The sequence below is a fragment of the Styela clava genome, chromosome 14 (genome assembly GCF_964204865.1).
Source record: "Styela clava chromosome 14, kaStyClav1.hap1.2, whole genome shotgun sequence".
NCBI classification, from domain to species: Eukaryota; Metazoa; Chordata; class Ascidiacea; order Stolidobranchia; family Styelidae; genus Styela; species Styela clava.
Window position 1 is genome coordinate 17,803,631 of NC_135263.1, and position 144,179 is coordinate 17,947,809.

Genomic DNA, 144,179 nt, shown 5'->3' on the forward strand with positions numbered 1-144,179 from the left:
TTGGAACTTCGGAGAGTAGCGTATGATTTTGCGAGGGCAATAGAAGAAAGTCACGAGGATAGGAAGATACAATATCCTCAGTCCTGGGAAAGGGAGAAGCAGGCTGGCAGTGATTGGTTCTCAGATTTTATGAGGAGAAATAAGAACATATCGATAAGAACACCTGAATCAACATCAATAGCACGGATGTCTGCCTTCAACGAACACAATGTAGGAATATTTTTTGACAACTTGTATGAAATCACGAACGAGTACCATTTTAAGCCCACTGAGATATGGAATGTCGATGAAACCGGGTGTTCCACAGTACAACGTCCGAACTTAGTGTTGGCAGAAAAGGGCACTCGCCATGTAGGAACTGCCGCTTCCGCCGAAAGGGGAACCATGGTAACAGTTTGTTGTGCTGTAAATGCTATTGGAAATACTGTGCCACCAATGTTCCTATTTCCAAGAGTTAATTTTCACTCATATTTCCTTAATGGCTGCCCAGCAGGCTCTGTCGGGGAGGCAAACGGTTCGGGATGGATGAAGATGGAAAATTTTGTCCAATATTTGGCACATTTCCAGGCGCATGTGCGCTGCACCGCTGAGCACCCGATACTACTACTTCTAGACAATCATGAATCCCATGTTGGCTATCCAGTTATCGAATTTGCCAGATCTCATGGGATTGTTCTTCTGTCGTTTCCGCCGCATTGCTCACACAAGCTTCAACCCTTGGATGTATCAGTCTTTTTTGCTTTCAAAAAGTATTACACTGGTGCGATAGAAAGTCGACTAATTTCGAACAAGGGGGAACGCATCACAATATACGACATTCCTCAACTGGCGTCCCAGAGCTTCCATAGATCGTTTTCCAAATCAAATATAATCAGCGGATTTTCCAAAACAGGTATCTACCCTTTGGATAGGAATATTTTTGTCGAAGATGACTTCTCCCCATCTTTGGCCACTGAACTTCCGCTCCCAGAAGAAGTTCCCGTAGATAACCGAGGGCCATCGCAGGCCGAGCCCGTAACCGGAGTGACTCCAGAAATGGTCCGACCAATCACGAAACCCAAGCTACAGGCGCGAAAGAACGGTGTGATAAGAAAACAGAAAAAATCCTGTATTTTGACTCGAACTCCTGAAAAAGACTTGGCTTTAGCTAGATATCTGAAAAGAGTGCATCCAGTACCAAAACTATGCTACGCAAGATCCCCAGGAAAAGTGCGACGGTCAATGATGAATCGACTTCAGATCAGGAAGATGTTATGTCTATTCACGATACCACTGATGACAGCGAGGAAGACATAGAGGAAAAGGGCGAATCATTCGAGCAGGGTGATTTTGTTGTGGTGAGATTCCGAGGATTTCGATCCATCGCGCACTGTATCGGAAAAATTCTGGAAGTTTCTGGTACGAGCGACGCAGAAATCGTAGAGATGAAAACAAGATTTTTGAGACGAGTGGATATGAGAAGAACCGATGCCATGGCATTTTCGTATTCGCGTGAAGAAGATGTCGCTTTGCACCGAAAGAATGACATAGCAATGAAGCTTCCTGCGCCGATGCGCATAGGTGGCACTGCAAGATGTGCAGAGAAGCTAACTTTTGCTGTGGATCTATCCCCATATGATGCTCTGTGAAGTCCCGTGGTTGAATTTAAAAAATTTCTCAGAGTTTGTTAACTTGTTCGTCATTTTTCTTTTACTTCTCAACTTGCCCCATGCCTGGTCCAAGCTACCCCGTCCTCGGGGCATGTTGGAACGAATTACACGCGCACATTCGAGGTCCAATTTCTTGCAGACGAAATGCGTTGTGGGGAACTAAAGGTTACTGTTAGGTGGGGCAAGAACATAGGTACGTGGGACGCCAAAGACTTTGTAATATGGTACATGACTGCAGAAATAATTACGAATAAGTAGCCAGATGTTCCAACTATCCCCGGTCACCCCTACTTGCAGTACTTTGGATGGGCGATTTCTTAATGTGTTTTTTCTCGGAAATATATCGTTTTATAGTTTTAGAATATTTCCACTGTCTCACGTAGCGAGTGATCACATGCCAGGAAACTACGACACGCTTCGTTTTAACATAATTCGCCCTCCTATTAACTTGTTAGCCGCAAATTCAGATGCACAATTACTCCGTTTATCGTTTTTGTCTAGTACGCGAACCCTATACGTAACTTGAATTTGTATAATATATATAGCTGACTTTAGTACATACCGATAAGTGAACGTTTAAAAACGCATCAGTATCTTCGCTACATAGCAGTAGGCCTAGTAGCAGTGCTGCAACGCAGATCTAATTTAAATGAGTCATGTTTGGGATACTCGCAGACCATATCGAAGATACACTTGAACTAGCAGTGAGAGATTTCATCGCCACAGACAAAGTGAAAACACTGTGATACATTTGAGCTGAAACAAAATTTAATTTAACAGTTGTTGTTTAATTCTTGTTTAGCGTATACAAGACTGATAAAGGCCATGGCGGTTCCATATGTGCGTGCTATACATAAGTAGCCTATTCATTGATATAGCATCAACGATAAAAAAAGATAAAACGAAAAAGAGCAATGCTCAAATATAAGAATACGAAAGTCGAGTATCGGTAGTGCTACGATGATGCATTGAAAGCACTTAATTTACTGAAAAGCTCGACGATCAAGACTACTAATAAAAAAGTTGTTCCCCAGCAAATTGCTATGGTGGAATATCAGGTCCCATGGGACTAAAGGAAAATAAATATACAGTGAATGATAATAAGGCAACCGATTTAATGTAAATAAAGATAAGATGTAAAGTACCATATCGTATAAATAACAAATCATAGTCAAGTTTATTCTCTCCGGGCAGTAAAATAATAATTGTTATAAATACAAAAATGTCGAGAACATAATTTTACTGGGGATGGGAAGCAGTGGGGAACCGAAGCCGGTTATCTAGCAGCGGCGCCCAATATTATCTTATTAGGATTTATAAGATCCGAAATTAATATGTGTACGCTGTGCGCGCATTCTTAATGAAATCGCCACAAAAATTTGTATTTTTCATGCTCCATTTAATTTGTTAATTAGATTATGTAATTGTATTCGGAGTAGCCTAAATGTTTCATCATTTATTTAAGATTTATTCAAATCATACAATTCAGATCTAGGGCTTGCCAAACTTGAAATCGGTAAAACCCCTTATAAAACCTTGCCAAGTATCCAACTAAACAGCGGAAAATAAATATTTTCAAGCCATAAATGTTACATGACCGATTAAACATCAGTAGCCTATCTAATTTACAATATTCTCCAAGTCCGATTCTTCACTCGCGTGGAATTATAAAAAAAAAGCGGGCATTCTGATGCCACTGCTATACCGTTGCGAATAAAATTTATCACACTACTCTTGGAGTGAGACAATAACTTTCGCATACTGCAGATGTTATTGTAGGATCGTTTGTCAGTCAAGATCGGCACGTTCATTCCTAAATCTTGGTCGAACCTTGCATTTGTTACATAAAAATATGCTCTATCCTATCGGACTTGCCAAGACCCAAATATTGTATGTGTATATCGTATTTTGCGCATGTATCTTTATTTCTTCTGTTTTGAAACACACAGCAGGCACTGGATGGAACTGGTTGAAGGCAATTTTTTGAGGTATGTTATTAAATTCATTCAACATCAGACGTGATTGACTACTCGAGACGTGGCGATCGACGTGTTGGCCACCCCTGATCTAGACCTACTTGAAATTATGATCTTTTGTAGTGGACTGAACATTGCGAGACCGGGAAAAAAGAAAAAAAATCAGGTATAGCGAATAGAATTAATACATTAAATGTTTGACATTCCGCTCTCAAATATGCAATTGCAGAACTAAGTCCATAAAGAATCTTTACAATTTAAAAAAATTATTACAAAGTTAAATAATGAGATATCGCAATGAGGGTTGTTTTATGTTAATCAGTATTTTATGAATATTTTTGGTTAGAAGTCAATCAGTTGTGATGCCACATATACGGTCAGGAGGTTGAGATAAACAGTCGCAGTAATTGATGCCTCGTTGAAGAAAAATGACCCAATTATTCGATTGCACATGATTCCACACCAAACATTCACTTTTGGACTATCTCGCTGAAGTTCTCTACTCACATGGGGGTTTTCCGATGCCCAAATTCTTACATTGTGTTTGTTTAACTTTCCTGACGTGAAAAAATGCCTCATCACTAAAACCGACTCGCTTGAAGATTGCCTCATCCTCATGTAGTTTGGCTAAAGTGCATGTAACATTTGCACTTTGAAAGCATACAAATCTTAAATGCTTGTGTAGGACTTTGTGCACTTTTGTACGTGATAGTTCCAATAGTCTGGCAGCGGTACGGATAGAATTTATAGGAGAACGTTCAAAAGCTTGCCATACACGCTCGATGTTTTCTCAGATGTTCTCCGTCGCCCACTCCTCCTTGTATCGAACACTGTCCCTGTTTTCATAAATTGCTTGTTATTAGCATGACGATATGTAAATTCAAATTTATATATTTTATTACTTATTCAAAAATATATGTATATGTGTATTCAAATTTTAATGGAACATTTTGTTTGAAGAAGAAGCAAAGCTATACAAAATATAGCATATGTCCATAATGTCCCACTCAGTTACTGTCAAAGATGATTTACATAGTCTACAATAAATTTATTTTTTTCAATTTCATTGTCGCTGGTTAACACGTCATCAAAATCTGTTTTTTTTCCAATGTTTCTCTTTCAACACTTAGAAGCCCAAGATCACTGAGACGATCCTGTCCCATTGATGCACGCGGATACGACAAAATAAGTTTCAATTTGCTAAAAGACCGTTCACAGCTTGCAATTGAAATTGGTATTGTTGACAAAATTTGTAGAGAAATTCGCAGATTGGGTAAAACGTCGTCTCCAAAAAACACAATAAAACCAAGAAGAGCCAAAGGAGTTTCAGGATGACCTTCAGTTCTGTTACTGAGCAGCATTTTGCAATCTCCAATTTCGGTGAAAAGTTCCTGGTCATTGATGTGTCGTAGAAATTTGCAAAATCTGTGCAATCTCGACGAATTGTTGAAAACGGCATTGGGGTCTTTTAGCACACTATAATATATTTTATGTAACTCTGCCGCAAAGTACGGTACTTTGACAACCACGAACTACAAAACCACGTATTACTCAAAACATGTATTACTAGCACTTCGCCGTTGCCTTTTGTCTCCAGCACAGAACTAATATCAAGTTACATCGGAGTGCGCAGGCAAGAACTCAACGATACAGAACCACGTAATTAACCCGATGCATTTTGTTTCCTAACGTTACCAAATCAATTTTTGCTTTGTTTCCCGGCCAGATTTTTTGGCCATGTAATTACGAAATTGGCCATGAAAATCTGACCGTGCGCGAGCTATGTGCCTGATGACGTCGGCGGTGACGTAAGTGGTCTGATCAAGTGTGCAGTTTGCCATGTACTAAGACTAGATGTCTACCGCCGGTGCGATCTTGCTTGTGACCGTTTTTATAACTTTGTTGTGAAATTTTTGCAAGCCCCATTTTGGCGCCCCTGTACCTTGGCGCCCGGGGGCATATGTACCCCATTCCCCCCCCAAATACAATACTTGCTATTTTTTCAAATTCAGTCCATCAGGTTAAACACAGATGTCAGACTCATCTTTACTGGAGAACCAGCTTAAATATGACAGCAATACTCCAAGGAAGGGCGTACGATTTATACAATTCGAGAGCGACTCGTGGAGCAAGTATAAACGACTTAAAAGAACTTTATTGACACATTTGGGATGGCAGACGTGATAATGTTCATTCCAAGTTGAATCCGTGCAAAATTTGAATGATTCGTTCGGAGCTGAGGAAAGAATATGGTTTCGGTCCGGAGAGATGCACTATCGATCCTCTTCCTCACATCGGAAACTCAAATCAATTTCCCTTGTTACAAAGAGTGCTGTTAATTGGACCTAATATCATGACAGCAATGATGAAATGAGTTGTGTCGTCAGCGTATACGAGTAAATTGCAGATAATATCCACCGGAAGGTCATAGAGCATGTCCAGGGCGATGACCACCAAACGCGATTTAATGATAGCAATAATTTCAAAATATCCTGGGCAATTAGGGTTGCCAACCGTCCTTTATTTCAGAGGACAATCCTTTAATTAAGTGTTTCGGTCCTTGTCGTTTTTAGCAGTTAGAGAAGATGCTAATTGTCCTTTATTCTTTCCAACGTCGTTTTGCCCGATAGTTAAGAGTACTGTGTTCGATATTGTTCCGTTCTTAACAAATCGCCTCCATTTATGTATTTGCAAGCTTTTAATTATTCTTTTTAATTTTCACTTTGGTCCGGCACAAAAAGCCAAAGAATTAACAATTTGATTAACATTGTTTGGGTCAATGTTAAATAAAAAACACATGAAGATTGTTCTAATATATCTTTTTACCTCGTATATAATTTTTATTTCATTGTTTCATATTGCTCCTTTCTGCAAGTCACAAAATAAATGATGACGGTAATCTATGTCCTTTATTGAAACTTTTCAGTTGGCAACCCTATGGGCAATCGACTCAGCCTCCACATATCTATCTGATGCGCAGAACATCTCTTCAGCTAACAGGTCGGCGGTAAGAAGTATAGTTTCGCAGTTGAGAGACTGTGACACCAGTGCCCAGAAATCATTGTGAAATATTTTGCCTACGGCTGTTAGACAAAAGTGGTCTTCTACAGCTGGAGCAATGGTAGCCATTTCCAGCAGTCTGAACGAAGATACACAGTTGACAACGTAAATAACACATTTTCAAAACTAATGCAAGTATACGGTTGAAACCAGAAATCGCTATAGAAATAAGTTCACATAAAAAGCACTCTAAATCACAAGTCGCTTTTCATACACCAGCTGTTTAAGTCCCACATCTTCGATATCAACAAACCTCTCTACTCCATAGATTTCTGTACACCTAAATGATATACCTTGACAAAATGTGCCGCCCTAAACATACTGCAAACAGCTTATTAAAAATGTATATTCAATAACTGATTAAAATCATGGTGAGACATGCGACACAGGAATTCAGCTCCAAAAAAGCATTACAAGATAAATTGAAATGCCTATTAACATTCAGAACTCACACAGAATTCCGCAACACATAACCATGACAAATGTTACAACACAAATACAAGTAGTGCTGCCTAACAGTTTGTCCAATGTGTTAGATTCCAAAACTAAACCATTAGCATGGAAAATAAAGAAAGATGAACTGACAGGCACAATATACGAAAGACCAATCAACAGAGAAATAAGCAACAATAAAATGAAAAGTAAACAGCGAAATAAAAAGCATTTCTGTTAAGATTACACCCCAAAACTCGTCTAGTATAAATTGACAAAACGGCACTACATCAAAGCGCTGGAATGCTTATTACCAAACAGAAGTACCATATTCAAGAATACTCTCACTAAATCAGTATTTCCACAGATTTCAACCCTATATAAAAACTCATAGATTCAGAAACACATTCGGCTTTTACAAAAAAATATTTTAATCCAGTACTGGCTATTATAATGAGAAAGAATTAGTTTGGAAAATTTCATGTTTACAATATGCAAGACAAATTTTGTTCAGAGAAAGAAAGCAATAGATAAACACGGGCAAGACACATGTAAAAAAATGTGTCAGAATCTACAATAATAAATATGCAGGGACCGATATCAGCAAGAGAATAAATGTCTTATGGTTTATTATTATTATTGGCTACTGCACTAAGGAAATAAACGACTGAGAATTTTCCAATCTGCTCAAAGCAGAAAAGACTAATAAAGCGACCCTGAAAAGCAGTTAAATCACAAAGCTGGCTCTATATCTGCCAGTGGCATAAAACACAGAAGTGTTGTGCCATCAGTCTGCTTCGATGTTGCGGCTTTCAATTATATAAAAGGGTTATGCTCTCTCTCCACGTATTCTACGGGCCAATTGAATGTCTTTGGGCATAATTGTCACACGCTTGGCATGAATTGCGCAGAGGTTTGTGTCTTCAAAAAGGCCGACTAAGTACGCTTCGCTTGCTTCCTGTAAAGAAATATAACATGGTTAATTTGGGTTTTATTAAGTTTGTAAATGTAGAACAGTGTACAGTCTTCCCAGTCAAATTAACTAGTCACAAGTTACTGGTTAAAAACAGAATAAAACAGTTCAGTACAAAAGTAACAAACCTGGAGCGCTCCAATGGCTGCACTTTGAAACCTCAAGTCTGTTTTGAAGTCTTGTGCAATTTCACGTACCAAACGTTGGAATGGCAGTTTGCGGATGAGCAACTCCGTTGACTTCTGATACCTTCGAATCTCCCTGAGAGCGACTGTTCCAGGCCTGTATCTATGAGGCTTTTTTACTCCTCCAGTTGATGGGGCACTCTTCCTCGCAGCTTTGGTAGCCAATTGCTTTCTTGGAGCCTTTCCACCAGTTGACTTTCTTGCAGTTTGCTTTGTACGAGCCATTTTTTAGTAGAAGTTTACAATCGGGATAGCTAAGTTTATAGATACACAATAGGATTTCTGTTAAAATTAAATCAATTGGAATATTACAACACTTCACTATCAGACTATGGTTAACGTTAAATCTGTAAATTCATACTGTCATACAAGTAAAGTTCAATTCTTCAAAGCCAGGGTCTGAGGGTTGCTGGTTAGAAGACGTCAAGATAATTCTGTAATAACAGAATCAGGAGGCTAACAGTACAACACATCAGCATAAAGCTGAAGAGGTTTTTTTATTATGAAAATTCCACAATCCAGCAATCTGACAATCAAGGTTCGGAATAAAACAACTGACAGACCTATCTGCCTATGGGACTCAATAATAAGGGAATTAATAGCGCATATAACTTTTAATTTAACATATCCACTCTTGCAACATACGGACAGGCTTTTTACTGCCAGCGATTATTACATCACATAGGCATAATACAGTATCAACTACACACAATCTGACCCAAAAGCGCCAACTTCACCCACGCGAACCATCCGCGTCAGTAATTCTAATTGTTCCGCTGAAACGGTCTTTAAAACAAACCAACTTATCAAGGAATTTTGTAGACGATCGGTTGGTCAATATTCAACCAATCAAACGTCTTCGCTATACGACGCTTTCATTGGATAATTTTTCCATGACGTCACGATATATATACGTTCGTGAGAAACGAGAGCATGTCACTCGGTTGTTTCGTCTGTCGTAGCCCATTAACCATGTAGCGCCGCTGGTGTAATGTTTTTGAAATAAAACGCTAGCGCGGTATTTCTATTTCATTATAAAAACGCGAAACAAAAACAATTTTTATCTGATTCAAGTATGGCCCAAGGCAGAGTTGCCTTCCCTGCACGACCATGTTGCCGGAAAGTTTTCTGTAGATATAAGAATACTTAACTGATACGAATGATTTTAGAAAATTGACTTCGAGTCGGTTTGTTATAGTCACTTTGGTCACTCTATAACGTTTCATGAGGTGATTTGAGTAATGCCCAAAAGCCAAGTCTTCATAACCAACTGGAGAGTTTTACTGTATATGCTGGTTGTGGCCATTGATTGCATTGCATTTATAGTGAATTCTTGTAACATTTTCGTACATGGCATGTTTGAATTGCGCGCACCATCTAATACTTACTTATTTTTTGCGCAAACGAAATATAGATCGTCGACCTCGAACTATTCTGAAGCTAAAACAATGTAATACGTTTACGGAAATGATGGTCTGTCACGGCATGATACGAAGGCCAGTTTTTTTGTACCTCAAACCCTTTTGTGTCCAGCAAGACACGTCAGGGTGAACGGACCACTGAGCAACAATACCAATCAGGGTCCACTAAAAACATGAAGCCCATTTCAGTTACTCTCAAAATTTATATAAGGTCTCTGCCCACTGGTAGCCCGAGATGAGGCTATTTCTAGTATTGTCGGTACCCAGTAGGTCGAAAGCGTTTAGAACAGACTGAACTTTGCTGGGAATTTAAATGATTCCAATACGGCCTCGTCGGCTAACCAACAAACTAGTGAAACTCGTTCTAATACGCATAATTCGTAGTCCTTTTCTGTGGCCTGGACGAGTCACAGTATCCTGTGTAAAAATCGAAATCCTAGGACGTCCAACTCGGCATTGCCTCGCATATAAACCGTAATCACAGAGTCGTGTAATGGGCAGTCAAGTTATAAAGATTGGCCACCTAAATCTGAAGTAAACCCCCTGGATAAGATAGCAGGTACGCATATATAGATATATATACAGTACAATCAAGACAACCATTTTCTTTATTCTAATTCAATTGAAAACATACAAAACGATTCAGGAAGTACACCATCATTCATACTAAGTTTACAAGATTTAGTGGTGAAACCCGTTCACATGTTTTTAAAACAAATCAGCGTCATCAGGTGCATCAAGATCTCTGTATTCTACGATTGGTCGACCAGCATATGGCTCCCTGTTTCAAAAATAAATCATTTTATAACATAAGAATCAATCGGGTTTAATTAATGTAATTCGACATATGGCAAATTTGTTCCGTGCTAAGGATTTGAATTTGCTCGCTCAAATAATGCTTTGAAACTGAAAAAACAACGAAGATCAACATCTCTAAAACTTTCTCACCTTGGTCGCATGTCTCTTTGTTTTGGTGGATAAGTTCTCCCATTTCCATAAGCCACAGGTGGTGGTCTATGATGAAATTGTGGCGTGGAAAACTGCCGACCTAAAACCAAATAATGTCGGTTAGGGAGATCAAGGTAAGATGTTAAAACTTGAAGCAAAAGACTTTTGATTCGATACAAACACCCATAGCAAATCCCGCCAATTGAACGGGAATCAAACACTTATTGCCAAAATCTGGCTGTTTTTGGTCAATTGGAAGGGCAGCCAAACATTAAAAATTGAAGGCAGAAGAGAAAATCAGTCGTGTAATTAAAACGCTATGGAATAAAGAACCAATAGAAATAAGAAAAATTCCTTCCACTGAAGACTGAATCACAGCCTATACACAAAAAGTTATTGAAAATTTCCAGGAACTTTCCAATTTGGACATTAATTAAATTTTCGCACAATACCACCACAATAACTAGTAAAGTTTGATGGTGGCTATTAAAATCTCAATGTTCAAACGAATACCTGGGTCAGCATGCATGGGTGGACGAGCACCATATCCTCCATACCCACCAGCCGGTGGTGCCCCTGGGCCATGGCCAAAAGTAGCGGGCAATTTTTGCCCCTCTGGGGGCCCAGGTCTGAATGGGTCCATCAAATAATTGTTGTAATAAGCAACTTCATTTTTCACACTATCCACCTTTTCAGCATGTTTGTTGAAAATATGCTTTCGTACATAATCTGGGCCCTGCAAGAGAAAGCACATATTACAACATCAAATTAGAATCACATTTAGAACTCGTTAAATCTTTTTTCCATAAAAAAATCTCAATATGAGAGTGAGAGTATTCAAATAAATTGACTTGAATAAAATTAAAAAATTAAAAATTTGTAAAACACTCCTTGCCTTGAATTTCTTCCCACTCAATGGACATAACCATTTATCTTTTCCTAGCTCTTGAGTATTTGCGTTGACAAATTTTTCAACTTCAGAAGCCTCATCTTTGAAACCTAAATGCAAAATAAAGGAATAAACCAATGTAAAGTCGATTTATTTATGGATATCTGAATTCGAACATGCAGTTAGCATAAATCAACAAGTTCACATTACAGGATATACATTATTTGGTACTCCCGCAGTGTGTGTACCAGGTTAGGATTAGGCTATAGGTTTCAGCCCCTTTACACAATTTATGTAAAATAGGCGAACAAAATTAGTTACCTCCATATTGGTACACACACTTCTGGAGCGCCCATGATTTAACATAAAATTCAAACACATTTAATTATGATATACAGATATCAATAACCTGTTTACCATTGATTTAAACACATACCAAGCTTGGCTGCTTCCTCTTGCGTTAATTTATCTTTGAAATCTAGAATGGGAATCAATTTTTCATTGAATCTCTTCTGAAACTCGGCAATATCATCTATTGTTAGCTTGTTGGGTGGAGTTGGACCTCGAGCATGTATAATCCCACACCGATTAGGCATCTCATCTTCATTGGGATATTGACTCGCGTTATAGTAATCCACTGAGTGAACTATTCTCAAGTAGTACAAGAGTTTGTCCAATTGCTGCAGATGGCAAAAAATAAAAATAATTTGTGGTACGCTGGTACCATAATCAGGGATTGGGTCGTTGGGTATGCGATAATGAATTGGATGCAAATATGTTCTCATACATGATTCGCCAACTGATATTATATATTCTGCTGAGAAAATAGAATTCAATGACTGCTCTAACGAGAATATATAATAATTCATTGATAGGGAACTTTAATTGGGTAAATTGTCCACACGTACGAATGCTTTGATGAAACCAGTCCAATTTTGTTCGACTACTTTACATCAAGTTGTATACAGGGACTGATTACTATGGGCATGGGGTGTATTCACTTGGCTAACACAGACAGTCTCCGAACTCGTAATAGAACTAAAATAAGGAAAATAGGAATAAAATTATGGCCTAATCCTAACCTGGTACACATACTATGAGAGTACCTATTTCTCAACATTTTTTATAATTCTGATAGGGAAATCAGCAGAACATATAAAAATTATACCTTGATTAATTTTTCATCTCTTTGCAAAGTAACAAATCCTGGACCCGAATCATTGGCTTCACCTTCTTCACGTTGCTGTTGCTTCATATTTCCATCTCCCAATAACTCATCCTCCTCCGCACTACTTTCATCAACGAGAAATTCAGATATATTTATCAACCATGGATTGCCAAGTCCTGAAAAACATACCGGTATGTAGAAATTATCACCTGAGTTCAAGTATCTATTTTGACAAATTTAGGTGTGAATTTTTCAATGTTTTTTCCTCCAAACAATCTTGTGTCCTCAATAGAAAGTGAAATGAATACTGATAGTAAAATAGTAAGTGGTCGCATGAGAACAACATGGAAGTTTAACCTGTGTATCAGAGATGTCAAATGTAACCACTAATCTGAAATTTCAGGTTAAAATTATAAACAAACCTGATGAATCAGTCGCCATAGATCCCTTTTCTTCACCTCCAATTTGTTCATCCTGATGAAAACAAGTTAACAGTGATATAGTACGACAAAAACAACAGTCGTTCGAACTATTGGGTGTAACGTTAGACTATTGATATGATAAATTATAAAAGCATTATAAAAGAAGTCCCTAGCACTGACAAGGGCAAACTACTGCCCACGGATCAAATCCGTCCCGTTGGATGAATCAATCTGGCCCGCCTGATGCTGCCATCAAATTTATGCCAATTCTTCATGCACTACATAGTTGTTGTCATTGAAATATGCATGGTGCAATCGACTTGTTAGATTAAGATTGTAGTCTGTGTAAGTTGTATTTCAGGTTGTCACAGACTCATGTTATGGGGACGTTAACGAAACCATACATTATCTCGCTCACTCGATTCGACGGCGTGCTTCTCACGTCATCCCATAATGCTATCTTAATGTCCCTTTTTGTTCATAGTTTACGCATTCTTGTCATTCTGTTCATAAAATGTAACTTTTTACGTCACACTTACATGGCCCGTCAATCTAGGTGGGTAAAACGTTTAGTCCCTGATCCAAAAACCTTGCCCACCTATGCTCTGGCATGTCTATACAAATTCTAGGCTAATTATGATTGTAAATCAAAAATATACAAAACATTCAAAACCTTATTTTCCCATAATTTCATCTTCTTATCGAGATGCATAATGAGTCTAGCAACAGTTTTCAAGTCAGCTTTAGCACATGATTTATGTTGTGATATTCCTGAAATTGGTCGTACACGTCGAGCCAGATCCCTGTTTACTACAGGGTTTAGTTCAAGTTCACGAAGCTGAAATATATGAAAAGGTAATATATTTCATGTTTAAAATATAATATACAGGAAACTATGGCAAGCTATCATCTAAAATGAGTTAACGAAGTCAAAAATTTAAAGCTTAGGCAAAAATTTTGCATTTTTTCCGAGATGGCTTAGGAAATCTTTCTTGCATTTTAACCCCATGTAGTCTACTCTTAAACAAATCCTACGAATTGAAGTTTCATAAAATTTAACAAAATGACAGAATTGCATTGGATGTTTTAAAATTCTGAGAAGAAAATAAACATAAGACAGATAGTGACATTAGGTAATCCAAACATAAAACGAAAGACGGCATGGTAAATAGAACATACATACTTTCAAAAAGAAAAATTTTCTCACCCTTATGTTATTCAAGTTCCAACAAATATCCTTAATGTTGACATTACGATCGAACGTCACCCAACATCGACGGATGAAACGACTAAAAAATAAACATACAAATTAAACCAGTTCGAAATAGGTTGCCAATTACTTATATTAATCTCGTGGGTATGGAAATACATGAAGGACAGACTTGAATGGTGGAAAAGTCATAATTAATCAAATTGAGAGATATTATGTAACAATTCTCATTAGTAAAACCTCTTTTCAAAACTTACTTATGATCTTCCAATGGTTGTGAAAATGCGACACGAATAAATCCTGTGAACTTTTTGCAAAGATTTATGATATCGTTACGAGTAACACTAGGAGGAAGATTTCTCATGAAGATGGAATATGTTTGATGCAGTGCTCTCGGCTTGATTTCCGCCTTAAAATAAAACAAAATATCCTTAAAAATGGAAGCTCAATTTACATGTTAGTCATGACTATGTCTTTCATTAACAGCTGTTTTAATACAATATAGATAGGCCATACCTCTTCAACCGTTTTTTTTTCCTCCACTGGCGCTGAAGCTTGATCTGCTTCTTCTAAAAAAAAATTGTCATATTCAATAACTGAACTATATGCAATTCAAGAGCCCTGCTGCTTACTAACACAAATCTATTTCTGTAGCATTTCGTCGTATGACCAAAATTGGAAAAGTATTTTACAACAATGACCTTTAAGATATATAAAGAAGACTAATATCTGGAGTAAGATCAATTTAAAAATGATGCCATGCATAGTACTTTATGCTAAAAAGGTTGCTTTCAAAAAACTAGTATTCTAAAATTTTACAGAATTGTCTTCATATGGGAGGTAAATCAAATTGTGCTGTAACGTAAGGTGGAAAAACCATAAATTCCATCAGATAGTCTAAAATCAGATTTTCAGAGAAATTCTTTCCTCAGCACTCACCTTTCTTTTCACTTTCCTCGGTTTTCTCTTTTTTTTCTTTGTCATCTTCATTATCACTACTGTCACTACTGCTACTACTTCCACTACTATCACCAGAATCAGATCCTTCTTCATCATATCCTCTGTACCCACGTCCTCTTTTCTTTTTCTTCTTGTCTTTGCTTTTGGTCTGACATAAAATGGATGATGAAGATGTAAATGTTGCGAGGAAGACAGAATAAACAGTGTTTGAAAAAATATAATTGTTACTTCTCCTTCTTTTGTTTCAGCGGGGTCTTCATCTTTATTAACCAATTGCTTATAAAGTTCTGCTTGTTTTTTCAACTCTTGTTGTTCCTCTGTTAGAAAATCAACCTGTGAAAAAATGGAATTTTTTAAATAGTCCCTGAGGTAAACACGGACATATACAACAACAAAAAAAAGTCAAACGAAGTTAATCAGTGACTCTCAAACTTTTCAAGCCATGCCCCTTTTTAATATTTGCTCATAAATAATTGGCTAACAATAAGCTACAAATAACAGAATGTTTTATTCAAAAAACTTGTTGAAAATGTAATGAAATAAATGAAATGTTTTAAAAACAAATAAGGCAGGCAAGATCAAATCTAACAAATATTTTTTTAATCAGCTTCACGCCCCCCAAAAAAATTGTCTACGCCCTCTTTATGAGATATAGCCCACTGATTGAGAACCACTGAAATAAATGGATAGATAACTAAACATATTGAGTAAGACGATAATATTTTCATATTCCTGAGATATTCCATGAGAAGTCCAAGTGATAGCAGGCCAGTGATATAACGAATTAGGCCTGTAGACAGCAAGCTACGAGCTTCTTACTCTGTTTACCTTTAGTTCTTCAGGTTTACTTTCGGTATCACCCTTCTGTCCATCTTCAACAGGTTTCTCGTCATTTTTATGTTGATCGGCAGATCTACTATTTTCATCACCTTGATTGTCTTCCCCACTTCGTTCTAAAACTTTCAAATCTTCATCAGAACCGTCCTCCATAAATATAACAGCTAGAGTAAAAATTTCAACATTACCATTATGATTTCATTAAAATTGTTATTACATGAAACACTGTATATCTTTGTCATATGCTTTTTTTTATTTATCGGCAACCAAGTCTGAGATTAAAATTCGAAGAACGCTACCCTCTGCGGAAGAAAATACTCTTTCGAACGAGCTGTCTTTCGTCTCGATAGTCCAAAAACTGAGGAAGCTTTAGGAATTTCAGTGAACATTTTTCAATTATCAGCCTCGTGGTAACCTTCGCACTACGAGATGCACAGTGCTCAAAATCAACTGGCACTTTTGGAACAATTTTCTCTGCACAATATTGTTGGCAGAACCCTCTGTATCCGTGGAGATTCATACCAGGTGAATCCCGGCTTGTCTTCTCATTAGCTAACTATTTTGTTACAAAATATAAAAGTTGTAGTCTACACTAAAGAGTTATTTATTCTATATCATATTATCTTAATTAATCCAAATTATTTTTTCAAATTGCATTAACTTTCAATTTGCGCAAAAAACTACATTTCATTAGAATTTAAACTTTTTAATCTAGAATCCTTCATACCAGAATCCAACATTTTGACAATTTTTTCTTCGTTCAACAAATCCAAACAAAGATCTTTCAAAAAACCTTTTTCAACCAAAGTGTTGAAAATTTCAGCTCTCCACTTGACTGCTTTCTGGTGTTCTTCTTCTCTTTTAGTTGATTCCTCGGGATGATATTTTTCTTTAAACCTAGGAAATATTAATCGATTATTATAATTTTTTAGCAATGTAGTACAATGCTAAAAAAATAGTATAAAAATGACGCAATTGAAAAACGGGGATTTGTGAGCATCAATAATTAAATCCCAACTGCACTTTATTTCAGCTCCGAGCCAGATCAGAAAAAGTTAAAGATAAAGTTTAATATATTCACTATACTCAAAAATGTACAAAAACTGTAAATGAATACCGGAACAAAAACATGGCTACATAAGACTTATTAAATTAAACTGCGTTACTATACCAAATACAAATATGGAAGCTTGCTTTGAGCAAAGTTTAGTAAAAAAATCATGTGATTTTGCTTCATGAATGCCAACTTACCCATCGTCACATAATCATGTAGCTCTGATATCATTCAGCTTCCAAATATAACTGTCTAATTCACTCACTTTTCTAATCTTACTAACATATGTATATTCAAAACTAGAACTTTCTATTTTGTCACATTAGAAACAGGTAAACAAGATCCTAACACAGCCAACAGATTACTGAAACCCTATCTAAAGTATTTCAGATATCTTCGTATGTTTCTTAAGAACCTGTTGACAAAAATCTGTTATATTATTGAAAGTGAAAAAAGAATTTGAAAAATTAGAAAGGAAGAAGCATTGAATTAAATAGATTTGGGGGTATAGTTCAGTCAGATGCAAGATTACATCAATTTTACAACAAGAATCAGTCTTATAGTGTGTTATACTTCGCTGTATCAATTGGCCATGGTTTTGCAAGCATAGTTTTGCAATGTAAGATGTATTATTGGAGGGTACTCTTGGAAGTATGCGTACCAAGATGGCAGACACCGAAATGTAGTATGTGTACCAGGTTAGGGTTAGGCCATAATTTCAGGTACAAATACTTCAGGAGTCACTTGCTTAGTCCCCGAACTCATAATAGACCTAAAATAAGGAAAATTGGACTAAAATTATGGCCTGACCCTAACCTGGTACACATACTACGTTCCGGTGTCCACCATCTCGGTTCGCATACTCCAGAAGCACCCAATGGAGATATATTATCATAATATTCATACGATAGCCTCAGAACATTAAAAAAAAAAAATCTGGGAGTACAGAGGTGGAAAAAAAACATTTTATTTAATATGAAAATTATTAAAAATATTTACCATTCCTCTTCCTTGTGTGCAATGAAAAACTGTTGCAGTTGTTGTCTTTTGAAATTAATTTTATATTCTGTATAATTTCTTATTGCTTCCTCATCAGTTATATCATCAGGCTGAAAATCAGATGAAAACCTTATCTTTCTGAAACTCAATTTTTAAAAACTAAAAACAATTTTTGAATAACATTCTTGGAACATATTCCCAAACAAAGCCCAGATTCCTTGCCAAAAAGTAGAAACAGAACAAATAGAAACAAGCAAGCACTGTGTACTGACAATAATACATGTTTTATTGCTGTGAGAGATATTAATAGATTAAGTTAAACAATTTAAACTAACAATATTAGAGAAAAAGCGAAGGGCGAGCAGGTTCCACAAAGCGAAGAATCTTGATTCAATAGATTTTGTAAAAAAGCAAAAACCTCTACATAGGATAGACTTCTCTGCTTCAGTTTTCTTGTAGTAATGACAAGACCTGAAATGATCTGAATGGAAAATAGAGCATATAATGTACCTGTGAACCGAGCCATTGCTTGAAAGTCAACATTCTTTGACCTAATTTATCTACATCGGAATGCGGACCTTTTCTGTCACCTTGACCCCATTCATCAGGAGGTCGAAAGCCAGGTCGTCCCGGTTCCCAACCAGGTGTCGAACTCCAACCTCCACCATATCCCGGTTCAAATCCTCTGTAGAAAAATGTAGTATGAGCTTCATGAAAATAAATATTACTACAGAGTTTGACACAAAGAATCTTGATTAAAACTGTATTTTATTTGTGATTCGGCAATTTAGCATATGAGATAGTCAGAAAATATTTGCTGTAAGCAAAAAGCTGTTGTATCATCAGAAGACATTCCTTAATAAAAATTGTGACATGATTCATAATACATTAATTTAAAATATGCAAAGTAAAATGAAACCCAGGGTGACAAGCAGTTATATGAATGCCTAAAAGAAAAGGATACAAATAATATATTTTGTACAATAACTCAATAATTCATAGTAAATTATTAATAATTTCAATACAAGTGTAGATTGTAATATTACATGCAGGAACAGAGTTTAGTGTAGTTTTGTACCTTATTATGTACTTTTTTACAATTTTTGCATATGTCAAACCTAACCCCCACCTGCATCGTCCAAAAACTATGTCACTATGATATCACAGTGAAGTAATAAGGCCCTTACAACTATATGAACTGTCATCCAAAAGGCACAGAGGATCACCCGAAATCAAGCAAGCTATTCCTCTCCTTTTCTTAACACAGCGATCCCGATATGATAGAGATCGCTGTGGTTAGTGAGTTCTTCATCGTCAACGTAGATGCCATTTCGGGCAATCGTAGGTATACCTTGGCAAGCTCTATGACATGATTGTGACGTCGTAGTGACGTAATTTTTGGATGACTCGGCCAGATGGGAGTTAGGATTGACATGTGCAAGAATCGTTATGCTACGCCTATTAGAAGTACTTAAGATACGAAACTACACGAGACCCTAAAAATACATCTTGATTGATTCGACAGACGTTCAAAGTTGAGATTGGACATAAATTATGCTACAGTAAATTTGTTTTAGCAAATTTGCAACAAATCCAATGCAAATTCGCTTTTTCTGTTCAGACCAATTGCTTTAATATCAATAAATACAATTTTAAACCAATTTTATTCGAGAAAGTTAATAATTCCAAAGGACAGAACCTCATTCTTTTTCTTGCTCTCATTTCTTCTTCTCGGCCAGGGCTAAATCTCCTCTTAATATCATGAGGAGGTTGCCCAGAAAATTCAGGTCTACGTCTCTGCATTGGATCACTTGGCATCGGCGGGTGCATTGTAGATCTTTTCATATCTGGTCCACTGGCATTCCAACCCCTCGGCCTGTAAATAGAAATCAGTAAATTTTATTGATAAAATATTCCTAACTAAATCTAGTGAATGGTAGCAATATTTTTTAGCCTGTAAGATGAATGCACAAATAGGGTGGCTTACCCACTTTGTGCCATCAACTTCATCGATCTAATTAATGCCAAAAAAATTAATGAGCCGCGACGATATTTCTTAAGCGTTATCGTCCACTCGTCCCTCATAGCTCTTCGAAATTACACTAAAATGCGGCCACAAACAAAAAAATTACGACCGAAAACCAGACCGGAGAAAAAAAAAGGACCATTTTTTCATGTCGCCAACTACCCATCGTCCCATTAAAAAAACTTGAAGATCCATACAAATATAAGAGATCAAAAGATGAAACTTGGCAAGGGGGTAGAGGTTTGTTTCTTTTAACCATCTTTAAATTTTCGCGTTTCTACATTTAAAGGAGGGGGAATAGGGAGGTGCGCATTTCCAATACGTCGATAATATCTTTGTCGATCAATTTGCGACCACCGTGTTTTTGTCTGTTTGATTGCTGTGATGCGGTGCTTTGTATATAATTTGACGAGTTTTGTTAGAAATGACCGTGTTCTTGAAATATATGACGGTCAGAAATGGGGTCTGGTATAGTTTAGTACCACATCCACTTTTAGTTGGCCTGGCTCAACAATTTTTGCATAGGTCAATCCTAACCCCCACCTGACTACGTCACCGAAAAATTACGTCATTCTGATGTCACAGTGGCGTAATAAGGCTCACCGAAGAATGCGGATGGTCGTACAAAACGCGCAGACGATAACCCGAAATCGAGCAAGCTATTTCTCTCGTTTTCTCGTCGCAACGATCACGATAGGAGAGAGATAGCCGGCTTTAGCAGGTTCTTATCGGCGGCGCAGATGCCATTTCGGGCGATCGTAATTATACTTTGGCAATCCCTATGACGTGATGGTGACATCGTAGTGACGTAATTTTTGGATGGCATAGTCAGGTGAGGGTTAGGAATAACATATGCAAAAATCGTTATGCTACGCCCACTGGAAGTACTTGTGGTACTGAACTATACTAAACCCCAGAAATGCAATTAGAAGCCAAATTTTTTCACGCATGGCTGCCTATGCCTGTATGCTCTAGTCTCGATGCAGCAGAAACAATGTTCAAGGCTTGAAATACGTTTTCCGAGTGTTGTACTTTGGTGGTTTGTATAGCTTTGACCCCTGGTCGTAAAAAGTTAATTCGAGGTTTATCGAGTAGAATAAAGGCCAATGCACCTACGATGAAAAAATTAACGGGTTAGAAATATTGATTTTTGTTTTATAGCGGTTTTAATGCAACCGTCCGCTGACTGGCTACACCACCCTACCTTTAACTGTTAACTAACAGGGACAATATCAGGCAATATCTGAATGCTGAGCAAGTTCTGAAGTTACCGGTACCATAGATAATTGAATAGACAGATTTCATGATGCCCGAGTTTCTGATTTGCAGGCCTGAATCTCTGATTGCAGGCATGATTTCTCGTTCCAAACGATCGGAAGATTAAAATTAAAACATGCAAAAACATTCACCTTTCACGACTCCAGTCTCTTTCACCGCGACGTTCATAAATATCGCTCCTTTCCCTGCGGAACTTTTCTCGGCGTTGATGGTCAAATTCATCACCACTATCGCCCATTTTCATTTACACAGACTACAAACGATCAGCGCCGGAATAAAAATATTAATCTATTAGGCTACTATAAACTTGAAAAACATGAAGATGAATCGACCAGAGCTTGCGGTCTTGCGAACAGTCAGAAAATGAATAGAGAGGGAAGGGAGCGTGCCCGCCGAGTTGTTGTCGGAGTCAACGGAGTTACAATGAGGCCGGCTAATTGTCTTGAATATCATTGCATTGCCGAATAAAGAAATACAACATTTTATTGATTGTTCAAGTATATTACGGTAAATAGAATTTCATGATTAGCATTATAAAAACCGATAATACGTCAGATGACAAAAACAAATTCCCGTGGGCCGGATAGAGTCCTCCAAATGAATTCATCCGGTCCGCGACATACCAATTAGTTATAACAGCGGTTGCAAAGGGGGGGGGGGGGGGGGGCATATCTTTTACGTAACAAGAGAGGTAGGCACAACTCGTTTTAATTTTGTAAGCTGTTTCTCTATCTGCTGCATCGAGTTTAGCGAACATGAGTGATTTTTTCAGTATTACAAAGGAAACTCAGACACAAATGAGGAAGAATAGTTAACATGACCTTTATTTATTAGGGCTTAGGCCTACATGTTACAAACTTAAAAAACGTAACGCCAGTAAGTGAACATTAACGATCACAAAACGGAGTTTTATTCAAAAGCAGAATTTTTTTCGTATAAGTGCGACGTGAGTTTTCTCTCTGATAATTTTGCGCCACACGGTATAAAAATAACCTTATTTCCTCAGTCTTTAAGCACTATTTCACTACATTAGAAAAAGTACATAATTACCGCATCAGGCATCAAATAAACAAGGGTTATTTTACTCAGCAAGTGTCCACTGAGGTGGAAAAACATCTTTAAAGTATATAAGAATAGGCCTACGCGTTTAAGGCAATGTCCTACCTGAAACCAAAAAAAGTTCTGTTTTTAATATAAAACGAAAAAAAAAAATTTCTTACTGAAATACTCAAATTCGTCAACTTAATTCTTAATTAATACCTTATGTTAATATGCCTTTATATTAAATGTGCCGAATACTATACGTATACTATAATATTATAAATTAACTTGCTTCGCATATATATTGAAACTGTATATTGAAGGTATTGAATATACAATTGAATTTTAGCAATCTGTAAAATACTAAAGTAAACACCGCTGTCACGCAAGGAAACGTAATTACAAATATTCAAAAGAAGGGAGTCTTTCGGTTTATAAATAGAGATTTGTAAAGTTTAAGATAACAAAGCTGAGAATTAGTTGAAAAGCTTAGAATTCTGGTATACATTTTGATAATAATTAAATTTAAAAGGTAAGGGATCACTTTCTTCGACTAAAAAAGGCGTCCTTCCTTATTTGAGCCGGCATTAAAAGATGCACGATGATTATATCAAGTCACCACACGGGCGAAGCGATTCTCTGCTACGGTTCGGTAAAGTACAAATGTATGAATAGATTCGATTTCCCAATAAAAAAATTCATCGATATGCGAACTAATCCTACATAGTAATGGTTACGTTGAGACATCAAATATTAAAAAAACGACTTCATATTATGACGTTTTCAGTTTCACATAGTTGACTGCTGGTGCCTCGTTAAGAACTTTTCGACTAAGACGCAACTTCCCTGAATAGCTTGCAGAGATGTTTTTGACTGAAATTGATAATGAGTGGAAAACTCTAAAGGGCTTCATTGTGACTTGTGTAGCCGCGTTAGACCCTACAATACTGAAGGACCACAAACCAGGGATGTACTTCGTGATGTCGTAATGGGGCTGACATTTTCCAACTCCTACGCACAAGTATAATTGCTAATACCTTAAATTTGAAAACAAGAATCCAACTCCTACGCACAAGTATAATTGCTAATACCTTAAATTTGAAAACAAGAAGTTTAAGGATGTGGTATAATACAACAATAGAAGGAACACGACACCATTTTACCCCTTTTTTAATACCAATCCACCAGCCATAAAACAGTGTTAAGTGTCGGCCTTGAGGTCAAGTGGCCATTGATTGGTTAACACGTTTTTATCTTTATCAATAAGAAAAGTATAAGCATACATGCATTTTTCAACTGCCATAGATAACAAATGTCACGTAAATGTAGTTGATGTTAATGTAGCGCTGAGCTCAATTATTGGAAAGAAATGGTTTTGCATCATCAAGTAGGACGCAATATTCGTGTACAAACTTCGTTCATTTCTTGACGTAATTCTTTTCTTATGTAGGTGAGCCACACATTTTACCAACAATTTGATGTAATTGTAAAATAATATTGAGTAAATCCTAGAAGCCCGAACCATGAAATCGCGGAATAATAATGACGTGTTTCTACCATCGATTGTTCTTTAAACTACGGGAAGTTGGGATAACAAAAAACGCACTACAATACACCGGAAATTAACATTTGATAACCATGTGTTTTTCTTTTTGAAAATTCTGTCATTCACTGTCACTGATCACACATACAGTTGCCGTCAGGCGCCACCAGCGCCGGGCCAAAAGGAAGTGTTAGTTTGGTTAAACATCATCAAGTAGGACGCAATATTCGTGTACAAACTTCGTTCATTTCTTGACGTAATTCTTTTCTTATGTAGGTGAGCCACACATTTTACCAACAATTTGATGTAATTGTAAAATAATATTGAGTAAATCCTAGAAGCCCGAACCATGAAATCGCGGAATAATAATGACGTGTTTCTACCATCGATTGTTCTTTAAACTACGGGAAGTTGGGATAACAAAAAACGCACTACAATACACCGGAAATTAACATTTGATAACCATGTGTTTTTCTTTTTGAAAATTCTGTCATTCACTGTCACTGATCACACATACAGTTGCCGTCAGGCGCCACCAGCGCCGGGCCAAAAGGAAGTGTTAGTTTGGTTAAACGCACTGTTGTACATTTATACTACTATCACATGCTAACTAGAATACAATGCAGAATGGCTTGATATAACCGCACCAAAGCGGATTTAATTTACATTGATGTCACTGCATCAACCTATGCGCTCAAATATCCCGGGGGAAAGAATCGCTATTGCCAACTGTTCGGGCACTTGAAACGGTACTTAAAGCATTTTTCATTTAATGGGTATTCACGAAATATCTCATCGATATCATTCCATTCACGGTGGTCCGTACCTGTCTTAGTGAAAAAATTTGCATCTTCAAATTAAAAACAAAAAGACCGCTGCAAAGCCCTACCCAGATAACCTCGACTGAATACATATGAAATAGTATATTCTCAATCTTCTGTAATACGCAGCTCAAGACTATGATACATTGAAGATTCTAAAAACAAAATTCAAGTTCATGTACATTTAATCTTGAAACAGTAATGATTTAGGTGTTCTGAACAGTAGCATGATTCAAATGAAATAAATTAGAAAAATGACTCGCCTAATATCAGTGAAAAATAAATAGTAAATACATGTTTCTGAATAAAGCCAAATAAGAAATTCAAAATGATTGTGATCACTGATAATATGTGTACAGTGTGGCCACAGAATAGAACTTTTGTTGTGGGGAATCTTGAGGAGATATATCCATCTTCAAACATAATTAAAAAGTGAAAATTTGAATATTTTCATTATGAAATGGAACCAAATTAGTGAAGTGAAAACATGAAACGCTCACAATAGGATAATTATCAGGGAGTGGTTTAATAAAATGCAGTAATTAGAACACAGTTTTATAAGGTTACAATGCTTGAGGCACATTTGAAGAATATCAAGCATCCACGAATAAAGGACAATTTGAGAACCATTTTATTTGGTATAGATGGTTTATTAAGGCAAATAACATTAACCACAATTTTTCAAGTAAAAAAAAAACTCACTACAACCCCCTAAACATGGTAAACTTTCACGCTGGAGTAAATACATTATTAATGAATCGACATAGCCTTATCAAACCACAAAATGCAATCATTTGCAATACCATCTAAGAGAACTTTATATCTTCTTGGGTACATTGTGTCATCTCTATATGTCAATATGTTGAAAAACAAAATATATCCGAGTTATTGTTTGATTTCTACAGCTTGTTACCAAGCCAACCTTCAAGGTACTCAATGAATACCAATAAATATAAGGACAATTGAGCCACACAATTTTAGCTAAAATGCAAGTCAACATTTCTTCAGCATCTCATACATTATACAATATTTTGCTGTGGTGCAGAATACACATTATATGCAAATGTTCAAATTTACTATAAATTGACCCATCATCCCTGATAATGCAGGGTTTTTATTTAGGCTAACAATGTACGAAGCAGCCACCATGATATCTAAGTAACTACCTATTATTCATGATCACATGTTCTAAAATTGACCGCATTCAAATGCGAATGGGCAAAGATTAAATAATACAAGTTCAATACAATGCTGCTGAAAAAGTCAACCACATATTAAATCATAAGAAAAATTTTTCTTTCCACTCATTTCTATACTTTCTTTGAAATCACACACAAAAAGAATACATGGGTTATTTAAAAGAGTCTTGTTACACGGAAGGCTATGAGCAAGAACAAGTTAATACCAAACTTTGGTTTTCCTTAGAAACAAGAATGTCTGTGTGGTTCACAGAGTAACCATTTTTTTATTCATCTCTATCTGAACAGATGATAGACATCAATTCGTGTTTATGAATTCCGAATTAGTGATTATAATTATGTTGATTACATATTTTTACATGACATTAAGAACTTTTCTTTACATCCATATTAGGTAGACAGGAACAAATAAGTGACTTAACACAGCTCTGTCAAAAAAGCTTTGCAGTTACAATTTTATCAAATATGAATTTGTCTAAACAATGAAGATTTGACTATATTTCCCAAACACTTTATATCATCGATTATAAACAAATGTAATTGCTTTATCTTATCAAAAAACTGTAAGGGTAACCTTGATATTTTTGTCGAAATATTGATAGTAAAAGACTAAAGAAGAAGACGACCATTCCAAGTCCTGCCATCGCGATCATTCTCCGCTTGGAAATATCCATCTTCGTTTTTGCAGCTTCATTTAAAATTATAAAACCAACAGCGATGGCTGCATTAATTCCCATAATAATGTGAGTTTCTGCAACAAACTGGCCTTGACTGCTACCATGTATGTAGTGCATTGCTCCAGTCTGTGGATTCCTGTGGGCATATGGTGGTCCCCTTATGTGATTCCACATTTGGCCAGAAGTCATCCCTAAAACAATAACCATGGATAATACACCCCACATGGTTTTATTGTATAGAAATTCAAGACTGTTTCTTTTCATGTAAAGCAATCCACCAGCGAGAGAAAAGAGAAGAACAAGGACAACTGTTCCTGTATAGTTTGGTGGACGGAAGATCCTGATGTTTACTTCAGAACGTTCTGCAATCCATTTAGCTAAATTTTCAGCTTGGTATCCTAATCTTTGTATATCGTAAGTGTCTGCCGGTTTTCTTTTTGTTTTAGCGGGAAAATGCATAAACACAGGTGCGGTGTTCAACTTCATCATTTGAAAAATATCAGAACCATCATCAAAATCCACAACAGAGAAAAATAATTTGTTGGAATACGAGGGTGAGAATCGGTAGGAGTTGGCGACAATATTATATTCTTCACTAGCGTCTTTACATACAGCACAACCTCTTTGTGGACTCAATGCGGTAAATAAAACAATCATGGAATAATTTCTCGGCTTATTTTTAACGTAAGTTACAAACTTGTCAGAGGTCATGTGGATTACTGCTCTTCTATTACTCCATGTCGAAAGTTGTTGAACCTTTTCGTCTAAATGATCTTGTTTTGTTTTTCCAAATATCAAGACAGAAACTTCAAGCAATATGATAAGAAGGAAAAGGAATTTGACTGCCATTTGAGCAGGTAACAATTCCATATTGCTTTTCCTATCAACAGCAATAGAGCTATGGCTAAAGTTTATAAATCACTGATGGAGTAAAACAAGCATTAATTAAACATAGGAACCTCCTGTATGACATCATAATGGTAACTGAGAATGCTTCCTGATAATAGTCACAACAAACCGGACTTACTAAAGTGGGGGGAATTGTAATTTGTATAGCTTTCAATTACATAATTAACATTGGTTACATCATAATTTATCACAGATATAGGAACTGAGCCATGCAGTTTCATTTATGCATAGGCCTACCGCACAGTAGGCCTATGTACCGGTACTGTGTACCGGTACTGTCGTACTTGTACGTTTTTATTTTGTGTGATATAAAACTAAACGCTTTTTCTTGCCGCTTCTATTTTAAATTCGTCTCAATATGTGTCACATTACTCTTGTTGCTCAATTGTTAGTTACAACAAGTTAAAATGTTTTATAATTGGTATAATATAAAATGTAATCTGTCAACCTTTTTTATGCCAGGAGAGTTGTTTCGATTTAGTGACCGTATGGTCCTTCCAACCTCCTATCAATTCCGTTGTTAGTCGATTTATTCTTCTTTTACCTATCGTATGTTGTTGTTTGTGTTTGATTTATTGGCTAATGACTGGATGATGAATAAACTTCTATCTATCTATCTATCTATCTATCTGTCGGACTTCGCTGTCACAATGACAGTGTGGATGCCAGTTACAAAATTAGCACTGAAGCTGGGTGAAAATAAACAGATTTAGTAGTCTAGTGTTCGTTTGAAATAAAAATATCCAAAACTCGACTTGTACTGTAGGTACCGTACGGTACGGTACCCGTTATTCCCGTACGTTACATAACTTAAACAAACAACAACCGTACCAATTCAGGGGTCTCCCTAAAACCAGGCACTTGCGAATTCAGGCACTTTGATATTTTTTATGTTTACCGTACGTCATTGGGGTTTCCAATTTAACTGACAAGATAATTAGACTTTCAATAATTTTTTGCATCCCTATGTTGCAATAAAACAATATTATTTTCAATTTATTAGGGTATAAATAATTTTTCAATAGTAAAATGTGGCAACATTGATTACAAAATATAGAAATCAGGCACTTGTGAAATTTCAGGCACTTGGTCAAAACCTATTTTACAATGTATCTGATTACTCTGAAGCAGAAAATTAATTATATACACTTTGTATGGTTGAATTTACAACATTTTGGTAAAATACAATACCGTTTGTGACTGATGGAGACGTGTCATATTTCGCAAGTGCCTGATTTTTCATTTTTCTCGGTGACAGTTGCCATATTTTTTCGCAATTATTTTCTTAAATTATTTGTGTCAGCACTTACTATACTTTGCTTTCTAACGCGAATTCATTGTTCTACAAAAATTTGAGCGTTTTTAATATTGCAATGAGCAATACCATTTGACAACATATGGTCAACCATCGTACTTTCTGGATTTATTTGAAATTGAATATGAATAATAAAATCTGGCAACCTCAAGCACAAAATACTAAAACAAGGCACTTGTGAAATTTCAGGCACTTCGTAAAAACCTATTTCTCGATATTTTTACTTAGTTTGAAGCAGAAAACTAAAATATACACTCTTTTTTATGATTGAAATGACGTCTTTTTGGTAAAAAACAAGAACGATTGGGACTGGTGATGAGGGGTCAAATTTCGCAAATGCCTGATTTTTCATTTTTTTTCGATAACAGTTGCCATATATTTTCACAACAATTTTTCTAAATTATTTGAGTCAGAACTTACCAATCGTTGCTTTTTAAAATAAATTCCTAGTTCTACAACAATTTTAGCGTTTTTACAATGAGCAATATTATTTGACAACATATAGATAACCATCGTACTTTTTAGATTTATTTGAAATTGAATAGGAATGATAAAATCTGGCAACCCCAAGTACAAAATACTGAAATCAGGCACTTGTGAAATTTCAGGCACTTTGTAAAAAACCATTTCCCGATGTTTTTGATTGCTTTAAAGCCGAAAATCCAAATATACATATTTTGTATGACTGAATTTGGTATTTTTATTATCCTAAACAAGAAGAACTGTCACTGGTAGGAATGTGGCAAATTTAGCAAGTGCCTGATTTTTTGATTTTGTCAATGGTAGTTGCCATATCTCTATAATTTTTGTCTTTTTTTTATATGTTGTTTCCCTATTGCATTATTTTATAAAAGTCAATGTTTGTATGAGAGCTCCACTTAGCATAAATGGAATAAACTTTTAACATAAGTATCTACATCTGGAAATCGGTAATTAATTAAACCAATCACGCTTGTGCGAAACTATTTGAATATTGTAAAGTTTGAATGACATTGTGTTGTTTATTTTTATTAATTCAAAAGTATGAAGTACGGGTTTAAATTTGACAGATCTGTAGGGAATATTCGTTTTTCAGACCACATCTTTATAGTAATGTTCGGAACCCTTGAAATTGGTTCAGAACTTCTTCTAATTTGTTATAAACATTTCGACGTAATATATTACCCAGGTAGTAACAATCGCATCGTTATAAACAACCTAATTTGTCTTCTGGCAATATTAGTTCGAAATTCCAGTTTTAATTGTTATCGGACGACGATTTTAATAATGTAATCTGGCCTATGACTTCATATAAACTACATAACAGAAACAATTGACTTATGTCGTATAGAATCTTTTATAATACGTATCCAAGTCCCATTATCCCCTAATAGAGCATAATTTACCGTTCACAGAGTGTATAAAAGCCTGTGCAAAATCTATATTGACAACCAGCGGTGTTCAACCACGGCTACAATAAAGATATTCAATCACTTGCTGTTGCTGTTGTATAATATTCTTTACAACCTGAAGATCTGACTGTAATATCTTTTCATGGATAGTTTATGGAATGAATTTCATGGATAGTTTACGTAGAATTATTTGTACATTATTTCATGCTGTAACAGCTAACTGTGAAAACACGTAGTTCCTAAATAGGAAAAATGGCTACAGGATGGTAAATACGAGATGGCAATGTCACCTAAACAAAATTCGCTCGGCGAATGACATCAGGTAGCTGATATGCCCAAAGTTAGGCTTAAAAGCATCGTTAAACGAATGTTACAATAAAAATCCTTCAATATTCAATACGCTAGTAGTCAGTCAACGAATTTTTTTGCGTTATTCAAAAAGTTACAAATATATAAAAACGTAAAACAGTAATTGTTTTTAATGTCACAGAAGCCGTATTAAACTCTCGATTATAGATCTTTCTCCATCAGCAATTGGGGATATAAATTTGAATTTAAATTTATTAAGGAGATAAAACATTAAAAACACAACTTCACAAAAGAAGTGTATGAGTGAACACTAATCGAAGCTTTCAGTTTGAAAATTATTAGAAATATTGAGTATCCAATGAAAATCCTTACTATTTGTTCTATTTTGACATGATATGATTTACGTATCTTGCAATTAGGTAAAACCACAGATCTAAAAATTGAAAATTTTAAATGTCAGTTCTGAAATTAAACATGAAAAGGTTTTGTGTATATTTTGCTACTTTTATATGTCGGGCGTATAGTTTCTTCATGTCGCGAATGAGCATCAGAATAGGTTGTGCAGGAAATGGTGCTCCCGTAGTATGTGCACAAAGTTGGCACACAACCCGAACATGGTATGTGTACCAAGATAGAGGTATTAGGTTGTGCGCCATCTTGGAGCACATAGGCTACTGCGGGAGCGCCCTGAAAATACCCACATTTGCAACACCGACTTACCGAATACAAATTTTACACTCCCACAATTTCGCTTTCGATACTTTCTCACATGTATCATGATACCAACGCTTGCAAACGCAGCATTGGTATTGTACGTGCTCCCGTATACATTTCGCACTTTAACAGACACTCCAATTATTATTTTCCAGAAAGCAAAATTCATGCATCGGAATGTCAGAGTATATGAGTGGCGACGATGCAGTGCGACAACGTTCCAAATGTGATTGAATTTTTGTTGACTCCGCCTTGTTCAATCTTCCATCTGGGCGTTTTGAAGAGGTATGTATTCACTTCAAATATAAATACTTGCACCACCTTCGGGCAGACGTCGAATTGAAATTAGCGATAAGAATAGCACTCAATATACATCGGATTGTCTTAAAAAACATTTTACCGAGAAAGCAAAGTATAGTAAGTACTAAGTTCTGACGAAAATGATTTTATGAAAAGTATTGCAAAAATATATGGCAACTGTAATCGAAAAAAATGAAAAATCAGGCACTTACGAAATTTGACCCCTCATCACAAGTCCCAATCGTTTTTCTTTTTTACCAAAAAAGACGTCATTTCAATCATACAAAAGAGTGTATATTTTAGTTTTCTGCTTCAAAGTAAGTATAAACATCGAGAAATATTTTTTTACAAAGTGCCTGAAATTTCACAAGTGCCTGGTTTTAGTATTTTGTGCTTGCGGTTGCCAGATTTTATCATTCCTATTCAATTTCAAATAAATCCAAAAAGTACGATGGTTATCTATATGTTGTCAAATAATATTGCTCATTGTAAAAACGCTAAAATTGTTGTAGAACTAGGAATTTATTTTAAAAAGCAATGATTGGTAAGATCTGACTCAAATAATTTAGAAAAATTGTTGTGAAAATATATGGCAACTGTTATCGAAAAAAATGAAAAATCAGGCACTTGCGAAATTTGACCCCTCATCACCAGTCCCAATCGTTCTTGTTTTTTACCAAAAAGACGTCATTTCAATCATACAAAAGAGTGTATATTTTAGTTTTTTGCTTCAAAGTAAGTAAAAACATCGAGAAATAGGTTTTTACGAAGTGCCTGAAATTTCACAAGTGCCTGGTTTTAGTATTTTGTGCTTGGGGTTGCCAGATTTTATTATTCATATTCAATTTCAAATAAATCCAGAAAGTACGATGGTTGACCATATGTTGTCAAATGGTATTGCTCATTGCAATATTAAAAACGCTCAAATTGTCGTGGAACAATGAATTTGCGCTAGAAAGCAAAGTATAGTAAGTGCTGACGTAAATAATTTAAGAAAATAATTGCGAAAAAATATGGCAACTGTCACCGAGAAAAATGAAAAATCAGGCACTTGCGAAATATGACACGTCTCCATCAGTCACAAACGGTATTGTATTTTACCAAAATGTTGTAAATTCAACCATACAAAGTGTATATATTTGATTTTCTGCTTTCGAGTAATCAGATACATTGTAAAATAGGTTTTGACCAAGTGCCTGAAATTTCACAAGTGCCTGATTTCTATATTTTGTAATCAATGTTGCCACATTCTACTATTAAAAAATTATTTATACCCTAATAAATTGGAAATAATATTGTTTTATTGCAATATAGGGATGCAAAAAATTATTGAAAGTCTAATTATCTTGTCAGGTAAATTGGAAAGTACGGTAAAAATAAAAAATATTGTGCCTGAAATGTGCCTGAAATGGTGCCTGAAAAAGTGCCTGAATTCGCAAGTGCCTGGTTTTAGGGAGACCCCCAATTCAGTGATTTACATAGGCTATTTATCCCGTGGAAAATCGACTCGTTATCCATGAACAAAGCAGCAGAATACCAAGGTCGAGTTAATTTCAATTCGGTTCTATTCTGGACATAGCCTTGTACCGGAGAAAGCAAAAATAAATTACCGGCACACCAGCACCATAGGTCGCGCAGTCGGCTATATCGTACATTACATTACTCCAATCACGCACGCTGCATTAATTCAAGGCGACTGAACCAAACCCGCACGCTTACGTCACGTCGCTGTCTGGAATCATGTCCCTTCCGTGTCTTGAATAAAAAGAACCCAATGAAAACGCCTCGAATCGTCAATTTTCAACTGAATTTAGCAAAATTCCACTTCAGGCTATCAGGCGACTGCAGCAGTTGTAAAAATGACTACGCGTCGCAAATGCCAAAAATATTGTTATATCGTTTTGGTTTCTACGAGACTTATCCGTCTTCTAACTTTTGTGCCGATGGATTCGTATGCTTATAATGCAAAAATGCTGTAGCAAGAGTGAAGGCGGTTTGATGAATGTTTGTCTGAAGAAGTCTGACTCTGGTACAGAAATATATTTGTGTTGGTGTGCAATAAGACTCCTGAATAACCTCAAAAAAGTTTGTGAAGATCGGGTAACAAATTCGGTTTAAACATGTGGCTTTTCAGCACAAAATAACTATGCGCGGGCTAACCTTCAGTAAGTTCTGTTTTTACCATTTAAGTATATATCGCTCTTTTTGCGTGATACTCCTTGTGCTCAGTATCGCTACGCTGTTCACGCAGCATGTGTTTGCGGGTGTAAATTCCATGGATGAATTGCTAACTATTCCTACACCCAGCTTGGCATGTTACCCAGATGATAAGCCGTGGCTAAGCCAAACTTTGGTGATTTGGTTACAACTTACAACACAACTTGTACACAGTATCTTGCTTACATAAACATGTTTATTCACCTAAAATGTCATTTAAGCTTTAATCGAAGTCAGAGGGAACATTGCTGGGCACATAATATAAGGTATATAAATCCAATTTATTAAGGTATGTATTTACATAAAGATAAAACGGTATGTACCTGCTGGATCTTGCGATCAGAGCGCTTCCATTTTCATTGTGGAGTAAATTTGAACCGAGATCTATGATTAAGTTTACTGTCGTTGGTAACATCAAACTGCGAAACTCCAAAAGTTATACCACACAAAAACAATGGATAACGATAATTTATTGAATATCGATTTATTTATGTGTATTCACGGCTAAAATTAGGTTAAATTAACAATGTAACTCGGTTGTCGCGCGAATATATAACAAATATTGTAAAAGATAAGACGTTAAACGCTTTATTTAGTTTAATAGTTTTATGAATGCTTTACTACTTCAAGAAATAGGTCGTATGAATTTACAGATTTGAGATTTTTTTCATTTAATCCGTTTCATAATTAATCTCCGCGGGTACACAACATGAAATTAATTACAATTATTACGAATCTGAATTTTTAATACTGCGATCTTCTTATACGACATGTTAGCTGGTCTTTTGTACATATATATATATATACTGTATGTACATCCTATCAACGTCTATATACTTTATTCACATAACATAGTTTATTTATAACATTCATTTTTTTCTTTGTTGGTAGTTATTGGGATATAATATTGAAATATCTGCGGAACTGTCTTTTTATATTCATACCAAACAACGGCGATTTACGATCAAGTGGTTGTTTCGTTACTAAGCTTTTAGAGATTACTATTTATTTACGATTGGACAACCCGGAGAAAGTCTCATACTTTGTTTGTATCATGCCAATAATTCATCAACGTAAGACCATTGATACCTTAACAATGTATGTAGTCATCAATGGTAAGACGTGGAATACATTATTGGACATTATGAGGATTATTTTTATGCCATAAGGTGGTGCCATAGATGGTATTACGCGTTGATTTCACGCGACGGTTCGTAATGGGCAATCTAGCATGATCTTTGTAGCCATAGCAACCATATGCGTCACGCTGATGCGACGCGCAGCATTGGTGGAAGCTCGGCGTTGTTTTATCACATAGCAATGGGCGTAAGAGACGATATCATAGCGTGATCGTGACTTATTGCTCGTCAATAGTACCGTTCGTTATGTCTGACAGCGAGCTAATCGTTACTGTCTTACAGTCTTAGGTTATAAAGTATAATAGCTATGATTTCGCTTACCTTCTATAACTTCTGAACTTGCAACACCGATACCTTACTCTTAGAACTATTATTTACATGTGTACTTATAGGCTTTGGTTAGTATAGCATAGTATGTCATGCTTGCACTGCACCAGAAATGAGAAAGTAACTTCCGTTATTGTATGATGATCATAGATCCATGTCAAAAATGAACCTTGGTTACCCAGTTTCATACGTTTCGATGAATGGACATGGTTGACAAGGTGTTATCCTACAACTAGTTATTAAAGCCACTCAGCAATAATGATAGAACGTGACCGTTGTGGTGTGGCAGAAGTCAGGGTGTATTATAAGACTTATAGAGTTTTCATGGGTAATAATGAATGCATGTTTTATTGACAGTTGACTGTTGTATTCTTATTTGCTAATGAAATCCAACAGTTGAGTTTCATTTTTTTCATATTTCAGTGAATACGCTGCTTTGGTTTTATTGTTCCCCCAAAACCAACTTTCGGTGATTAATATTTTGCCGATATTGAGAGTTTACTTTTTTCTTAACTCTCAATTTCTTGTATGTTTTTGATTATTGGCCCTGTCTTTTATATTCAATTGTTTGTCTCATTTGAAGAACAGTTCATTGGAAATACTCAGTAGGCCTAGTGCTTTTGTTGAATTGTAACAAAAATGATTCGGCTGTGTGGATATTGCGATTCTAATTAGTAATCAAAACCAGAGAATCAAATTGTTTTTGTTTATTAGGATTGAAAACAATAGACAATTAATAGCTTCCAAAGCCATAAATATAAATTTAATCTACCTGTACCGATTTTGCTATTAGTTATTTCAGGTAGGGTCTTACTACTTACTGAATACAGCGCGAAACACCGCAAAGAGCGCAAAACAGCGCGAAACAGCGCAAAAGAGCGCGAAACAGCGCAAAATAGCGCGAAACAGCGCAAAAGAGAGGAAAACAGCGCGAAACAGAAGGAAACCAGCGCAAAACAGAGGGAAACAGCGCAAAACAGGAGACGTAGTCATTACCACCTCCTGCCACGAAAGAACCACGGCGCCTCTCGCCATGGTTTTATGGCGCTATTTCCGGCATATTTACAAGGTTATGTACCGGATTATAGGTCACCATGCGAAATTTTATCTACCTTTTTGGTGCTCCAGAAGTATGTGCAGCAATATGTCGCACAACCTGAATCCGCTACACACACACATACTCTTTTCAGGTTGTGCGCCATCTTGGTGCACATACTTCTGGAGGTCCCTTTTACCTAACCCTAACCCTAAAGCCAACCATATCCATATGGAAAATGTTCTTAATTATGGTACCCAAAATGTGTCACCAGCAGGGGCAGACCTGTCATTACAGCATTACTGGCTACATACGTTGGTTTGTGTTTTTAATTTGCTGGCGTGGTACTCCAACTCAAAACAAGGTGCCCCGAACTCATTGCAAAAAATTTTTCTGCTTCACACTGTTTCCCTCTGTTTTGCGCACTTTCGCGCTGTTTCCACACTGTTTTGCGCTGTTTCCCTCTGTTTTGCGCTGTTTCGCGCTGTTTTGCGCTGTTTCGCACTGTTTTGCGCTCTTTGCGGTGTTTCGCGCTGTATTCAGTAAGTAGTAAGACCGTTTCAGGTATACAGAAACAATCAGACTTACAACTTTCTTCTAATTTTACTATAACTGTATAATAAAATTGAAGACTAATATTGTAAATAGACCAAAAATTTTCATGTTCCAATTTATGGTTAATAAATTCTTCCATATCGAAGGAAATTCACTTTATTCTATTGCATATTGAAGACAAAAAGCCTTCATTGCTTTAATTCCTTTCACCAGATGACACATCCATTTTTCTATCCTTTATTTTATATTTCCACTATAGTACGGTACAGTATTTGTCAAATCAATAAATTGGGTGTATCTTTATTATATATTCTTCCAAATTATTGGAAATTGCTGTATAACGGGATATGACCTATATTATGTTGTGCTTGAGGTTATCGGAAAATCTGTAAATAATTGATCATGATTTATGACCCTTCTGTAGCATCAGTGTAAGGTGATGTTTAAGTATAAATTATTTTGCAAAACTCAGATAAATTCCCGAATTGAATCAAAGCACTAGTTAAATGTTATCATTTGATTAAATAACAATTATCAAGAATATCAGATGATATCTGAGATTCATTTATTGAAATAATATATTTGTGGATGATGAATTTCGATGGAGAATATAATATGTTTCTACCAACAAACCAAATATACCCAGTTATTATCATTATCATATTATAGTATCAACAGCTTATTTCTTATAACGTTTGATTAACCAACGTGATTTTGAATACATATTTCGATAATTTTTAATTCATTTTAACTATTCCTTGTTCATAATATACTTATTACAGTATTTAGGAACTTGTATAGGTATATATAAGTTTGATGGAGAATTACAGAGTTCTACAAAGACTGGGGAAAGGAGCTCAAGGTTCAGTATACCTTGTGGAAAGCAAAATGGATAAAGGCTCATATGTGCTCAAAAAGGTAGAATGCAATGATGAAGGGGAAGCGAATAAAGCTTTCAAAGAAGCCATGGCACTACAGGAGCTGAAACATCCATTTATTTGTGGATACAAAGAATTCTTTGTGACATGGGATAAAGAAGAATCTGCTATGTTCGTCTGCATAGTGATGAATTTTTATGAAATGGGAGATTTGGCAAAAGTCATCAAAACAAAACGACAGAAGCAAGAACCGATTGAAGAAATGATTATCAAAAAATGGACAGGACAGATGATTGAAGGTTTGGTCTTTGTTCACAATAAACAAGTCATTCATCGAGATCTGAAGCCGAGCAACATATTCATGACCAAGCAATTAAATATTACTATCGGAGATTTTGGAGTGGCAACCGTGATGGGTGACGCACGAACTCGCACAAGAACAACTGTTGGATCAATGAATTGGATGGCTCCTGAGGTTATGGATAGGCCATATGATGAGAGGAGTGACGTTTGGTCTCTCGGATGCATTATTTTAGAAATGGCCACTTGTTCTACCATGGACACAGTGCAGATTTCAAGTTCTTTGTTTGAGATAAAACAAAACCCACAATGTCTGGAAGATGCTCTTGTCGATGTTGGGAAAGCAGGATATTCTGCTAATCTTTGTCAACTTATTCGTACTATGCTGAGAAGGAATTTTCAACAAAGACCTACCATGACTGAATTGGTGGTATATCCTTATGTTCAAGAATGTTTGTCGCTGAATCCTGAAACAACACTTGTGAAAAAGAAGACTTCTTCCTCAGCTGTAACCGATCCTCTTCCAAAAAATCAGGGAATACCGGCTGTCATAGCATATATGTCAAAAAATTCAGATAACGAAGAAGCCCAAAAGCAATCATTGGAATATCTTGATGAATTATCACAGTTGCCTGGCAACTCTTTTACTGATAACGTAAAGAAACAAGTTGTTAAAGCTATGTCAGACCATATAGCTGAGATAAATATCCAGATACACGGGTGCAATATTCTTTCCAATATTCTTGGATCTGTTGGCGATGGAGATATTTTGTATTCAAAACAAATAATGCAGCCAATACTTTTAGCTATGCGATCGCATCCATCCAGTTCAGATCTCCAAACTGTGGCATGTTCGGTCATTATGGCTCTTTCAGCAGACGAATGTGCTGCTGATGTCATTGGGGAGATTGGTGGCATTCAAGATATTCTAGCTGCTATGCGACAGTTTCCTGATAATGCAACTATTTGTGCAAATTGTTGTGGTGCACTCTGGAGCTTGGCAGTCAATGAAACCAATACTAGCATCGTGACCAAAGAGCAAGGCCTTGGCGATGTATGTAAAGCTATGGAGCAGCACAGCAAAGTTCCTGAAGTTGTTGAAACAGCTTGTTCTGCAATCTGGTCATTATCTCTCGAAGATGATAATATTGAAATGCTGTCTGATATTGCTATTTCATTAATTGTGGAAGCACTTCAAACACACATGAAAGATGCCAGAGTAATTAAAAATGCATTTATGGCTCTTGCAAGTATAATCACATGTGATGAAGTATGTGCATTTAGAGTGATTGTTCCGGGTTCAGATATGCTTGGCTTACGAACCATGCTAGATGCATTCAAGAAACATGAAGATAATGCCGACATTGCTGAGAATTTCTGTACAGTGATCGCTGAATTATCAGAATATGATGATGTCGCAAAAGAAATTAAATCTCCGGCTTTCAAACTGCCAGAAGTTTTTGCCAAGATACGAGACAATTACAAGTCAAATGATGAGATAGTTTCAGCCATCTCTACAATACAAAAAAAGCTTGGATTCAAGGCAAATCAGCCTAGTAAGCCAGCTCAAAAGTCAAAGCAGAAAAAATAAGACAACTGTTCCATAAGGCCATTTGGTGATTTTTCTAATTGAAGAAAGTCATGTATTCTGTGCTCTTTAAATGCCCAGAATAGAAGCAATGAGAAGCTGTATCTGGAAATATTTGTTGGACTTGTACTGTGCATGTGCAGAACTAGAATTCATATAAATTTTCTCTATAATTTGCCCTCCTTGTTGAGTTACTTTTAATGGAAAACTATTTTTGTTACCAATTAATTTTGGTTGATTCTTACTTCTATTTGAGCCTTTTTTTCATGGCGAATGGTACCTAACTTGAGTGGTACTTATATGGTCGTTACTGTATTGTATAGTCTTGCTATCATAGAATTATCATGTGTTTATTGATAGTAATGACTTATCAAAATCACTGTTGATTTTGATAATCAAATATTACACTTCTTTACGTTTACTTTGCCCAATGCCAGACGATGATAGGGTAATGTGTATTGATATATTGGTTTGCGCAACGCAAGGTCAACATCCTTACCGTTGTCTGTAAGTGGTAGAACCATTCTGGTGTAATCAGCATCTGCTAGATTTGAGATTATTATATATTATTGATTTAATCCGTCTATATTCAAAACATTTATGTTACATCTCAAAATTGAATGAATACTGAAAAGTTTGATCATTTTGAAATATGAAGATTGTATTTGACCGAAAGAAATGCTTACAGTTAGCTACCAATAACACATAATTAAACATTAATTTTAAATCTCATTTAATCATATTCTGTGCGTGATCTAATGAGATACAGAGATGTGCTATGCAGTTTATATTTTGCGTAGTGTTTTTTATATTTGCCGTAAGAAGCTGTCTTCATTTATGCCTCACTATGTTAGTCTCCACTGTTTGTTATTACACATTAGTATTCTTGCACTTGATATTTCATATATACCGTTAATTTTACCAAGGTTTACTCATTGGTCATATAATTTTGTGCACTGATATGCACTATGCGCAATAAAATATATTGAATTATTTGTTTTGTAATCGGATTATTTAGTTTTATTTCAGGCAAAATTTGATACAAAACAATAAATCAAGGGCAGCTGTATGTTTAGATATGTAGTAGACCTTGGAACCGCGTTTCGTGGTTTTCCATATAATTCAGTCGTCTCTGCCAAATTGTGTAAAAAGTACGGCGCCCCAGAGGTATGTGTACCAATATGGAAGTAACTAATTTTGTTCGCCTATTCTACATGGGGCTACCAACCGTCCCGGAATTGACGTATGGCGTCCCGGACCCGGGCTGGGCTACCGTTGTCCCGGAATTTACTGACAACCAAGTCGTTCCGAAATGGAAGGCCATGTAATCGTGTCGGCTTTGTTCAAAACTGGAAACGGATGTAATAAACGCAAATATTTTTTTTGAAATTTAAATAGAAGTGAGTTGAAACTTGTGGATAAGACATGTTTCGTCAACGGTGATTTAGATTTATTAGTTTTTTTTAAACTAAAACTGATATTTAGCCTAGTACTTATTAATATCTTCCATATGAAAAAGGAGTTGAAGTGTAAGTATTTAGGTCTCCCTAAATATCACATAGAGAAAGAGCTTTGGAGAAAAGCTATACCGAGAGAAAATGGTACTAGTGAGCCTTTTTTATCCTTATAATATATATGTGATAACCTATATTTTACTGTAAAGAATTATTTAATTATAAAATAAAACTGAAAAGAGTTTAAAAGCTAATTTTTTAAAATAGTACAGTAAGTTAGACCGTGAATAAATATTAATGCGTTAGAGTCTAACGTATTAATATTGTCTAACGGTTACCAAAGCTTTAAAAAACTTAATCCAGTGAGATTTGGAGATTTGTTGAAAAATTTAGTCATTATGATTGCGGTGTGTAACAATATTTTGTGTTTCTTGTTTTTATTAGTATATAAGGCACTGCTAGCGTGATATACTTGAGATACTGAGATACTCTACTTGGCACAAATTGTACATTTTCCCTGTTTTAGTTTTTTGCGTTTATGCCTCAAAGAGCCAACATTTCACAAGTTTCTCTAATTATGATAAAATTATTTACAGGCTTGGTGTTTGTGAGAATAACGCTGCACAATCATCACTCTTTGGCGCGCGGCGCGCATTGTTGCTATTGATGTCTTTTGTGTCTCATAAGCTTTTGTTGCATCAATTTTCAAATTATAGACATTGAGGTGTCCCGGAATGGCTTAACACAAAGTTGGCAACCCTAACTTAATATCAAGCTGTGTAAAGAGACTGAAACCTATGGGCAGGGGGTATATTCACTTGGCTAAAACAGACATTTCCCGAACTCGTAATAGAACTAAAATAGGAAAATCGGAGTAAAATTGAGGTCTTACCTGGTACACATACTACCGGTACGGGAGTACCAAAGGTACAATGGCAAATACCACATTAATGCTTATATTCATTGCAGGAGTTATCGGTACTCATTTTAAAAACAAATAAACTTCATAGGCTGCATCTACTTCACCTTGACGCCATGTATTCCTGCGCATAATAGGACACCGGTATAATTTCGTTAGCTTAGATTCTACATAACGTTATAACTTTTGTGTTTTAGCAATTTGGCTTTCACTTGACTTGTACAGGAGGAATCATCTTCAACTTTTATCTGATGGCGAAGTGCGCATTATTTACCTAATAAGTTATCTATGTGTACGCCTGTACGGTATCTCCTACCTCCGCCTTTTGAGGATTGTAATGATAGTTAGTTATATTTCATCATTATTATAGTATAGATTAGAACTTCTGTATAAGATTTGTACCGTATCCTGTGTCGACGCCGTCTCGCGAAAATTTTACGAACTGTTGACTCATACAATCTTACTGTTTATTTCTCGCCCAATGTTTAGAAAATAAAGCCTTCTTTCACCTGTTTAGTTCATTTTATAATATATATATATATATTCAAACTGTTTCACATATATATAAAAAGTACAACTATTTCACGTAAGGATGATGATGTAAGCAAGCACGGCTGGTATTATGATTAGCGGCAGTGCAAATATACAGAACTTGACGATTGTCTCGTTTGTTGAGCTTGGGTTATAATCCAAAGAAATAACTTGGATAATATTTCGAAATATGGCTGCCATTACTTCGGAAACATCTTCGCTTTCGATGTCATCATTCTGATTCTGCTTTGATTGATTTTGATCTGTAAAAATAATTACTGCATTTATGTTGTCGTCAAGGGTGATTGCTGATCTGTGTAGCCGCCCACTACTGGGTCTGGACATCATGTTCAACTAGTTAAAAAAAATTATTTCGATGGGTATATGACAACCCAATAGTCCAGCAAGTTAAGAAGAAAATGGTAAAAATACACGAAACCTCTCCTTCATTACATATTATGATGGAATTTTACAATCATGAGATGTTTTATCGAGTGAGTAATGTTTACTCTGGTGTTGCCGACTAGTAAAAATGTCAACAATGGGACATTAACATCGTTTTATGTTTGCTAACATAGAAATATTTAGCATTTTTATTCTGGTAATAGACAAGTTACTATATAAAATAGATTATTGAAGTCTGTGAGTGAAACTATTGTGGAATAATATCCAAGATTCAAATTTATGATAATAAGTATTTCTTTGTATTTGTCATCATTACCTAGTTAGGATTCAGTATAATGTTTGAATTATAAAAAATGTCATACCCAGGAATGAGTAAGTTCTTTATAACATGCATTATTATGAAGACAATTGCAGTTGTATAATAATCGAATTACCGTTGCAAATTTGCAAATACTATGCTAACGTAACACAAGTGAGCAGCGGGACTCTTGAATTGCATAGTATAATCATGTTTATTCTTGCTACCGTATCCTTCAATATACGGCATTGAGGTAGGGAGTGATAGGGAAATAGTTTTGCGTAAACTCAACTGAATATTTGCAATGTTCTTAACTTCATATTTGGGAAGCAATACATGAATTACATTAGGGTATAAACTAGATCCAATTAATCCAAACAACAACAATGATCAGTCGATAATATTTATTTTGCCCTCTTCTCTTGTATGTCTATAAAGCTAGTAGTGTTAGGGCTATATTAAAATCAAATTTGGCACTCATCTAATAAGAAAGTCAAGTTTTGTTGCAATTCATAGAATTCTACAACAGAATATTCTGAACATTTCCATTGTTAATTAATATATATACATTTTCACTTGGGTAATGCCTTACCTTGATCTTGCTGATTTCCTTCTTCCTTGATGATTGGTTGATCATCTTTATTAAAAGTCATACCAAATTTTCTTCGCTTTTGCCTCCATACTGTCCTGCGATTGACAACTGAAGCGACTGTTTGAAAGGACATTCGTTGTGGAACGTTCTCATCTTTTTCTGCCTCTACTGCCTCGGCTTCTGTTATTAACGATTGAGATCGATTTTTCATTCTTCGCCTTCTGAGGCTGACAGTGTCGTTCGAATATATAGGAAGACCACTGTGCAGTATATCTGAAACTTTATCACGTTCTTCGTCGTAATCATGTACCGATTTCATAAACGGCGTTGGTGAATCTGTAAGTTCTGCTACGTCGGTATCGGTTTCAGTAGTCGGTGTCGAACTACCGCTTTCATTAATGTCGGCTTTTGATCCATGTAATTCTGTGTAGAGATCATCTTTGGAAGTTTTACCACTGCGTAATCCTTCAAACATGTCTGTTGGATTTGTCGCTTCAGTAAATTCCTCATTTTGAAAACCTGGTATATTTGTAATTGGTTTATCGTCTTTGGCAATAGGATAATCTCCAACTTCCATTGCATACTTCTCGGAAATGTTGTCGGCACCTTGACATTTCACTTGGCTCTGACACTCGTGGCTTTCTTGGGCAATATCTGCGTGTTTTGGATTGATATTGGGATCATATTTTTTGTGAAAATCTACAATTTCATTAACAATGTTTTGAGGGGTTTCTTCGCAGTCATCTTTCGGGATGACGTCTTCCTGTTGCCCTTTCTCTGGCAATACAGGACCACGAATTGGATCAAAAACTTCAGGGATAATCCTTTCATCGTTACAATTTTTCACCATTTGTGCTTCAGGTTCCTCAACCTTATCTATATCAGGCCCGTTTTCAGATTGCACATCGATTTTCACACCTTCTAGCTTGGTATTGTTGCGATAGGGCACGGAAATAGCCTTTCCAATTGTCTCCGTTACTATTGAACAGCCATCTCGAGAATCTGCAGACAAATTAAGTCAATTAACAAACAAATACATACATAACCCTGCAGTATTGGGTAAAACAAAGTCTTTGACAATTCGAATGGAATTGCATACAATACATGCTACTTACAACCCCAAAGTCACAAAGGGATTTTCCACGAGTTTGACCAAAACACCACAGCATTCTGGGGTTTTTGTGACACGCCTGCGCTCCCCCCCCCCCCTCCATTTTAAACTTCTAGGGTTATTATACTCTATTGATCGGACACAAAATGACTCGGTCAGTCATTTCATGTAGTTTATGTAATACAATCACAATTTCAATTACACGTTGAAAATGAAGTCTTGTAGTCATTCATAAGCTTTTCGGCACAGTGGCAACGCATAAGTGTAACGCACGTCACAGGTTACATGTTTTGGTCCTGGGTGATGGTAAATAGCAGATAGTTTGATTATAGTGTCATAATAATATCACACGAATATGAATGTGAGCAATATATTTTCCTTCAATTTTATATGAAAATTGATAAATTTGCACCTGGATAAACATTATCTGCTCTGAAATCGCCCTCCTTAATTCTTTCTAATTCCATATCGGATTGTTTGAAATTACTCGTCGCCAAGTTTTCATCTAAATATAAGAGAAATTTGCGTTTTTTCAAACAATATCACATTTTACAAATTCTAATATTTGTGTATAATAAATTTATGTGTATTTTCTAATATATATGCTTCCTGGCAACGAAATACCGTACTAAAATTTATATTTATACCAGGTATCATTTCAGCTACTTTTTCTTCTTCTTTTACATGCGATTTTTTGGTCACATGTTCAAACGAAATGTCCAACTTTTCTACTTCTTTTTTAGGTTGTAATTGAAGTGTTTCTTGGATTTGATTCTCGTCAGAGGAGAGGCTGGGTATACTTTGGTCAAACTGGTCTGGCTCAATGTCTTCTACTGATTCTTCGTGGAAATCTAATTTTGACTTTATTGCACCTGTGGAGTAGGCTTGTGTGGAATCTCTATTCCAATCAGAACGATGTTTTTGAGCAACCCCTTCTCCATGCCAAGTTTGTGGAGTGCTTGAACAAGATAGCGCCAAGGATGACGAGCTCCCGAACAAACTGTTGTCTGCGTGGTTGCGCCCACAAAGTGTTAATAAACTGGCAGAACGAAATCTGTGTAAATAGAATATAAAAATGATTTGAAAAAAGAGAAGTCGTTATGAATATTCGTATCTTTAAAAAAAAAGTATCTGTCAATTCGAAATAACAAGCCTTACCCTTTATGAAACGAACGGTAATATTCATTACTGTTATCACCATCAAATGAGCTTTCATCTGAATTCATAATTTCCAAAGAAACTAAATAACATTCCCAACAAATTCTCTGGGGTGATTGATACCTGAGAAAATAATATTAAACTTGCTTCAAAAAATATCTGTTGGTGTGGCGCAACGTGCTAAGCGTTGGGAATACGCTCTTTACCGCAACCCTGAATACTCTGCGTGGGTTTGCGGGTTCGAATTATGTGAGGGATAACTACATGCTAGAGGATTGCTGGACTCCTTGCCGCCGTGGGGTGGTTCAAGTTAATTCATCTAAAACAAATCACTGGCCAACTAATTTCATACCCGACATGAACTGGAAACCAAACGAGGGGCTGTGGTTTGCCAGCCACATGCTTCAACCGTCTTATCGGATGTCCTCTCCTTCAGCATAAATATGTAATTGTTATCTTAACCTAATATCCATCTCATTTGATCCATATCGTTATTTATTAGCACTTGAGTGAAACATTCTATTGTTTAGTGCCAGTCCAAATATATTAGTGTTGCAGGGCAGATTCCCAATTTCATGACATTCATAAATAAGTAGGGGCTACCTTCTTGAATTATTTATTTGTTTGTTAACTTTTGACACAGCATTGATGTGGCTTTACTGCCTGTTTAAGCCACTTGTAGTACCTTGAGTTTTTTAGATCATTTGTCTTCCAATATATACTGCCTAAATTACTTTCGTTTAAATATTATAGCCGCAATACAATGTTTTACTCACCCTTCATTATGTGAATCAGTTCCAAAGTAAGAATTCCAGCTACGTGGAACCGATTTTGTTAATTTTCTCCGTTTTGGAGATGTCACATGGAATGGAGCACAGCATTCCTGAAAATTTGCTCCACCGAATAGAAGACCATTTCTTAATTGTTTATAATGTGTGGAACAAAGTTTCTGATCTTTATTCAAGTTGATTCTTCTCCTCAAGCGATGTTCTGAAACTTGTTCCAAGAGTCTTTCATCATCGGGACAACAACAATTAGGCTCTAATTCATTATCATGATCACATTCACAAAGAGCACATAAGTATCTGCGCACGTGTGGTTCATCCCTTTCCATGTCAAAATCTATGTGACTCAACAACGCTAAATATTAACATTTATTCCAGTATTTCATTGTACATCTGCATATATATATATATATAATAAGATGCTGAATTGAGATACGCAAGATTTGCTGCATAGTTTAATTATTACAAGTTGGATTAGTCATTCTTGAACGCAAAGTTCACAGCCAATAAAAAGCTTCATAATCATAACTGCAAATATGTTAAATACCCATAGACAGTGATTTCATAATAAACAATTCGATAACGAGATTTTAATAGCGAGCGATAACAGTGTTTGGAACGCTCTTCATACTCACCTTACTACATATGCACTGAATATACTGCTATACAGTTACCCTTCACAATTGAATTCTCGTTCAGCAAAAAATGCGAAAATGTAAATTGCGACGAGGCATATCGCTTTTGTTAAAGATTAATCTTCAATGAGTTGTGTAAATATTTGCACCGCCTCGACGCAGTAGCCTGTAGTGCGATCACGATAAAACGGTTGGGCGTTTGCTGAAACAGTACCACCTGTGACGTGGCTGTAATTGTTCTCTAACGTCCCTGACCCTGTCTAGAAATTATTTAGTCTTTGTTTCCGTTATTGTGTTTAAAACATTTACAAACAAGAAGTTATCTAAACACGACCCTTTAGGTTAGTCTCGCTCTATCGATTCCCCCTTTTGTAGATTAAAATGTATATTGATCTATGCTATCTACCATATCCGAATAAATAGCGCTCAGTCGCAGTACACTAAACTGGAAAAATAATTGCTGTTCCAAGAATCATGCTGCTTCAAGCGCATCAACAGCTGATTATTATCTACACCAGTATTTCTGCGGAATATAATTTGCTATTAAAAAACTCATTGTCTGTGTAGACCCAAATTCATCCAAAATTTCGTCTACCAAAAATCGAGAGAAAAACATATCCACCTTCCTAATCATCCACTTCCCACTTGCGTCATAAGCTTGATTTAAAATTAATACTTGAGTAATTTTTATTAAGAAATAAACATGCACAAAGGTAGTTGATGACAATGAGGTGAAATTTAACTATGTACATTTCTGAACTAAAGGGATAATCGATCAAAGGCAGCCCGAACCCGATTCTGCTTATTTCTCATGAAAGTAATATTTGTCCAACTTTAAAAATAGCGCTATAAAAACTGCATGCGAGTTGGACCAAAACAAGTCTAATCTTGAAGATATATTCCTTCGTTGTGATGATTAATCTTAGTTAGGGCGAGGAGAGTCAAAAATAGATAACACTCTGTAATCTTGCTTCTTTTTCCGCATGGCTTGTGCTCCGTTTTTATGGATATACCAACAGTCGGTTTTTTCTTGAGTACCAGGCAGATCCATCGTACGCTTAGCGACGGATATAAATTTACCCCTGTAAAAAAATAAAAAATTATTTTTAGATAAAATAGTCAGAAAATAGTGTACGTAATTTAATCGGACCTCCTGAAGTATGCGCACCAAGATGGCGCACAACCTGAAATCAGGTTGTGTAGCAGGTTAGGGTTCAGGTTGTGCGACATCTTGGTATGCATACTTCAGGAGTACCATCTGACCCGCCTGATGCTGCCAAAACCAAACTAAAGTCAAATTTTGCTGTTTCAGCTAAAAAATGACTCAAGGAATTTGTTGAGATAGCGATTAAATTTAATTTTGGCACGAGGCTTATTGTTTTCCGCATTCGTTTTTGTAACAATGTAATTATTGTTCATAAAATGTATCTTGTACGTCACACTTACAAGGTCCAGGTGGGCAACATTTTTGGCCCCTGGTCCGAATAGGTTGCCCAACCCTGTTCTAGTAGGGCGTTGCTAGAAGTTCAGTTTAGTGTGAAATACGCATAATGGAAGAGACGATGCTTTTGTTTAATTGATCAAATGACTGATATTTTGGGTTCGATTGAGATTCAATTGGGGATACGAGTTCTTTCCTAATTCTTTAGACGAGAAAAATAGAACAATATATTTGATAAAAGAAAAGTAATCAGTTACCTGATGTACATCTGCTGATGTTCCACCTTCTCTTCACTTGTATTTGAGTGGCCTCCGACCAATCCTAATTTGATTGCGTGGTTAGAGTAAGATGATAAACGAGAAAATTGTCCCAAAACACCGTCCGAATGGCGGCTAATTGAACTTAGGTTGTCCGAGAGTCCAAAATCCAAATGATCTCTTTGATACATTGAATGTCTTTGTCGATGAAGTGTAACCTGATGGCAGAAAACAATGAAAGTCGAAATTGAATGTTACTACCGACTATAACAATAGATTGGAATTATGGTACAGGCTACGTTGCTGTAAAAAATGCAAGCTCCATCTGAAGATGCATGTTTATTAGAACACATACCCAAAGAGCTGGGAATTTTCGAATACCTGATGATTCCAGAATCGAATCGAATATTTTTCTCGAATCGAATCTCGAATACTTGTATGTAATTGCACTGAATTTTTTCATTGTAACTGGTCATGTCAACAAATGAATTATTGGAAACATAGAATACATCACTTGGACAGATTACTGAGCGTGCACACACAATGGAAAACACTTATTTAATTCAATAATTCACTAAAGAAAATAGTCATATGTCAGAATTGCATTAAAAAAATGGACTTCAATAAAAAAAAGGGGGAATTCACCTCGACCATTGGTGGAAAGAAAAAAAACAAGAAGGCGGCAATTCGAAATTTTGCTCTCAATCGATTCGAATCATCCACTATTCGAATCGATTCGAATATTCGATTCGAAGCGCCCAGCCCTAAATAACCACATAAATTATTGATTCCAGATTAAAAATAATACATGTCAATGTAGTACTTTTCAACTTTTCCAATATTAAAAGTATTCTATTCAAAGTTATATATATATTAAGTGTCTTAGTGATTGGTAATCAAATCTTCTTAAACCAACAATGTTTCGTTATAGTGCCCATACAGTACATATATGATAGGAATTAGTGTCTGAGTGATTTCTCTTCTATTTAAAACTTTGGTAATAAAATACGGCCATCATACTTCGAATATTTAGTATGATGACTGAATAGCGAAGGCAATGTCATATGAACTAATGATCAGGGAGTTTCCAGAACGTATTAAGTTGAACACGCAATTAAGTAACAGAAATGACATTCCATAGGGAAACTCTGGCGCTAAATTAATCTCCAGGGGTCACCAGAGTAGACTTTGACCTCAGCAACAATACCCGAGATACTCCACATGGGAAATACTTATCGAGGCATCAGTGTCGATTGATTTATCGCCATTTTGGAAAGTTCAATCCACAAATCAGAGTGTAATATCAAAAGGCAGGGCAACCTTTATTACAAGAGGGCCAGATTTAGGTAATTGGGTGAAGTCGCGGTTAAGATATATATTATCCTTTCTAGTAGTTTCAGGCACAAAAAATGGTCTTACGGTATGTTAGGGGCCTTTGCATTGGAATTGCTCGCACGTACCATAATAACTAAACTAAAACTCGTTTTGCGGGCACATCATTCAAAATGGGCACTTCTTTGCGGGCCGCACAATATTCTTTTGCAAGCCACATTGGGCCCGCGGGCCGCAGTTTGCACACCCCTGTCATAAGGCACAGCACCTTATTCGACACTTTGTACAATAAGAATAAAAAAATAGCATTGTTTCGCTCAGATATTTTCACCCATATGGTTGCGTTTGTAAGTGTTGTTATGTTCGTAGTTATCTTTAATATTTCAAGAAATTGAATAACTCTGCTGTTATAGTTTTTATTTTAGATGCATTAATTAAAACAGTAAAAATATTGAAATAAAATTATGTGAGACAAATAAGTGTTTGTGAGGACTTTTTGTTGAACAAATCTGAAGAGTTTATTTAAAAATATGGCGATTTTGAAGAACATAACTTATTTTCAAGAGTCGAATCGCAAAATACAGCAAACCGAAACACAAATCCCTAATACATTACAGCATGAGTTTTACTGGTGCCAAAGCTTTACTTACACTTAATGACCACTTATATAAAAATTCATTAGTAATCAAATAATATTAATAATATATTATTAGTGAAGAATCAGAGTTTTATCGGCCACTAATGCTTACTAACCCGGAATGACATTCCTTGATAACGAAGTTCAATAATTGAAGACATATGTGATACTCCGGTGATTTCTAAACTGAAATCATCTCCCGATTCGATAAAAATTGGATTCATTGCAGAGATAGTCAGGTCAGCAGATCCTTTTCTACTAATGGTAACGTTCCATGGAGTGATCTGAATTCATATATCATTGAAATAGTATAACTTTAAACTGAATTTTCCCTAGACGATACAAATTTGAACAAATAAAGTTCGGGCAAGATCACAAATTTCTGCATGAAATCAAGAAATTTGCAAAGATACATACAAACGTCAGGATATCACTGCCCTAATAAATGTTTATATAAAGCGTAGGTACTCCTGCAGTATGCGTACCAAGATGATTAGGGTTAGACTATAATTTTAGGTACAAATACTACGGGAGTCACTTGGCTATAGTACCCGAACTCGTAATAGAACTAAAATAAGGAAAATTGGAATGAAATTATGGCCTAACCCTAACCTGGTACACATACTAGGCTCCGGTGTCCGCCATCGCCATCTTGGTACGTATACTTCAGGAGTACCAAAGTGTATTATACCTATTATACTGAGAAAAAAAATGTAGTGACGAAGAAACACAAAAAAACTCATATATATATACATAAATAGTATTTACCAATATCTTCTTTGACGGTAGGATGATTCCAATTCTTGAAACGTATGTTCTTTTAGTTCGCCCCGACGATAGGGGCGCTGGAGCATTTACCAACATTCCATTCACTATCACATTTCTTTCGGGATCGTATATGAAGTTATAGATCTGTGAAGTTTAGATACGTTTACTTATTGTTATCACAGAAAGATAAATGAAGTTTTTAAAATGAGTTGAAATTAAAAATTATTGTTTATATACAGTTCTAGGAGAACAAAGCGTAAATTTCTCACCTCGTCTTCCTGTCCATCCCAGTTAAAGCAGATGTTGATTCCTGGTTGGATTGGAATAATAAAGTGAGGATCACCCGAGAATCCTCCTCCACCACCCCCACCTCCTCCACGACTTCCACCCCTTGGCCTTAATTTATCCCTCCTCGGAGTAGCGATCACACGAGATAATGCAATACGAGGAGGTGCTTCATCGAAATCTGTGCATCCGTCGCCCTCACAAGCCGCCTAAGTAAACAAAATTGAAATCTTGGTCAAAATAAAATTGTAACAACCATGCAGAATGGAGATCAAGAAGTAAGTGCACCGCGATGTCGCACAACCTGATAACCCTAACCTGGTTAACATACTGTGTTCAGGTTGTGCTTCATCGTGGTGCACATACCACGGGAGCACTGAATACAATACTCACACTGAAACCATCAATGAAGTATTCATATTCATCAGTTTCTTCAATACGGTCTCTTTCCGCTTCTTCCTTTTCTTTCCTTAGTCTTTCCTCCTCTTTTTTCTTTTTTAGTTCTTCTATTTCTTTCTTTAATTCTTCTTCTATAGCCTTCCGTTCATCAGATCGCAGGACCACAAGTGAAGTGAGAGGAGTCACAAAATTATATCTGTAAAATAATCACGAATTAGGCATTAGTAATAAAAAAAAAGTTTGTACAAGATTAAGAACGTTGTTTCGAAAAAAGTATGAAAAACGATTGGGATTTTCTCCTAGTAATTGGGAAAATCTAGCAACATAAATAAATGAACACTTTTCATACAAGAATTGCTTTGTTAATTTTATATAACAGCAATAAGAACCATTCGACTAACTAATATTCGATTGCTCCGTTTAATGAACGATGCGATGAAATATAACAATCAACGATAAAAGCACAAATTTACCTTAAAGAGAAATTTTCTATGGAACGAAAACACCTAGCTAGAATCTATGATCTTAACAATCAAGATTAACTTAAACAAATTTTTTGTTGGCACGCCCTCAATGTCTTTAACAATTGTTTCGGCGCTCCAGAAGTGTATGTACCAATATGGAGGTAACTAATTTTGTTCGCCTACTTCACATCAAGTTGTAGAGAGGGACTGAAAACTATGGGCAGGGGCATATTCACATGGCACAGGTACATACACTACGGGAGTACCTTTTTTCATTTTTTTCTTTGTGCGGCCAAACTCATTCTTCTTACAATTAAAGCAGACCGTATAGTTAAAAAAATTTCTAATAATTTCCAGTATTATTCATAAACAAAAAAAAGTTTGACCAGATAATACTCACTTCAATGACATATTTAAAGCTTTTGCATTAATTTCTTCCTTCAGTGTTTTATTATTTTCCAACGTTGCTTCGAGGAATAATTCTTTGAGTTGTAGGAACGCCCAAAGTTTTTCAGTAAAATTTTGAATCTAAAAAAGGAAAAAATTATTGGGTTGAAAGTGTTAACTATAAGATATAGAAATTAATTTGGGTTTAAAAATGTATTGACATTGATACCTAAATCATTTTATCGAATTTTGCAAATTGAATCTTTTTATTGCATTGTATTAAATTTGGTTGGTTAGGGTTTAAAAAATGTCATGATATAAAATATCAAACTTGATTTGGAGATTCTTTGATCTCTGATTCTTTGTCTGGATCGATGTCAAAATCTATTTCCAAGTCGTTGTCGAACGATTTTCCTCGAACCTGCACAATAGTGGAAATTCATAAGATCATATTTGGTTGGAATTTTCTTGCATCGCTGTTATTCGATTATTCGATTCGATTATTATTGGACTAGACACCATTGTGTTAATTTATTAAAACCAAATTATATTCGGCAGTATGGAAGTACAGCTGTTTGCGGTCCATAATACTAAAAAAGAACTGCACTTCACTCACAAAACCTTATTGTACCTGTGAATTTTTGGTACTTGAAGTCGAAAGAAGTCGCTATAATGCCATTTATTCAAATTTGGCTTGTTAAATCTCTCTTAACTTTACCAGTTTTTATAATTCTTTCAGCATTTCAGATAACTTTCGGTAAATTTCTATCAAATTTAGCTGGAATTTTGCTAACACTGCGGTGATATTAGTCATTTGATCTTTTGAATCTACGAAATTGCTTTGAAGAGATTACGAGATAATTATATCTTGCGAATTTCTTATTAAAAGATTACCTGCGCTTGAATGGATCGTGAAGGTCTCGCTAATTCATCATCCAACATGCCTTCCTCGCCTAGCAATTCTAAATCGTTGTCAGGTCGAACCATACCGGCAACAATCAATTCAGACCCAGCGTGAAATACACTGAATGTGTTTACCGTCAGTTTTTCAACCTTTTCTTTCGGATATTCAATGGAGACATCGCGCAGGACTGGTTTAGTAACTTCGTCGAAGAAATTTTTAATCTATAAAATATCTTTGATGAAATGAAAAATGCAAACTTAAAGTCTTTTTTACAAGCTTTCGATCTAGTAAAGTCGTAGGCCATCTCTGAGGGACACGCTCGGAATCGCACCTATAATTGACCTGTGCTGTTTTGTAGGTTCGAATACCGTGAGAAAAAATTAATTATGCGAGACGATTGCTGGTCGGTGGGTGGTTCACGTAATCAAGGTCGGTTACGGCTTCGTGCACCCTCAAGTTCAAGCATCGGAAATGAAGAATTGGGTAGCTATCCTATGTACACGAATTGGACAAGTAATGGGCGAGTCCCAGCGGTTTGCCGTGTGAGTAAGTAAGGTTATATAGACTTTCCTTTTTCTCAAAATATGAAAAAGGATACATAAAAGACATCAAATTTACATCTAAAGTAGAGCTCTATCGTTAGTGGGGAAATGAAAAAATAAATTTACGACGAAAACATACCAACAGTCCAAAAACACACCTGTTGGTCAGCATCCAGTCCCTCAAATACTCTTCTAGCTGTTCCACCATTTTCAGCAGCAAGTTTTGTCAAAAAATTAAAATCTGTCAAACTACCAAATCCTAGTGTATGTAAATTGAAACGTTCTTGATTGTTCTTAGTCACTGAGTCTACGATGACTTTCGTGTCAGTTTCTCCAATTGACGGTCTGAATAAAATTATTTTGCAACATATTATAAACAGTTTATAGACACTCATATAGAATATAGAAACAGTGTATATAGACGCTTTAAAAGCCGCTTGACTACTTCACAATGGACTAAAAAAACGACACAGTAATCGAAGACAAATCACGAGTTGCATTGTCAACATAGTTAGTCTTGTAAAAATGGATTGTTTCGAAATAAGCGCTCAAAATCACATTTGGGACATTAAAAGCTAGAATACATTTGGTTGTATAGTATGGTTCTTAATTTGATTCATGTACCTTCCATCAGTCATAAAAACAATCATTTTAGCATAGTTATCCATGTTTGGATCTAGCTCAACTGATCGTTTTGTTAATCCATCCATTCTTTCATGATGTTCTATAAAATCCTCCATTGATGGACCTTCAGATATTTCAACAACTTTGTCATCTTCTTCTATGGCAAGTCTGGGTTCTATTGGGAAAACCGGAAAAGGATCGATAATGACTGGTGGCGATGGTTCAGGCAGAAGTATCGGCGGGGTCACAATATCGGTGATATTTTCCTCAACTCCAGAACTTTCCACTTCCACTGTAGAAACATGTTCGAAAGAACGGGAAAATTAAATATGAAGTTGACAATATAAATTCAGTGAAATGTTTGAACTGTTAGTAGCTTATTGCCTGTCACTTCGTCATCGGAATTTTCGGCCATTCATAGTAATCAAATATATCTGAATAGATTTCAGAATACAGTTTCTTTGTTAAAACGCATATGCTGTTTTTATTAAAAAGCTCGAAATGGATAGTTATGTTTTTTTTAAATTTAAATTCGGTATGCGATTCCAAATATCTTGTTGTGGTGTTTTTAAATTAAAAAGGAAAGTAAGTAACATGTTGTTGACAAGAGAGATTCTATGAGAAAACAGAAGCCAATTTTGGACCAATAATATTAGTTGCAATAGCCTGGGTTAAAGGAAAATGCGGAAACAATTTCAATAATAATATCTTTAAGTTATTAAACTGTATTTCGTATAAGATAATGGCAGGCGCTCCACCAAATGCTTTTGATTTTTATTATCCATCCCATCAGTAAGAGCCAAACATAGACACCTTAGTCTGCGCTTAATAATCATAACAACCAATTTTATTTATTCTATATTCGTGTTTAAACTATCAGTGGAAGAATGACTTTTTGTGGATGTAAATTTAAAAATTTACGAAGGCTATAATATAATATTTTCAAATGTAAAAACAAATCTTTAGACACAACAATATATTAACAACACTAACCCTCAAGTTCTGGCATGTATGGTTCCAATAATTTAATTGCGACATCCAAGGCACTGACGACGTTTGTTCCGCCACGAGGTTTAGAATCACGTACGTAGGCGACTGCGTCTTCGACCGTCGACTCTTCTGCATAAGGCATGGATTCTTTCATCCATGGTTCGGCTTCGTCACCAAAGAGAACAAGATTGAAACGATCCTTGAGAACAAAGGTTTAGAAATATCATGTAAAATATTTTTTGCATCGTAGAGTATTGTATTAGAGTGGATGCTGCGCGTTTACAGCGTACCAGTGCTAAGATGATAGGAGGTTATGTTTTGCTTAATTGTTGTTGCTGGGTTGCAAAGAATCATATTTATCCACAGCCAATGGATTAATCGATTTCACATTTTCAATACAATTCAAAAACAAATCGTCTAACACCAAATTTTGTTGTTTTTTCAAATTCAAACACGTTCATGTGATATTCATTACAATTCTTTCAATATTTCACTGGAATTTCACTGACACTGCAGTGTGGTATTCGCTTCCATATATTCGACCATTGGTATCTTTGCGTTTTAGATACAATCGATTAATACAAAGACAACTAACACGTCTACAGAAATACATGATCTGAATATGTGCTGTCATTTAATAATCACAGTTTATCATACCTCTTTGTTTAAAGTTTGCAATGTGGAAGCAAGGGCATTCTGCATTTGTGCCATCTTATATCCATACATAGAACCTGATGTATCGATAACAAACACGACGATCTTTGGTGTAGGCGGAAGATCAGGAGGAGCAAAGAAATGAGCAAAATATCTGAAAATGGTTATTATTTCATTAGGATAAAAGGTATTGGAATCCAATACGCTTACCAACGACTCAGTCTGGTGATGATGTCACCATGAAGAAATGATTGAGATCAGTACTCAATAGTTTATTTTTTCATCATACATTCATCATTACAGAATATAAAATATTCAAATCAAAAATTTCGTGTCAATGTGAAGAAAATCGTCAAAAACAATACTGGCTACCGAGCAGATACACCATTGATTAAGCATAACAGTAATTAATAACTAATTAGTAATTATTGGTATAGTATTTTAACAATAGATATTAGAAAAGCGATGCCGGAAAAAAACAAGGTGACATTTGCAACAGCGGTAGGCTGCTTAAACCATACTGTTTTCCATCAATGCATACGAGGTGGAATAAATTTGATGAATGTATATATAATGGCTTACCGATTGCATGAAATACTCACCCATTGGCGACAGATACTTGTCCAAATAATTGTGGCCTTGCGACATCATACTCCACGGTAAATATTCCGGAAATACCCTTCGGAGACCACTTTGTTTGTGACGCCACATCAGGAGCGTAATGAATGTGTGCAGCAGTGTCATGACGACTAAAATAAAATAATCATGAAATTTAATTTATTCAGATTGTGAAGAGATGGCATTTGCGAATATTTTCTATAAAACCATTTTCAAATAATACGTTCAAAATCAGTTAAAACTTAAATCTTTAATGTTCCTTTTTAGTGCAATTTATAGTATTAGCACTAAGTGAAATCATGATTTATTTGAGAAAAGAAAAAATTACGTTATGTAAGTGTGTGTACGAATATGGAGGTAACTAATTTTGTTCGCCTACTTTACATCAAGTTGTGAGAAAATACTGAATCCTATAGATAGGGGGTATATTCACTTGGCTAACACAGAGAGTCCCCAAACTCGTAATAGAACTAGTATAAGGGAAATCGGAATAAAAGTATGGTTTAATCCTAACCTGGTACACACACTACGGGAGTACCCAAAATTGTACGGAGTTGAAAGTCGCAATTTTTATATTCCTTTAGTAAATAATCACTGTCGGAAATGGTAGGTCTGAGTTATCGGAGTCGAGTATTTTGAGTCTGAAATGTGGGCCTTACTTCAATTCTCTACAATAACATTGTACACCCAAATATTTTTTTATATAATGTATTTATAAACAAACCTTGTTGTAATAAATGTTCCCTTTGGTGCCTCCTCTTCAACAATATTTGTCAGTGTTGTTTTTATCGGTAAAACACGAACAAATGACAAACGATCTTCTTCCGTTATATGAATATCTATGGTTAATCGACGAATGGGTTGGTCAGGGTTGAGAACGAGAGAGTATTCGTATCTTCCTCGAACCTTAAAAATAGTTAACAATAATATATCGATTTTTGTATTGAGAATAAAATAATCAGAACAATTAACTAATTATGATATTGAATTAATTTTAGAAATATGTGAACATTGCATTACAGCACATATACTTCAGAATAGTTCAGGTGTTTTCGGATATTAAGTTCCAAGATACTTCAGTCAATATTCATGATGAAGAAATAATTTTGTTTGTCACCCAATTTTTTTGCTACGACATTGCATTTAATTTAGTACAACAAACTCACCCTTCTCAAAAGTTGTTGATATGTCAGAATAAATTTAACATGTTGTCGTGGTTCAACGAACATACTAGTTCGAAACGCTCTCGTTGAAGTATCTCTTGCTGCAACATGACCGGCAACTGTACCTCGGGATTTCGCCTGAAGGGATAAATACAAAAGTCACAATCGTTATGGATGTGCATTTCTATGTGAGTTTACTCGTTTTGTAGTCGCTCCAGAAGTGTGTGTACCAATATGTAGGTAACTAATTTTGTTCGCCTACTTTACATCAAGTTGTGTGAAGGGAATGAAACCTATGTGCAGAGGGAATATTCACTTGGCTCGCACAGACAATCCGCGAACTCGTAATAGAACTAAAATAAGAAAATCGGAATAAAATTATGGTCTAACCCTAACCTGGTACATACACTACGGGAGTACCGTTTTGTAGAACACAATTGATACTCTCTTAATCCCAAATGAAACGTTATCTTCCAAAAACAAAGGTCGTTAAACCAAATACATATATGGAAAAAACAAGAAACCAATATATACACTGCCTGAAGATATCTTATTATCACAACTTTTTTACATCAATAATTGACCACTTTGTGACAAAAACTTTTAATGCGGTAAATAATAGCGCATCATGGCAGATGAATCTTAAATCAAAAGTACCTTGTCGTAAACTTTTTTCGCTTTTTTCTTTTCTTCGATTTCTCCAACTATTGTTTCATTTTGTAATTCGATTACAATTCCAGTGATAAAAGCATCATTTGGTAACAAAATGTCAAACTCGGCTTCTCGACCAATGTCTGCGTTATTTGTCACCATCGATGTAACGACGGTTTCTGCAAATCTGAGAGAAGATACAAAAGAAAAAATACTAATTATGCAAAAGCAAATGTTTATTAAACATAAAACTGACATCATTAAGAACGTAAAACACTGAAAATAAAGTAAAATTCTATTTTTTATGAAATATATATTCTATCTCATCGTTAATTTTTATCAAAAACTAGAATGTCGTAACCGTTTCTACAGTCTGAAATTGTAAAAGGAGGAATCGTGACATGTAAAAGTCGTATATCATGATGGATATTTACCTTGCATTAATGTTGGTTTTAATAGCAAAAGCATCAATTCTCGGACGTTTCTTTTGGCCGACAACAAGCGTACAAAACGTGTACTGAAAAGCCATGGGATTTTTTCCTTTTGCTGATTATGAAGAAAAAATAAAATATTTGAATGTGTAAACTATGATATCCCTAAATATGTTGGGACTTTACCTATAACTGGAAGAAAAAATGGTAACTAGGTATTAAATCTATATATTATACAATGATCGTCATCATGCGTTTGTCTATTTATTTGAGTAATGGAATCAGGGAAAATCCCAATATCATTTAATAGAGATTTTTCTGTAATTCAACTATAATTCAGAAAAATTATACAATAGCAGGCACAACGCCTAAATATTATTCAAATATAGTTCTATATTATAAATCATTCTAAAATATAAGATAACTTTATTATTTTCATGAGCTATTTCTTGTCCCAAGTCCACAAAGAAAGTTTTATAAGGTTTTAAAGCTTTGTAAAAAAGGATAGTTAACTTACCAGTTATCGTGATCTTGATAGCTGTGCCGTCTCTCACACTTTCATCGACTCGAAATCTCATTAATTTTGTTACACCCTCCCCTCTCGTCAGCTTGATTCTCATAGTTTTCACACCACCGTGGAAAGACGAGGCATCTTTTTCATCAGAAGTCGTCACCAAGAAATGGTCCTTGATTCAACATAACAGATATATTAAAATAATAGCAGTGGTAGGTTAGGTAACGATGAAATTTATTAGGCTCTATAACTCTATGTATTCATTTTGAACTAAAATTAGAAAACACATTAACAAAATATCGATTCAATTGATGGTATAAAAATACTTGTTAGTAATCAAAAGTATAAGAACACTATTATTTAATATATTCTCCTGTTTTGGATATTAATCTTGTCATATATTCATTGCTGACGTTGTGAAGGCAACATTTTTGGCAGATATAGAATAATATTTAACAGTTTTCGCTGGGAAATTTAGACAAGAGCTTTTCTCTGACTCCACAATCCATTAACACCATAAAGATTTAACTTAAATACCAAAATACCTCCGAGTTTTGTATGGAATTTAAGTTTCTTGTGTCTTTATACTAGAATTACAACGCATTATCATGATAATTTCACATCCAAAAAACAATATTCAATTTAATGGCAAAGCGCCAACAGCATCAAAAACGGCAAATTTCGTCTCGCCAGACGAAAACAAATATTTGAAATATTACTTACGTCTGGTCCAAAGTTTTCCAAAGTGATGTTAGCACTGGCTTCTTGTCCAGCAATGAAGACAAGTTTTGATAAATCGCAAGATATTTTAACATGAGACGCACTTAATAGTTTTGGCTGCATTCGTTCAAATACGTTACCTGAAAACAGATAAAAATAATGCCTGTCTTAATTTTTACAAAATTATTCATTTTACAAAAGTTTGTTCAAAACCAGATGTCATGCCGTTCATTTAAATTGGCGTTAAAAGATTGCTACAAGCCAATACTGAGGGTGGTCATATGCATAAACCCGTGTCAAGGACCATTCATTAAATTACTTTAGGATCAGTGGTTTGAAAGTTATGAACAAAAAACTAAGCAGGATATGATGAAAATTTTCATCTAGTTTATTGGGCAATTTCATTACCAGATGTTACTGGTGACGTCATTATCAATAACATGAAATGATATCGTTTATCATCGCTGTACTCGCAGATTCATTTTTTATTTTAAAGTTTTTAACAGTTGGAAACGAGATCGTCTAAATCCATAATTTTATCATAACGCGTTCTTATATGGCAGATAACCTACTATAATGATTATAATAACACAGTAATGTGTTAAACATGACACTCGCGATTAAACGCGCTCAAGTAGCGTCACAAAGCAAGACTCAACATACGCTGCTTAGGAAATACAGAATTTTCACGTCGGAATTCAGTGATTTACGTTATTATTTGGAAGCGTTTACTATTATACCATCACTCTAAACAAGTCACACACAACTAATCAGTTAAAATCAGGTGGGAACTAACAATGTTTTCCATGATTGAAATTTTTCCCGTTCGACTACGTTATCCCAATTAGCTATATGTGTGGGGACTAGACCTCTGAAATAACCAGGGATCTTTAACATGGTATATAGGGACCACAGGCAGGCCAATGCCTTGACCACCATTCCATTTCGTCCACAACTAAGCACATAAACTATACAAGCTTATATTTATTATTCTTTGCTGGTTGATAGTGGTCAGTAGATGAGCATCGACTTGAAGAAATTATTACAGTATGGATATAGGAACATTTGGTATTATTATTTTTATACTTGCCAGTGTTGAACAAATGTTTTTTTTATCGATGAAGGTTTTATATTTTGTGTTTGAAAAGTTAAATTTACCTTTCCCTAACTGTATTCGCGATCACTGAAATTTATATAATCCGACTCGGGCTTGTATAGCTGCTAACTTAAATTTCTGCTTGATGTCTATTGCTACAAAATTTCACACCACGCCAAGACACTCTCGTCAGTCGATTAGGTATCGATGTCGTATAACTGATATATATGCAGGCAAACTTAAGATTGAAATTTCATCAATTCGGCGCACATATGCTGTGCATTAGGTACTCCCGTAGTGTGTGTGCCATGTTAGGGTTAGGACATAATTTTATTCCGAATTTCCTTACTTTAGTTCTATTACGAGTTCGGGGACTGTATGTGTTAGCCAAGTAAAAATTCTCCTGTCATAGATTTCAGTTCATTCACACAACTTGATGTAAAATAAGCGAACAAAATTAGTTACCTCCATATTGGTACACATACTTCTGGAGCGCCGTGCATTGTTTATGTATGTGCCTATTATTAAAAATCTAGGTAATATTAATATTCGATACCCAAGCCCCACTTCCAGAAAACATTAGGATCCAAAAGTTAAAAAAGTTATATTTATAATATTATGTGGCACGCGGATCTCAAGTGTGTAACGCCAGCAGCCTTGTAAATCTTGCAGTATTTTCCATTTTTGTACAATCAAGCGTGAAATTCCTATTGAAAAGCGGTGACTAAAAACAAGGGCATGGTTTCAGTTCCATGAAGCGTAGTCATGCAAATCAATCATATTTTTCTGGTTAATATTAATCAATATACTTTAAGATTACTATCAGTAGAATTGCGCGAGACTAACTCCCAATCCATTCTCAATGCCTTTGCGCTAGTGGATCCGTATGCGTATAATGCAAGGATGCTGTAGCAGGAATAAAAATAACATAATATGCAATACAAGATTTCTGCTGCACACTAACACAAATATATTTCTGTTATATCATAATATATTTGTGTTAGTACAGCAGGACTCTTGAATTGCATATTAATCCAAGGTTACTTGGTTCTATCAATTTTTAATTCTTTTTGTATTTATATATCGATTTGTTTGCATTTTTGATAAGGACCTTAACGGCATTGGAGAAATGAACGAATCGAATACACATATTTTACAAGTTAGGGTACAACTTATGAAATATTGTTGAGGTATATGACCATACTATATTTGAGATCTACCGTTATCGGAACCGATTATAGATATCGTCAATATAACGGTTTCTGAAGAGAATTTGAAAAGCAAATGCACGGAATGAAATTTTTCATCGTATCTTATTCAATTCATTATAACTGATACGAGTTTTGAATTTGAACGGAGATTTAATTTTTATATTAATTGAAAAATAGAGAACTCATTTCATCAACTGGGTACATCATACTGTTTTTAATTAAGTTTATTTTTTCAAAAATACGGACACGAAAAACAGCAATAGCGGTCATTTCGACCAAGTATCGAAATATTTGCATCGGTTAACTTATTCTTGGCAATACTAATGCATGAACTAATACTATTCCATTCTATTAAACATATAATATCAGATCTTCAAATTTATACATAGTACCTTATATAACTGATGAATATTTTATTTTCATAAAGTTTAATTTTTATCTCTTTTTTTTTTTGAGAAACAAATAAATATAGAAAAACAAGGTTTTATTCAGATTTTGGAAAAAAATTCTTAGAATTGCATTATATACCGCGAAATCAGAATCGGCATTTTTAAAGAAGAATTATAGTAAATGGTAAAGACCAAAAGCTCATTAATCTTATAATAATTGTTATATAGATATGTGATTGCAAATTAATAATATAAATTTAAACACGATAAATCAACATTGCTAAGGAACCAATGTGGGTATTTTTATCAAATATATATACATGGCAATTTAACCTATTTAATATTAATATATATAAGCTGTATAAACAGGTATTTTACTTTATGCAAAAAGCTTTCTGTCGAAAAAAAAACAAAAAAAAAAAACAGTGTGCACATACTATTTGCAGCAGTAGAATAGTTTAAATTTGTATATTTAAATCCCCACAAATATCTTTAAATGTTGGCTAATTTTGATTCCTCTTGACATATGTTACAAGGGCTCTCGGTTATGTAGAGCAGACTGCATGTAGTTTTCAACACGGTTCGGGTTCCGCCTCGCTGAAGATGAAAGGCAAATCTAGTTTTCAATCTCAAGGCGGTATTATTGAAAACATACCAAGTCGGAACTTAACTACAGCCTGTGGGAATATTATGCCGGTTCATGTGATCACTACCGCGTATTATTTTGCAGTTTATCAAGATTTGCGCAAAACATCGTACAGAGTAATGCGTGGGCAGTCTCGCCGACGAACGACAGGTTTCCGGTAAACTATGGGGATTTCCGTAAACATCTCATCGGAAGGAAGTTCTCCCAGAGGCAAACATGTTATCAGTGCAGCAGTTTGGGTTAAGTCCACAAAAAAACTGTCAACATAATCAATGCAATCGGTTGTTTTGTTTAAAAATGCACCAGGTTTAAAAGATGTTAAAAGTGCAGAGGCGGGTTAACATCACCATCGATTATTATTATTGAATCTGTTTGGACGATTTTCTATTTGATTAGCCGACTTTGGTGAGAATGCGGGGGTTTTCAAACATAGCAATAATACCGTTGCAAGCGACGATTGCTGAACTTCAACCACGCAAGCGCACATTTTCAGAGCTGTGGAAAATTAATAAAAAAAAAATAATATGAATCTTAGTTATTAATCAACAAAGAATTTTTTTATAGCATTTCAGATTTATCATCCATTTTTATCCTTACTACATAGTATCAGAACAAACCTTTGCTGTCATATCCTTTGACAACCACGCGGAATGAACCAAGCTCCGAGATTCCTTCCTTAAATATATGAGGTATTGTATTTCCTACATCGTGAGCAACAGGTATTGTCTTTGTAACGCGTCCTTCTTCGTTGACAAGTTTTAGTGCCGTAGCCTGAACACGTTCGTCATCATATCCATAAGCGTCCAACACAAGACCTACCGATTCCTCAACAAACGGATCGTGATCGGAGATCTGAATTATATATATAACAAAAACGAAAACTCAATTTAGAGTTAGTGACTTTGTAATAATGCGACAGTGAACTTTTGCACCGAGACGAACGAACGAAATCGCCAACACAATAGTTAGGATTGCATCCCTCATCCAACAAAAACCAGAATTAGATATTTTTTTAAAGCAAAAAATCTCTTCTAAATCAATTTAATAGTTGAGTGAAAGTTTGGTAATTGCCAGCACAAACATAAATTTAATTCTGTAAAGCTGTAGGTTATGGAACTATGACCAGAGACACCAAGGATGGTTTGGAAATTGTCACACTAGTGCTCTCCTGAGAGCCTTTCGAAATTCGAGCGAAGTCATTGTAACACTGTTCGATAGATATTGACAATTGGCATTGAAATAAGGGTAACTAATCGTTTGTTCACACTGGATTTTGTCTCTAGTATTTTTCCCCATTTGTCATGGATGTTTGAAAATAAACGGTTTTTATTTATCTCTCGCAACGTTCCTGACTTTTCAGAAAATTCACACGACCTCGAAGAGAATCTTAAGCAAAAGCTTGTTATTAAACTCATTTTCACGCTTGATAATCTAATAATAGTAGATAAAAAACTAAGACGAGCAATTTTTTGCAATTTACTACCGGATAGAAATCCCGCAATCCCCTAACACTTGAAGATCACTCACTTATCAACTCAATGGTCCGTGTCGATGACGCGAAACGTGTAATCGATACTTTTTATATGTTTAATCATTTTTGTAAATTGAGGTCGAGAAATATGAAATTTAGTGGTCGGAAGTCAGCAGTGTGATAAATTTATTGCAATTCATTACATGCTTCAACAATTCCAAAAAAATTGCTTCAGTGAAATTGTAGAATATTGAAATTTAAATGATTTTTCAAAAATGATCAAGTCGAATATCAACGCAATTCAAAAAACATATGAAATAAAAATGGATAAGTAAAAAGTGCGTGTGAATGATGTCGCAGAATACTCTTGAAGATCTGTTTTTTTAAACGCAACCCTAAACAAATTAACTATAAAGCAGTCCCAATCGCTGTATTATTGGCCTTCAAAATTGTAAAAAAATAATTCATAACACGGGGAATTTCATCATTTGATTATTCTTTCAGTATTTTTCCGCACTGCATATCAACCGTTTTTCCCTGAGGATGATTTGCCGAAAAATATTGGGATATCAAGTTTCTTTAACTGCGATCAACCATCAATCTCATCACCGGTAATCGTGGTTATTCGCCTGATAACAATCTCACAATGGAATAATATTTAGCTTTGTACGCAGACTGATGAGCATAACATTACATGAGATGACTGAAACACCTTTATATATCTGAATTTTGGCAATTGATATTTTCGTTGTCAATAAAAGGAATACATCATATAATACATTAATAATGAAGTATTGATCCTTGTTTTTGACAGGCTACACCGCATTTCAAAAACAAATGTAATCTAACGAAATACGGAAGTGCGATTTTGTTGCAATACCATAGCCATTTCAAGTAATTTCAAAAAAATACATTATTTCAGCCAACAAGTATATGTAAAGTAAAAAGTATTGATGCTATTTTGACGTTGAGTTTTGATGGTATTTTGACGATGATAGTAGTCACCTCGGCCGCTGAAAACCGTGATCATTTTCTAACTTTTCACCAACATAACAAAAACTCGAGCGCCGCTAAAATAGCCAGTTTTATGTACGACAAACAAAGTAGGAATATTACCTTGTAAGCATCATCGGGTTCTGACCTTCCCTTAGTAAAAACATTGAGAACGAATCCCAAAGATGTTTTTGCTTGAATTTTTACTGAACAGTTTATTGTCTCCACATCCATTCCAATGGACCATTCACCAAGAGAAGATGACTCATTTCCTGCAATTTTGATGTTAGTCGCCCATACATCACCATACCTGATATTCAAAGGGTTCAAAGTTTGAACGTTAAATAGGAATATGCAAATCATGTCGCATTAAACTTTGACACTTGAAATGAATAAACTTCGTTAAAGGTTGACCTTCCTTATAATTCATTCCCTTTCGTTGAGGACTCAATACCACCTTCTGTTCGAAATTGTATAAAATAAAAAAAATGATCAACCAAGGTAAATTCCAACCAAATAATTCAACAGCGGCGGATGATCGGAAACTGCAGAGGATACCCGAAAGTGTATTAATGGGGCATTTCAAACTTGTTTTTGTTTGAATTGCCGCTTGCGCCGTAAACAACATCATAAAAAGGGGGTAGTTTCGATGATATCAACTATTGACAATCTATTTCAATATTATGCACCTTTGGCAGCTCGGCATAAGAATCTTAGTTTAATGACATTCCTTGTAAATAAAAGTCAGATTAACATGGTGGGCGGTGGCATATCTGTTTATCTATTACAAATGTTAAATGGTTTTCGCGTACTTCATACACCATGACCTCGTTAAGGATTCAAGTTGAAATCAAATGGTAGTTAGTTAAAACAAGTGCGGCTGAGCAAGATAGGCCATTTAGTTGATTATACATGCTTTCGGCACGCAAATTGCAACCTCTAATCACAAGTTTTGTATGGATTGCTTCCTGAAAGGCAAATTACTATCGTAGGCCTTTATGTGGGAAAGATACATTGTAATATTCTTCTAAGTGTGTACAACGTAAAGTACCTTTGCGACAATTGTAAAAAAAGTCAATTAGATGAGAGGTAAATGTTTTCATCGACAACAAGTATGGCCCATATGCGATCAACATATAAAAGTACCTATTTAAAATATGACGTCAGTATCTCCAGAATCAACAAGATAAGGACTAAAAAATGCAATGTAAATATCGAGGAATGCCGCCAGGTCCAAACGTTCTCATTTATTTTGGTTCTTTCGTGTTTTTTTATTGAATAATGTACACATTCTACAATGTTTACTCAAATCTTGAGAACTTTTGTGTGATACGACGGGGCGCTTGTACAGTTCTCTCTTTTTATCACACCATATTGGCGTGACTGTCAAATATATATTTTTTACAAAATGGCAGGTGGTGTTTTAAACACGCTATGATTACATTAATATGATCAGAACAGTAAAAATTAAACCGAAGTTTAAAAAATTATAATATTTTACATATAATATCACAATATACATAACGCCTAGGATATTGATCTCAACTGAATGTCGACTTTCATTTGACATTCTTATGAATCATATCTTATAGGTGATTTTCGGAAATATTCTCAGAATTTTGATCAGAATTGATTGCTGCATAATCACTCAATTTAAATACAATAACATTTACTACATTTGAGCAATTGCGTCTGTGTGGCCTAAGCAAGACTCAATGAGTTTCTCAATAAATTTTAATCAAATCATTATAGGAAATGACATAACTGGCATCTATTTACCACTGATTCGAATGGTATTTTGAAGCAGAAGAGAACGTTTGTATCGATATTTCCACTCAAACTTTCCTCTTAGTGTTACTTAGTGTTGAATATATTTATAGACTGTCTGATAGGCATGTGACGACTGACAATAACTTCGAGTGAAGGCAGTTTATATCCCTATGGATTTGGGGACGAAAATATTTGAGGTTCATCTCATTTTTGGATATGTAGGCAACACTGTACCGCTACTAAAATAAATCCTCTATTCAATTTTGACCTTTAAGGTGATTTACAAATTGGAACTTATTATCATAAGCAAATTTGGAAATTGACATTAATTAGTTTTGATGAATTTCAGAAATGCACTATGAACTATAGTGGGGTGGCCAACCTGCTTTCGACCGCGATCGACTGAAATCTTCAAATAGCTCGCGATCGACTGATCGATAATAAGGTCATACACAAAAACGAATTAGAACTGAATATGCTGATAGCTGTACTTAATGTAGTGTAAAATTTGTATTTTTTATGTTCCATTTAATTTGATCACGTAATTGTACCCGGAGTAAATGTTTTATCATTCATTACTTATCGATTTTAATATAAGTAATTAATAAGTATGTTGATAGGTATTTGTCTGTTTGTCTGTCTGTCTGTCTGTCTGTCTGTTAGATGCACGCGATATCTCACGAAAGCGAGGTTGAATCTGCTTCAAATTTTGCATGTGCATTTATCATAGCTCTGATGATAAGCCTATCGATTCTCGATGAATTATGTCGTATAATTAGCGAGTTATTAATTAATTAGTGATAGGACACACGGTGTCACTATGAAGTAAGAGCGATGTTTTGGGGGATCCCCTAACCTTCGATCGATAAGTCTTCGGTCTCCGACCGATATTCTCGTTTAAGATTTATTCGGATCACCGATCATACAATTCAAGCCTTGCCTAATTTTTAGTCGTAAGTGTCGAAAATTCCTTTAAAAACTCTGCCAAGTATTCATGTTCAGTACTGTGTTTGTCCTGTTCTAAAACACACAACAGGCGCTGCATGAAACTGGTTTGACGCTTTTTTTCGGGGTATGCTATTGAATTCACTCAACATCAGACGCGATCGACTACTCGAGACGTGGCGATCGACGTGTTGGCCACTCCTGAACTATACGATCCACCCATTCCCATTGTAAAATAAATTAATTACCTACAAAATGATTTGTTTTCTTTAAAATTTCCGTATTGAACAATAAAAAATCATTTTTGATACCCTTGATATATGTATAGTATTCTTAAATTTCACATCAAAAAATATCAAAATTGTACAATATCATATAGAAATCTTAAATTTGTGAGTATTAATAAAACTATTATTTGCAAAGCAAAGCCGGTCTGTCAAACTTGAACCATTCATTTTATAATATAAATACATATGTGTCTCATTCCCTTACAATTGAAAATTCTAACCTGTCTCCATCTATCTTTATATGCTTGTCGGACCCTGGCTTCATAACGTGGGTGTGCTCGCAATGACCTTGAGTTTCCAATAGTATTTCTTGCACCGAGCTATCAACGTAAAAAGGTATCACATTGCTGGGTTCTGAATAAAATAAATCAAGAAACTAGACAACGAAAGATATAAATTTTAGGTATTTCATTTGTTGGTGAAACTAAAAATCGATAGTTGTAGTAAATCAGTTGCAAATTCAAACTTGGCCGGGATCGCAATGTTGATTTCTGAAGCCAATGGCAATCTGTTATTTTATTTTCACATTGTTCTTAACAAAATACACTGTTTTCGTTTGACATTATTGTGAAATCGCCAAAAGAAGTTACCGAAAAATTAAACTTAAAGGGGGATTCATAACCGTGTTGGTAAATATTATTAGTTTCGTTATGACAACATAAAAACAAAATGTCTAACATATACATAGTATGGTATATTACAAGAAACAAACTTTTAGTTTTCTAGACATTGGCAACTTATCGAAAGTGAAACCGTTGCAAAACAACGAAAGTTTCAACGAGTAACTCAATAATAGGAAAAAAAAACGCGTTATTAGTTTGTGGTTGGTAATCGGCGGTACAAAGTCCCAAGCGGCATCAGTTATTTCAACATCAAGCCGATTCGAAACTGAAACCAAATGGCCCAATAACAATTTTCTCCTTTAGCGTTATCTCCTTGAGCGGTCGAAAAAAAGAAAAAGGAAATATCAAAAATTCCCCATTGATGAAGTCCAGCAATTGATTGTATTAATGGAGACTCAAAAAGTATGGGTTTACGGGTTTCCTTTTTTTTCAGCTCAATTCACAACCAAGCCCAAACATATCCCTCTTGCATCTCTCGGACACAAAGAACAAACTCAGTTCATGATCAACTAAAACGCTTCCGCACTTTATATTGGAAAAGCTATTTACACGCCATGTGAGAATATCAATTTCACGCATTTTATGTCAGTAAGTTATCAAAATGAAAATGTGTCCTGGAGATGCATATATATCTATGATTCATAAATATTCCCCTTCGTAAGATAAAAGAAAAAAGTACTCGATTTCGTTTGATATTGGTATTTAATATACCTTGAGCATTCGATACCACTGTAACTTGCTTCAGCAAAATGACTCCTTGTTTAGCATTCGATTGAACAATATCTGTTGTACGGAAAATGTCGCTTCGACTTATTACGAGAACCTGACAAATAATAGAAGAAAAATTGATTATAATGGATTTGTTGAGAACTGATATGGCGTAAATTGTAAAATATTATTCGTGCATAAAACAGCATTGATTTTAGTGAAAATACATTTTTTTGGTAAATATTATCCTACTAACGGTAACCGGAACTTATCTGATACGACACTAACTAGAAATTACAGTTGAAAATGACCAACTACTTGTCAAAAGCAAATAAGAGGATTGTGAATGAAGAACGATACTCACTTTTCCTCCAGTTTGCTTTGCAATGTGCTTATACAATGGCATGCATTTTTTATATTCTCCATCATTAGCACAATTACTAATGCTGTTAGTGAGCATAAACGTTACCACGATTGATTTTTGACGAGCCTGGGCAACGACAGTATCCTGGAAGTGAACATATATTTTTTTTAATCATTGGTGAAACACTGGCTATGCCACACTGTATAGAAATTGAGCATAATCCAAATTACTTAGCAATCAGAATAAATGAACAACCAATGCAAATACCGATAAAGTATCGCCATCCGTATATAAGTGGATTAGTGGTTAACGCGCTGGTGGTAGGATGTGAAAATTTGACTTGACTACTTCAACCGAGAAAATTTTCAAGAAAATTTATCTCGGTACTTATTTGGTCGCGGCTGCTTGTCCGGAATCTTGTTCTAAGCCAATATGTATGAGCCCTCGAAATTTCGACAAGTTTGGGATTTGTGTCATAGAGTTCAAATGTTAAATAATGTCCATACCTGCAACATGTAATCTTTGGCATCCACGTCGGATATGACATAAATAGTAGATCCAGGTCTACTGTTTTCAATCGCAAGTTGAATTCCCCGCATTGCAAGTTCTGGGGCATCTCCACCTCCATGAGCGTATAATCTGAATTAATGTAAAATTTTAATCTCAAGTCTCGTGATTACAATACATTTTATTTGATTCGTTCTAATGGCCATCGTCACAGATATAGCATTGTTTTATGTCATTTTTTGTATTTATTTGAAGCTAATGCATATTGCTGAGCTATATTCTTCTTCCCAGTTTTAGTTTCAGTAGATCTTGGAATTTCAGCAGCAGGAGATTAATTTCCCTTACTGTTAAGCAGTGTTGGTGACCTTGCTTTATGCGAGTTACCATTACAATTATATATAATAAATCTCATGAAACTAAGAGTGATTATTTTTTTTTCAAAATTTTAAATAGCTGCTTGCATTGCGTCTTGCTGGGGTCAAAGGTGAAAAATACGAATAAGTGAGATCGACATATCTTACTTTTCCAAAGCTTGGTGATATTCTTCAGCATTGTTTGTTACAGTTACAGGACCGACACCAGGATCATTAAAAGGAACAAGAACAAAATCTTGTGGTGCATCAAGTGTACCTTTTGTAAATCGGACGATTTCCTTAAACGAAGATATTGGCTCTTTTGAAAAATAAATTCATTACACTGGATCCGTGGTGCAGTGCTTAATATTTCATAAATATTTTTGGAGCTGCAAATCTTTTAATTTGAAAATGCATTTCGAGCTCATGTACAATGAAATTACGGAAAAAGGTCCGGCGAGCGAAAAGCCGGGCTTCAATCTCTATCATAGCGGGTTGAAGAAGAAGCAAAATGCTTTTCTAAGATCAAGTAAAATCTATCTGTTTTAATCTTCTCTCTTTGAAATGAAAATTATTAAAAATGACTGACCAAATACATGGCACAGTATTGAAAATTCCAGTCGATATTAAAAAGTTTGGAAATGACATTAAAAACAGATATCGCATTTCTATATGATCACTGCTTGAAACTACTGATCATTCTTCACATTCCACAAAAATTAGACTATGGTGTATGAAATGTTATTTAATGTGCTTCCTGCGAAAAAACTGAAATAGAATTTGCGGCCCCAGAATACATTTAAGTTGTCCATGGCCACATGGCTACACTGGATAAAACTTTCTCGTTTTAAATAAATAGTATTCGTGTTAGAGCTAATGTCTGTACCTGAGCACGCCGTTTCGCTGCATCAATTTCACCACTCATACTTCCGGTATCATCAATTGCGAATGCCAGAGTCGATCCGACACCAAAGGCAAAAAATTGGCTGAATGCGGTGTCTCCAACCTCATTTCTGATTCTGTAATTTAGACATGAAAATACCATTTAATGTTGCATATTAACCTGCGACTAATTGGAATTTAGGCTGCTCATAAGTGTATGAATGATAATCATGTCGTTAATTAAAAACATTTGGTGACTATTTTGTAGTATAATATATGAAAGTTCGCTTTTTGCTGATATCGAATCGTTTTTTGATGACTGGCTTTTCATTGTATTTTATTCTATACTTCTTATTTCCAGTAAATTTTGGAAAGCATTTCTGTAAATCGAAGTTTCGAGTATTCTGATAACATACTACATAATTATACAAGTCGCAGTATTTATTACCTGTAACACTCAACTTCGATAGCCTCCAATACATCATTCAAGATGTATTCTTCAACACATAAATCATTCTTCCAAGATTCCGTTTCCCCATATTCGTCGATGATAATTCTCAATAGTTGTCCTGCTTTGTTCCGGGCATATTCTCTACTGCCTGCCGAAATATACGAATACAAATTCCTGCGCAATGTATCGCGATCTATCGGTCCTATCACCGGTTCTGCTGTCGAATATATGAGTTGCAAAAGTGCTTTTTTGAGTTCGACAGTTGAAGCTTCATCTCCATAGTAATGCTTGAAAAGTCCACTCGGGGAAAATGGTTTTACTTTGTTCGGATCGAAAGTTTCATTTCCCCGCGGGTGGTCAGCATAAAATGAAATTGCCGCAGCTGTGACTGCATTTGTTATAACATCATTCAGTGGAGTACAGGTTGGATTTATCTTCTGCCAAAGCGAGTCATATTTTCCGCCAAGCCTAATGGCTTCCAGAGAAATAACCGCTGCGCAAAAACTAATCACCACAAAGAAAAATTTCATAATCAGTCTAAACAAAGAAATGGAACATGTATGAAATTCGTATAAATTTTAATGGCGCTTCCAATGAAATTGACTCAGAACGATGACTTAGTTTATTAGTTCAAGACGCCTTACTAATCATGCTATAGGATATGTGCAGTATTCCGTCAAAAAATTAATATGGCACAGGAAATATCTCAAACTTTCAATTGAATATTTATTCGTAGGAACTTATTCAGAAAATTAAAGTATAATACATGAAACGAGATATGAACCAAACCACCTCAGTTGAAACTCCTTAATTTGAGGATAAATTGGCCGAAAATGATAAGTCAGAAAGAGTATGATCTACTATTTTGTAGGTTTAATCTATTTATGGTCGTCGGTTCCAAGAGAAAAAAATAATTTTGACAAATCTTACGATACGGCGGTGAAAAACGCACTTTGCACCGACATTGAAAGATAAATAGCCAAAAAAAGCTCACTCGAGAAAAGCGATTACGTAAGATTAAGCTAATATTCCGATATTATGCTTCTAATAGTAAAAACTAGTTTATTCGAAAATTTTTATTTTATATTGCTTGAAAATCATTACTTTGGCAAGGTAAAAATACGAAAAAAATATAAATAAAACGAAAATTTAACAGGAATATGAACGCAAAAATCAGTAGTTACAAACAGAAGAAGAAATTTCCAGAGAATCACAATGTTTTATAGTTCCATGGTGAACATTGAGTGTTATCAGAAGGCTATTTTAAGCTTATAAAATAAGTAAAAATACCGACGGCTCCTGCACGAGAAAAAAAATTGAATTATATTATCCATGATTTCTAATTTTACAAAAATTCAATTGAAATTTAGGTCTCGCTACAGTTCCCATACTATTTACAACTTTTCGCCACCGCGATAAAACCAACCTACAAACCAAGAACCGCGGTCTTTCGAATCCTATCGACAGTGGTTTCTGCAAAACTGACATGTCGGAAACGTTAACGAAGTATTCTAACAGCGATCGCGCAGCAAACCCACTTGTGGTCACGCTTGACTGCGAAGTTTCTGCTCGAGCGCTTAAGCGATAACAATTCTTTTTTCTCGGATCTCCGGTAAACACGTTATTATTTAAGTACAACCATGTTGCTATCATACAATATCGACCAGAACCATCTTTAAACTGTTCGAGAGACCCCGCCGTCGCAGCTTCCGATGGAAGTGCACCGATGTCAAAAATTTTCTGTTCCGTAATTTTTGTTTTGTTCTTGACTAGATGAAGTTCAATCGTTTGGTGTGGCGAATAGACTATATACCCGGGGTTTGTTAGCTCGTTGTGGGGTTGATGTACATATTCTCTTGGGAATTTTGTTTTCACCTTTTTTTCGGTAAACTAATATACGATTTGAAAAATAGAAAATTAAACGAATTTTGGTGTTCATACTTCAAGATCTGCATGAGCGTATTTTCTATTGCAGTTTTACTTAAAACAGTCTGGCCAAATAGGCCTGCGAATTTTGTTTGTACAATGAAGTACAAAACCATAAAAGACTATTAACAATATAGAATGTTTAAAATATATATGATTCGATTTTGATTGATATTAAACTTGCTGTAAAATCTCCATTATAGGCTTCATCTACGAAATCCTTCTGAAGTTTCATATACCAGAAATATACTTTATTACCAAAATTATCCATTAAAAGTACCGCACACATTGTCGATGATAACAAATGAGTTAAAATGAGACGAATGTATTTTCTTTGAATATAATTCGTAATGTAACAATGGCTGAAGTTGCATACTTCATTGGCATTCATGCCTAAAGGATATTGTTTTTCTCAACCTCCATGGCAGAAACCATACATATAAACATGACTGGCGATAACTGCTATGAGAAATCCTTTTGCGTATACAGTAGGGGTGGCCAACACGTCGATCGCGATCGACCGGTCGATCGCCACGTCTCGAGTAGTCGATCGCGTCGGAAGGTGAATTTAATAACATACCCCAAAAAAATTTCCTTAAACCAGTGTTGTGTGTTTTAAAACGGGAAGAATATAGTAGCCTACGCCCTACAGTAGGCCTACATGCGCAAAATACGATATACCAACTGTGGGCAAACCGCGGCTCGCCGGAGTTTTTATGCGGCTCTTCTCGCTAGCAATAAATATATATATTATTCAATTTACCTGTGATAAACTTTTGTATAACAGTTTTTTTTTAATTTATTAGGCGGTTGAAGAAGTTTTCATTAATGATTAAGACAATTAAGTCTTAGTATGAAAATCGTAGCGTGGAATTTAATTTAAATCAGTCAAACGACAAATCTTACATCCCAATGATCAAATGTTTCGTCACGCTAATAACCGAATTGCGTAAGTCATTTTTGGCGATTTTGAGTTTTTTATAAAATAGGTATTTATGTAATGCTGCGCACCTGTCGGTTAATTCAGATTTTATTTTAAGAATTCCGAAACCCATAAAAATGGAGATTTAGTATGACATGCACATTTGTGCAATTGTTTCGTCATAATGAATTATCAATGTTACCGCGGGACTATTGTGACGTCACAAAGGCAAAATAACCTCGGCGAAATATTTTCGAGTTTTTGCATCGCGGATTCTAGCTTAGCGCGTATTAATTTGAATCTATACTACAGTATAGGAAGACGTGCACTTGTGATATTCACTGTCCGAGTCCAATTCACCTTGGTTGGCTTTTATATTGGGTGCATTGCTGTTTTATTCTTTATATTTAATCTTAGTCCTATTTCGGTGGGTGTGCAGAACGTGTTATATTGATGAAATATATATTTTTAAACATAAAAAATAATGTAATTGAAACTGATTAGCTATTTTTGAGATTATACATTGCAGATACTGAGAATTACATTCGTTTTTGGAATGTTTAGTTTTCAGGACTGGTGCATATAGTAAAGTTGCAAAATTGCGTATGTCCCCAAGTCATAGACACATTTCTGCCTAAGTCACATTGCGCCATTATGACGTCACTTAACTGCGTCATACAAATTAAATTAAATCCGGCTACGATCAAAAGATTAAACCATGGTAAATTATTGACTCTCAATGGCATAACAATATCATTGGGAAGTTTTTTACGTTTTTTCTCAAAACTGCTAAAAATGACTTACGCAATTCGGTTATTAGCGTGACGGTTTGTTGTTGCGTTGGCGGTTTCAACTACTTCTGATATGGCCTCGCAACATATACTTTGCAATATTGGTAATATATGTTGGTGTAAAGTTCTATTCAGTTCACGGCATTCTAATATTATTAATTTCAAAAATTATGCGGCTCTCACATATTTTTGACTTGCTGCATGCGGCTCTTATACTAAAAATTTCTGCCCACCCCCACACATACAGTATTTGAGTCTGGGAAAGCCCGATAGAGCATATTATTACGTAACAAATGCAAGTTTCGCCACTGCCAAGGTTTAAAAATGAACTTGCCGAATATCGCGTGAATTGACTGACAAACGACCCTACAGTAATTTCTGGTTATTGTCTCCAAGAGTAGTATGACAAATTTTATTCGCAATGGTAACAGTGGCATCAGGAATGCTTTTTTCTAATTCCAAGCGAGCGTAGACTCGCGCTCGGAGGAAATTATAAATTAGACTCTGAAGTTTGAGCAGTCATGCAACATTTATGGATTGGGAATATTTATTTTTTCGCATTTAGGTAATAAATACATGGATACTTAGCAGGGTTTTTTGAGAAATTTTCAACACTTACGACCAGAAATTAGGCACGCCTTATATCTGAATTGTAGGATTTGAATAAATCCTAAATAAATAATGAAACATTTACTACGGGTACATTTAAATAATCAAATTACCAACTTAAATGGAACATGAAAAATACAAATTTTGTGTCGATTTCAGAGATTGCTCACAAAGCCGAGATTATCGGCAGCGGTGGAATTTTTTGTGGGCGTGTGTGCAGTTATCTGCATATTTAGTAGCACCCATTCGTTTTTGTGTATGAAGATTTTAGTCGATCGAGGCCGAGCACCCCTGAGTGAGCACCCCTGTTGTTATATTACGTAATAAATAAAAAATCACGACATACTGGAAGGAATATTTCACTTCATAAACATTAAATTACGATTATACAATTTTATTTTATAATACAGCATATGCATATTTCATTTAATCCGATATATATATATAGTAGGACTGACATCTAGTGCCTTACCACTTCAAAACAAACTACTTGAGCATGATTAGAATTTGCAATTGAATATAAACCTCTTTCCGATTGCGTAACAAGGGAGTAGCTCAACTATGGACACGAAAGCCAAATGACGACTACGATATAAAGAAGTAATTAGGAATTGTAAAAATAGGCAAAATTTCGGGAGAAATGTCGGACCCGGTGGATTAAAAGAAAAAACATTTATGAAAAAATTTAAGTATTGGTTGTTGAAAATAGGTTAGTCCAGTGTTTCTCAAACTTTTTTCTGTCAGCGCCCTCTTGGACGATTTTTCAACTAGCAAACGCCCCCCTGACAAAAAAAAGTCAAAGCAACTTTATTCTCCCTTTATTATTAGTATAATGTGAAGGTTGAGCCCAGTAAAATACCACCAGCTTGATAATATCTGGCTTCATTTCAATCAAAAACAGTCTTGAGTTTCGTCTGACACTGTGAGAATCTCTGTTGATATGTAAAAGTGCGGTCACTGCACTAAATACACGCTATACCAAGAATGAGCTGTCAATAGCAATAAAAAAATGTTTGACCCGATCTCACACTGGGGATATTTCAATCTGATTCTGCTACCAAAAAGATGGAACACTGAACATGAGTTTGAAAATAATGGTAGTGGTGCATTTCCGCTTCTGGAAATTCAGGGTTATCCAGCTAGAAAACTTAAACCAATAATATCTTACCTATCCCCATAAAAATCTCCTATATATATCATATCCGCCGATGGTCTAGGGCAGGCAACCTTTTTGGGCTCGCGTGCCGAAATCGGCTAAATTTAACGACACAATTCTTCCGCGTGCCAACCAAAATTAAAAACAATGCTTTGCTACTTTTAAAACAGAAATCACAACAATAAACGTTTCAAACATGTACAGACTCATTCACTATTCAGGAAAATATGAGTCTGACAAATAGCTTCGATTACTTTGCTTGTTTTATATCAGTGAGACTTCTGATGCTGCATAACCGCAGATAGAGATTTTACATTATGGGTTTATATTTTGTAACCTTCAAAGAAATACGCGAACTCCTGGTTTCATCTTTCGGCTACTCCTGTTACGAGACTTGATAAAATCCATAACTGAAAACGGAGGTTCACAATCATATGTTGATGAAAACATGGAGAGTAATGTAGTTGCAAAGTTTTTAACACACGAAATATTTTGACAATGGCATCCTGTAAATAGTTAGTTTTCTGCACTTCTCTCTTGTATTCCCATCTCTAATTCCTTGTATTTCTTCCGAAATCAATTTAAAAATGTAAGTTAACAAGTAACTCTAACCAACATAAGCAGGACAACTTCATGAATGAAGCAAAAACGAAGAAAAAGGGTGGCACAGACGAACTATATTACGTAAGAATACAGTCGAATGAATGCTGCGCACTACTGGAAGAGAGCTTACTCAGTTGTTGCGTCATGATATATTTTTATTTGTAGCCATATGTCATGAAAGGACAAAAAAGACTCCAAATAAATGACGTATTGATACAAACGATAATGAATAAACGAAGACTTAGTTTCATCAGATAATTCAGAGTCTTGAAACTTTTCATCTGTAGGAGAATGATATCGTTTCCGAGGCCTCGCTCGCGTGCCGAATAAATGATCTCGCGTGTGGGGCTGGGCATTTTAAATCGAATATTCGAATCGAATAGTGAATTATTCGAATCGGTTCAGAGCAAAATTTCGAATCGCCGCTATCTCGTTTTTTCCTTACCGCCATATGGGCGACGTGAATTCCTTAATTTTTTCTTATTGTAGCCATATTTTTTCAATGCAATTCTGACATGACTATTCATAAAACGTGTTTCTTATTGTGTGTGAACGCTCAGCAATCTGTCTGAGTGATGTATTCCACGTTTTCAGTAATTCATTCATTGAAAGGGCCAATTACAATAAAAAAAAAAATTGCATGCAATTCTATATCTCCCAAGTATTCGAGATTCGATTCGAAAAAATATTCGATTCGATTCTGAAATCATCAGGTATTCAAAAATGCCCAGCCCTACTCGCGTGCCAGGGTTGCCCACCCCTGGTCTAGGGCTTACTTAGACTGTCTGATTTATCGAGATTCAGTGTTGATGTAGTCTAGTATGCAAACACTGCAGGACTGTAGTACATCCGATAAAATGCAATATATATGAGAAGTATTAGTCAGTATTTAGTGGTGTTTTTATTTGTCTAAAAACACTCATGTTGTTTCGAATATGATTTTCTTCCTCCTGTTAAATACTGTTCTACAGAAGAAAGCTGCAATGTTCCACCCATTCCACTTAACGCAGACTACCATCGTTGCTGCTATCAGCGCTATACTTGTAAGAATGAAATGGATCGAAAAAGTCTTGAAGGAAAGCGTAACAGTGTATGAGAATCATAACAGTTGCAAACAGTTTAAATAGGCTACTCATATTGAAATACATGGCATGCTTCTGAACTTGATGCGGACGTGTCTGCTTGAAAAGACTAGAGAATTCTACCGCTGTATGTTTCGGTATTTGTATCGCGTAATATCGACAAGAGCAAAGCCCGTCCACCGGAATTAAAGAAGTCCACCGGAAATTGCGAGGTTTCGATCCTTTTATGAAACTGGTTGTGGATGATGGAACGGAGCGCAGAAAAGATTGGACCACTGGCATCTGTTGGAATGGTGGCCGTTCGTGGAAATTCGATATTGATGTTGGAAGCATTGGAACAGATATAATGATTTTAAATTGAACTAATCGAAAACGACAAAAGAACCCGATACCCCAATCCATGACTTGTGCATAGACTGCTATGGAACATCCAATCTATTTACCAAGCTTGTTTTTTTAGTAACAATTTTTTGTCATTGTGTTGTTTTTGCAATGAAATTGAACTTGGTCTACAGCATCACCGTTTTGCGTCAGGAAGTGTATTTTTGTTCCATGTTTTTGTAGGAAAAGCACTGTTGTGTTACACATACACGTCTCACATTTTAATTTAAAAGGTAGAAGTTTATTCAATTATTTACTTCAATTTGCTGTTTTTGTTAAATTGCTTTCAAAGTACTGCCCGATTGTAAATCGCGGGTTTCTGTGTTTGTTTTATCCTTTTTTGGTGGGCGGGCACGTACATTGTACGCTTTTTAACTTTTTTAAAGTTATGCCCGTCTCCCAGGTATCTCTGCGTTTTGTTTTGTGTGTTTACTTTTTGTGTTGTTTATGTCAGAGAACCAAAATAAATGATTGATTGATGAGAATGTGGATTTCGGAAGCAACTCAGAGGAAAATGAATTAGATATTGAAGTTGATTCAATAAATATTATTTATTAGTTTTTTCTCAAATATACGTTAGTGTCGAAAATACTGTTCCTAAAATAAATTGCCTTTGTTCCAAATACACAACCACATAATTTGAGAAAAGACCAATTGTAATAATTCTGTTCACTATGTTATGTACATACTGTATTCATTTAATTTTCTTGACTATTCCGTATAAATTTCTCAGTGAGAAATAACCGATTTATTTGTATGTTTTATGCTCACGATGTTAATTTGTGACTTAATTGCATAAAAATTGATGCATTTGATGCCTTCTATAAAATGAATGCAACTTTTCTTGCTGTGTCGTAAAGCTATGGTTATTGATTTTTGGGGAATTCCTCCATATCTAATTTTTGCATCGGGATTTTAACCGATTTCTTTGCGTTTTTGTGCTCAAGATGTTAATTTGCGACTTTATCGCAAAAAACTTGATGGATTCTATAAAAAGAATGCGACTTTTCATGCTGTGTCATAGTGAATCTATGGTCATTGATATTCGGGGAATCCCCTTATATCCATTTTTGCATCAGGCTTTTTGAATAATGTTTTAAAATGTGCAACTTTCGTTGGTGGGAACAAGCTGTAATGCTTTCAGTATGTTCATTTTCATAGAAAACTGAAGAATTTATTTAGTCACCAGAGGTGCGCTACGAAACTCATTTTCTAGGTGTTTTTCAGGGCCTCGCCTCACGGCCTAGGCCGCAAGACGAGGCCGTTTATCTTTCAGTTTCGTAGCGCACATAAGGTATCTAACTACCTGAAAATGATTTTAAAATGTTTCTTAGAAATTTAGTAACAAATATTGCCTTGTTCCCATTTCCAAAAGTTGCACGTTTTACGAAAAAGACGCTTTTACTACATTTGTCCTATAGTCTCTTCTTTTCCGGTATCATGGGCCAATGAACGCAGACTTCTGCATGACGTAACAATTAAATTGGTCAGCTGTGGGTGGATCCCCCGTGGTCGTATGAATATCAGATGTACTACTTCTCGCTTTTGTGTTGAGTTGAGTAGCCTTTCCATAGTCTTTTTCAGTTATTATTAGTTGAGTTATTCTAAGAAGGTGTTAAAAAAGTACAAGTAAGATATTAAACATAGCAATTTTAGTTGAGCACTAGCTCATAAGACGTTGTTAAATAGGTACGGTGCGGTAACTCCAATAAGGAAGGCTAACCTAGAATAATATATCACAAACAACGATATTTTCTGGCTTGCATGAAAGTTTTATGATTAATTCAATGTCTATTCTTGACTATTCAGTAGGCTTATATATACTACTATATAGGCCACGGCATATTTGAAAATATAAATTAATGGCTGTTTCTGTAATGCACGGTTGTGTGGAAGAGTGGAAAATAAACAATTTTACTGATGTCGGTTGGTCTAAATCTAAATTCATAGAGTCGACAAGAACCTGGGAAGCAATGATAAGTTATGCCAGAGTGGAAAGTAAAGTAGCATTAAAAGCGATTGAGAGGTGAGAAATCAAGTTGTAGACAGACAGTTGATGTTTTAAAATATAGTCCATAGGGCATTTCAGACTGTGATATACCGAAATTCAGTGCAAATATAGTCTAGTACCGGTATGCAAACACTACAGGACTGTATTACAACCAATGAGCATATATACGCTCATTGAGTAGTCTACATCAGATAAAATGCATATATATTTAAGGTATTAGTCAGTATTTAGTGGTATTTTTACACTCATGCTGTTCCAAATATGATTTTCTTCATTTTAGATACTGTACTACAAAAGAAAACGGCAATGTTCTACCAATCCAACCTCTAGCTAATCCCTGCTGCTATCAGTGCTATAAAATGGATCGAACAAGAAGTCTTGAAGCGTAAAGGTATATGAGAATCATAACAGTTGCAAACAGCTTAAATAGGCTATTCATAATGAAATACTATCGCACTTTTCTGCAATTGGAACTGCCCATCAAACTGATGTTGGAGACTTCATTGAGTTTTTCAATTCATCTTTTTCTCAACTATGAAGATTTTTGAGGTTAACGAATCATTACTTCATACAGTGAACAAACATTTCCCCAGCTTTATTCATCAATGATTCGTTAACCTCAAAAATCTTCATAGTTGAGAAAAAGATGAATTGAAAAACTCAATGAAGTCTCCAACATCAGTTTGATGGGCAGTTCCAATTGCAGAAAAGTGCGATAGTATTTCATTATGAATAGCCTATTTAAGCTGTTTGCAACTGGGTTCCATTACATTTGAACCCACGTACATTTGAACCCATGGCAATTGCACCTGCATACTATTGCACCTATGGAAATTTTTTTGTTGTACGGATAGTTGAACCCATACTAACCCTAACCCATGGGTTTCAGCACCCGCATATTGATTGAACCCGCGGATATAGACATGGGTTCAAATGTACGTGGGTTCAAATGTACGGTCACCGAAGAATGTAAATGATACCAATGACATTAAACAACATGATAGGCAACTCTGACGTCACTCCATAAGGCTACAGGCGAAAGATTGTATTTCATGATACGCTCCAATGCACATATTTCTCATCGCCTTTCGTGACCGTTTTCCGCTCGCTTTTGCTACTCGGCGTTTTCTTTACGTGTAGTACCTTCCTATTTGCGCCTGTAACGAAAGAAAATAATCCTTATATCTAAGAAGATTTGCTCACTTGGAAAACTGGAATCACAGACAAGCTGTGAAGAGTAATTCTGGACATCATAGACGTTTTTTTATCAGAGAAGATTACAAACGCGATAGCGTAAAGATTCGTGTGGAACATTTTGCAGATAATGACAAAGTTTAGAGTTAGTAATTTTAATGTTTGCGCTTAAACATTGAAATTTCATTTAAAGGGGGTGTCATACAAAACAGCAAAACTGTTTTTACTTCTTTTTACGGTGCTGTGGAACAATTCCATAACACAAAGTTTGCACCTATCGAACTTGCTTTAGTAGGTGAATTTATTAGACATATTACATATTCAGTTAATCGTAGGTAACATTTCTGGTACATAATGCCCCGTAGATAGGTTTGTGTCTAAATTTAGCTCATAGCTCACTAATTAATATTATCTTCGATGCAGGAGGTTGCAGGGCTGAATTCAACTTTCAGCCTTACCGATCACCTGGCGATGCTCATTTAGTTTGGCTCGAGCAAGTCCTCTTGAAAGACTTGTGTGAATGGGAACTACCTATATGTTTTGCCTTCCTCCGATTTTAGAAGACAAATTTATTCTGAGGGATTTCGCATATAATTCTCATTGATTGTTGGCTGTTTATAATTTCTATTAATTGTGAATTCTGATCATAACAAAGAGTTAAAAAATATTTTACGTAATTTACTAGCACCTTTTTCTTGTCAGTACTCCAAGCTGAGGTAATAAACAAGACAATACATTTATGTCATCTGGAAGCAAAATGTGCACACTAATTAAAAGTTTGACACATTGAGATAATACACCATGACAGGAAATAAAAGTTAAAGATATATATGACCATCACATGGTAATTAAAATTAAAAAAAAATAATAGCGGCTGTGGAGTAGGAAAAGTTCAAGACAAAGAAAAGAACAAAAGTTCATAGCTCATGAACTCTCAATTTTGCCCCCATTGCTTTGTGAAAGCCAATATATTCCAAGTGGCTGAATTGGTTTACCTTTATGATAGCAACGATTTTGTATTCAATATAGCGAGTTTTTTTTCAATTTATTTGAAGTGATATTATTTTCCAAAGCAATGCTTTAATCATCTAGATCAGTGGTGTCAAACTCATGGGTTTTCGAGAGCCGCATTGCATTTTGAAAATTGTAAAAAGGGCCGCAAACAGTTTTTTATAATGTATACTTGAAAGATAATTTCAGTTTGTGACATATATTGTGATGCAACTAAACAGTTGGATTAAGTTTTATTATTTTCTTCAATTTCAAATGCAATTACATATTAATATTTGCATTCCACTATTATTGCAAGTTACTGTATTTTTTACAAAAAATCATAAAATTCTATGTACAACCATCAAAATTATTTTCAAACAAGCTTTAGATAAGGAAAGAATATTACATACACTTAATCTAAATATATGGACCTAAAATTGACAAAAATACTACAGTATAAACTCATTGTTTTTTTTAATTACATTTGTCCTGACGTTTGGCATCTTTTATGTGTCACCAGCATACTAAGGCCAGGCTGAAATGATTTTATAGTACCAACTCTAACTAACGAGGCCACATGATCATGGGTTAATCTGGATCTTTGTGAATGTCTTATTAATTCCAGTAATGCAAAAAAGTTACTTTTATCATTTCATGTATAGATCAGTAAAAGAACAAATTACAGATTTTTTCGACAAGACATTTCGCACCACATTGCGTGGCATAGGATTGCTTGAATTATTATTGATATTGATTTTAGTAACTAAGTCGTTGTATAATTATATTAATATACAAACACCTGGAAATTTTCTGTTCGAAGTTGGTTTTCGAATTTGTCATATTGACTGCTGAGCCTATTGTGTTTTTTCATTGTATTGATGGAAATATGACAAATTAAACAATGTGCTTCAGAATTTTGTGAAAAGCAGTTTGTTACAACTCTCATTTTCTTCGAAAATGCCACCTTCTTCATGTACTTTGCGTTTAATTTAATCACTCACGTGTTTTATTCAAGTATTCTTTTGCAAGCTTGATGTGTATTCTTAATTGGGTCAGAATGTGGAAAAAAAAATTAATATTCCAAAACTACTTTCAGTAAATTGTTTTCTGTGTGAATAATCAATTTCACTTTAAAAGGTTTGAAAAATCTGTTACATTTAGATAAAAAAAAACTTCCAAAATACTATTATAATTATTGTTAAGCGTTCGAGGGCCGCACTGGAAGTTCTCTGGGGCCGCGAGTTTGAGATCCCTGGTCTAGATTGAAGTTGTCCAAAAAATATATGATAGTATTTTATCATGAATGATGATTATACCCCTTCCGGAATTTCTTCTATAGTACTACCAAAAGTTGATGAACCAAATATAACACAGGTGCAGTGAGTTACCCGTAATCCTCATTTTCCAAAGCTGTTTTAAGTATGTCTGGCGTGTTTTGTGCCTTTTTACAAATAAGACCGAGTATGCGCTTTAGTATTTAGTATTTTACGCTTTGGAATTTTTAGTTATTTTTCTCAAGCCCTGGAGGATGTGGAGGCCATACACAACTCTACCGGAGGGTCAAATGTCTTTGCATGCCTTCATAGGTTGTTTATCTATTGCAGAGTACTCCTTCTGCTATAGTTGTCCTGTGAATAAATAATAGGAAATTGAGATTAGACGAATAGTTGAAAGTTTTGCTTTATGTCGGCTTAATTTCTTGATTGATATACTTACTATTTCTGCTATTGCCTCTTGTGCTGCAGGAGTCTCACAATGCTTAGACAGGTTTGTCCACAACTTTCACATCTGAAGAAAGAGAGGAGATTTATTAATTTTCGTTAAGAATAAATAAAGCATTCTATATGATTTAGAATGGAAAAGCTGATAAATCCAATATCTCATGTTTTATGTAAAAAATATTTCACTGAATTTAGTATATAAATCAACTAATAAAAGGGTTTAATCAGAAAATTACAAGCATTCGTGGCTCCAAATACTTAAGAGATCAGACTATACAATATAGACCGGTATGAGTGAAATGTTAGGTGAACTTGTTAACACTTTGATTCAATACGCAAATAAAAGTGAATGCGCAACAGTATGTTACAATGAGCAGCAATCAACAATGAGTATATATCCTCACTGATTAAAAAAATCTAACTTGAGGTGCATGAACTATTTGAAACCGTAAGGGGTAAGTAAATATGTAATTTCGGCAAATGAGCAACTACGTACCGTACTGAATTAATAACTTCGTAGTATTTGACAAAGGCTGGCTTTCCCACATGTACTTAACAGTGCGATGCCCGGGTGTGATATACAACAATAGTATTAACCTTACCTTTTTTCGATTTCCTTTTACCTTAACTTTCCAAAATATCATTAAAATCGACAACAACTGTCAAAGAAGGCACGAACACCATTCGTGCTACGCCTTGAAAGCAGCACACATCCGCTCGTTTTCGTCTCGTCAAGTATGTGCATTGGAGCGTGCTATCGAATACGATCTTCGGACAAAAATGCCGGAGTTGCGCATCATGTTGTTAAATGTCATTGATGATACCAAGGCATGTCTTTTTAACACTGGCAAACATATGGATTATACTCTTCTACCCAACAATGATTCACTGAAGAAGCATGTGGGGCAAGAAGCAAGCAAGCTGATGGCAAATTACCAGGCAGGACTTCATCATCGTTGCCTAGAGGCCCTAGAACCAAGGCCAATTATTCTCCCACCTATCGGCCATAGATGTGTTCTTGATAAGAGTGTTTTGCGGGTTAAATTGATAGATCTACTTCCAGCCCCCCAAATCAGTTTTTGAGTTGGCATACTGCAAGTGTAAGAAAAATATTCAAAATAATTTATGCACGTGTGCCAAAAGCGACCTAAATTGCACAGATTTTTCTTTTAGTATTGACTTCAAAAACAACAGTACACTCATAGAGGAGAAGTCGATATCCGAGACAGTGGATTTCGGAAACAATTCAGAAGAAAGCAAATTGAAGTTGATTTAATAAATATCATTTTTTTTTGGACATCTGTTAGTGTCCTTAACCTGTTTGTAGAAATAATATTGCCTTTGTTCAAATGGGGCTCCCGAAGTATGCGAACCAAGATGCCGGACATCGGAATGTAATATGTGTACTAGGTTAGGGTTAGGCCATAATTTTAGGTATAAATACTACGGGAGGCTCTTGGCTAGTCTTCGAACTGATAATAGGACTAAAATAAGGAAAATTGGAAAAAATTATCTCCTAACCCTAACCTAGTACACATATTACGTTCCGATGTCCGCCATCTTGGTTCGCATACTTCGGGAGCACCGTTCAAATACATAACCACATGAACTAAATAAAGACAAATTGTAATATTTCTGTTCACTATGTTATGTAGGCCCTACAAATTGTACATTCATCTAATTTTCTTGACTTCTCCGGTAAATTTCTAAGTGAGAAATAACTGATTTATTTGTGTTCACGATGTTAATTTGTGACTTCATTGCTTAAAAATAAATACGTTTGATAGCTTCTATAAAATGAATGCAGTTTCTTATGCTGTTCTTGTTGTAAACTGCGTGTGGTTATTACATAAAACTTATTCGCTAATCTGAATCAGCGTTGTTGGTGTTCCTGCTTGAAGACCTTTCGAGGTCCCTCGCGACCCCTCTCACACAATTAAAGTATTTTTTTGTTGTTGGGTATATGTATGCCATATTTTTCGTAATCTACCTAATATATTATGATTGACTGAGGAAGTCTGATTTTGGTCAGGCAAACGTTACAGAAATACATTTGTGTTAGTGTGCTGCAGGGCTCTTGAATTGCATGGTTCTTATGCTGTGTTGTTGTAAACCTATGGTTATTGAATTTCCGGGAACCCCTTATATTCAATTTCGCATCAGGATTGTGGAACAAGTTCATTTTCATACAAAACTAAGATATTTATGTAGTTACCAGATGTGCGCTACGAAACTCATTTTGGGCGTTTTTCAAGGCCTCGATCGTCTCACGGCCCATATCCGTGGTAAGGATCTACAAGTGTTTAATAACTTAATTATACTTTTTAACAACGTCTTAGCATAACTAAACAGGGCTATGGAAAGGCTACCCAACTAAACGCAAGATCGAGCAGTAATAACTAAGATTCATCCGCCCGCTAACAGCAGATTCAATTCATTTGTTACGTCATGCAGAAGTCATTGTTCATTGCCGGAAATGTAGAGAATATAGGACAGATCGGAGCACATATTTCTTGTAGTAAAAGCGTCTTTCCGTAAAACGTGCAACTTTTGGAAAATTTTAGAATTATTTCCAGGTTGTTCTCTTATGTGCGCTACGAAACTCATTTTCTAGGCGCTTTTCATGTTCCGCCTCACGGTCTAAGCGCAGAACAGAGGGAAACATTTTTCTTTCAATATTTATTAGCGTCCGTGAATTTTTGAACAATTTGATGGGAAACAGTATACAGTGGTAGGGAATGATCACGAGTTTATATCAGTAATCTTCAACATCTTTAGATAATCCAAGTTATCCAACATGACGCACCCTAACCTGGTACACATACTGAGTTCAGGTTGTGCGTCATCTTGGTGCACATACTTCTGGAGCTCCAAAATTTCTTTGATTTTGCTTGTTGGTGTGCTCATATTGCGTCATCTTAGGTTATTTAAAGATGTTGAAGATTACTGATATAAACTCGTGATCATTCCCTACTACTGTATACTGTTTCCAATCAAATTGTTTAAAATTTCACAGACGCTAATAAATAATGAAAGAAAAATGTTCGCTCTCTTCTGCGCTGTTTCGCGCCTTTCTGCCCTCTTCGCGCTTTATTCAGTAAGTAGTAAGACCTGTATAATATACATACAGTCATAGCCTACGTTCAGCACTTACTGACCTACGGTATGCCTAAGGTACAGAATTACAATGCAGCAGTGTGACAGTTGTTAAGTTTAGATAGATAGATACCGGTAACGTTAGATTTTATTTAGCAATGCTATTGCTAGGCGTATTTTAGTAGTTGTTTACGATTCCGAGTTTGTTTATGATCATTGTTTTGTTTCCAGCTAACAGCTTCCGTACCGGTACCTACTGTACCGTACCAGTACCGGTCAAGCAGTAGGTTGAGAATGTTACATTGACTACGGTACCTACCGTACTTGGTTGGTTTGGTATCACAATTTTGTATAATTTTTCGTTAGCATTGTTTTCATTTGTTTCAGACCTTTATGAGTTATGGACCTGGTGACTAATTTTTTTTGTTATTTACAGAATAGAATATACCGTACCGGTACTAGCCTACAATCAGACAATGGTACATTTGTGCTTTGTGTGCAGTCGAAACGAGGCGCAGTTCTTAACGTACCACTTCATGGCAGCTCCTGCCACGAACGAACCGTGGCATCTCTTGCCATGGTTTTATTGCGCTATTGCAGTATTGAGTAATCAGTATTAACGGTATATTCACAAATTCATGTACCAGATTTTAAATGATCATACGGAATTATATCTATCCAAACCCTAACCCTAACCCCAGATCCATCAAAACTGTATCCATAAAAAAAACGTTCCAACTTACCCAATATTTGTCACCATGAGGGACAACCCTGTTTTTACGGTTTTGCTGCCGTGGTTATGGCAGCAAAATTTTACCTGCCATTGGTTTTCAATTTGCTGTCGCGGTAACGGCAGCTCGTCATTGGTTTGTGGCAGCTAAAAGTCAGTCGCCATAGGTTTGGCTATAGCGGCCATGGTATGGAAATACCGCCATGGTTTTGCAGCAGCTGCAGACGCCACAGAATACACAAAACTGCACTTCGTCAAAACTGCAAAACATGACACCTTCGAACATCATCTTAAATTTTACCTAATTTCCCTTTTGTTAATCCAGTACATCATGTGTGCGCTTATAATTACTGAATTAGTATTAAATAAAAATTTCAGGATATTTTGCTGTTTTAGTAGAATGGTTAAAACAGCTAAATCATATGGCAAAAAAAGGCAAACCACAGCCTCTTGCCTGGTTACCAGTTCATGTAGGCTATTCCAAAACATTATACTGTTATTTGCAATGGAAAAAGAGTATATTCCTTCATCTCAGCCAGGAAATCAACAAAAAGATTTGGTAAACACTGAAACATATAGACATAGATTCTGCCAGACCTAATAGTAATAATGAAAGTAGGAGTGATGTCACCTAAAGTCTGAAAGTTCAAATTATCAGATTATACAACCTTTTCCAATCGACCAACCACCTCCAAACCTAGTTCAGGTTCAGGAAGGATTAGGGAAACAAGAACGGTATTTCAAAATCTTAGCTTTATGTTGATTTTTTGTTATATTTATTTACCGTCCTTTTTCTGGCTTTGCTTCAAATTTAATAAATCTAGCATGTTTTGTTGTTCATAGTGGACAAGTTATTTTACTCGTGTTTTCTGGTTTGACAAGCAAAATAAATTCTCTCTCTTTGGCAGGCTAGTTGGAATGAATAGAAACACAATAATATCATGTCAGTGTATATGCGGAAATGTGTCCAATAACTATTGCAACATCATACAAATAATTTTTTGATGAGGACTTACCATGATGGAGTTGGCAGAGAATTTATGGTTGTATGAATACTTTGTGTATTCTTCATTACGAAGATTTGTAAACTGTCATTCTATTCTGGAAAATGATCTTCTTACAGCATCGGATTTATTGACAAAGATTACTAAAGAATATGAGATTGAAAAATATGATGATAAACGTGGTATTCATTTTATGTGGGGATTCGTTGCGACTGTTGTTGAAATTAAACATGAATCCACTGCAGACATTGTTAGATCCTTGCAGGACGGCCTTGCTTACTTGAATTCAGCATTGAAATGCAAATTCAGTTATTCTAAAGATGCTTCTAATAGATTTATGAAAGAATTGCGCAGGGTTAAAGCTGAGACTATAATTCAAATAATCAAAGTGCTTTTAAACAACAAGTCCGAATCAAGAATTGTGTTCAATCGATATCAAGAATCACTATCTGAATATCAGCAGGACAGCATTAAATGTGTTCTTCTTGGTCTTCATGATACAAATGGATTGCTTTGCTCATTCACAGAATATGTAAATATTGTAGCCGCAACTGTGCAAAAAATGCTTGACATTGTTCCAGATCCTTTTATAGTCAATGTTGCGAATACCTGCCATGAAAAACTTAATGTGATGTCAGAAGAATATCAAGGAATGATTGATATTTATGAATCAGATTCCAATGATGACCCAAATCAAGAATTATCCCATGTAGAGCAAAGTGAAAACCTTGATTTAATGCAAGATAAAAGCAATCAAGATACCATGCCTTCGGAAACTTTTTCTGCCAGTAATACGCATGATGTTGATAATTCCAAACCATTATGTGCACCGGAAAAAAAATCACAGCCAGAAAATCAGCAAGAAGATTTGATAAAGGAAGCTTCTGCCAGACCTATTAATAATAATGAAAGTAGGAGTGACGTCACCTCAGATCGCCCTAAAGTTCCAATTATACCATTTCCCAATCGACCAACTACCTCCAAACCTAATTCAGGTTCAGGAAGGATTAGGGGAGTAAGTATTTCAAAACATTCTCATAGTTGGACGGCATCTTCTGTTATAAGTTATTCTTCCACACATAAGCGTCAATTCAACCCAGTGCAGGACACTTATATCATTATGGGAATTCAAAAGTTTGGAACGAGCAAAAATAAATGGAAAAAAACTTTAGACTCATTCCCTTTTCCTGAATATAGAACCGCTAGTCATTTGAAAGATCGATGGAGGACAATGTTGAATAAAAAAGAGGTGACAATTGTGGATAACGAAGTTAAATTGTCCAACAAGTATATTACACTGTTTAAACACTTGGAATCCAAATTTGATTCGAACATTTTGAGTAATAAAAAAAAAAAAATAACTGATTTCTTGGATGATAAGAAATCAGATAAGTCACTTGAGTTGAATTATTCTCCTCCAGAAGTTATATCAGATGCAGAAAGCTCAACATCTATGAATCCATCTGATATGGAGTGTGTGAAAAACTGGTTAGAAACTGGTACGAGGGTAAAAAAGAAAGTTGTTAAAAAAGCTCCTGCATTGTTACAAACTGGGAAAAAGAATAGAGATCTCTTTACTCCAGAATCATCTAAACCTACCAGTTCTAAAACTTTGAAGAATCTAACGAAGTCTTCAGACATATATGTTCAAAATGAATCAAATGAGAATTCGAACACGGTGCCGCCGGTGGCTTTGGGGGAGAGTGAAATCCATACCTTGGAACAAAAGAAAAGGGATGTCGCTATAAAAAGCAAGAAATATGGAATTAACCCACAGACAAACCCAAACTCGTCAGAGGATTTCAAAAACACAAATAACAATGCAAGTATGAAAGAACAGAATGTGGAAAATAAACGTTTGAAAAAAATGTCTGATGAAGATAACGTTTCTTTCAACAAAGATATCCTGATTGATACAGAATCACAAAATATAGCGCAATCTGAGGGCCTTGATTCTGAGCCCATTCAAGATGATAGTATGCGGCGGCATGGTCTTGATAATAAAAATGATGATCCTGGAATAAAAACACCAGTAATATCAGACGTTGAAAAAAATGTATCTAATTCAAGGATTACAGACTCTGACATGGTAGAAGTTGAGGTTGTAGATGATATGGAAAATATTACATCAGCTAGTACATCTCAGTCGCAAAAAAAGAACTGCACTGTAAATGCCATAACTTCAACGAATATTGACATGAGCCAATCTTCTCAAACTTTAGGAACAACATCAGGAGAAGATTCGTCTGTGAAAGAATCAATACTAACAAGCACTGATCAATCCATAACAAATATTGGGAACAAGTTTATTACTGATACCACACAAGCACAAAAAAGTTTAACTCCGCCGTCTGTACTGGTTCAAGTTGATATCACTGGGAATATTGCAGATTCAGACGGAAGAAATGATGAAAATAGTTTCCCATCACTCGTGTCAACTGATGAAAATTCAGGTAATCCATTATTGAATTTAAAGCGGTTGCAAACTACTTGTTCGTGCGGCACCAAATTATCAAGGGAAAACTCACGACCCACTTACATGAAAAAAAAATTGCTGCTCTTAAAATTAAATAAGACTCAATTTTGTTATCGTTATTAATGTGTACTTTACCTATTTAAAATTGGTAAACCTGTACGCAAAGTTGAAAGGTCAACACTTCTTTCTCAACTCTGCCTGGCTTTTCTTCAAAATACTAAAAAAAAATTCGGGCCGCACTTAGCAAATTGCACCCTTTGGGAACCGCTGCTATAATATATTTATTTCACAGCGATCAAGACAGTGTTATTGAGTTCGGAGGGAATTGCAAAAAAACTGCTCTAATGTAGTTTAATTCAAAAAATGAATATAGCAATAGCACTGTTATATTTTTTTATATAATGTGTTTCATACTTGCTCATAACAAGTTTTTCGAATGCCTATTTCCTAATCTATAGAAAAATCATCGCACTAAGTGCACACACACACTACAGGTGCTAATGGAGTTCCACATCAGTAGATTCAATGAATCTCGTCCTATTCCATGTATTTTTTGTTTTAATTGCTCTCACAGGGTTGTGGAAATTTTGCTACCATGCTATGCCAAGGTATATTTAGTGTGATGGCAAGTAAAGATCACTCATCTTAAGTGGTTCAGGAATTACGCTGCGCATTTGTATTGTGTACAGACATGACTTTTCCTGCGTCACTACCTCTTGGTCAAAACTTGTGATTATTAATAAAGTAAAAATATTATTGTTTCTTGCACGAAATTATTTATTTTTTATTCCTATTCCACTCCGGTTATCAAGTTTTGATTAATCGTCATTCATTGTACAAATTAGTTTTAGGCACGGAAAAGGGACAAAGAGAAGCACTACGACCTCAATCACCTTCAGCATCAGAGTACATAACTGCAGAAGAAGATTCTGTCAAAAGCTCTGAAATATCTCGTGTTCCGATTGAGGAAAGCAGATATTCAAAAGAATTAAATGTTCTGAAATGTTTAGATGTAAGTAGTTCTATTATAAGTTTCGATAGTTAACTCATTCGCAGCATTTTAGTTAAATATTTAAATATATCATTAAGGATAGGATTGACATATTTATCCTGAGGGAAAGAAAAGCCGATAAGACGGCTTACCCATATGGCGAACCACGACCTCTCGTCCAGTTACCATTCCATGTCGGGTATGGGATTAGTTAGTCATCAGTTTCCAGAAGCATGGGCTTGATGGTGGAGAAGGCCGTAACCGACCAGCGGTTACGTAAACCACAGTACGGCAGCGAGGAGTTCAGCAATCCTCTCGCACATAACTATCCCTGTATAGGGTTCGATCGAACCCACGCAGATTAATCAGAGGTGCGGTGTTGAGCGCATTACTAACGCTTAGCATGATAAGCCACACTGTCGTGCCTTGAGCCACACAGCCAGCTCTTCTAGACTTGAACTGAAGCGCTGTATTGTGTATCCTCATCCAGACACATATAGAGCTTTTATTTTATTCCAATTTCTTTATCATTTAATAATTATCTATATAATTAGGATGCTGATATTCCCAACAATATTGAACAGTGGATGGAGAACAATTCAATACAAAATTTTGAGGATGAAGCAGTGAACTTGACACAAGATACAGAACCCTCAATTGAACAGGAGGAGTCTTCGACCAAAATGACTATTAAAAAAGAATTTATTGCTCCAGATAACACCGATTTGAATGACAGACCTCTAGAACCTCCACCAAGTGAGATTATACTAAAAAATCATTGTACTTTCGATAACACTCCTGTTCTAGTACTTCAGAAAGTAAAGTTAGAGTCAGGGGAATTGACCACAGATGTCTGCATCCTTGTAAATAACACTGATGAGGATAGTATGTTGGAATCTGGAAATAATGAGGGTCAGAATGATCCTATTTCTTCTGATGTTGCTGATCAAGATACTTCCTCCCATGTTGATAAGACAGTTTCACCAATTGAGGGAAAGGATAAAGCATCTGTTGAAAAAGTTGTTGGCATCGACCTGACAAATAGAATGGTTTCGACTTCCGAAGTCACTGCTGCTGAAGAAACTATTACTAAAACTAATAGTATCAAGAGTAGTCGAGATTTCCAATACAAAAGAAAGAGGAAAAGAAAAGTGATACTACATGACCAAGAAATTCCAATTAAATTATTAAAAGAAGATGAAATGCTTTTTCCAGCAGAAACTTTCAACAAAGATCCATCTGGAATCTTTTTAATGACTGGAAAAAGTAGACAAGGACGGAGAAGGGGATGGACTGAAGAAGAAGATGGAAATTTGTTAGATGGCGTAAATAAATATGGTGAAGGAAATTGGAAAAAGATACTTGATGAATTTGATTTCTATAACAGAACTGCTGTGAATCTAAAAGACCGGTACAGAGTATTGAAAATGCAATGACTATTCTTTTGTACCATTGATGTGTTGTCCAATAACTATTACCTTCGCAAATCACAGAGACATTGAAATATTTGTAACATGTTGTGTATTTTAAAATAAATGCTGTACCTCCCAATGCAGATGATTTTTGTATAGTGCATTTTTCGTTTGTTCACTAATGTTTTCACTACATTTTGTTAGTTTATTTTTACACATGATTACTCATTTTATTTTATATTTCATTCATTTTACAATTCCTGTTACTATATGTTTGCAGATGTTGGAATACCTTCTAATATATCTATAGCCTAATTGAAATTTTTTCTGAACGATGGAAGCATTTTAATGCTGCTGAGTACTCATCTGGATCTAGTTAGAAAACCTGAAATAATGGATAGAGATTTCAAATTGAAAATCCTACTTACATCTTGGTTCCCAAGCTTCATACTACGTGCATGTACAGTTATCTGTATGCAAGAAATTTGAACACTGAGACAACATATCAAAGCTGCTCTAAGCCACTATTGTCAAAATTGTCCCTGTTAAAAGCAAAATTTTTGTTGAGATAGGCACAATGACTTCGAAGCAAGCGAAAAAAATTGCCTCTACCCGACTGTATATACATCCATGAATCAATAACACAAATTGCATTTGGTCCTTTGCATTCAAGGAATTATGAGGAAACGAAATCATGAAGAGAGATGCACAAAATATTTGTCAAATTGATGAAGCTGATTGTGTATATGAGAAAGTATCGAACATCAGAAACTTCTGTCTAGGGAAATTCAAAGAGGTAAGTCAGTTTTTAACAACTGTATATAGTAGCTACCATGAAAATCATTTCCCCACATCACAACATATTCCACCTCTTAAAATGTAGAAATTGGATGTTTTTAGATAGACGATTCAATTATATAAATTGAGCTTGCATCTACTTGAATGTTTTGACTGAATCGATTTGTAGAAACAAGAACTGGGAAAAAGTTCGACTGATTTTGAATCATAAATTTGCATTCAAGGCAGAAAATTTATTTCAACTTGATGGGCAGTTAGGCATCACTGAGTCGTCTTGTTTTCTGACTATTTCTGTATTTGCTGGTAACTATAAAACAACCATTTTCCAGTAACTTGATAATGTTGTGCCATATGCTAGCTTTGTTTATTGTGAAAAGCGTAATAGATTTTAATCTACATTTTTCTTGTTTTCAGATTGGGCCCGACACAAATGTGAGAAGCTAGTCTACCGGATTAAAAATACAGACTGTTTGAATTACAGTTAGCGCTAGGTAATTATTGAATGAAAATCAAATGCATTGGATTTACATCACTCTATCTTGGAGATAGATGTGTTTGAAAGTGGAAATAAAGTGAAGAGATTCGATGAAAATTGTTATTCACATTTGTAAGCTGCCTAGTTCAAGACCTGAATTAAATATCATTTGTTTTTCCACATGACATAGACTGCTATTGTTGATGAAAAGTATAGCATTCGACGATGATGCTCACAAATCAATCTAATACATTTGGACATTGTGCAATCGAGTTGTTTGACTTTTATGGAATTTTTGAAAATTCTAGGTAAATGCCAATTGTGGTACAGAATACTGATGGGGGGTGGAGAAATATTTGAAATGAAGCACAAAAATCATTTACGCATGGAATGCTTAGAGCACAGCAGATGTCACATGCACCAGGTATTTCAATCCGAATGTGTACGTGTCAAACATGATGCAGTCATACTCTGGTTTAGGTTTCAAGGGGTAATTTCGTATATCTTCCATTCAACATGTAAAATTGAATATTCACTTAATGAAATATTAGTGAGGTTTGGCTAGCTTATGTTTCTTAATTTACAGATATAGACATAGTTTTTCATTATCAATTTGGTATAGAGTGACTTTGCAGGACTTTTCTCATTCTAAGGATGCTGAAGACACTATATATAATAAGTGTTTCATGCGTCAATGATTTATTTAGTATTGAACCCGTCTGATTATTTATGTAACTGTGTGGGGTGGTAACAGTCTCAGTGATCCTCCAAGGTTGCATCGTTACTCCCCAATCATAGCGAAAGCGTTCGTTTATCATTTTTATATGTATGCGTATATGTGTTCTATCTAGTTTTGGCAAATGAAATAAACACTCAGCACCAGTTCTCAAACTTTTTTGTACCCTTGCCCTCTTACAGCACTTAATAATATGCATCGCCCTGGAGGAAATAAAAAAAAAATGTTGAGTAATAAATAATTTTACAAACTTAATAAAAATTTAGACTAATCAAATATATATCAAGGTGTTGTTTGATGATACATACAACCGACCTTGGGGCCTTGACACGAGTTTTTTAATATTTGAAGAAATTTTGATCAGGTACAATATTGAATCGCCTCGTTCGCTGATGGAACTGGTCACTGATCTGTTTCACTGCTTTTATAGCAATTGGCATCATGGCTAAAAAGTCCCGACCGGGAATTCGAGGGAAAATGCTTCAACCGCAGCGTGGCTTTTGACGTTGCAGTATAATTTAGCAAGTTACTTCCCCGTGGATCAAAAGCAATTTCGTGCGATCTTTTGCAGGTATCAGATTCAGATAATTTATTACTATTATGCAAGAATCGACACAAATTGAAGCACGTAAAATTGACAAACGTGTATAATGACAAAGTAAACAAGAGAGCTACGCACAAATATATGGACACGTCAGACCAGAGCGAATCAGTCCTTACCGCTACCTTTGACGCTACCGGTACCCTCAAAAAAGTTCTGAATTTCCAGTAGCAAGAATTTTGCAGAATCAAAACGTACAGCCAGTCATGACACTGACTAAAATCCGTGTTCCCATGGATAAAAAATAATACAGCAAAATTTTAGACGAAATATCAAATTTCATAGAATTCACGCAAAATTTTGAAATAAATAAAAGTAATAGCCTTCTAGCGAAAAAATTAATCTTTAACCACTGAAAATTTCAAAGCAATTGGTCCAGTATTCGAAGAGAAAAGCGACTTTTTAAAAACGAAGAACAAGAACAACAACATAATATTGAAACGATCGTTATGTCCACTACGTGTCCAAAAATGCAATTATACACATATAGGCCGCGAGCCGAGGCCATTTATCTTTCAGTTTCGTAGCGCACATCGGGTAACTACCTGAAAATGATTTTAAAATGTTCCTTAGAAATTTAGTAACAAATATTGCCTTGTTCCCACTTCCAAAAGTTGCACGTTTTACAGAAAAGACGCTTTTACTACAATAAATATGTGTTACCATCTGTCCTATTTTCTCTGCTTTTCCGGTATCATGGGCCAATGAACGCAGACTTCTGCACGACGTAACAGTCAAGTTAGTCAGCTGTAGGTGGATCCCCAGTGGTCGGATGAATATCAGATGTACTCAACTGCTCGCTTTTGCGTTGAGTAGCCTTTCCATAGTTTTTTTCAGTTACCGGTAATATTAGTCCAGTTATTCCAAGGAAGTGTTGAAAAGTATAGGTAAGATATTAAACACTTGTATATCCTTGCCATAAATAGCAATTTTAGTTGAGCACTAGCTCATAAGACGTTGTTAAATAGGTACCGTGCGGTAACTCCAAGGAAGGGTAGACCTAGAATAATATGTCACAAACAACGATATTTTCTGGCTTGCATGAAATGTTTATGATTAATTTAATGACTCTTCTTGACTATTCAGCAGACTTATACTACTATATAGGCCACAGCATATTTGGAAATAGAAATGAATGGCTGTTTCTGTAATGCACGGTTGTGTGAAAGAGAAGAAATTAATCAATTTTACTAATGTCGGTTGGTCTAAATCTAAATTCATAGAGTCGACGAGAACCTGGGAAGCAATGATAAGTTATGCCGGAGTGGAAAGAAAGGTAGCATTGGAAATGATTGAGAGGTGAGAAATGAAGTTGTAGACAAACAGTTGATGTTTCAAAATATAGTCTATAGTCCATACTCATACTGTCATAGGACATTTCAGACTGTGATATATCAAAATTTAGTGTAGATATAGTCTAGTAATGGTATGCAAACACTGCTGGACTGTAGAACATGCAATGAGCATATATACGCTCATTTAGTACATCAGATAAAATGCATTATGTATTCAAGGTATTAGTTAGTATTTAGGGGTATTTTTAAAATCATGCTGCTCCAAATATTATTTTCTTCCTTATTTTAGATACTGTACTACAAAAGAAAACGGCAATGTTCCACCAATCCGACCTAACGCAGGCTCTGATCCCTGCTGCTATCAGTGCTATAAAATGGATTAAACAAGAAGTCTTGAAGCTTAAAGGTATATGAGAATCATAATAGTTGCAAACAGCTTAGATGGGCTATTCATATTGAAATACTTTAGCACTTTTCTGCAATTGGAACTGCCCATCAAATTCATGTTGGAGACTTCATTGAGATTTTCAATTCATTTTTTTCCCTCGACTATGAAGATCTTTCGAGGTTAACGAGGTATTAATAAATAAAGCTGAGGAATTTGAAGAGGATATGAAGAATGTAAATGATACCAGGGCACGTCTATTTAACACTGTCAAACATAAGGATTATACTCTTCACCCAATAATGATTCACTGAAGAAGCATGTGGCCCTCAAATCAGTTCTTGAGTTGGCAAACTGCAAAGAAAAATAGTCAAAATAATTTATGAAAGTGTGCCAAAATCAACTTAAATTGCACAGATTTTTGTTTTTGTATTGACTGCAGAAATCACAGTACACCTATAGAGGAAAAGTCGATTTTTGAGATAGTGGATTTCGAAAACAATTCAGAAGAAAGTGAATTAGATATTACAGTTGATTTAATAAGTATCATACATTTGTTTTTTTTTTCGGACATTTGTTAGTGTCTCAGTCCTGTTTCTAGAAATATTATTGCCTTTGTTCAAATACATAACCACATAAACTAAAAAAAGATTAATTGTAAATTGTAATATTTCTGTTCACTATGTTATGTACATATTGTACATTCATTTAATTTTCTTGACTTATGCGGTAAATTTCTAAGTGAGAAATAACTGATTTATTTGTGTTTTCGTGCTCACGATGTTAATTTGTGACTTCATTGCTTAAAAATAAATACGTTTGATACTTGATAGCTTCTATAAAATGGATGTAGCTTTTTATGCTGTTCTTGTTGTAAACTGCTTGTGGTTATTACATAAAATTTATTCTCAAATGTGAATCAGCGTTGTTGGTGTCGCTGCTTTCGAGGTCACTCCCGACTCCTGTCACACAATTAAAGTATTTTTTGTTGTTGGTTACGTGTATGCCATATTTTTCGTAATCTACCTAATAAATTATGATTGACTGAGGAAGTCCGATTTTGGTCAGGCAAAACATTACAGGAATACATTTGTGTTAGTGTGCTGTAGGGCTCTCGAATTGTATAGTTCTTATGTATGCGTTGTAAACTTATGGTTATTGAATTTCCGGGAACCTCTTATATTCAATTTCGCACCAGGATTGTGGAACAAGCTGTAATGCGTTCATTATGTTCGTTTTCACACAAAACTGAAGAATTTATTTAGTTACCAGATGTGCGCTACGAAACTCATTTTCTGGGCGTTTTCATGGTTTCGTCTCACGGCCCATATCCGTGGTAAGGATCTACAAGTGTTTAATAATTTACTTATACATTTTTCAACAACGTCTTAGCATAACTTAACTAATAATAACTAAACAGGGCTATGGAAAGCCTGCCCAACTCAGCGCAAGGTCGAGCAGAAATAACTAATATTCATCCGCTCGCTAACAGCTGGTTTAATTCAATTGTTACGTCATGCAGAAGTCATTGTTCAGTGCCGAAAATGTAGAGAATATAGGACAGATCGTAGCACATATTTCTTGTAGTAAAAGCGTCTTTTCCGTAAAACGTGCAACTTTTGGAAGTGGGAACAAGGCAATATTTGTTACTAAATTTTTAAGGAACATTTTAAAATCATTTTCAGGTAGTTACCTGATGTGCGCTACGAAACTCACTTTCTAGGCGTTTTTCAGGGCCTCGGCTCGCGGCCTAATAAGAATTCATACAAGTGAGAGATTCATAGCAATAGATGAGGAGTCGCGAAAGACTGTGACAGTCATCGACACCTGTGGGCTGAGGTTTTAGAGGGAATGACAAAAAAATTATACCGCTCGAAATTATTCACGGATTGAGATAGTTTCGTGATCACACTCTACTGCAAGAGATATGCAGCGTACTTCGAGCATAGTGAAGTATTTTAGTGGAACCTATTATGTTATTAAATGTTATTTATGTGGCAAAAATTTGAGATATCATAAAAAAGAACAGCATTAATTGCGACCAGCTCTGCCTGTTCTGTACGAGTGTACTAGTTGACTTACACCAAAATATGTTATATAGTAGTAGTATATATTTACGGTTAAACATATATTTTGTAAAATTCATTTTTGTTTCGCGATATTTTTTACTGTTATCGAGTTTTCGCCCGTAATTGTATCTCTTTTCACCCCCCAGGGATCAATATCACCCTCTTTGAGAATCGCTGCTCTTCATCATTATTACACTCTACCACCAGTATTGCTGAAATCTTTATTGTTGCTATCTTTCCTAGCTGTATCAATAATCGCCAGTAAGTTGAATGAACAATTTCGTTTTGAACACTTTGTGTCTGTGTTACGGATATATATTCGCAATACTTCAAAAGAATTTATTCGCATTTGTAGAAGCTGACAAGAACACAAACGTGCATAGCAATTTCTTTTTCACGTGTAATAGACTTGCCAGAATTTGATATGAAAAACTATGAATTGAAAAAAAAACACAGTTTATTTACAACAAATAGTCTAGTCCAGGGGTGGGCAACATACGACCCGCCGGATCCGGCCCGCGACGAGATTTTGACCGGCCCGCTGACTGTATCCAACCACACCCTGTAATGTGGTCCGACGCATCATTCCTGAAAGTTGCCGATCTACTTTCACCGCACTGTCAGTGCAAGCTGGTAAAATAAACAATTGTCTTAGTGAACAAACAATTGCGTTAGCACACTTGTTAAACAAACAATATAGGGTCAAAGCAGAAAGCGTTGTAAACATTCCATAAACATAATCCATATCCACATAAACAGATTCATTATTTTGTCAACCAAAAACAAACAGTCATCAATACGAAAAAAATACATAACACAAATAAAATAGCTTCGGTGTTGACAGGAGGGAGCGATACGACCATGAGGTCATCGAGGTCAACTCCCACCCTATTTTCTGAAGTGATTAAGTTTCACACTGAAGATGACTATTAGAAAAGTTGGTCTGTCAAATAATACTTTCAAAAATTCGATGTAATCTCAGAAAACTATTGGGGGAGGGCATGTTTTATTGAGAACTCATTTACACAATAAAAGTTCTATATGCCTTAGATCAGTGGTTCCCAACCGTCGGTCCGTGGACCGGTTGTTTTTCTACCGTCTCAATCGCTTTACCGAAGCCAAAAAGACGAAGTTACTTTGGTTTATTACGCAATTTCTCTTCCGCCGTCATATTGCTGTTGGATACGTGCGGGATGGCCCGGCGACGTCTTGGTGCCGAGTAATCATACTTTTCGGTTCATCGCGAAAGCGCTCCGTCAAATCTCGCAAGATTCAGAAGCCTGGAAATCAGCATGCGTGCTTTTACCGTTCTGCATGCTTTTCTCGATTAATAGGTCAAAGTTATGTTGGTTTATTACGCAATTTCTCCTCCACCGCCATATTGGTGTTTGATAAGTGCGGTATTAATGGCCCGGCGACGTCTTGGCGCTGAGTAATCACTTTTTGCTTTTTCGGTTCCGATTCATCGTGAAAGCGCTCCGTCAAATCTCGCAAGATTCAGAAACCTGCAAATCAGCATGCGTGCTTTTTCCGCTTTGCATGCTTTTCTTGATTAATCCAAATCCATCCAAATAAAAGGTTATGAATATTTCCTTGTTTAAACCAGAATGTATCAAGATAGACAGTATAATATTCCAGAGCATCACCATGAGCATCTAATAAAGATTGGATACCGAAGAAGTTTTGTAATCTTCCGGCCCGCTGAGTACTTCATTTTCCCACATCTGGCCCGTCGACTAGAGAAGTTGCCCATCCCTGGTCTAGTCCAACATATATATATATTATTTATAAAATAATAGGAAGCACAAGTAACAATGGGGGCCTTTTGTAAAACATCATGTCTTACCGCTGATCATGTTCTTTTAGTAGACATTAGACCAGTGTTTCCCAACCCGAGTCCGTGGTCTCAAATGAGTCCGCGGAGCGTTTGAATGAGTCGGCGACAAAAATTCAAACGTTTTTGCGAAACTTCAGTATCAGCCACGTTACGATTTATGTTAGAATTTACACAAAACATAAAAAGCAAGTTTAGTCACATAACATTAATCGAGTCAATAATTACTGGTTACTGAGTAGGGCTGGGCATATATATATTTGAATATTGAACTATTAGAATAGCAATTTACTATTCGAAAATTTGGTAACAGGTGGCGCGACACGTCACTTGCGCTTAACAGACGATTGAATTTCACAACTCACTTGCGGATTTACGACGAAAACACGAGTCTGCACACGGTTCGATAGATACCTCAGTGGTGTTTCTCGCGAGTTCGAACAATGAGGAATAAATTTTTTTTTCTGGTAGGTGTCAATGGTGGCAAGCCAAATTTTATTGAAAAGCGGCAATACAAAATAATAAAAATAAAATGGAGAACACCATGAGTTTTGTTTTATGATGGTCCGCGATCGATTAAAAGCGCTTTTTTAGACATTGCGGATCCAAAATTTTGGATGATACCGTACCAGGACATTTTCCCTTGGGATTCTTTGCTATACTGCCTCCACATTGGTACGTACAGTACTGCCGTGGGTGTTGTACGAACAGCTCATAATTGTCGAATTCACAAAAATGCGAATCAAAACAAAATATAATCGTGCACTTTACCACGCATTTTTGCGTTCACGGATTGTCATCATATTTTCTGAGTAGTATTGCTTTTATTTCGTCAACACAACCGCAGATTAAAAAGCTCACAATTAAATTAATAATAAAGCAAGGCAATGAATATGTATTTTGATTTACTAGTATACTTTAAATATATTTTAAGTACTGAATCAAGTTGTACTTTTGGAAATTTATAACAGATACTAGGATTTTCTAACGGCAATAACAAATTCGCAAGATCGCAAAAAATATGTATCAAAACTAAATATATATGATCGGGCAATATATTCTCACATTATTATGTTTGCAGATCGCCGTTGCATTTTAGAGAAGTAATGCTTTCATCTTGTTGTCGACGCAACGCGAGTTACCATGAACACAATTAAATTAAAATAGAAAGACATTTTCTCGTCGTTGTAGTGGATTGAATTTTGTTCGAGAGAAAAGGCCATTTTTGAAAATCGTTAAAATTCAGTTGTGTTTGCTTTTATTGCTCCTTCACATAGAGTACGGTTGCAATAAACGCACCTTGAGTCCGCAAAGGTTTTCGCCGATAAGAAAATAGTCCGCGACCAAAAAAGGTTGGGAAACGCTGCATTAGACAATACGTTTATTTCGCCGTGCAAAAAGCACAACACAAATTATTATATACTACAGTAAGGAATTCCATTGAAATTGACAGTAGGTTACGAAAGACCAAAAATGGCCATCATAAGTCTGCGACACAGAGATTTAAAATGAGTCAAAAAAGGGGATTTAATGAAGTAATAAACACAAAGAGAAACTTGGTCATTTAAAAAGTGACGCAGGCTGAAAAATATGGTTTGTGAGACCTTCAAATGTAAATATTTTTGTAATCCGAAACATCGTTAAATTGACTGGCTAATTTTGAACCAATGTTAGTGAAATACCTGTAATTTGTCAGAAAAAAATAGTTTTGTTTTGTAAAAAAATACGCCGAAATTTTGAAATTCTCATATGTCAATAAGAAAAAACACGACGTGTCTCCGTAATTGCAGATAGTTTTAGCCGTAGACTTACTATGTCGGTTCCACAATTTTCGAGAGAGATACCACTCCTCAATACAATGTGATGCATTTGGTGGGTAAAAGTAGTTCATGTAATGATTCTAAAATAACTTTGCTCTGAGCGAAGTTTTGTAGCTTTTAGCAAAAAATTTCTTTCTTTCTTTGTAGAAAGAAACGCACATAATAAACTAGATTAGAAAAAGTTATTAATGAACCGACCCTTTGATGAACCGAACCGATTGATGCCCATTATATTCCGTGTTATATTAGTTCGGCATGAAACTGTTTTTATCAGGCAATATTTACTCCTGGTAGGTAATGTTTCATTTCTACGCGAACCGAACACACAAATACATCGAACCAACACATGCTTATTCACATGTACCCTAATAAGAATAATTAGGAATTTTCGTAGATATTCGAGAAAGGGAGACGGCACAATTGTTATAAATGACTCATTATTTTCAACTTGCGTGTTTTTATATTTATATCTGTCGTCGTTTATATTATGAGATTTTTTAGTGGGCTATATACAAACGGTACCTACCGTGTTTCCCCGAAAATAAGACATATCCTGAAAATAAGGCCTAGCGTGAATTTTAAAAATGATTTAAAATAAATTGAAATAAGACCCAGTATTATTTTCGCGGAAACAAGGTATATGTATTCTTTTTAAGCATCGAATCTTCGATTTCCAGCTGTATATATATAATTGTTTGTATTGATATTTATAGAAGTAAAAATACATCTAGGGCGTCAGTTGATAAAAACAGAATTGACGTGGACTTGAAATTGGAACCCGAGTCTAAAAAATGCGTGGATTCGACTCATATCCAATCTCGGCCCATCCTTAGATAGTCTACTTACCGTGAAACAACAACAACAGATGCAGCTCAAAATATAAAACGTGAAATATAACAAGAACACATGATGCTCTGGCGTGATCAAAACTCGTATGCACTGTAAAACTTTTGTTATGTAAGCAGGCAGCCTTTTTACGGAATTGTTATTTAAATTTCACATATGACGGTAGTCAATTTGCGAAGAAATAGCGTTCTAATATTGTTTTGATGTTATTTTTATGTTTTCTCTTCAAGTTCGAAATTGAAATGTATTCGAATAACTGACAATATTCTTGTACACGAGGTTGTGGTTGTGCTTGTCGGTTATAACCATTACTGTCCAATAACCAGTCGGTTATGTCATTGATAGTTTTCAAGACTAATGCGTTTTTACGGGATATTTCTTTAATTTTCGGTGACATTTACTATTATATTAATAAATAGGGTTTCAAGAGTAAGATATAACTATTAGTATGTCTATTACTAGTTTTACGCATCACAGTTTCAGGTCGTAAATGCGATATATATATATTTGATTTGACTTTCCCTCTTTTTCTTTTATAATAGAACTTTGTATGGTGGATATATGATTTCGTGGTAATTTTCGGAATTTTTTTTAAATTTTTAGTCGATATAAACCGGAAGTGGCCAACAAGTCGATCGCAATCGACCGATCCGGTGATTTCCCTACCCCCCCTCCTTAATTTTCAGGCGTGACAAAATGCTTTAATTCTTAGCGTAAATAAAAATGTTTTTAAATATTCAGATAGTGGCTTATATGCCAATGCGGATGATCAGTCAAACACATTTTTGTAAGTTACAAATAGTTCTATCGCTAATAACAAAATATTTATCACTCCCTAAATTTGGAAACACGGCAGGTAAAATAAAAAACTGGGGATCATACCAATCTGAGAATTTGATAACATACCTCTAAATATTGCCTTGAACCAGTTAATGCAGCGCATGTTGTGTGCTTTTAAACCAGGAATAAGACAGTACTATGTACGCACAAAATACGACACAGATACAGTATTTGAGCGTGGTCAAGGCCGATAGAGCATGTTATTACTAAGTTTCACCGCTGCCAATTTTAGGAAATGTACTGACGAACGATCGTACGATAACTTCGGCAGTATGCGAAAGTATTTGTCTCTCTTGAAGTGACATCAGAATGCGCAATTCTTTCCAGTTCCAAGCGAGCAGAGAATCTAGAACTAGAAAGAAATTGGTAAATTAGTGAGTTTGAGCAGGCATGTATCACTTATGGTTGGGGATATTTATTTTCGCTGATTATATCAGTATTCTGCAATCGGGTATACGGTATATCCAGGTGTACAGTATACCGGATCATAAGTAGGTTATACAACTGAGAAACGATATACGAAGGGATGTACAGCATAAGCCAGGGATCCTAAACTTTAAACTATTGAATAATCAATCGGAGACAACAATGCAAACGCGGCGCACATGAAATATAAAATGTCTTTCTCGCAAGAACCGACTTGAGCACATTGTTACATCACCTATTATATAGAAATAGATAATGTAAGCACTTGTCTGGGTTGATGATTTCGGCTGCCATGCTCGTCGCGTTATTCACGTTGAACATTATTCCTGTTGACGCTAGGGCGGTCAGTAAAATTTACACCGTTTATAACATGCGGACAATAGACCATTAGATTGCATGGTGATATAGCAGTATCGTCAGTATTAGTTTTTTAAATCTGTGCTTGAAATTTAAAAATGTTTATTTAAACGTTAAATAATTATTGGTATTTGTGAGGTATACAAAGTTCTTGAAAGATTGTAAAAGGTAGAAAAGGTTGAAGATCGCTGGATTAGATAATATATTGATATATACTTGGAAAGGTCTTTTGAGGAATTTTCAACACTTACTAAAAATTAGGCATGTCTTAAGTCTGGATTGTACGATTGGAATGAAACTTAAATAAATAACGAAGCATTTCCTCCGGATACAATTACATAATCAAATTAAATGGGACGTAAAAATACGATTTTTCATGGCATTTCATTAAGAATGCGCCCAAAGAACCGAGCTTTTTGGCAGCGGCGGAATTTCCTGTATGCGTCTGTGCAGTTTTCTGCATATTCAGTACTATCATATTACCCATCAGTTGATCGCGGTCGCAAGTGGGTTGGCCACCCCCGATATGAACAAATAGAAGAAAGTTAAAGGGTATGGTTTACACGTTTATATGTGTGTTGATATGACATTGAAACATGCTGGTTGTGAGATATTTTGTTATTTCTTATCTGAAGTGTAATTAGTCACGTTAATCCTATCTTCTCTAACTAGCAATAAGCCTGAATTTGTCAGCAATACCAAACCAGGATTTGTATCTGAATAGAAAATATGCAATCACCTCAGCCAGAATATGTTCAAGAAAAGTTATTGAAGAAAGAACTTGCTAAACCTAATAATAAAGAAAGTAGGAATGATGTCATCTCAGATCATTTGAAAGTTCCAAATCAACCAAGTACTTCTAAACTACTTAAGTTTTGTTTTAAAGCATCCAAAAGAAGTAGTGTTTCAAAACTTTCACATAACACTAAAGTATCATCTGGTATACGATATTCTCGCACACCTAGGCGTCCGTTCCACCCAGTGCATGATGTGAATATCATTGAGGGAATTGAACTGTTTGGAACCAACAAAAGAAAATGGAGAAAAATTCATGACACTTTTATATTTCCTCAATATAGAACCCCCAGTCACTTGAAAGATAGATGGAGAACTTTATTGAAAACAAAAAAGGCGACAATTGTGGATAACGAAATAATATTCTCTGACGAGTACATCGCACTGTTGAAACACTTGAAGCCACAATACAAATCGAATTATGTGGAAAACTCAACGTCTAAAAATCCAGCTGACACGGCCTGTTTGGAAACTGGTACGAGTGTAAAAAAGAAAGATGATGAAAACAGTCTTGCATCAGTACAAACTGGAAATAAGAAGAAAGAATGGAGATTTTCTCATATCAAATCGTCTGAATCGACCAATCAGTAACATTTCTTTCAACAAAGTTATCCTAATTGATTCAAATTCGAAAATGAAACGAAAATATGTACATTGTGAGCATTTTCATAAAGTGGTACTTGTTCCAACAACAGAAAATTTAATTTAATTGCAGAAATATTGGACATTGAAAAACTCACTGAGAATACTGTAGTTTTAGAAAAAATCAACTGATCGAAGTTAAGATGATTCGATAGTACTGTACATTCTTTACTCACCTTTAGGTAAATTGGTTAGCAGCAACAAAAAGGGTACTCCCGTAGTATGTGTACCAGATTTGGCAGATTAGGGTATAATTTTATTCCGATTTTACTTCTACTACGAGTTGGGGACTGTCTGCGTTAGCCAAGTGAATATATTCTTTTGGCCATAGGATTCAGTTCTTTAACACGACTTGATGTAGATGGGGCGAACAAAATTTGGTTACCTCCATATTGATACACATACTTCTGGAGCGCCCAAATGAGTAGTTCTAGCTACGCACTTTACTATACCTGCACAGAGTGACATCTTCTTCAATTACATTATCTTGTTTCCTTGTGTCTTTGCAAAATTTCGTTGATTTGTTCACCACATTATTAACCTTTCTTTCTCTTCACTTATAATATTTCATTTGTTCGTTTATTATTCTTTTTAACTAAGTAATTGATTTTATGCCTCGCCTTTTTTCGCATCTGATCTTATCATGTCTCCGTGATTGTCCGTGCGTACTTTAAATATTTTTGATACTTTTGGGTGAGCGAACACGTGCTACTTCTTTAAACAAAACCTACCCATCTAAAATCTGTACGTTTAAAACCTTACCTGGGGTTTTGTTGGCTTTATCACTCATTCTATCGTCTATTAAGCTGATTTAGGTAGTCGAAATAAACTTACACCTCACTGTACTTATAAAACACGATCAAAAGTAACTTCTAACATATCGCGAGACGCCAATGTGTTTGTGTAGAATAGGGCCTTGTTCGCGGCGTAAATAAGAATCGTATAAAAATCACTAGGAGACTGAAAATGTAGGCCGATTTTGTTATAATCACCGTGAGTGTATTCATTCGACAAACGCGACAGTTAATATAGCGATTATTATTAAAGACTTTGAAAGTAATTGATTTATTTGAAGTCGAATTATTCTAGTGTTGACTCTCATCATCCTTACACTGTTTTTAAAGAATATTGGTACTCCCGAAGTATGTGAACCAAGATGGCGGACACCGCAACTTAGTATGTGTACCAGGTTAGGCCATAATTTTATTCCGATTTTCCTTATTTTAGTTATATTACAAGTTCGGGGTCTAGCCAAGTGACTCCCGTAGTATTTGTACCTGAAATTATGGCCTACCCTAACCTGGTACACATACTACGTTCCAGTGTCCGCCATCTTGGTTCACATACTTCAGAAGTACCGAATATTGTTACACACACTGTAAATTTTTGTCAAAGCGAGAGTTGTCGTTCATCTTCTATAACGCGTCTGCATTACATTGGTGTTGAACAAATTATCCGTTAAAATATTAATAATGGTGTGATCTCGCATGGTCAAAATAATATTTTCTACAAAAAATCACGAGATATTTCATATAACACACTTTTATCTGTTCTCATGTTCCGAAATTTACAAACGACCACGATTCCCGGGCTTGACTGGGTATTTTGTTTGTTTCAGTGATTTGCTTATCTTCTTATCTATGCGGAGATTAAAACGGATGTTTTCGTTGTTTGGCCTCTGTACACCGAAAACTCGAATGTTTTGTCTAATAATGACGTTTAATGTTGAATTCCTTGTCTACAGGGACACACTGATTGCAAGCGAGACACGCTGGTTTATTACTTATCGATCTTTAGATCGGTAAGTATGTTGATAGGTATTTGTCTGTCTGTCTGTTAGATGCACGCGATATCTCACGAAGGCGTGGTTGAATCTGCCCCAAATTTTGCATGTGCATTCACTATATCTCGGATCAGGAGCCTATTGATTTTGGATGAATTATATCGTATAATTAGCGAGTTATTAATTAATTAGTGATGGGACACGCGGTGTCACTATAGAGTCATGAATCGAAACCGCAGTTTCGATCGATAAGTCTCCGGTCTCCGACCGATATTCTCGTTTAGGTGTATTGTCTATTCATCATTAAAAATTTGGCACTCGGCATCAACCTTTGGACGCTTTGCTAACATCCTTGATTGCCTGAAAATTTCAGAATACAAACGACAGACCAGCTGATATTGACAACACGTCTTCTATTTCAGTGATATTCAATCGGTGTTCCGCGGAAGTGAAGGAGCACTTTATTTAATTCTAAGAAAAATATGTTACGTGATAATATGCGTTTTCCCAGACACATGCTTCCCTTTTTATAACAAAGGCTAAAAAGCAAAATATAAAGGAAAAGGTAACGAATGAAATTTATTCAGCCTCTCAGACACTATTGGCTAAATGGTGATTGATTGGTCATGCGTGAACTCACCACCCTACGGCGACAAGGAGTCCAGCAATCCTTTTGAACATAATTTACACCACATGGGATTCGAACCTGTGCTGGGTAATCAAAGGTGCGATGGCGAGCATATTTCTAACGCTCAGCACGATGCATCACGTCGCCATAATAGGTGATACCATAGTTTTATAGCGACAAAAATAGTTTCATAGCATAATACGGGGTTCGGAACCGCTTTTCTTTGAAATGTAAATGAAAGGCAGATTTCTGTATATATCATGCATAGCAAATTTTAGACCCCCCAACACTCTTCAAAATCCACTTACCAGCCTCCTGCCGGGCCCACTATAGCTGTTACAGTCTAACTTGGCAATTTGAACTATAAGAATGAAACAGATCCGGGGATAAAAATAACACTATGTTAAATCATAGTCTATATTGCATTCGAGACAAAGAATTCATTCTGAGGAGGTTGAGCTAATTTGGAGGCTATATACCAAATAATGAAAAGATTCTAATGAAGTGTAAAACTAGAAGAAATCATATTGATTGTATAATAAGCTATATACCTACTCATAGTGATATGGTCGAGACTCTAGGCTAGAGATATGGTAAACGAAGTGTAAATATGGATCGTTTTGTTATTGGACACGAAATGGACTTATGAATCGTTTTCCTATTGTGTTGTTGTTGGTCTTGTTATTGGGTACGGAGTGGAACTGTGGATTGTTTCGTTATTATGTTGTTCTTGTTCTTTATGTTTATGACTTCTTCTTCCTATCGTTTAAAAATAATCGCCTTCTTATTTAATTACTGGACCAATTGCTTTGTATTTTTCGCTAGAAATCTTTAATTTTATATATTCCAAATATTTTTGTGATCTATACGGGACTTGTTTTTTGTGTGACATTTCCAGTATCGGTACCCTGGATAGGGGGCTCCTGAAGTATGCGAACCAAGATGGCGGACATCGGAATGTAATATGTGTACTAGGTTAGGGTTAGGCCATAATTTTAGGTACAAATACTACGAGAGGCACTTGGCTAGTCTTCGAACTCATAGTAGGACTAAAATAAGGGAAATTGGAATAAAATTATGGCCTAACCCTAACCTGTTACCCATGTTACGTTTCGATGTCCGCCATCTTGGTTCGCATACTTCAGGAGCACCCTGGATAGTCGAGTTGTCATTGATGAGTTGTCCTCTTCCTAATATGGCTACTGGTAAGGTACCGCATATGATTTTCGGGGAATTGATGCTAAAATATTTTGTTTTATATTTGAGCGTAGCTCTCATGTCCTTGTTTTATCGTATTTTTCTTCCTAGCGTCATGAAATAGTCGCCTTTCTCTTTAATTGCTGGACTAATTGCTTTGGAGTTTTCAGTGGTTAAAGATTGTATTCTTTGCTGGTAGTTATTTTAAATTTTTCTGTGGGCTCTATGGGACTCGTTTTTTGTGTGCCACAACGTCATTGAAAATTGCGCGCCTTGTGGCGATTCCGCGTTTGCGGTAGTTGTGAGGATTGCGGGAACGGTACTGTGACAGATTGCTACTTCGTTTTGGCCTTCAGTGTCCATATATTTGAGCATCGCTCTCTTGTTAAACTTAGTTATGTACGCCGTGAAACACGTTTTGGCAGATTGACTTCGTTTGACATGAACTTTTGTGCTAAGTTTTAGTAAAATCTTACCAAAATAACCAAATTATTCCTATATAATAGCATATTTATACACATCTTTTAGACGTGTGAAATAAGCAGGAAGGAGAATGTCATATTCATGTTGATCCGATGATTTGTAATTTTTGAAATGTGATTTCCGACAGCAGTAAAATTTCATACTGATATAACAGCAGGATCATGGGAACACGGCACGAGAAATGAACCTGCTTTGGAATGTAAACAAACTATGATGAACTATTTTTATTCTTTGAAAATTTAAAATGCGTTCCAGTCTGCTAAAATATCAATAATTTTGCGACAACTTCTCATCTAGTCCAGTCCACATTGCGCTGTGTTTTCTTGTTTCCTATCTTTTACTAAGATTTTCTGTTAGCTTTTTATATGAACAGTGAGAAAATTACATTACTTCATTATAAATAATTCATGAATCTTGCAGCACGCTAACACAAATATATATATATATATTTTTACAACGTTTCATCTGACCGACGTCAGACTTCTTCAGACAAATAATTTAACTGCAACAAGAAGGGCATTTGCATGCATATTTAAGCAATGAGTATCACATCATTGGAGTTACGCATATTATTAAATTTATAAAAGCATCAATTGACGAATATTAATTAGCCGTGGGAGACTATGATATAAAGTTATTAATGAGTTTTTTTGTTTGTTACTAATCGATCTTGATCGGTCAGTATGTTGATAGGTATTTGTCTGTCTGTCTGTTAGATGCACGCGATTTTGGATGAATTATGTCGTATAATTAGCGAGTTTTTACCTAATTAGTGATGAGACACGCGGTGTCACTATAGAGTCATGAATTGAAACCGCAGTTTCGATTGATAAGTCGTCGGTCTCCGACCGATATTCTCGTTTCATGTTTGGGTATGTTCGCGGACTAAAGTGTCAGTTTTTATATTGTGTGTATATATATATTTTTATGTTTGTGAACAGTTATGTTGACCCTTGTCAATCACTCGTTTTAGCAAAACGAGTTGAACAATCCACAACATTCTTCGGGTAGAGACTCCTCTCACTTCATGCAGTCATATGTGCTTGTAGTTGTTTGTGTGTTTTGTGTGACAAGATATAGTAACTTAGTAAAGAAAACGCATACCGGTATCGTTTCATTATATTCTGTTCCATTCTATTCGAGTCTGCAGCAGAAGTTTTATTCCAAGTTTTCTTTTCAGTATTTTACAACTAGAGATGGTTTGTTTGTCTTGAGTATTTTTGTACGGGTACGGTACCGTAACTGTTTCGTAATTTTTCTATCTCGACTTATTGCATATGAAAAAACGAAAACCTCGAATTTTATTGCTGAAAATAGACTTCGTCTTATTTGCCAGATCTGCAGATTGACTTACCGTACCCGTATTAGGCGAATAATAGGGCACGGTATTCAGAAATGGAAATCCCCAGCACATCCAAACAGTCATGTGACGTATGAGCATGACGTAAGGTAATTGTTTTATTTACAAGGAGAAAATTATCAAAAATAGGCCTATTTGTCTCGTGACCTTGGGCTGGGAAACTAAATAATGACTGAATGATGAGATTGCCAAGTCTAAATAGTTTAGTACATTAGTGTCAGTTTTTGGCTTAGAAAGTAGGGATTTTTAAAGTGAATCTAATAGACTATATTTAAGTCTGATAATTCAAATTTTCGATTTTAGGAATAAATTCAATAGTCCAGTTCAGGTATTTTGTAGTCCCACAGAAATAATACAAATGACTTCATTTAATTTCTAAAAACTGTAAAAAGTCTGAAAGTAGAGAATGAAATTGTTTGTAACAGAAATAATAGTTTCAATTATATAATTTTTTGATAAATTTTTTTTTTTTAAATTTCTCTTAAGCTAAATTTGCTGACCTTTGATGGCGTAGTTAGAGCTGGCCATTTCAAGTCGAATGTTCAAATCAGTTCAGGCGAAAATTTCGGATCGCGGTTATTTTTTTTGCATTAAAACCATATTTTTTGATGCAGTTCTGAGATATGACTCTTGACATATTCTTTCTAATGAGTTATTGATAAAACATGTTTTTTCATTGTGTGTGAATGCTCAGCGAACTGTCTGAGTGATGGATTCTATGTTTTCAGCAATTCATGTGTTGAATGGACCCATTAGAATAAACAAGTCACATACACTTACATCCCAAGTATTCAAGATTCAATTTGAAATATTATTGGATTTGATTCTGATATTATGAGTATTCGAAAATGCCCAGCCCGGGCCATAGTGCACATCTCAACACTGGGTAATAGCAATCACTTGACTTGAAATTTAATGTTTCATCTCTGTTTAAGTGAAATTTATTGGTCAATCTTAAATTATTTCTATCGGCAGTGTATTTTTTTTGTCAAATTTGATAAAAATAATCTAATTGTCGGATTTGCATAAGTCTCAAATAGATAGATGTCTCATGTAGATGTTTTTAAACCATATTTAGTTTTTTTCATTACAGTATAGCCTACACCTATAAACCATATTCATAATTATGTTCGTTTTCATCAGTCTCCTAATCAATTTTAATGTTCTTGTTTAGTGTTCATACATAAGTTGTCTTCTATCTGCATGACAAGCCTAGGTCCGTGACTGTAGTTGGCGTATTTTTCGAAAGTATGTGAGATTTAATATCATACAATAATGTGAAGCCAATTCTTACCTACATCAGATAAGTCCACATATTCAGATCATTATATTTATGTAAACTCCAAATAACCTAAATAGGAAACAAAATGATCAAATTTTTCATATGGCCCAACCGCCACCATTTATTATTAACTGATGTCATTCTGATACCTATAGCCTATTGTCTGTTAGTAACACTAGGTATGTACGATTAAATTATAAACAGAAAAATTTGTACCACTTTTCTATTGTGCTAGGTATATTACTCACATCTCGATTTGGAAGGATTTTTTTTGTGAGTTCATATCCAAATACGAAAAATGGATTGATTCATACATTGTCTATAATAGTATTTGTAAGCGATATTTTAAACCAATCTTAATTGTTCTGATTGTGTGGTTATTCACAAAAATGACCATTTCAAAAAATAACTCAAGTAGTTTCGGGGTTGAATACAGAGCAGTACTAAGTGAATAACAAAAAACAACTGACTTCTAAATTTTGGTTGATGCTCATTACCATTTCATATATTAACATCATTTATTTATTCATTATAATAACATAATTCAGAATAGTCAATTGAATATTGTAAACTCGATAAGTGATAGAAAATGCTCATGTTTGCTGCATAATATGACCCAATACACGTTGGTTGGTATTTGTGTTGTGAAATCTACTTGCAATATATTATCTGTACACATAAATTATTTATATCACCATACTAACATAATCGATGAGGTTCATTCAATTGAATTATTGTAAACTCAATAGGCTCAATGGCAAATAGCACCTTCCAAATTTTTTATTTTCCTCAATCGATTATCTTAGTTTTTGTGTGTTTAATTTTTGAATTTTCATCTGATTCAAAAAGAACACTGTATAAAATTTAGGCAATTTCTCATATTCTTTTTTTCGTTCAGTGTCTAGATTGTTTTAGCTTTTATTATTTTATGTGTGAAATATTTGTCCTCTATAAAGTCAATCACACGCACTATCCTTTGTGGACATTCCTTTTGTGTTTCAAAATATTGTCCTAATTATATATGATGTCATTCAAAGGTATTCATGCCCAGATGAGCTTTTAGCGTTGCCATCAATTAACATCGTCGCTTGGAATCGCATTTCGAGCCATCGGTGCTTGGCGTGACAACCGACCTCTTTGTCTGACATTTGTAGTCGTGTATACGGCACTTGTTGACATTTAGTATCAATGATTTTAATAGCCCTCAATTTTGTTTATTCGTGACTTTTGATGCTCATTTAGATGGAACATTAAGAGCGATAGTTTATATTTGCTCATAAAATTTACTCGTATCACTTTGTTGGGTGAGAAGTTGAGAACCGACGACGATGATGTATTAACCTAATTAGATTGCGATTTATCGGCAGTTTACTGAACGATGTGAAGGGATAGCTGACTGTATATTCATATGAAGCTCTAGCGGTCGCAAGAAATGGATACTTTTGTAGTTAAACTTCTTTCAGCGTCCTTGCTATGGATAATTAGTCTATGTTTTGGAGTTGCTTTGCCGTATTTGCTGTGGAAAATTTCTTCTAATAACCAAAGAAAAGACTTTGAAAATTCTGACGAAGGAAGTGACCAAGATGCAAACGAATCGGAAAATTTGATAGTTTATGGAAATATTAATCGATGCCACAGCCCCACAGGCCGATGGAACCGTGTTGCGTCATGGATAAGAGTGAAGTTCACAAGCGGAAGTTTTTTTAGTCTGGTAAACTGCCTATGCGGTGGTGTGTTTTTGGGAGTCAGTTTGCTAGACCTCATGCCGCAATCCAGAGCCGCTGTTACGGCAGTCTTGGAACAATCCAAAACTGTGACCAGCTATCCCGTGGCAGAGTTCATTGTGTCACTCGGACTTCTGTTAGTCATGATAATTGAAAATGTGGTAACGGAGTTCATTCCATCGAACAATTCTCGGACGTCTTCATATTCATCTGAACGTGACTCAAGAACGAGGGTAGAGGAAGAACATGTAATAGGATCAGACCTAGAACTTAGTGTTTCTTCATATCGCATGTATGTACTTGTAGTTACACTGTCTCTTCATTCCATATTTGAAGGTTTGGCCATTGGTTTACAGAAAGAAATTTCTACTCTTATTCAGCTATTAATAGCGATATGTGTACACAAAGCTGTACTGAGTTTTGGCATAGGGTTGCCTTTATTCGAGACTTTAGGTCGCGTGGGTAAACTTCACACCGCTATGATATGTTCCATAATATTTTGTACTGCTTCACCTCTGGGTTGTTTTGCTGGGGCTTTTGTATCTACGGACAGGTTCAACTCCTCGCCCGGCGCCTCGATAGCCAGCGCGTTACTACAGTGCTTAGCGACCGGTACCTTTTTATACGTTACTTTTGTAGAGGTCATACCTCGAGAATTTTCGCACCATGCCAAACACGGCTCAAAATCAAAGCATCCGCCTAGAAAAAGAAATGATTTAGCAGGAGACAGCAATGATTCTGCCCTAGCTGGCCACAGCGATGATTTGGCTGAAGTTAGCATCTCTAATTCGCGGAGATCAAGCGTTTCTAAAACGCAAACTAAAAAGTCGCAGGTCCTAAAATTGCTTGCCTTATTAATAGGATTTGCTATTGCATCATCTTTACAATTTTTATGACAAGATTTCGACACCACAAAACTTTTTGACTACACAATGTGATCATATTATTATTACGTACTTTTATCGACCTATATAACTGTGTATGTACGATTGACTGTTATTTCTTCATTTTCGATATACTGTATTTGATATATGGCTTCGGTAACTTTTCACCGTGTATGTTATGATACGAAATAGTGCCTGATTATGCGTGTTGATGGGTCATAGTTGAATTTAACCTTTTTATTGCCACATTCTTTATACACACTGATAGAATATTGCAATGGCTTTAAATTCAAAGCTCTTTTTTGATAAATTGTGGCGCATGGTAAAGATTTCCAAACTTTGTTTGATTTCGACCAGGTAAAGCGTTGTTATTCATCTAATGTTTTTTCTCCAATTCTCTAACAATTGTAGCAACATTTTGTATTCAAATTAAATTACGAAGAAAGCACCTTTCATTAACATATGCAATTTTATTAGTAATATCATAGAATCTGTACCAAGATTATTATATATGTAATTTTATGTTGAAATTTATTCACTGTTTTGCATTTAGGGTAAAATCTTTCATTATAACTGCATATTATGGAATCTGATCAATAAGATGTTATATAAACTCTCTATGAATGTATTGAGCAAAGAGTAGTTATAGCCTCATATTCCCCAGAAGGAATAAATAATTTATACTTCACCTTGGGTAATCGTCTAATATTTTTCTAACAGTGAAACTCAATTGTACGTTCATGTCATGGAATTTGTGAAAGGGCCTTCACATAACAAGTTTTTATATGTGAATGATTCACTCTGATATTTTATTACAGTTCATTTGGACATTTCTATCTATTTTTTCAAATGGTAATTTCATAGGATGTGCCCGTTGGGAGGTGGTAGTTCATGTAATGACTATTATTTAATGGCATAGAATAGTTGCCTTTGTTGTTACTCATTGATGCCGACGGACTGGTGATTCTTGATTTTAGATATTTCCTCAACTGACGAACCAACTATCAAACTGGAACGAATGTTTGAGGAGTTGTTATATTTCTATAAATTTATAACCAGTTCAAAAATTGTCAACCAATTCCGTGCAATAAATGCCATAGTTTTGAAGGGTATAATTAGTTTTATTGCTTGTTGATTTATCGATCGGTAGCGCTCGGTGCGTCTGCCAACTGATATTAAGCATAGCGCTTGTGGAAAAATATGACATACAGTTGTTCTCGGGTGCGGGTGAGCCTAGGGAAGTGGGTTAACAACGAGATTGATTGGTCAAGTCAAGGTTTCATCGTAGAAGATTGAACACATATCTTAAGTTAATGTTTCATGGAATTGTTTTGTTAAGAATAATATTTACGTCTCGAGCTGCATACTTACAAACTGCTGCGATCTCCCGCGCAAAAAAGTTCTTACAGGTCATTGTTATAATCGCGTCTTTATCGGGGATCTGGTAATTTCGAAAATTTGGCGAGGCAAGATGAATGCGCAGCGAGAGAGATTTCGATAATGTTTTGAAAGTCATTTTTTTTACGAATCGTGGTATTATTTATAATCAATTTGTGCTTTCGTACGAAAAAAGTAATTGCTTACCTGAAAATGATCCGCTGCAAAAACTGAACGCTAATAGTTCATAAACGGCGCGTTGATGGCGTGTCAAGAGATGCTGACTAGATGAAGGGATTTTTCACATACATGTTACGAGTAGGATAATCCTGAACAAGCATTTTATGGCGCTCCTGAAGTATGTGCACCAAGATGGCGCACAACCTGAACCCTAACCTAGTTCACATACTCTATTCAGGTTGTGCGCCATCTTGGTGCACGTATACGTTGAAACAACGTATCTGCAATGTAGGTAATCATATTGAAGGAAATCCAATAAATGCTCTACCTATATGCTTTTAACCTTTAAAGACTTATGAAAAATAGCATTTTATTTAATGTATCATTAGAATTAAACTAAAATAAAATTCTCATACTACGTATGCTTTATTTGCCGTCAGGTGATGTTTTGATCGCATTTTTGGCGGAGTTTACATAAGTATTTGAAGATGCACAAGGCTAATCGAATAATAGGTATAGTACATGAGATTAACGCAGGGATGTCAGTCATTGGCAAGCAAGAAGTGTTGCACCGAATGAGACCAACGTATCGGGATGGTTCCATTACATTTGAACCCACGTACATTTGAACCCATGACAATTGCACCTGTATGCTATTGCACCTATGGAATTTTTTTTGTTTCACGGATAGTTAAACCCATACTAACCCTAACACATGGGTTTTAGCACCCGCATATAGATTGAACTCGTGGATATACGCATGGGTTCAAATGTACGGTCACCTATCGGGATATACGCTAAAATCAATCTAGGTTTCACAGTATAGTGGTGATATATCTAACACACAAATAACCGAAGAAGACTAATATTATCACAAACATAGACTGAATGTTTCAGTGTTTTTCAAATAAGAACGCTATCCCACCAAAGGACGTGCAGCATATACCAACATGATAAATTAATCTGTATATTTGTAGAGTTGTTAGATTTTCACATACAAACGCTAATCAATTCAGGTACTTAAAAACTACGATTTGTAACAAATTGTTGAAATAAAATCACTAATTTTTTTAATATGCCATTCTATAAGTTCCAGTGTTTTCATCGCTCTGGAGTGATGTAGATATGTGTTTCACATAGTGATATGATGATGAAAAATCCACCTTATTTTCAAGAATCTTGTCGTTTGTTATAAATATGAATTTCAATCATCCTTTTTAGGCACCAAAGCGAAAACCCCATTCTTTCATGGAATTCTACATATGTAAAAAAATATGAGCATAAATTTCATTCGTCACAATTAAAGTATAATATTGATTAGACGGCAGGCTACAAAAACGTTGAAACAACGTGTTAGGAATAATATTTACGTCTCGAGCTGCATACTTACAAACTGCTGCGATCACCCGCACAAAAAAGTTCTTACAAGTCATTGTTATAATCGCGTCTTTATCGAGGATCTGGTAATTTCGAAAATTTGGCGAGGCAAGATGAATGCGCACCGAGAGAGATTTCGATAATGTTTTGAAAGTCATTTTTTTTACGAATCGTGGTATTATTTATAATCAATTTGTGCTTTCGTACGAAAAAAGTAATTGCTTACCTGAAAATGATCCGCTGCAAAAACTGAACGCTAATAGTTCATAAACGGCGCGTTGATGGCGTATCAAGAGATGCTGACTAGATGAAGGGATTTTTCACATACATGGTACGAGTAGGATAATCCTGAACAAGCATTTTATGGCGCTCCTGAAGTATGTGCACCAAGATGGCGCACAACCTGAACCCTAACCTAGTTCACATACTCTATTCAGGTTGTGCGCCATCTTGGTGCACGTATACATTGAAACAACGTATCTGCAATGTAGGTAATCATATTGAAGGAAATCCAATAAATGCTCTACCTATATGCTTTTAACCTTTAAAGACTTATGAAAAATAGCATTTTATTTAATGTATCATTATAAGAATGCAACTAAAATAAAATTCTCATACTATGTATGCTTTATTTGCCGTCAGGTGATGTTTTGATCGCATTTTTTGGCGGAGTTTACATAAGTATTTGAAGATGCACAAGGCTAATCGAATAATAGGTATAGTACATGAGAAGTCAGTCATTGATGTCAGGGATGTCAGTCATTGGCAAGCAAGAAGTGTTGCACCGAATGAGACCAACGTATCGGGATGGTTTCATTACATTTGAACCCACGTACATTTGAACCCATGACAATTGCACCTGTATGCTATTGCACCTATGGAATTTTTTTTGTTCCACGGATAGTTGAACCCATACTAACCCTAACACATGGGTTTTAGCACCCGCATATAGATTGAACTCGTGGATATACGCATGGGTTCAAATGTACGGTCACCTATCGGGATATACGCTAAAATCAATCTAGGTTTCACAGTATAGTGGTGATATATCTAACACACAAATAACCGAAGAAGACTAATATTATCACAAACATAGACTGAATGTTTCAGTGTTTTTCAAATAAGAACGCTATCCCACCAAAGGACGTGCAGCATATACCAACATGATAAATTAATCTGTATATTTGTAGCGTTGTTAGATTTTCACATACAAACGCTAATCAATTCAGGTACTTAAAAACTACGATTTGTAACAAATTGTTGAAATAAAATCACTAATTTTTTTAATATGCCATTCTATAAGTTCCAGTGTTTTCATCGCTCTGGAGTGATGTAGATATGTGTTTCACATAGTGATATGATGATAAAATCCACCTTATTTTCAAGAATCTTGTCGTTTGTTATAAATATGAATTTCAATCATCCTTTTTAGGCACCAAAGCGAAAACCCCATTCTTTCATGGAATTCTACATATGTAAAAAAATATGAGCATAAATTTCATTCGTCGCAATTAAAGTATAATATTGATTAGACGGCACGCTACAAAAATTATATTATAGATGGCGCAGTGGCCCTATATCATATCAGATATATAAAAAGACATAATCACATAATGGTTTACGAGATTTGCCATCACAAAATTTATCACTCGTATCAACGAGGAATGAGAAACCCCATTCAAATATTATTAGAAAACCTGATAAAATATAAATAATCCACGAAATCAATACCATTCTAGAAAAATGTTTAGGAATATGATGGTATGGTTTTTAGCGTCAACTACGCCAAATATATGATTCAAGGCAGTGGTTCTCAAACGGTGTGGCACGCCCCACAAGGGGGGCTTAGTCAATCTTCCGAGGGGCGTGAAGCTAATTAAAAATATAAACATTTGTTAGACTTTATCTTGCCCGCCTTATTTTGAATATTTGCATTTCTTCATTTGGGATATTTACGTTCTGTCCATATATTTCCAACGTGTTTTTTGAATAAAACATACTTTCACCTTACTATCTGTTAATTGTTATTAACTTATTGTTAGCTAGTTATTTTTGTGGTGGTTTGCGAAATTTGACAAATTTTGAAAAGGGGACGCGGTCTGAAAAGTTTGAGAACCAATGATTTATGAAATTTATGGTATGATTTTAGGAAACAACTACGCCAAATTTATGATTTAGCGATTTGTTCGCATTTTGTTTCTATATAGTGTACTCCTATTGCGTTATCCATATCACGCGAACAATAGAGCTTCAAATTTATTGGCAATTCATAATTAAATTGTAATTAATAATTTATTTATACCAGGATAACAGTAATGTGTAAATTAAAATAAATTATACATGTAATTTAAAATTGCTCGATAAATCGTTAATGTGCAGGAACACATATAATGTAATTTCAATATTTTGCAACTAGCTGTCTATTTGAAGTTGGACTTCACTTCATCCGAAAACACAAATGGACATTTTCAAAATTGAGTTCTAGATTTTTACTGTTGGTTTATTTTGGTATTTGCAAACTTTGGCTCCAGTTTGTTTCTGAACAGGTTGAACTATGAAAGTGGGTAGATATTCCGGCATCGTGAAGAACATTCATAAATGCTGCAATTTGTGACAAAGTTGGGTTTGGACTCGGGAAAAATCCCCATACAAACCTATGTTCTGAAAAAACAAAAAAGTGCAAATTGAATATTGCATTAGGTTACAAAAATGACAGTGTCTTAAATGGATGCCATCAAAATTTCGACACTAATTATATATACGGAAGAAAATTGTTATTTTCCAACAGTAAGTTTCTTTTTTTTCGCATCTTTTGTACAAATCACCCGTCACTAATGCAAAAATGCGAGATTTGATAAAAAAATACCCGCCACGTTTTAAAATAAAAAAATTAGTTATTATCCAGTTGGGGTTAGGAATGATTTGAAAATTTAAATTCTCAGCGCAATCTACATTCCTAACCCAAACTCCAGCTATAGATAATCACAAATTTTCGTATTTTAGCGTTGTCGGGTACTTTGTACAAAAGATCCTCTTTTTCATACCATTATCTATTATCGGATCCGGTGGACAGATGAAGCCTGCAATATAGTTTTTGTAGTCAGTCAGAAACACCTGGTTTCCATCAGCTACAACGTGATCTGTTTAAAAGTAGAAAAGGGAATGTCGTTATTTGTTGACAAACGCAACACTAACAGCTATTAATATTACAGTTTCAATTACGTGTAATTTTTACCGTATGTATACTATTTACCTATACGTAGCACTGTTTTCTCATCAAGTCCGTTCGATTCTCTGACGTACTCAGCGTGATCAAGTTCTACAATGATACAATTTGTGTTAATTTACTTGAAGTAATGCAAAGGTAATGAAATCACTGTTGCTGTACTAATCTGCTATTTTTTAGTAAGAAATATATAACAAACACCTATTGCAATATCAAATATATGACTATTTGACAAAGTTTATGAGCATAAACATAATATACTTATCAAAATACCTCTCTCCGATTTACTAACGCGATAAATTCCGTTTTTAACGTAGTTGAAATGGTTTTCAAATTGCACAAATCTGAAAACAAGGAAGTCTCTCAAGTTTATAAGTGATTTTTCCTTTTTGTATGACGTGTGAGCATCTGACCAAAAAAAGTCTCATTTACTTCAATCCTGGTCAGGAAATATTTCAAGTGTTTCATATTTTATATGTTTGCTCATGGCCCCAAAGGAGGTATTCCTAAATCTATTCAATGAATTACATAAATAGTTTTGTGATTTTCTTGTTGCAAAGATTGCAACACCGACATTGGTATGTCAGCGGGACCACATCTTTTACACTTGAAATTATGATGAAATGCAGAACAATTTGTCTGGACTTCACCATCAACTATCAAGTAAATTTTTCAACAAAAGGGTTTGTGTTATAGAGTTTGTTAACTCTAATATCTGAATTACTTATAAGACTTTACCTGTCACCATGTTCGGTTAGAACGACTCCAAATCCTGACGTCGTAGAGGTGAAATTACTAAATCTTACACAAGTGATCGCCGATGCTGTGATATCATTTGTCTGCAGTCCGGTATACCATGATGTATTGGATAGCTATAACATTGAAGACATTAAAAAACTAGTTTGCTATCCTCTAAACTACAGAATTTTTCCGAATTCAAACAACAAAATCTAATAGATTATAACAGTCATAAAAAATGAATTTCGACACAAACCTACCCTTTCCACATCAAGCTTCTTTCTCATTTCAGGAAGAAGACATCTCTCTGATTCGGCTGCACTCAATTGCACTGAACTCAATAACGATAGTAACATTAACAGAGCACTTGAAATCATGGTGACCATAACGGAAACCCACTTCTCAAAATTACCCTTACAATGACTCTATATAAATAAAGTAAAAATCAATGTGTTGAGCGTCCTGATTTTGTGTATTCCACCAATCAAAGTAGCTTCACGTATTCGGAAGATAGTTAATTATATTGGTTAAAATGACAATTGTGTCTTTCTATATTTGCACTGTCGACTGTGAAGAATTTTTTAAAACTGTAATTTTATCAAATGGAACAAAACAAAAATGAGTTGCACTCTACAAAGATGTAACTCAGATGTTGCTGTATAATATATCGTATATAAATCGTCCAAGCCGTGCCTTCATTCTATTTTTCTGAGAACTGTGAATGATTTAATAAACGTGTTCCTGACTCATTGCTTTGTTTTTTCATATATGTTTACATTATATCAAAATTAATTGCAAATTTTTTATGCACTGTGAAGGATTAATATAAACGTGTTCCTGACTCATTGCTTTGTTTTTTCATATATGTTTACATTATATCAAAATCAATTGCAAATTTTTTATGCACTGGCACAACTATCAAATATGAGCCGACAAAGTATAAAATAGCTCTTGCAGACGCATTAGGGTTTTCATATCGAACGTTCGTTTAGTGATTTTAAAACCTTTTATAATCACAATGTATTAAATTGTCTCATTTAACTCGCTAGAAGTTTGGCAGGAATGATGCAAGCAAATAATTATTAAACATTTTAACGTACTTGATTCTTTTCGATCATTTTTTCTGGCCATGTACGAGTCACAATAAAACTATTTCAATTCTTATTTTAATTTTGGACTGGACCATTTTCTTCAAAATTCAACGAACCTTTTTTATTGTGTAGAAAAAGCTAAAGCACACAAATCTAATAACCATGTAAAATCATAAATCTCATTTTTATTTTTACTACTGCTACCACAATCACAATCGTAATATGGCGTTGCTATTAATTTTAGGTTGGTTAAAATCATCCGTTCTTTACGGATTAGGTCATGTTGCATGTTTATTAAATGTGAACAGCAATTTTTGTTACATATTTCAACCAATATAACATAAAAATATACGATGGGCTATAATAAATGCGGCGGGCGCACATTGCATTAAAAAAGTTAGAGTTTTGTTTTCGTGGAATATGACGAATGTGAACAATGGATAATGGTTTCAAGATATAGCATAACTGTTTATTTTTCGGACTTGTGCGAAACCTGCTTTTGAATTCCATTTCGTAACTTTTAATAACGCTGACATATATGGTACTGCGCAAGATATTTGGCAACAACAACTGTATGCTCCACCGACCAGCTCTCAATTGTCAGGTTGACATCCATTGCATCACGTAGAATCGATGACTCAACTTTGGCGGTGCGAAGTGATATCTGAAATGGATACAGCTTTGGCATTTCCAAATTTTCGTGTAAAGTGGTATAAAAAGTGGTGACACCCGCATCGATATAATAAATTAGAAACAAAACACATTATTGACCAAAACCTTGACATGCCTTTCATATTCCATGTAAGTGAAGAAATCGTCTTGAAACTAGTGCGGAGTGCGGACCTCCCTGCTGTCCTGAGTTTAAAAACTGGAAGTAGTAGCTTAACTGCTGGTTTTTGTTCAGCGGTCATGGAACAGTTATCGTAATATGTCCTGATTGTCCGCACCAAAACAAGTTTATCCAGCCGCATTATTTGGACAATCTCGAGCTCAATGACCCGTTTGCTTACAGTGGGGGCATGGCGTGGAATGTGATGGAAGAGCTTGTGCACGACGTCAATCCCGGATTCTATGCCTCACTATCACGAATTTGAAACAAGAGATATTGGAACCTAATGATACGCGAGATTCTCACGTATGGGCTACTAAGGCCTCCAGTCGTACTAGGCGTTTTAAAATCTCCCTGATAATATCAGCTCCCAATGTTACCTCGTCCTCATCGGTAAAACAGGTCGTCACGGTAGCCTTCGATTTGGATGCTGCACTCACGGGTTCCTGTGAGCTTTCATAATATTGATATCTGGTAGCCAACGACTTTGCAAAGACCAATGTGCAACGAACCTTGTCGTCCAATTCCCGCAAAAATTAAGATTTTGCCAAATCTTTTCTATTCGCAGGTTTCAAGTACGCAAAGCAACACCAAATTTATTGTAGTTTTCTTTAGCCAACGCTGAATAAAAGCGGCTCAAAGCGCTTTAATACCACCTTCCACTTCGGAATATTTTTTAAAATGGCGTCCATTAGACTCAAAGCATTCACGTTTGTCCTCATACAATTGTAATAAATGACTCCAATTTCGACCAAAAGCAAATAATTTACTCTTTTGAATATCTTTTTCAAATCTCGAATATATTTTGAATTGGGCCTTGGGCCAAAAGTTAAAATCTGCCTGAAATTCGTCTGTCCTGTGGAAAAAGAAAAGTCCCATGTCCCGCCTTCCTAGATTGGTTACTTTCCACGAACATTTCAAATTGAAGTAAGTTTAATTTAATCAATTTCACACTTTTTGATCCCTCTCATATCTACGGAATCGTTATAATCCTTCGGTATGCATTATTTCTTTATTTTGGAGTGAACAGCGGGTATTTAATTTGAAAAAAAAAAATTATGCTTTATTTTAAGCAATAGTTAGAGTGAGTTCAAACCAGATACTATTTTGACATTAGATGAGATATAACTTAATTGGGCCCGACCAGTATATCATGAATATGAAGAAGTAATGCTAAAATATTCTGATATCAAGATCGCTTTAACTGACCAATGAATTTAAAAGATCGACGGACAAGCTTGATGGAATGACCTATTCTCTTGCATCATATAAAGGTGTATGAATTAAATACGACATTAGCATTTAGATCAAATGTCTGGCATCACATGGGTCCCAAATACAATTTGTTAAAATGAAAGTTTTGGCTATGCTCTCGCGTCCCATGAAGCTTACTAAATTTAGTTTTCAGTGTCTCTATCATTTTGTTTTCAACCGTGTGTGGCATGCGCAGAGAGTTTTTGCAATAGCGTCTCAACACAAAAATTTGAGAACTATTGCTTTACGACATCTAAATTTCCATGTTTTAGTTGCCAAGATAATGTATATAAAACCTATTTCGGCATTACTACCATGTTATTCTTATGTTAATTGCATTTCTACATGTTTCTGTTACAGTGGTCTTTGCATAAAAATGACATTTTCAGTTGAATCGTTTTTTTTTATTTAACAAACTGATAGCTCAACATTAATTTATCTCCATTAATAGCCGTTTTGGCGTTTCTGTAAGCGTAAGCACACTACTCCGAATGGTTAACGAGCATGACCTTATCCTGAAAATAATCTGGCGATGCTTTCTTGATTAATCAATAAGTAAAGTGAGTAATGATAGATAGCACCAATCTGATTGGTCTGTATACAGTTTACTGCAAATGGCCAAAGAATAGCTTTTTATTGAGTGCGACTGACATTGTACGCATCGTTACGCACAAATAACATGTAGGTAGGGGCTTGTCACTAAATGATGTGGATATCACAATAATTTATTACATATACTTCAGACTTCTTGATATAAACTCCATTATAGAGCTCAAAAAATGCAAAAGAAAAAATGTGTCCCAACCTTTCCCACTTTGCCCTACGTCACTAAATATACATGAATATGTAGATCGAGTTGATTATAAGTCCAAATGACATTCGTTGTGTGTGTACATTATATGAATGGCTTCTTAAATTTGTAGTATATACATATGACATTTCTCGAATGTCTTCATAAGTATATTTCGTAGTCCATATGAGCATATTGCATTGGCTGTGTATTAGCATTAGCCTACTCGATTGGCCATATATTTATATTAATTAGGCTATATATGCATATGATATTGACTTTTGTATGTGAATCACTTTCACTTGCTGTCTTTATGTGTCTATTGAGTGATCTACTTGGCTGTGTATACACATGACATTGGCTGTGTATGTATATCACTATAATGGCGGTATTTGCTCATTAGTTGGCGGTATATGAATATGACATTGGCTGTATATGTAATTTAGTTGGCGCTATTTGTATATTTTTGGCTGTATATGTATATCACGTTACCAACCCTACGCATGTTTTGATCTCATTTTCTGGCGGAGTGTACTCAAGTATTTGCAGATGCACAAGACTAATCGAATTAAATGATTTACTTGACTGTGTATACACATGACATTGGCTGTGAATTTATATTACTATAAAGGCGGTATTCTACACATATATGTAATAAATATGAGCAGAAATTTCATTCGTCACAAATAAAGTATAATATTGATTATACGGCAGGCTACAATAAATTATATATATTATAAATGGAGCAGTAGGCCTATATCATATCAGATATATAAAGACATAATCACATAATGGTTTACGAGATTTGCCATCACAAAATCTATCACTCGTATCAACGAGGAATGAGAAACTTCATTCAAAGATTATTAGAAAACCTGATAAAATATAAAATAATCCACGAAATCATTACCATTCTAGAAAAATGTTTAGGAATATGATGGTATGATTTTTAGCGCCAAATATATGATTTAAGGTTAGACTTTATCTTGTCCGCCTTATTTTGAATATTTGCATTTTTCCATTTCGAATATTTACGCTCTGTCCACATATTTCCGACGTGTTTTTCATACTTTCGCCTTACTATCTGTTAATCATAGCTTATTGTTAGCTAGTTATTTTTGTGGTGGTTTGCGAAATTTGACAAATTTTGAAACGGGGACGCGGCCTAAAAAGTTTGAGAACCAATGATTTATTGAATTTATGGTATGGTTTTAGGGAACAACTACGCCAAATTTATGATTTAGGGATTTGTTCGCATTTTGTTTCTATATAGTGTACTCCTATTGCGTTATCCATATCACGCGAACAATAGAACTTATATATTTGCAATTCATAATTAAATTGTAATTAATAATTTGATTATACCAGGATAACAATAATGTGTAAATAACAATAAATTATACATGTAATTTAAAATTGCTTGGTTAATCGTCAATGCGCAGGGACACATATAATGTAATAACAATATTATGCAACTAGCTGTCCATTTGAAGTTGGACTCTACTTCATCAGAAAACACAAATGGACATTTTCAAAATTGAGTTCTAGATTTTTACTGTTGGTTTATTTTGGTATTTGCAAACTTTGGCTCCAGTTTGTTTCTGAACAGGTTGAACTATGAAAGTGGGTAGATATCCCGGCATCGTGAAGAACATTCATAAATGCTGCAATTTGTGACAAAGTTGGGTTTGGACTCGGGAAAAATCCCCATACGAACCTATGTTCTGAAAAAACAAAAAACTGCAAATTGAATATTGCATTAGGTTACAAAAATGACTGTGTCTCAAATGGATGCCACCAAAATTTCGACACTAATTATATATACGGATAAAAAATTGGTATTTTCCAACAGTAAGGTTTCTTTTTTTCGCATCTTTTGTACAAATCACCCGTCACTAATGCAAAAATGGGAGATTTGATAAAAAATACCACGCCACGTTTTTAAAATAACTAATTTGGTATTTTAAAACGTGGCGGAGTATTTTTGTTGTCGAGTTCAAGTTGAGAATAATTTGAAAATTTAAATTTCCATTACAATCTACAACTAAACTCCAACTAATTAATTACTAATTTTAATCGATGGCGAGGGCTTTGTACAAAAGATCCCCCTTTTCTTACCATCATCAAATGTCGGGTCCGGTGGACAGATGAAGCCTGCGATATAGTTTTTGTAGTCAGTCAGAAACACCTGGTTTTCATCAGCTATAACGTGATCTGTTTATAAGTATAAAAAAAAATGTCGGTATTTGTTGACGAACACAACAATAACAACTAATAATACTACAGTTTTAATGACGTTTGATTTTTGCCGTATGTATATTATTTACCTATACGTAGCACTGTTTTCTCATCAGGTCCGTTCAATTCTCTGACGTACTCAGCGTGATCAAGTTCTACAATGATACAATTTGTGATGATTTACGTGAAACAGTGCAAATGTGATAAAAATATTTGTTACTGTACTTAACTGCTATTTTTCAGTATGAGCCATATAACTAACATCTATACAAATTTGCAATATATATTAAATATATGAATATTTGACAAAGTTTATGAGAATAAACATAATGGACTTATTAAAATCAAAATACCTTTATCCGGTTTACTGATGCGATAAATTCCGTCTTTAACGTAGTTGAAATAATTTTCAAATTGCACAAATCTGAAAACAAGGAGATCTTTCAGGTTTATAAATGATTTTTCCTTTTTTGTATGACGTGTGAGCATCTGACTAAAAAGTCTCATTCGCTTCAATACTGGTCAGAAAATATTTCAAGTGTTTCATATTTTATATGTTTGCTTATGGCTCCAAAGGAGGTATTTCTAGTATAATCTATTCAATGAATTACATAAATAGTTTTGTGATTTTCTTGTTGCAAAGATTGCAACACCGACATTATTATGTCAACGGGACCACATCTTTTACACTTGAAATTATGATGAAATGCAGAACAATTTGTCTGAACTTCATCATCAACTGTCAATTAATTTTTTCAACAAAAGAGTTTGTGTTATAGAGTTTGTTAACTCTAATATCTGAATTACTTATAAGACTTTACCTGTCCCCATGTTCGGTTAGAATGACTCTAAATCCTGACGTCGTAGAGGTGAAATTACTAAATCTTACACAAGTGATCGCCGATGCTGTGATATCATTTGTCTGCAGTCCGGTATACCATGATGTATTGGATAGCTATAACATTGAAGACATTAAAAACTGAAACACTAGTTTGATATCCTCCAAAATTTCGAAGAATTCAAACAACAAAATCTAATAGATTATGACAGTCATAAAACAATGAATTTCGACACAAACCTACCCTTTCCACATCAAGCTTCTTTCTCATTTCAGGAAGACGACATCCATGTGAGGCGGCTTCACTCAATAGCACTGGACTTAATAACTGTAGTAGCAGTAACAGACTACTTGAAATCATGGTGCCTATAGCGGAAACACACACTTCTCGAAGATACCCCTGCAATGACTCTATATAAATAAAGTAAATATTAATGCGTTAAGCGTCCTGATTTTATGTAATTCACCAATCAAGGTAGCATCGAGTATCCGTAAGATAGGTAATTATATTGATAAAATGACAATTCATTTTTTTCCTTATTTGCTATATAGATTTTATCAAAAGGAACAAAATTAAAGCGTGTTGCACTCTTCAAAGCTTCAAGTCAAATGTTGCTGTATAATATACTATCCAGTGTTATAAAACGTCCAAACCGTGCTTTCATTCTATTTTCGTGGGAACTGTGAATGATGTATCAAACGTCTTCTTGACTCATTGTTTTGTTCTTTCCATATATGTTTACATTATATCAAGTTCAATTGTAAATTCTTTATGCAATGGCAATTGGCACAACTCTCAAATATGAGCCCACAAAGTATAGAATAGCACTTGCAGACGCGTTCGGGTTTTCATATCAATCGTTCGTTTGTGGTTTTAAACTTTTAATATTCACAATGTATTAAAATGTATGTGTGAGAATGAAGTGTGCCAGTTTGGCAGGAATGAAGCAAGCAAATATTTAAGCATTTTAACAGACTTGATTATTTTCGATCATTTTCCTGCCATCTACGGGTCACAATGAAACTATTTCAATTGTTATTTTAATTCTTGACTAAATAATTTTTTCAAAACTCGGGAACCTTTTATTATTGTGTAGAAAAAACCAAGAGAACACAAATCTAATAACCATGTAAACCTGTTTTGCTTTTTTTTTTCACTTCTTATTTCAAAACTCCAAACAGAGAACTACGCACAGGATATACGCAAAAAATCATGTGCAGGTTGTGTCTACGAACCCATGTATATTATATATTGCAATAATTACTGCAACAATTTAATTATTTGGAGGTATTTTATATATTTTTTCTATTATCCATGTAATGATCATACCACAATAGTAATATGACGTTGAAGTGGCGTTGCGATTAGTTTTTGGTTAGCTAAAATCATCAGTTTGCGGGTTAGGTCATGTTGCATGTTTATTAAATGTGAACAATTTTACAGTTTAATGTTTACAGTTTTATTTTCATGGAATATGACGAATCTGAACAATGAATAATGGTTTCAAGATATAGCTTACAGGTTTATTTTTCTGACTTGTGTGAAATCTGTTTTTAAATTCCATTTTGTAACTTTTTAATAATTCTGGTATCTATGGTACCGCGTAAGGTAATTGGCAACAACAATTGTATGCTCCATCGACCAGCTCTCAATAGTCCGGTTGACATTCAATGCATCATGAAAAATCAATGACTCAACTTTCGCTGTGCGAAGTCATACTTGGAATGGATACAGCTTTGAAATTTCCAAATTTTCTTGTGAAGTGATGTCAGTGAGCGAGACACCCGCATAGATATATATTAGAAACAAAACACATTATTCACCAAAGCCTTGACATGCCATTCATAGTCCATGTAAGTAAAGAAATAGTATTAATTAAACTAGTGGGCCCATATCGTCATCTAAGATCGTGTTGTCAGGGAGTGCGGGCATTCTTGCTGTCCTGACTCCTGATTTCAAAGATTGGAAGTAGTAGCTTAACTGCTGGTTTTTATTCTGTGGTCATGGAACAGTTTCTGGTAATATGCCCTTGTTGTCCGCACCGAAACAAGTTTGTCCACCCGCAATATTTGCACAATCTCGTGCCCAATGACTCATTTGCTAACAGTGGGGAAGCTTACACGTGTACGTGAGAAGCTCTCAATTTATACGTTTTGATGGCATTTATAAAGCCGCGCAAGCCGCACAATGTGCGAGCCATGAGACTATTTACATTCTATAATTTTTGGGGCAACTGCTTGAACAACCTGTTGGAGCAAGCAAATTCGATAATTTGATCAGCTGCTGTGATGAACAATGTAAAACGCGTGAATCCAATGGCATGAACAGGCATCATAATACCAATTTGTTGTTTGCCTAAAAATCTTCGTATGATGTCGAAAAGGCCAAATCCGCTACTCCTAAAAAAGATTTGTCCACACACGGCCAGTATAGATACGCTGAATATTGGCGTCGGACAAATAGTACTAAAAATTAGCTTACACATCTCATCCAATTGTATCGCAGACAATTGCACTGATAGTTATTTCAACTCATTGCTGATTTGCAATGATCACGGAAATAAACAAGGAAATTAATGCTTGGGGAAACTTTCATTAATATTGAGAATTGAGACCAGTAATTTGGCGTTGATGAACCCCAAGCAGTTCAATGCAAAATCGGTTGTTCATTTAATTTGACGAGGTAATCAATTGGCATTGTATCGTGGTAATTCGCTCAATTGTAAGAGGTAAGCGGCAGTCACTGACAAATGAGCCTGCTTTAGCGAAAATCAAATTTGTTCGAGGTAAACACAAGAATAATCCGCTATAGGTGGGTGAACACGTACCACTTCCTTTTGGAAAAAACCTTCAATCTTAATTCTGTACCCATTGAGGTATATAGTACACACGTTTTGTGCTTGCTCTCCTGATTCTGTAATGAGTTTTTATGTATTATTTGTTTTCATCAAATATTTTGTCGTCTCTCATGCTGATTATGGAGTCGTAATAAACTTATACTTATACACAGGACTGAATAAATAAAGAAATATAAATAGACGTGTGGCCGCAGAATTTCGAAGATGAGGCGACATAATCATTGTTTACTATGACATAATGGAGTTCATCTACTACCGGTATCCGAATCGATTGCAAATTCACCGTGATCATCGGTATCGGTTCGTAAACTACAGATCTAACTGTAAAACAAGAGAGGTATGCTCAAATATATGGACACGTAGAGTCACATAATTTTGATGACGTCACAGCGAAAAAAAAGTAATAGCCTCCTAGAGAAAATCTTTAACCACACCAATTTCAAAGCAATTGGTCCAGTATTCGAAGAAAAAAGCGATTTCTTAAAAACGTGTTGAAGGAGACAAAAAATAATAATAACAACAATTTTGAAAAGATCGTTATGTCCACTACGTGTCCAACAAGAGAGCTAAGCTCAAATCTATGAACACGTCACAAGGTGTCGCTATTTTTCATTCTGACACATAAAAAACGAATCTCTTGAAGTCTACAGGAATTTTTGAAATGAGTAAAAGTAAGAGCCTTCTGGAGAAAAATTCCATCTTTAACTCCTGAAAATTTCAAAGCAATTGCTCCAGTAAGCGAAGAGAAAAGCGACTTTTTAAAAACGTGTCTAAAAACAATAAGAACAACGAGAACATAATATTGAAACGATCGTTAGGTCCACTTAACGTGTCCAATAAGATCTTTTCATTTTACTTCATGTCATTCATCAAACATGCACCTCCCACTGTGAAAATTATTGAAAGTGTATTATTTGTACATCATTTTCATAGGAAGATGGTGTATGGACTATGGAACATAGGTGGCGAATAGGAAAAACCCAATACAAAAGCGTGATTTTTTCCATATTCTCTGTCTAATTTTTGTATTTTTGTTTCATTTATCATGCTAACTAAAATAAACTGATTACCTGTAAACTAAAATTATATACAACTGCTGAGTGGATTACATGGGGATTAACTCAACTTCTTTGGACTTTATTGGTATGTTAGTCGTTGTTTGGACATATATGGATTATATTACCGTAAATTAATGACATCATGGTAATGGTAGGAATTTTGTATTTATTTGGATTTTTACTCTAATATTGATATATATTGGGGGAATGGGATTTAAATTGAGAAAAAAACATGGAAACGAAAAACTATGTACCTATTTAAAATAAAATGATTCGATTCCAAAATATTAATACAAAAATTCCGTTTGGCATTGTAATTTATTTAGCAAAAAAAAACTCTCCCGTGGGAGGGCATAGTCACACATAGAGCACGGTACAGTCAGAATGCTTAGTTAAATCCAAAGTGACTATGTTATAGTCACTTTGGTTAAATCAATACGGTACAGGGCTCTGGTTGTTTGCGTTATTATTAGTAATTATTAGCAAATTATTAGTAGTATTAGTAAAAAATAAATTATCTTATTTATTATTTAAATATTGAAAATTCCACTTTGTTGGAACCATAAAAAAAAAAAAAAAAGTAAAGGGAACTTGATCAGAAGTACCTACATTTCCTTATAAACTTCAAATTGTATTTTCTGTTTAGATTACGCCAGTACCGGTACCGGTACAGCAGGTATGAAGACTTACAATAATACTGTTTGTGACGGTACATGTTGAGGCTGTGAGGGGTTAGCTCGAATCATGTGATGTTACCGGTAACGCATGTCATATTTCACCAAAGTTACCCCAGCCCACACTCGCTCAGCCCACACTCAGTCTGACGTCAAGGGGTTAACCAACTATTTTACTACTTTATAAACGTTAATACATAAAAACTTGGTGGCTATGACAAAATAGAGACCATATTGGATATACACAGCGCAAATGCAATACCAAGCACGGACCAGTTACCCCTAGTATGGCCTGTCAAAAACGAGTGTGGGCTAGCGTCTCACGAGTGTGGGCTAGCGTCACACGAGTGTGGGCTGGCATCCTACGAGTGTGGGCTAGCGTCACACGAGTGTGGGCTGGCGTTCTGACAGTGTTATACGGTAAGTTAAGGCATCCTAAACGCTCACAGATTACTAACCTACATATATCCACATTCACCTCAGCACCAGAACCTCTCAGAGTCCGGCAATTGATAGCACAAAATGACACAAATGCCGGGAAAATGATTCCAAATCAACTGAACAATAATATCTCAAACCAGTGTTACCAGATATGACGGTAAACAAGCCTGAAATTGACCGTCGAAACTCAAAAATAAGAAAATTGAAATCTAAGCTAAGTGTCTGTTCTTTTTATGAGGAAAAATGTAGTTATGAATAAACCATAATTGATTTGCACAAATACATCTTGTACAATAAAAAATAAACATGATGAAAACATTTCACCAGCAGATACACATTGTCTCGAAGGCTTTAGATGTCGAAATTCAACAGTTCATCGAAAAGAAATCAACAAAATGTTTACCACGGAATTAAATTATCATAATATACAGTATATGATCTTACAAATTTCAAAAAATTTTATCGTAGAGAAAGACTTCAAATTTAAAATCAAAATTAGCACACTCGACCGTTATCAATATTTTGCGGTAATGGTGATCCACGTCAAATTTCAATTGTAAATTGAAAATGATCCTATGGTTTGTTCCCCAAAAAATTGAATAGTCTCATTACATAGTATTTCATCTAAAAAATATTGAAAAATAAAAAAATTCTACCGTCGGGAAAGACTTTAAAATCAAAGTCAAAATTAGCACACTCAACCGTTATCAATATTTCGCGGTAATTGTGTTCCACATCAAATTTCAATTGTAAATTGAAAATGATCCTATGGTTTGTTCCTCAAAAACTTGAATAGTCATATTACATAGTATTTCATTTAAAAAATATTGAAAAATAAAAAAATTCTACCGTCGGGAAAGACTTTAAAATTAAAGTCAAAATTAGCACACTCGACCGTTTTCAATATTTCGCGGTAATGGTGTTCCACGTCAAATTTCATTTGTAAATTGAAAATGATGCTATGGTTTGTTCCTCAAAAAATTTGATAGTCATTTCACATAGTATTTCATCTAAAATATATTGAAAAATAAAATAATTTTACCGTCGGGAAAGACTTTAAAATTAAAGTCAAAATTAGCACACTCGACCGTTATCAATATTTCACGGTAATGTTGTTCTACGTCAAATTTCAATTGTAAATTGAAGATGATCCTATGGTTTGTTCCTCAAAAAATTGGACAGTCATATTACATAATAATTCATCTAAAAAATATCAGAAAATAAAAAAATTCTACCGTCGGGAAAGATTTTAAAATTAAAGTCAAAATTAGCACACTCAATCGTTATCAATATTTCACGGTAATGGTGTTCTACGTCAAATTTCAATTGTAAATTGGAAATGATCCTATGGTTTGTTCCTCAAAAAATTTAAGAGTCATATTACATAGTATTTCATCTAAAATATATTGAAAAATAAAAAAAATTTACCGTCGGGAAAGACTTTCAAATTAAAGTCAAAATTAGCACACTCGACCGTTATCAATATTTCACGGTAATGGTGTTCTACGTCAAATTTTAATTGTAAATTGAAAATGATCCTATGGTTTGTTCCTCAAAAAATTTAGGAGTCATATTACACAGTAATTCATTTAAAATATATCAGAAAATAAAAAAATTTTACCGTCGGGAAAGACTTTCAAATTAAAGTCAAAATTAGCACACTCGACCGTTATCAATATTTCACGGTAATGGTGTTCTACGTCAAATTTTAATTGTAAATTGAAAATGATCCTATGGTTTGTTCCTCAAAAAATTTAAGAGTCATATTACATAGTATTTCATCTAAAATATATTGAAAAATAAAAAAAATTTACCGTCGGGAAAAACTTTAAAATTAAAGTCAAAATTAGCACACTCGACCGTTATCAAGATTTAACGGTAATGGTGTTCCACGTCAAATTTTAATTGTAAATTGGAAATGATCCTATGGCTTGTTCCTCAAAAAATTTAGGAGTCATATTACACAGTAATTCATTTAAAATATATCAGAAAATAAAAAAATTTTACCGTCTGGAAAGACTTTCAAATTAAAGTCAAAATTAGCACACTCGACCGTTATCAATATTTCTCGGTAATGGTGTTCCACGTCAAATTTTAATTGTAAATTGAAAATGATCCTATGGTTTGTTCCTCAAAAAATTTAGGAGTCATATTACACAGTAATTCATTTAAAATATATCAGAAAATAAAAAAATTTTACCGTCTGGAAAGACTTTCAAATTAAAGTCAAAATTAGCACACTCGACCGTTATCAATATTTCACGGTAATGGTGTTCCACGTCAAATTTTAATTGTAAATTGAAAATGATCCTATGGTTTGTTCCTCAAAAAATTTAGGAGTCATATTACACAGTAATTCATTTAAAATATATCAGAAAATAAAAAAATTTTACCGTCGGGAAAGATTTTAAAATTAAAGTCAAAATTAGCACACTCAACCGTTATCAATATTTCGCGGTAATGGTGTTCCACGTCAAATTTTAATTGTAAATTGGAAATGATCCTATGGTTTGTTCCTCAAAAAATTGAATAGTCATATTACATAGTATTTCATCTAAAAAATATTAAAAAATAAAAAAATTTTACCGTCGGGAAAGACTTTAAAATTAAAGTCAAAATAAGCACAATCGACCGTTTTCAATATTTCGCGGTAATGGTGTTCCACGTCAAATTTTAATTGTAAATTGAAAATGATCCTATGGTTTGTTCCTCAAAAAATTTAGGAGTCATATTACACAGTATTTTATTTAAAATATATCAGAAAATAAAAAAATTTTACCGTCGGGAAAGACTTTCAAATCAAAGTCAAAATTAGCACAGTCGACCGTAATCAATATTTCACGGTAATGGTGTTCTACGTCAAATTTCAATTGTAAATTGAAAATGATCTTATGGTTTGTTCCTAAAAAATTTGGATAGTCATATTACATAGTAATTCATCTAAAAAATATCATAAAATAAAACAATTCTACCGTCGGGAAAGATTTTAAAATTAAAGTCAAAATTAGCACACTCAACCGTTATCAATATTTCGCGGTAATGGTGTTCCACGTCAAATTTTAATTGTAAATTGAAAATGATCTTATGGTTTGTTCCCCAAAAAATTTAATAGTCATATTACATAGTATTTCATTTAAAAAATATTGAAAAATAAAAAAATTCTACCGTTGGGAAAGCCTTTAAAATTAAAGTCAAAATTAGCACACTCCAACCATTATCAATATTTCGCGGTAATAGTGTTCCACGTCAAATTTCAATTGTAAATTGATCCTATGGTTTGTTCCTCAAAAAATTGAATAGTCATATTACATAGTATTTCATCTAAAATATATCAGGAAATAAAAAAAATTTACCGTTAGGAAAGATTTCAAAATTAAAGTCAAAATTAGCACACTCAACCATTATCTATATTTCGCGGTAATGGTGTTTTACATTGAAAATGATCCTATGGTTTGTTCCTCAAAAAATTAAATAATCATTTTACATAATAATTCATCTAAAAAATATCAGAAAATAAAAAAATTTTACCGTCGGGAAAGACTTTAAAATTAAAGTCAAAATGAGCACACTCAACCGTTTTCAATATTTCGCGGTAATGGTGTTCCACGTCAAATTTTAATTGTAAATTGAAAATGATCCTATGGTTTGTTCCTCAAAAAATTTAAAAGTCATATTACATAGTATTTCATTTAAAAAATATTGAAAAATAAAAAAATTTTACCGTCGGGAAAGACTTTAAAATTAAAGTCAAAATTAGCACACTCGACCGTTATCAAGATTTAACGGTAATGGTGTTCCACGTCAAATTTTAATTGTAAATTGAAAATGATCCTATGGTTTGTTCCTCAAAAAATTCAGGAGTCATATTACACAGTAATTCATTTAAAATATATCAGAAAAAAAAAAATTTTACCGTCGGGAAAGACTTTCAAATTGAAGTCAAAATTAGCGCACTCGACCGTTATCAATATTTCACGGTAATGGTGTTCTACGTCAAATTTCAATTGTAAATTGAAACAGATCCTATGGTTTGTTCCTTAAAAAATTGGATAGTCATATCACATAGTAATTCATCTAAAAAATATCTTAAAATAAAAAAATTCTACCGTCGGGAAAAATTTTAAAATTAAAGTCAAAATTAGCACACTCAACCGTTATCAATATTTCGCGGTAATGGTGTTCCACGTCAAATTTTAATTGTAAATTGAAAATGATCCTATGGTTTGTTCCTCAAAAAATTAGATAGTTATATTACATAGTATTTCATCTAAAAAATATCAAAAAATAAAAAAATTCTACCGTCGGGAAAGACTTTAAAATTGAAGTCAAAACTAACACACTCGACCGTTATCAATATTCGCGGTAAAGGTGTTCCACGTCAAATTTCAATTGTAAATTGAAAATGATCCTATGGTTTGTTCCTCAAAAAATTAAATAGTCATTTTACATAGTAATTCATCTAAAAAATATCAGAAAATAAAAAAATTCTACCGTCGGGAAAGATTTTAAAATTAAAGTCAAAATTAGCACACTCAACCGTTATCAATATTTCGCGGTAATGGTGTTCCACGTCAAATTTTAATTGTAAATTGAAAATGATCTTATGGTTTGTTCCTCAAAAAATTGAATAGTCATATTACATGCCATTTCATCTAAAAAATATAAAAGAATAATACAATTTTACCGTCGGGAAAGACTTTAAAGTTAAAATTTGGACACCCGGTCGGTATTAATATAGTCC

The 144,179-nt window shown here is 35.1% G+C and overlaps 10 protein-coding genes and 2 long non-coding RNA genes across 14 annotated transcripts; 4 read left to right on the plus strand and 8 right to left on the minus strand.

Annotated features, from left to right (window-relative positions):
* Window positions 1-7,017: 7,017 nt before the first annotated feature.
* On the minus strand, window positions 7,018-8,559 carry LOC120340431 (histone H3.3A). Its single transcript, XM_039408685.2, has 2 exons — window positions 8,219-8,559; window positions 7,018-8,075 (listed from the first exon to the last, which is right to left on the minus strand). The coding sequence occupies exons 1-2, from the start codon at window positions 8,498-8,500 to the stop codon at window positions 7,947-7,949; spliced, it is 411 nt and encodes a 136-aa protein (XP_039264619.1). The 5' UTR covers window positions 8,501-8,559; the 3' UTR covers window positions 7,018-7,946.
* A 1,717-nt stretch (window positions 8,560-10,276) lies between these two features.
* LOC120341017 (serrate RNA effector molecule homolog) lies at window positions 10,277-21,840 on the minus strand. The gene is made up of 19 exons (XM_078119889.1): window positions 21,619-21,840; window positions 19,883-20,059; window positions 18,694-18,868; window positions 18,184-18,293; window positions 16,858-17,027; window positions 16,122-16,294; window positions 15,522-15,626; window positions 15,273-15,441; window positions 14,850-14,902; window positions 14,591-14,742; window positions 14,331-14,412; window positions 13,797-13,961; window positions 13,124-13,175; window positions 12,702-12,877; window positions 11,970-12,213; window positions 11,540-11,643; window positions 11,158-11,380; window positions 10,645-10,744; window positions 10,277-10,477 (listed from the first exon to the last, which is right to left on the minus strand). The coding sequence occupies exons 1-19, from the start codon at window positions 21,729-21,731 to the stop codon at window positions 10,405-10,407; spliced, it is 2,616 nt and encodes an 871-aa protein (XP_077976015.1). The 5' UTR covers window positions 21,732-21,840; the 3' UTR covers window positions 10,277-10,404.
* A 3,153-nt stretch (window positions 21,841-24,993) lies between these two features.
* Window positions 24,994-27,846, minus strand: LOC120341053 (dolichyl-diphosphooligosaccharide--protein glycosyltransferase subunit TUSC3-like). Its single transcript, XM_039409483.2, has one exon. The coding sequence runs from the start codon at window positions 27,636-27,638 to the stop codon at window positions 26,637-26,639; it is 1,002 nt and encodes a 333-aa protein (XP_039265417.1). The 5' UTR covers window positions 27,639-27,846; the 3' UTR covers window positions 24,994-26,636.
* A 9,900-nt stretch (window positions 27,847-37,746) lies between these two features.
* Window positions 37,747-40,739, plus strand: LOC120341037 (serine/threonine kinase-like domain-containing protein STKLD1). The gene has a single exon (XM_039409463.2). The coding sequence runs from the start codon at window positions 37,797-37,799 to the stop codon at window positions 39,747-39,749; it is 1,953 nt and encodes a 650-aa protein (XP_039265397.1). The 5' UTR covers window positions 37,747-37,796; the 3' UTR covers window positions 39,750-40,739.
* Window positions 40,740-42,611: 1,872 nt separating this feature from the next.
* On the minus strand, window positions 42,612-47,412 carry LOC120341036 (uncharacterized). Of its 2 annotated transcripts, XM_039409462.2 has the most exons (6): window positions 46,991-47,412; window positions 46,215-46,337; window positions 45,704-46,110; window positions 45,469-45,561; window positions 43,946-44,947; window positions 42,612-42,913 (listed from the first exon to the last, which is right to left on the minus strand). In XM_039409462.2, the coding sequence occupies exons 1-6, from the start codon at window positions 47,326-47,328 to the stop codon at window positions 42,702-42,704; spliced, it is 2,175 nt and encodes a 724-aa protein (XP_039265396.2). In that variant the 5' UTR covers window positions 47,329-47,412; the 3' UTR covers window positions 42,612-42,701. The 2 variants fall into 2 exon arrangements, with proteins under 2 accessions (XP_039265396.2, XP_077975924.1); XM_078119798.1 differs by lacking the exon at window positions 45,469-45,561.
* Window positions 47,413-48,303: 891 nt separating this feature from the next.
* LOC120341029 (inter-alpha-trypsin inhibitor heavy chain H5-like) lies at window positions 48,304-74,651 on the minus strand. The gene is made up of 29 exons (XM_039409450.2): window positions 74,109-74,651; window positions 73,665-73,797; window positions 72,947-73,077; window positions 72,425-72,557; window positions 71,919-72,062; window positions 71,558-71,669; window positions 70,445-70,577; window positions 67,345-67,531; window positions 65,375-65,609; window positions 61,419-61,555; window positions 60,699-60,867; window positions 60,185-60,296; window positions 59,757-59,937; window positions 59,103-59,237; window positions 58,661-58,842; window positions 57,921-58,067; window positions 57,322-57,472; window positions 56,668-56,863; window positions 55,675-55,966; window positions 55,209-55,395; window positions 54,499-54,729; window positions 53,936-54,025; window positions 53,618-53,745; window positions 52,748-52,949; window positions 52,339-52,563; window positions 52,070-52,213; window positions 51,418-51,585; window positions 49,333-49,550; window positions 48,304-48,716 (listed from the first exon to the last, which is right to left on the minus strand). Exons 1-29 carry the CDS (start codon window positions 74,639-74,641, stop codon window positions 48,557-48,559), a joined length of 5,196 nt encoding a protein of 1,731 aa, XP_039265384.2. The 5' UTR covers window positions 74,642-74,651; the 3' UTR covers window positions 48,304-48,556.
* An 11,002-nt stretch (window positions 74,652-85,653) lies between these two features.
* LOC144432116 (uncharacterized) lies at window positions 85,654-88,317 on the minus strand. Its single transcript, XR_013480398.1, has 3 exons — window positions 88,103-88,317; window positions 87,496-87,567; window positions 85,654-87,407 (listed from the first exon to the last, which is right to left on the minus strand). It is a non-coding gene; the product is annotated as an uncharacterized LOC144432116 (long non-coding RNA).
* A 3,885-nt stretch (window positions 88,318-92,202) lies between these two features.
* LOC120341031 (uncharacterized) lies at window positions 92,203-97,490 on the plus strand. Its single transcript, XM_039409454.2, has 3 exons — window positions 92,203-94,783; window positions 95,652-95,818; window positions 96,352-97,490. The coding sequence occupies exons 1-3, from the start codon at window positions 92,344-92,346 to the stop codon at window positions 97,231-97,233; spliced, it is 3,489 nt and encodes a 1,162-aa protein (XP_039265388.2). The 5' UTR covers window positions 92,203-92,343; the 3' UTR covers window positions 97,234-97,490.
* Window positions 97,491-100,362: 2,872 nt separating this feature from the next.
* Window positions 100,363-102,547, plus strand: LOC144431966 (uncharacterized). 2 transcript variants are annotated; one of them, XR_013480314.1, is made up of 3 exons: window positions 100,363-101,118; window positions 101,404-101,520; window positions 101,942-102,547. It is a non-coding gene; the product is annotated as an uncharacterized LOC144431966 (long non-coding RNA). The 2 variants fall into 2 exon arrangements; XR_013480313.1 differs by having other exon boundaries at window positions 101,404-102,547.
* Window positions 102,548-116,314: 13,767 nt separating this feature from the next.
* Window positions 116,315-121,584, plus strand: LOC120341048 (zinc transporter ZIP1-like). The gene has a single exon (XM_039409478.2). The coding sequence runs from the start codon at window positions 119,294-119,296 to the stop codon at window positions 120,479-120,481; it is 1,188 nt and encodes a 395-aa protein (XP_039265412.2). The 5' UTR covers window positions 116,315-119,293; the 3' UTR covers window positions 120,482-121,584.
* A 3,927-nt stretch (window positions 121,585-125,511) lies between these two features.
* Window positions 125,512-128,000, minus strand: LOC120341065 (uncharacterized). The gene is made up of 6 exons (XM_078119998.1): window positions 127,628-128,000; window positions 127,368-127,501; window positions 126,903-126,973; window positions 126,657-126,722; window positions 126,448-126,543; window positions 125,512-126,064 (listed from the first exon to the last, which is right to left on the minus strand). The coding sequence occupies exons 1-6, from the start codon at window positions 127,751-127,753 to the stop codon at window positions 125,904-125,906; spliced, it is 654 nt and encodes a 217-aa protein (XP_077976124.1). The 5' UTR covers window positions 127,754-128,000; the 3' UTR covers window positions 125,512-125,903.
* Window positions 128,001-132,005: 4,005 nt separating this feature from the next.
* Window positions 132,006-134,814, minus strand: LOC120341064 (uncharacterized). The gene is made up of 6 exons (XM_039409497.2): window positions 134,652-134,814; window positions 134,391-134,524; window positions 133,923-133,993; window positions 133,659-133,724; window positions 133,450-133,545; window positions 132,006-133,055 (listed from the first exon to the last, which is right to left on the minus strand). The coding sequence occupies exons 1-6, from the start codon at window positions 134,766-134,768 to the stop codon at window positions 132,895-132,897; spliced, it is 645 nt and encodes a 214-aa protein (XP_039265431.2). The 5' UTR covers window positions 134,769-134,814; the 3' UTR covers window positions 132,006-132,894.
* Between the last annotated feature and the right edge of the window lie 9,365 nt (window positions 134,815-144,179).

Coding starts and splice junctions, on each gene's coding strand:
- LOC120341017 (XM_078119889.1), bottom strand. CDS start 21,731: ATGAAAATGGGCGATAGTGGTGATGAATTTGACCATCAACGCCGAGAA. Junction 17,028..18,183: donor GCACACAAGGAAGAGGAATG/GTAAATATTTTT, acceptor AATATTTCCTAG/GTTTAAAGAAAAATATCATC. Junction 14,743..14,849: donor AAAAAAAAACGGTTGAAGAG/GTATGGCCTATC, acceptor TTTTATTTTAAG/GCGGAAATCAAGCCGAGAGC.
- LOC120341064 (XM_039409497.2), bottom strand. CDS start 134,768: ATGATTTCAAGTAGTCTGTTACTGCTACTACAGTTATTAAGTCCAGTG. Junction 133,994..134,390: donor CTAACCGAACATGGGGACAG/GTAAAGTCTTAT, acceptor CCTTGTTTTCAG/ATTTGTGCAATTTGAAAATT. Junction 133,056..133,449: donor GGACCCGACATTTGATGATG/GTAAGAAAAGGG, acceptor TTGTTTTTTCAG/AACATAGGTTCGTATGGGGA.
- LOC120341031 (XM_039409454.2), top strand. CDS start 92,344: ATGATGGAGTTGGCAGAGAATTTATGGTTGTATGAATACTTTGTGTAT. Junction 94,784..95,651: donor GTCAACTGATGAAAATTCAG/GTAATCCATTAT, acceptor TGTACAAATTAG/TTTTAGGCACGGAAAAGGGA. Junction 95,819..96,351: donor ATGTTCTGAAATGTTTAGAT/GTAAGTAGTTCT, acceptor CTATATAATTAG/GATGCTGATATTCCCAACAA.
- LOC120340431 (XM_039408685.2), bottom strand. CDS start 8,500: ATGGCTCGTACAAAGCAAACTGCAAGAAAGTCAACTGGTGGAAAGGCT. Junction 8,076..8,218: donor CAGCCATTGGAGCGCTCCAG/GTTTGTTACTTT, acceptor ATTTCTTTACAG/GAAGCAAGCGAAGCGTACTT.
- LOC120341037 (XM_039409463.2), top strand. CDS start 37,797: ATGGAGAATTACAGAGTTCTACAAAGACTGGGGAAAGGAGCTCAAGGT.
- LOC120341048 (XM_039409478.2), top strand. CDS start 119,294: ATGGATACTTTTGTAGTTAAACTTCTTTCAGCGTCCTTGCTATGGATA.
- LOC120341029 (XM_039409450.2), bottom strand. CDS start 74,641: ATGAAATTTTTCTTTGTGGTGATTAGTTTTTGCGCAGCGGTTATTTCT. Junction 72,063..72,424: donor CCAAAGATTACATGTTGCAG/GTATGGACATTA, acceptor GTTCACTTCCAG/GATACTGTCGTTGCCCAGGC. Junction 61,556..65,374: donor CAAAGGATATGACAGCAAAG/GTTTGTTCTGAT, acceptor ATCTGTTTTCAG/GTAACGTATTTGAACGAATG.
- LOC120341036 (XM_039409462.2), bottom strand. CDS start 47,328: ATGGAAAGGGATGAACCACACGTGCGCAGATACTTATGTGCTCTTTGT. Junction 46,111..46,214: donor TACCGTTCGTTTCATAAAGG/GTAAGGCTTGTT, acceptor CTATTTACACAG/ATTTCGTTCTGCCAGTTTAT. Junction 44,948..45,468: donor AGCAGATAATGTTTATCCAG/GTGCAAATTTAT, acceptor ATTTGTCTGCAG/ATTCTCGAGATGGCTGTTCA.
- LOC120341065 (XM_078119998.1), bottom strand. CDS start 127,753: ATGGTCACCATGATTTCAAGTGCTCTGTTAATGTTACTATCGTTATTG. Junction 127,502..127,627: donor AGAAGCTTGATGTGGAAAGG/GTAGGTTTGTGT, acceptor TCAATGTTATAG/CTATCCAATACATCATGGTA. Junction 126,065..126,447: donor GGATCCGATAATAGATAATG/GTATGAAAAAGA, acceptor TTGTTTTTTCAG/AACATAGGTTTGTATGGGGA.
- LOC120341053 (XM_039409483.2), bottom strand. CDS start 27,638: ATGGAATTGTTACCTGCTCAAATGGCAGTCAAATTCCTTTTCCTTCTT.